At 42.6% G+C, this 123,611-nt stretch overlaps 2 protein-coding genes across 7 annotated transcripts; both read right to left on the reverse strand.

Moving 5' to 3' along the window:
- Positions 1–15,637: 15,637 nt before the first annotated feature.
- On the reverse strand, positions 15,638–84,002 carry LOC140714393 (neurotrypsin). Of its 6 annotated transcripts, none has more exons than XM_073025640.1 (16): positions 73,276–73,432; positions 72,740–73,167; positions 72,429–72,474; positions 62,974–63,216; positions 56,268–56,406; positions 51,912–52,090; positions 51,580–51,727; positions 47,440–47,618; positions 45,782–45,923; positions 44,496–44,701; positions 40,206–40,347; positions 33,621–33,826; positions 32,296–32,374; positions 28,360–28,482; positions 26,611–26,891; positions 15,638–16,062 (listed from the first exon to the last, which is right to left on the reverse strand). In XM_073025640.1, exons 2-16 carry the CDS (start codon positions 72,794–72,796, stop codon positions 15,719–15,721), a joined length of 2,514 nt encoding a protein of 837 aa, XP_072881741.1. In that variant the 5' UTR covers positions 72,797–73,167; positions 73,276–73,432; the 3' UTR covers positions 15,638–15,718. The 6 variants fall into 6 exon arrangements, with proteins under 6 accessions (XP_072881741.1, XP_072881740.1, XP_072881742.1 ...); XM_073025639.1 differs by having other exon boundaries at positions 72,740–72,877; positions 72,921–73,432; XM_073025641.1 differs by having other exon boundaries at positions 72,429–72,471; positions 72,740–73,432.
- A 142-nt stretch (positions 84,003–84,144) lies between these two features.
- chchd1 (coiled-coil-helix-coiled-coil-helix domain containing 1) lies at positions 84,145–91,672 on the reverse strand. Its single transcript, XM_073025645.1, has 3 exons — positions 91,506–91,672; positions 89,890–90,008; positions 84,145–84,523 (listed from the first exon to the last, which is right to left on the reverse strand). The coding sequence occupies exons 1-3, from the start codon at positions 91,642–91,644 to the stop codon at positions 84,410–84,412; spliced, it is 372 nt and encodes a 123-aa protein (XP_072881746.1). The 5' UTR covers positions 91,645–91,672; the 3' UTR covers positions 84,145–84,409.
- Positions 91,673–123,611: the final 31,939 nt, after the last annotated feature.

Consider the following 123,611-nt stretch of genomic DNA (forward strand, 5'->3'; position numbering starts at 1 on the left):
TTGAATTTTGTTGAATGTATTGCCAATGCACTACAACAGATTCCTAATACAGTGGATTCTGGTTATTTGAGACACATCAGGACCAGTACATTTCAGTCAAATTAAGCAGCTGTCCCAATTAGCCTAAGTTTCATGGAAATAGTTAAAAGTTATAAAAAAGACAAACTAATGTTTAACTGAGTAACAAAAGTGCATAAAATGAAATACAGAACAAAATCAAAAACTGTCAATTCTACTGGTGGTTGTACTTTGTATCTGACAATGACAAGAAACCTGTGTGAGAGAGTTGGAAAAGGCATTGCACTGGGGCTGCCCTCAGCAGTCCGGCTCTAGTGGTACGAGTAGTTGTCATCACTGGGGTCTTCTCTAGTTGCAGAGCATGACCATAACTTCTTCTGTGCCTTGTCATTCCCTTCACTCTCCATGGAGCATTGCAAAACCATCTTCATAGCCATTGGATCTCCTCTGCCCAGTCCACCTGAGCTGACTTTGCTTGTTGGGACAGATAATCCCTATCTCACCATGGTATGAGGCCTTCAGCATCCCTCACCTGGTTTAGCCTGCCTACTGAAGCAGTGTATCAGCGCGTGGCCGCTGTCACATACAAACACCTACTTGGAGCCACAGGTGAGAGCTGAGTGTCCAGCGGAGGCCAAAGGTGACGTTCAAAATAATCATTGATACCTTCGCATTTTTTGTGGTCCTTAACTTGTTGAAGTAGTGAAATTGTTTCATTTTCACCCCTGGCCATTTCTGGCATCTCCAAGTCTGAATGCTTGAAATCATAGTGAGCAAAACGGTTCTGAATTGTCTTACTGTTTATTTCTTGCCAACTATTCTTGCCAAAAATCACTACTTTTTGAACAAAAACATATGCAACTGATGCTATTTAAAAACTGTTCACTCTAAGCAGTGTATTGTCTAATGATCATACAAGTGTGTGCGATCAATGCCAGTTAGAACTTCTGACAACAGTCTCCTGCCCCAGTTAAGTGGCAGGGTGGCTCCCAAATAAACAATGGGAATCCTGGCTATTTCATCAATTTGGTACCAACAATATAGGTAAAAAGCAGGATGAGGTCCTACAAGGTGATTTTAGGGAGTTAGGAGATAAACTAAAAAGTAGGACCACAAAGGTAATAATCTCTGGATTACTACCAGTGCCACGTGCTAGTCAGAGTAGAAATAGGAGGATATTTCAGTTGAATACGTGGCTTGAAAAATGGTGCAAGGGGGAGGGATTCAAATTTCTGGGGCATTGGAACCAGTTCTGGGGGAGGTGGGACTGGTATAAACAGGACGGTCTGCACCTGGGCTGGACTGGAACCAATGTCCTAGGGGGAGCGTTTGCTACTGCTGTTCAGGAGGCTTTAAACTAATGTGGCAGGGGGATGGGAACAACTGCAGAGAGACAGAGAGGTGTAAAATGAGGGTAGAAGCAAAAAGTAGTAAGGTGAAAAGTAAAAGTGGCAGGCAGGCAAATCCAGGGCAAAAAGCAAAAAGAGCCACTTTTCAACATAATTGTATAAGGGCTAAGAGTGTTGTAAAAACAAGCCTGAAGGCTTTGTATGTCAATGCGAGGAGCATTCGTAACAAGGTGGATGAATTGAATGTACAGATAGATATTAATGAATATGATATAGTTGGGATCACAAAGACATGGCTCCAGAGTGACCAAGGATGGGAGCTCAACATCCAGGAATATTCAATATTCAGGAGGGATAGACAGGAAAGAAAAGGAGGTGGGGTAGCATTGCTGGTTAGAGAGGAGATTAACGCAATAGAAAGGAAGGACATTAGCCTGGAGGATGAGGAATCAATATGGGTAGAGCTGCATAACACTAAGGGGCAGAAAATGCTGGTGGGAGTTGTGTACAGGCCACCTAACAGTAGTAGTGAGGTTGGGGATGGCATTAAACAGGAAATTAGAAATGCGTGCAATAAAGGAACAGTAGTTATAATGGGTGACTTCAATCTACATATAGATTGGGTGAAGCAAATTGGTAAGGGTGCCGAGGAAGAGGATTTCTTGGAATGTATGCGGGATGGTTTTCTGAACCAACGTATCGAGGAACCAACTAGGGAGCAGGCCATTCTAGATTGGGTATTGAGCAATGAGGAAGGGTCAGTTAGCAATCTTGTCATGCGAGGCCCCTTGGATAAGAGTGACCATAATATGGTGGAATTCTTCATTAAGATGGAGAGTGACATAGTTAATTCAGGAACAAAGGTTCTGAACTTAAAGAAGGGTAACTTTGAAGGTATGAGACGTGAATTAGCTAAGATAGACTGGCAAATGATACTTAAAGGGTTGACGGTGGATATGCAATGGCAAGCATTTAAAGATTGCATGGATGAACTACGATAATTGTTCGTCCCAGTTTGGCAAAAGAATAAACCAGGGAAGGTAGTGCACCCGTGGCTGACAAGGGAAATTAGGGATAGTATCAGGTCCAAAGAAGAAACATATAAATTAGCAAAAAAAAGCGGCACACCTGAGGACTGGGAGAAATTCAGAGACCAGCAGAGGAGGACAAAGGGCTTAATTAGGAAAGGGAAAAAAGATTATGAGAGAAAGCTGGCTGGGAACATAAAAACTGACTGTAAAAGCTTTTATAGATACGTGAAAAGAAAAAGATTGGTCAAGACAAATGTAGGTCCTTTACAGTCAGAAACAGGTGAATTGATCATAGGGAACAAAGACATGGCAGACCAATGGAATAACTACTTTGGTTCTGTCTTCACTAAGGAGGACATAAATAATCTTCCAGAAATAATAAGGGACCGAGGGTCTAGTGAGATGGAGGAACTGAGGGAAATACATGTTAGTAGGGAAGTGGTGTTAGTTAAATTGAAGGGATTAAAGGCAGATAAATCCCTAGGGCCAGATGGTCTGCATCCCAGAGTGCTTAAGGAAGTAGCCCAAGAAATAGTGGATGCATTAATGATAATTTTTCAAAACTCCTTAGATTCTGGATTAGTTCCTAAGGATTGAAGGGTGGCTAATGTAACCCCACTTTTTAAAAAAGGAGGGAGAGAGAAACCAGGGAATTATAGACCGGTTAGTCTGACATCGGTGGTGGGGAAAATGCTAGAGTTGGTTATCAAAGTTGTGATAACAGCACATTTGGAAAGAGGTGAAATCATTGGACAAAGTCAGCATGGATTTGTGAAAGGAAAATCATGTCTGACGAATCTTATAGAATTTTTTGAAGATGTCACTCATAGAGTGGATAGGGGAGAGCCAGTGAATGTGGTATAATTAGATTTTCAAAAGGCTTTTGACAAGATCCCACACAGGAGATTAGTGTGCAAACTTAAAGCACACGGTATTGGGGGTATGGTATGGATGTGGATAGAGAATTGGTTGGCAGACAGGAAGCAAAGAGTGGGAGTAAACGGGACCTTTTCAGAATGGCAGGCAGTGACTAGTGGGGTACCGCAAGGCTCAGTGCTGGGACCCCAGTTGTTTACAATATATATTACCGTAATGATTTAGATGAGGGAATTAAATACAGCATCTCCAAGTTTGCGGATGACACGAAGCTGGGCGGCGGTGTTAGCTGTGAGAAGGATGCTAAGAGGATGCAGGGTGACTTGGATAGGTTAGGTGAGTGGGCAAATTCATGGCAGATGCAATTTAATGTGGATAAATGTGAGGTTATCCACTTTGGTTGCAAGAACAGGGAAACAGATTATTATCTGAACGGTGGTCGATTAGGAAAAGGGGAGATGCAATGAGACCTGGGTGTCATTGTACACCAGTCATTGAAGGTGGACATGCAGGTACAGCAGGCGGTGAAAAAGGCAAATGGTATGTTGGCATTCATAGCAAAAGGATTTGACTACAGGAGCAGGGAGGTTCTACTGCAGTTGTACAAGGCCTTGGTGAGACCGCACCTAGAATATTGTGTGCAGTTTTGGTCCCCTAATCTGAGGGAAGACATTCTTGCCATGGAGGGAGTACAGAGAAGGTTCACCAGATTGATTCCTGGGATGGCAGGACTTTCATATGAAGAAAGACTGGATCGACTAGGCTTATACTCACTGGAATTTAGAAGATTGAGGGGGGTTCTTATTGAAACGTATAAAATTCTAAAGGGATTGGACGGGCTAGATGCAGGAAGATTATTTCTGATGTTGGGGAAGTCCAGAACAAGGGGTCACAGTTTAAGGATAATGGGGAAGCCTTTTAGGACCGAGATGAGGAAAAACTTCTTCACACAGAGAGTGGTGAATCTGTGGAATTTCTGCCACAGGAAACAGTTGAGGCCGATTCATTGGCTATATTTAAGAGGAAGTTAGATATGACCCTTGTGGCTAAAGGGATTGGGGGTATGGAGAGAAAGGAGGTACAGGGTTCTGAGTTGGATGATCAGCCATGATCATACTGAATGGCGATGCAGGCTCGAAGGGCCAAATGGCCTACTCTTGCACCTATTTTCTATGTTTCTATGTTTTGTTCTTTAAGAGTGGTCCTAAGTAAGCAGCTTCCCCGAATAACCAATGACCCAATTTACCAGAATCCACTGTAAATGTAAACGTAGATGGTGAATAAAGTTGTTCCTTGATGCTTGATCCTGGATTCTTTTTGGACTGAGAGTTGTTGAAATCTGGAACACTTTGTCATCAGGAGATGCTGTAAACAGATACTTCCACCACATTTAAGAGACATCGAATCACCGAGGCTGCAGACCAGATGTGAGCAAGTAGGATTACTGTAGATAGGTGCAGTGGGTAGTGAGGGAGGGCACTCGGTAAACATGCTCCTTCCACGTACATATTCACTCACACACAAACATCGCCTTGTCGTTCTGCTGTCGATGTAGTGAGTGTGCGCACTTCACTGTCTTCCCTGGTATTTTCTTATCATTAACTCACTGGTTTCCCTCCACACTGCTACATTCGCCACCCTCTGGCTAAAGAAATTCCTCCTCATCTCTGTTCTAAGTGGACGTCCCTCCATTCGGAGGCTGTGCCTACTAGAGGAAGCATTCTGTCCACATCCACTCTAAGTAGGCCTCTCAATATCCAGTAGATTTCAATGAGAGCCACTCTCATTTTTCTAAACCCTGGCGAGTACAGGCCCACAGCCATCAGCATACATTAACCCTTTCATTTCCAGGATCATTCTCATGAACCTTAGTCAACTTGGTCTTCCAGTGGAGTTGTAATTCTATCATTGTTCCTTGGAGATATTAGCAAAGTCCAAGAGATATTAGAAGCACATAACTATATTTTTTAAAATTAGCTTTGTTTGTCACATGCACTTTATATTGAAATTTCAAAATATACAGTCAAATGCATTGACTTTACATCAACAACCAACAGCTGAGGATGTTCTGGGGGCAGGGAGTAGCATGCCTTCAATTTATTAACCCGAACACATACATCTTTGGAGTGTGGAAAGAAACCAGAGTAGTCACAGGAATAACATATAAACTCCTTACAGACAGCAGTGGGAATTGAACCCTGACTGATGATTGTTAGCACAATGAAGATGAAGCAGCTCCCGCATGAGGATTAGGATTCGGTCTCATATGGCAATGAAAAAACTATGTGCCAGAGTTTTGACAACAGCAGGGTTTTGGCAAAGGGGTTGTGTGTGCTTTGAGTTTATTAAGATCAATGTAATGCCCCATCACAAGTACAGTGTACTGTACAGTGAATGGAGAGGCCGCAACAGTGCACCAGAGCTCCACCTATTGATATGCCTGTGGAACTGCAACATATACAAAAGATTTCAAAGTGACATGCAAAATGCGCTGCCTCGTGACAAAAAGTGTAACGTTTATTCATCCAAACATTTGGAAGCAGCACACATTTCCAGACATTTTCTTTGGTTAATGTAATCAATATATACTCTTTACAAATATAAACAGGCATATTTTCATTATGGGGTGGTACGGTAGCGTAATGTTATTTCAATGCCAGCTGTAAGATTGGGGCTCAATTCCCGCTGCTCTCCATGAGGAGTTTGTCTATATTCCCATGACCACACGGGTTTCTTCCTGATGCTCTGATTTCCAAAAACATACAGGTTGGGATTGCCTCCAGCAAAATCCTCACTGGTTTGTTTTGATGCAAATGACGCACTTCAATGTACGAATGACAAATAAAATTAATAATCATCTTACGAGAATGATTCCAGGAATGAAAGGGTTACTGTATGAGGAACATCTGGCAGTTTTTGGGCTATATTCCCTGGAGTTCAGGAGAATGAGAGGGAATCTCATAGAAACATTCGGAATGTTAAAAGGCCTGAACAGGTTAGATATCGCAATGCTATTTCCCATGCTAGGGGATTCTAGGACAAGTGGACATGACTTCAGGATTGAAGGATGTCCATTTAGAACTGAGATGCGGAGAAATCACTTTAGTCAGAGGGTGGTAAATCTGTGGAATTTGTTGCCATGAGCAGCTGTGGAGGCCAAGTCATTGGGTGCATTTAAGGCAGAGATAGATGGGTTCTTGATTAGCCAGGGCATCAAAGGGTATGGGGAGAAGGCAGGGGAGTGGGGATGACTGGAAGAATTGGATCAGCTCATGATTGTCGAGTCATCAAGGATCAACCGACTATATCCAAACCGATCATCAGCAACCCAGTTACATTTGTAACACTTACCCAAAAGGCTGGTATATGTCTAGGGGAAAAGGAGATCCAGCCACACACCAACCCACCTCCCGTACACGCAGGTGCTGTGAGAATCGAGTTTATGCCTCGCGCTGCCCACAGTATCAACTTCACACCAAATACCGTTATGAAATACACTTTAAAGAGTTTACTAACATTAACTAAAGAAGTATTAGGCAATACAATATATATATATATATATATGTATACAAGGAAAGAAAAAAACAAAAGGCGCCAACTTATCAAAGTTCAGTCAGTGTAGTGCACATCGTAGGAGCTCAATCAACGAATCATCCGACAGCCACATCGTCGCACCTGGGACCACCCGGTGGTCTTACGAGCCGTCCAGCGCACATCCACCTTCCTCGTCCGTCTTCCTCCTGACTCTCTTCACCCCAAAAGCCCGCGAAACCCCCCCCCCCAAGTTCCCAGCCTCACAAGACAAAATAACATTCCCCATTGGTTAACAAATGAATACAATCCCCATATCAGCAAGTCTAAAGCTAAACAACTGCGAGAGAAACACTTATCAGGCAAAGAAGCATTCCTACTCGTAACAAACCAAAGAAGCCATTTTGAGTAACATACACAGGACATTGTACACATTAATCCTGTACCAATCCCCCATATTCTCTCGGTACGCCCAGCATCAACTGCCCCCAGTCCCACTCCTTCACCCACACACTAAGGACAATTTGCATACCAATCTGTATCTTTTTAGGATGTAGAAGGAAACCGCGGTAGCATAGCAGTTAGCACAACACTATTACAGCTGAGGATGTCGGAGTTTGGGTTCAGTTCTGGAGTCCTCCGTAATAAATGTTCTATGTTCCTCCCTGTGAATATGTGGGTTTCCTCCGGGTGCTGTGGTTTCCTCCCACAGTCCAAAGACATACCAGTTAGTAGATGAATTGGTGACAGTAAATGTCCTGCAATTAGGATAGGGTTAAATAGGTGTGTTGTTGGGCAGTGCAGCTGGAAGGGCCTGTTCCACGTTCATCTCTAAGTAAATAAATAAGAACCAGGAGCACCTGAGTGAAGCCCACGCGGTCATAGGGGGAATATGCAGACCCCACATTGATGTTAGCGGTCAGCACTGAGGCTGGGACTCTGGTACTCTGAGGCAGCTTCTCCGCTAGTCCCTGTGTAATTACCTGGCACAAGCATAGACTCTGCCGTGGGGTGTGGAACGGGGTTAGCAATCACACTCCTGAGTCTGCATGTACCAGTCAACTGTGGTGGTGCTTAACTCCGTTCCTCTCATTTCAGTCTTGTTGAAACTTAACCAAAAGCACAGCAACGTCAATGCTTCCTGCTTACCCTTGTCCAGGTTCCGGGATAGAAGACTACAGTTTAGACTGATGCTGTTAAGAAGTGAATTTTATTTAGTATTAAGCTACTGCTGTATGGGAATTGGCTTTAGTTTGAAAATTCTAGCTAATGGCCTTGTTGGCTTAGCGTTTATTGTTTTTTTCCTTTAGTTCTGCACAGCTCCTATTAAGTCAGAGAACAGTTGATCTTCTTCAGTGTCTCTCTCTCTCGGCACTTGGGCTATTATCACACACCCTTGTCATTACCAAGTGCAGTCAACTGTTGCCTGCAGTGCAAGAAATGTACAAAATTGGAGAGATACTTGAAGCAGAATGGAACAAGCAGTCCCGTCCATGAATCTATGAACACTACCTCATTATTCCTTTCTATGTATTATTTATTTAGTTATGTAACTTATAGTAATTTTTATGTCTTGCACTGAACTGCTGCCACAAAACAACAAATTTCATGACATTCAAATGTCAGTGTTAATGATCTGTTTCTGATTTTGGGACTGCAGGAGCTGAAGTTCAGAGCAACACATAAACTATCAGAGGTCAGGCAGCATCTGTGGAAGAGAAATGGACAGTTGATGTTTCAGGTTGAGACCTTTCATCAGAACCAGAAAGAAAGAGAGGAGATAGCTGGAATGAAAAGGTGGGGGGAAGGGGTGGAGCAAGATTTGTTGGGTGACCAATGGATCCAGGTGAGAGGGTGATAGGCAGGAGTGGGAATTGTGTCAAAAGCTGGGAGGAATATGAGGTAAGAGGAAAGAGTCCATTGCCATTGCAGATACTGAGCTTGTACAGTCTACCCAAGTTCATCTGAATTTTTCATGTGCATGGGGAGAAATCTCCCCATTGTGCTTTAAATAAGATGCCAACTGTCACCCAATTTTTATCCAAGGAATCCCCCCGCTCCCAACTTCTGAAACTGTTTGGTTTATCCTAGCACCAGTCTGTCCACAAGTCTGAGTGGTGAGAGCTTCACTTTAACCATTTATCGTCCATCTTTACTCATGTGAATGAGTGGCTCGAAGGCCCTTCTCAGTGGGAGTCAATAGGTAGGTGAAACCAATGTCCATCTCTGGCAAGGACAGTGGATTTTTCATCCCTGGAGAACCAATTGGGTTGCTAATGACAATCCAGTGGTATTATAGTCACTGATACGAATACAATCATCGTAGACCAGATTTACACTCAGGGGCCAGTTTATTAGGTAGACCTAACATATGGAGTGTATTTCTGTATGTTTGTAGTCCTCTGCTGCTCTGCTACTCTCTTCAGCCTTTACTTTCTGAGGAGACAGAGAGAGCTAGACTATGCACAACTATAGTCACATCCTTCTACAGCTGCACAGTAGAGAGCATCCTAACATGCTGCATCATGGCATGGTATGGAAACTGCACTGCAGCACACAGGATGGCTCTACAACGGTAATCAATGCATCACCAGCACCAGCCTGCCCGACATCAAGGATATATATATATAGAAAGCTGCCAGATAAGGGAGCAATGTCACCCACCCTGCTCATGGACTGTTTGTTCCACTCCGACTACACATCATCTATGGCAGGAGCACCAGACTCAAAAACAGTTACTTCCCCCAAGCAGTAAGGCTGAGCAACAGAGACTGGCAGCGATGACAATATGGGCATCACTGAGACACTTCTGAAAGAAGATCATAGTTGGGAACCTAATCTCCAAGGATACACCTTGTATCAAAAGGACAGGGAGGTAGGTGGGGTGCAGGAGGGGTGGCTCTGTTGATAAAAAATGAAATCAAATCCTTAGAAAGCGGTGACATAGGATCAGAAGATGTAGAATCCTGTCAGTAGAGTTAAGAAACTGTGAGGGTAAAAAGCCCTGATGGTCCCCAGACAGTAATATGATGTGGGGCATAAATTTAACGTATATAATACTTGGTATATAAATTTCAACGGGAACTAGAAAAGGCATGTTATAAGGGCAATGGTATGATAGTCATGGGGGAATTTCAAAATGCAGGTCGATTGGGAAAATTAGGTTGACGCTGGATCCCAAGAGAGGGAATTTGTAGAATACCTACAAGATGGGTTTTTAGAACAGCTTGTTGTTGAGCCCACTAGGGGAAAGGCAATCCTGGGATTGGGTGTTTTCTAATGAATCAGATTTGATTAGGGAGCTTAAGGTAAAGGTAAGGGAGACAATGATCATAGAATTCACCCTGCAGCTTGAGAGGGAGAAGAAAAAGTCAGATGTATCAGAATTACAGTGGAGTAAAAGAATTACAGAAGCATGAGCGAGGAGCTGGGCAAAATTGATTGGAATGGGGACACTAGCAGGGATGACAGCAGAACAGCAATGGCTGGAGTTTCTGGGAGCAATTTAGAAGGCACAGGGATAGACATATCCCAAAGAAGGAGAAGTATTCTAAAGGGAGGATGAGGCAACCGTGGCTGACAAGGGAAGTCAAAACAACATAAAAGCAAAAGAGAGGGCATATAGTAGAGCAAGAATTAGTGGGAAGTTAGAGGATTGGGAACTTTTAAAAATCAACAGAAGGCAACAAAAGAAAACATAAGGAGAGAAAAGATGAAATATGAAGAAAAGCTAGCCAAAAATATCAAAGAGGATACCAAAAGTTTTATTCAGATGTATTAGGAGTAAAAGAGAGATTAGAGTGGATATTGGACCACTGCAAAATGAAGCTGGAGAGGTAGTATTGGGGGTGGGGAGGCAAAGAAATAGCGGATGAACTCAATAAGAATGTTGTGACCATCTTCACTGTAGAAGACACTAGCAGTATGCTGGAAATTCAAGAATGTCAGGGGGCAGAAGAGAATGTGGTTGCTATTACTAAGGAGAAGGTGCTTGGGAAGCTGAAAGGTCTGCAGGTAGTTGTCATCTGGACCAGTCCTGTCCTGTTCCACCTTGAAAATGGGGTCTCATATGCCAGACTGCTGTTTATAGACTTCAGTTTGGCATTCAACAACATCATACCCTGGAACTGGTGGGGTAACTGGTCTCACTGGGTCTCAGCACTTCCTTCTGCAATTGGATTTCTTAACAGTAAGGTCAAAGTCAGTCCTCATGGGCAGCAACATCTCTTGTCCTATTACGCTAAGCACTGGCGCTCCCCAAGGTTGGATGCTCAGTCCGCAGCTGTTCACACTGCTGACGCAGGACTGTGTCGCAGGATCCAGCTCAAAACATGTCATCAAATTTGTGGATGCCAGTAGTTGACCTTATCAAGAATGATAATGAGACGGAGAATAGTGAGGAAGTGGAGCGGCTGGAGGATTGGTGTGAGAAGACAACTTAAGCCTGAACATAGAGAAGACCAAGAAAATCATTGTGGACTTAAGAAGGTGCAGATGAGCCACCCCTTCCACAAATACATGGCTCCTCCATAGAGAGAGTTAAGTGCACAAAGTTCACGGATGACCTCACTTGGTCCCTTAATATCACCTCCCTGAACAAGAAGGCACAGCAGTGTCTCCACTTCCTAAGAAGATTAAGGCAAGCAAGTCTCTGCCCACCCCATCATTTTAACTGAATTTTACAGGAGCACCATTGAGAACGTCCTGACAAGTTGCATCTCCATCTGGTATGGGAGCAGTCGAGCATCAGACCAGAAGTCCCTGCGAAGGACTGTGAGAACATCTGAGAGGATCAAAGAAGTCTCTTTGCCATCCATTGGGGACATTTATCAGGTGCGCTGTGTATGCAGGGCTTTTAGCGTTATTAAAGATCCAATTCATCTATCAAGCATTCTCTTTGACTTTCTACTATCAGGCAGGAGACTACAATGCATAAAAACAAGAACAAAAACAAGGACTAGAAATAGTTTCTTCTGCCAAGTCATTAGGCTTCTGAACTCTAGCCACATTGTTTTCGAAGTGTCACACTTCCATACCTTACAATATTTAATATTAATGCACTTTAGTTTATTATTGATGTGTGATTCATGTGGAGATTTTATCCTTACTTTCATAAATTATCATGCGTTATGTGTGTTACTGTGGTTTACACCCTGGTTCAGAGAAATGCCTTGCTTTTATATACATTATATGGTTATATAGATGTACATAGTTGACTTGACTTGATTGTGGAGGCATTAATAATGATGTTTCAAGAATTTCTAGAATCTGGAATGGGTCTGGAGAACTGGAAAATTGCAAATGTCACTCCACTATTTAAAAAGGGAGGGAAGCAGAAGAAAGAAAATTATAGATCAGATAATCTCACTTCAGTGTTTGTGAAGATGTTGGAGTCCATTATTACGGATGAGATTTTGGGATACTTGGAGGCACATGATAAAGTAGGCCAGAGTCAGCATGGTTTCATTGAGTGGAAATCTTGCCTGACAAATTTGTTAAAATTCTTTGAGGAAATAACAGGCAAAGGGGAGTCAGTGGATGTTGTGTCCTTGTTTTTCAGAAAGCCTTTGACAAGGTGCTGCAGATGAGGCTTGTTAAACAAGATAAGAGCCCATGATATTACAGAAAAGATACTAGCATGGATAGAGGATTGGCTGATTGGCAGGAGACAAAGAGTGGGAATAAGGAGGCCTATTCTGATTGGCTGCTGGTGACAAGTGGTGTCCGCAAGGGCCAGTATTATGACTGCTTATTTTCATGTTATATGTCGACAATATGTCAGCTTTGTGGCCATGTTTGCAGACAATATAAAGATAGGTGGAGGGGCAGGCAGTGTTGAGGAAGCATAGAGTTTACAGAGGACTTAGACAGATCAGGAGAACTGACAGATGGTATGTAGTGTAGGGAAGTGTATGGTTATGTGCAGTGGTAGAAGGAATAAAGGTGTAGACTATTTTCTAAACCGGGATAAAATTCAAAAATCGGAGTTGCAAAGGAATTTGGGAGTCCTTGTGCAGGATTCCCTAAAGGTTAACTTGCAGGTTGAGTCTGTGGTGAGGAAGACAAATGCAATGTTAGCATTCATTTCGAGAGGACTAGAATATAAGAGCAAGGATGTAATACTGAGACTTTATAAAGCACTGGACAGACCACACTTGTGAGTATTGTGAGAGGTTTTGTGCCCCTTATCTAAGAAAAGATGTGCTGGCAAAGGAGGAGGTTCACAAGGATGATTCCAGAAATGAAAAGGTTAATGTATGAGGAGCATTTGATGGCTCTGGGCCTGAGCTTGCTGGAGTTTAGAAGAATGAGGGGGCGGCGGGAGGGGGTTGGAATCTTGATAAAACCAATCAAAGATTGAAAAGCCTTAATGGAGTAGATTTGGAGAAGATGTTTCCTATAGTGGGTGAGTCTAGGACCAGAGGGCACAGCCTCAGAATAGGAGGACGTCCATTTAGAACAGTAGGAACTTCTTTAGCCAGAGGGTGGTGTATCTCACCTAGATGGGGTCAGTGGTGCTGTGAGGATTACATTCCTGGACTTCTCTAGTGCCTTTAACACCATCCAGCCCAAGATCTTAAGGCACAAACTAACAGAGATGGGAGTAGACTCTCACATGGTGGATTGGATAGTGGACTACTTGACAGATAGACCTCAGTATGTGCGGTTGGGAGACTGTAGGTCTGACACGGTGGTCAGTAGCACAGGAGCGCCGCAGGGGACCGTGCTCTCTCCGGTCCTGTTCACCCTGTACGCATCAGACTTCCAATATAACTCGGAGTCCTGCCATGTGCAGAAGTTCGCTGACGACACGGCCATAGTGGGGTGTGTCAGGAATGGACAGGAGGAGGAGTATAGGAAACTGATACAGGACTTTGTGATATGGTGCAACTCAAACTACCTGCGTCTCAATATCACCAAGACCAAGGAGATGGTGGTGGACTTTAGGAGATCTAGGCCTCATATGGAGCCAGTGATCATTAATGGAGAATGTGTGGAGCAGGTTAAGACTTACAAGTATCTGGGAGTACAGTTAGACGAGAAGCTAGACTGGACTGCCAACACAGATGCCTTGTGCAGGAAGGCACAGAATCGACTGTACTTCCTTAGAAGGTTGGCGTCATTCAATGTCTGTAGTGAGATGCTGAAGATGTTCTATAGGTCAGTTGTGGAGAGCGCCCTCTTCTTTGTGGTGGCGTGTTGGGGAGGCAGCATTAAGAAGAGGGACGCTTCACGTCTTAATAAGCTGGTAAGGAAGGCGGGCTCTGTCGTGGGCAAAGTACTGGAGAGTATAACATCGGTAGCCGAGCGAAGGGCGCTGAGTAGGCTACGGTCAATTATGGAAAACCCTGAACATCCTCTACATAGCACCATCCAGAGACAGAGAAGCAGTTTCAGCGACAGGTTGCTATCGATGCAATGCTTCTCAGACAGGATGAAGAGGTCAATACTCCCCAATGCCATTCGGCTTTACAATTCAACTGCCAGGAGTAAGATATGTTAAAGTGCCGGGGTTGATTGTATTTAATGTATTTAAGTAAACTACTTAAGAACTTTTTAAAAGCTATTATTAATGCTTTTTGAGAGAGTGATTTAGATGCATATCATATTTTTACTGAGTTAAGTATTGTATGTAATTAGTTTTGCTACAACAAATGTATGGGACATTGGAAAAAATGTTGAATTTCCCCATGGGGATGAATAAAGTATCTATCTATCTATCTATCTGTGGAATTCATGGCCACAGATGGCTGTGGAAGCCAAATCATTGAGTATATTTAAAGCAGAGGTTGATAGGTTAGCTAGGGCACCAAATCGCACAGGGAGAAGGCAGGAGAATGGGGTTCAGTGGGAAAATAAAGCAGCCATGATGGAATGGCAGAGCAGATTCGATAGGCCAAGTGGTTTAATTCTGCTCCTGTATATTATGGTCAAATAGTTCAACACCCCCACCCACTAATCCAGCCCTTCACAGTCCCCACCACCACTACTTTATCATTTCCTGTCAGTTACCTTCTGTACAGGCACTCCTGTGCCTAGTGTCAATTTGTGGATATACAATCAGTTTATATATGTAAGCTCTCTTATGCATTTATATTTATTGTGGCTTTTTATTATTGTAATTTTTATCTTACTGTAGTTTTATTTTGTGCTATATCAAGGTAATAATTATTTTGTTCTCCTTTACACCTGTGTACTGTAAATTACAATAAACAATCTTGAATCCTGCTGCAGTAGCCCACCCACTTCAAGGTTTGCTGTGTTGTGTGTTCAGAGATGCTCTTTTGCAGACCACTGTTGTAACATGATTTGAGTCATGGTTGCCTTCCTGTCAGCTTAATTCAGTCTGGTCATTCTCTTTTGATCTCTCTCATTAACAGGATGTTTTTGCCCACAGAACTGCTGCTCAATGGATGTATTTTGTTTTTTGCACCATTCTCTGTAAACTCGAGAGACTGTTGTACATGAAATCACAGGAGATCAGCAGTTTCTGAGATATTTAAACCACCCCATCTGGCATCAACAATCATCCCATGGTCAAAGTAATTTGTATCACATTTCTTCCCCATTCTGATGTTTGGTCCAAATAACAACTGAACCTCTTGACCATGCCTGCATGCTTTTATGCATTGAGTTGCTGCCACGTGATTGGCTGATCAGATAGTTGCATTAACAAGCAGGTGTACAGGTGTACCCAATAAAGTGGCCACTGAGTGCATGTAACTTGGATTAAATTCCTCAGTGACGTGCTGGGATTCAAGTTCATATCTCATCTTCTACATCCAGATCTGCCAACATAACATGACCATAAAAGCCACTATATTGCCTGAATTCTGATGACAAGTCAGTTTTATTCTTGGTGTAGCTGAGAAAGAGGTTGTTCCATCTCGTCCTTTGCTCCTAGCCACCATTTCATGCCTTGCTCAATAGCTTGCCCTGAGTTTTCACTCTAGTTTCAGTCACTTTCCTGATCCAGTTTATAAACTTTGATACTTTGGTGTAAACCCCAGGAGAATCTTTCCTTCCACAACCATATCCCCAGGAGGTGACCCCCAGAATAACCCAGCGCCCCCCTGTGCGCTGACACACCAGGGGACCACCACTGTCTCCTTGGCAACTGTCGACGCGTTTGTGTTCGGACAGATTGCCGGCACAGAGCATCCGGGACGTAAACTTGGTCCTGTAGCGCCTTTGACAGATGTCCTTTGGTAGTAAGGGAACAGCACCTTGAAGTAATGTCCTTGAGTAGGATTGTCCTGAAAGGAAGAAAAATGATAAGTTACTGTATTAATTCAAAGTTAAAAATAAATTTATTATCAAAGCATATATATGTCACCATATACTACCCTGATCTCACTTTCTAGTGGGCATTCACAGGTTATACATTGAATTGGAGGGATAGGAAGGTAGGCAGAGGGGGTGATGTGGCTCTGCTGGTAAAGAATGGCATCAAATCAGCAGAAAGATGTGACATAGGATCAGAAGATGTTGAATCCTTGTGGGTTGAGTTAAGAAACTGCAAGAGTAAAATGATAATTATATACTGGCCTCCCAACAGTAGCTGGGATGTGGACCACAGATTACATCAGGAAATAGAAAAGGCGTGTCAAAAGGGCAACGTTATAGTCATGGGAGATTTCAACATGCAGGTCAATTGGGAAAATCAGGTTGGTAATGGATCTTAAGAGAGTGAGCTTGTTGAATGCCTATGAGGTGGCTTTTTAGAGCAGTTTGTTATTGAGCCGGTGAAGGGATTAGTTATATTGGACTGGGTGTTATGTAATGAACCAGAGGTGGTTAGGGAGCTTAAGGTAAAGGAACACTTAGGAAGCAGTGATCACAATATGATGAGTTAAACTTGAAATTTGATAGTGAGAAAGTAAAATCTGATGTAGCTACATTTCAATGGAGTAAAGGAAATTACAGGAAAATGAGAGAGGAGTTGGCCAAAGTAAATTGGAAGGAGATACTGGCAGGGATGACAGTAGAGCAGCAATTGGGTGAACTTCTGGGAAAAATGAGGAAGGTGCAGGATAGATGTATTCCAAAAATGAAGAAATATTCAAATGGCAAAATAATACAACCGTGGCTGACAATGAAAGTCAAAGCTAATGTAAAAGCAAATGAGAGGGCATACAACAAAGCAAAAATTAGTGGGAAAATAGAGAATTGGGAAGCTTTTACAAACCTACAGAGAGCAACTAAAAGAATCATTAAGAGGGAAAGGATGAAATATGAAAGCAAGCTAGCAAACAATAACAAAGTGGATAGTAAAAGTTTTTTCAAGTACGTAAAAACTAAAAGAGAGGTGAGTGTGGATATAGGGCCACTGGAAAATGAGGCCAGAGAAATATTAACAGGTACAAGGAGATGGCAGATGAACCAAATGAGTATTTTGCATCAGTGTTCACTGTGGAAGAGTCTAGCAGTGTGCCAGATGCTCAAATGAATTGAACTTTATTACTTCATATACATGAGTAAAAATCTTTACATTACGTCTCCGTTCAAATGTGCAATGTGGAATTATAGTAATTTATAATAAATATTATGTACAATAGGATAGTCAATACAACATAAAAATACAGTTGCATCAGCATGAATTAAGCAGTCTGATGGCCAGGCGTTAGAAGCTGTCCTGGAGCCTGTTGGTCCCAGCTTTTATGCTGCGGTATTCCTTTCTGGATGGTAGTAGCTGGAACAATTTGTGGTTGGGTTGACTCGGGTCTCCAATGATCCTTTGGTCCCTTTTTACACACCTCTCTTCGTAAATGTCCTGAATAGTGGGAAGTTCATATCTACAGATGCGCTGGGCTGCCCGCACCACTCTCTGCAGAGTTCTGCGATTGAGGGAAGTACAGTTCCTATACCAGGCAGTGATGCAGCCAGTCAGGATGCTCTCAATAATGCCTCTATAGAAAGAATTTGGGGGGCCATACCAAACTTCCTCAACTGTCTGAGGTGAAAGAGGTGCTGTTGTGCATTTTTCACCACACAGCCGATATGTACAGATCACATGAGATCCTCCGTGATGTTTATGCTGAGGAACTTGAAGCTGTTTGCCCTCTCAACCCCAGATCCATTGATGTCATAGGGGTTAGCCTGTCTCCATTCCTCCTGTAGTCCACAACCAGCTCCTTTGTTTTTTGCGACATTGAGGGAGAGGTTGTTTTTTTGACACCACTGTGTCAGGGTGATGACTTCCTCTCTGTAGGCTGCCTCATTATTATTTGAGATTAGGCCAATCAGTGTAGTGTGGTCAGCAAATTGAATTAGCAGATTGGAGCTGTGGTGTACAGAGAGTAAAGGAGAGGGCTCAGGATGCAGCCCTGAGGGGCACCTGTGTTGAGGGTCAGAGGGGCAGAGGTGAGGAAGCCCACTCTTACCACCTGCCGGTGATCAACAGGAAGTCCAGGACCCAGCTGGCACAAGGCAGGGTGACGGCTGAGGTCTCTGAGCTTCTTGTCAAGCCTGGAGGGAATTATGGTGTTGAATGCTGAACTGTAGTCCAAGAACAGCATTCTCACATAAGCATCCTTCTTCTCCAGATGTGTAAGGACAGTGTGTAGAGCTTTAGCTATTGCGTTGTCTGTTGATCGGTTGTGTTGGTGGACAATTTGTAGAGGGTCCAGTGTGGATGGCAGCATGCTGCAGATGTAGTTCTTGAACAGCCTTTCAAAGCATTTGCTTATTATTGAGGTGAGTGAAACAGGACGCCCGTCAGGGAAGAGGAGTGAGTGCAGTTACTATTACAAGGAAGAAGGTGCTCAAAAAGCTGAAAAATCAAAGGGTACTTAAGTCAACCAGGCCATAAGACACAGGAGCAGAATTAGGCCATCTGGCCCATCGAGTCTGCTCCACCATTCAGTCATGGCTGATCCTTTTTTTCCTCCTCAACACCAGTTCCTGGTCTTCTCCCCATAACCTTTGATGCCATGTCCAATCAAGAACCTATCAATCTCTGCCTTAAATACACCCAATGACCTGGTCTCCACAGCTGCATGTGGCAACAGATTCCATAAATTCACCACTCTTTGTCTAGAGAAATTTCTCCGCATCTCTGTTTTGAAAGGGTGTCCCTCTATCCTGAGGCTGTGTTGCCTTGTCCTAGACTCCCCCACCATGGGAAACATCCTTTCCACATCTACTCTGTCTAGGCCTTTCAACATTCGAAAGGTTTTAATGGGATCCCCCCCTCATCCTTCTGAATTTGAGGGAGTACAGACCCAGAGCCTTCAAATGTTCCTCGTAAGATAACCCTTTCTTTCCTGGAACCATCCTTGTAAACCTTCTCTGGACCCTCTCCAATGCCAGCACATCTGATGAGAGGCCCAAAACTGGATTCATGAGGATTCATCATTGCCTTATAAAGCCTTAGCATCACATCCTTGCAGTTGTATTCTAGACTTCTTGAAATGAATGCTAACATGCCATTTGCCTTCCTCACCACTGACTCAACCTGCAAGTTAACCTTTAGGGTATTCTGCACAAGGACTCCCAAGTCCCTTTGCATCTCAGATTTTTGGACTTTCTCCCCACTTTGAAAATAGTCTGCACATTTATTTCTGCTATCAAAGTGCATGATCATGCATTTTCCAAAATTGTATTTCATTTTCCCCTTACTTGCCCATTCTCCTAATCCATCTAAGTCTTTCTGCATCTTACCTGTTTCCTCAACACTACCTGCCCCTCCATTAATGTTCATATCACCTGCAAACTTGGCAACAAGGCCATCTATTCCATCATCTAAATAAGTTATATACAGTATAAAAAGAAGTGGTCGCAACACTGACTCCTGCGGAACACCATAGTCACTGGCAGTCAACCAGTAAAGCATCATTTTTATTCCCACTTGCTGCTTCCTACCAATCAGACAATGTTCTACCCATGTTAGTAACTTTCCTGTAACTTTCCATGGGCTCTTAACTTGGTAAGCAGCCTCATGTGTGTCACCTTGTCAAAGGACATCTGAAAATCCAGATATACAACATCTACAGCATCCCCTTTGGGGCTCTTCTCTGTTTTTGTGGATGTTTGAGAAGAAAAAGAATTTCAGGATGTATATTGTATACATTTCTTGACATTAAATGTACCTATTGAAATCTATTGAAACATCCACTACTTCCTCTGGCAGCATGATGCACACTCACACCACCCTCTGAATGAAGAAATTCCCCCTTAAGTCCCCCTTAATTACTTCACCTTTCAGCCTTAACCTCAAGTTCTAGTCTCACCCAACTGCAGTGGAAAAAGCCTGCTAGCATTTACCCTATCTATACCCCTCATAATTTTGTATAACTCTATCAAATCACTTCTCATTCTCCTATGCTCCAGGGAATCAAGTCCTAACCTATACAACCCAGGTCCCTATAACTCAAGGTCCTCAAGTCCTGGCAACATCAGAGTAAGTTTTCTCTGCACTCTTTTAATCTTTGCCATCTTTCCTGTAGGTAGGTGACCAAAACTGCACACAATATTCCAAATTGGGCACCTTATACATATCCATAAGACCATAAGACATTGGAGTAGAATTAGTCCATTCAGCCCATTGAGACTGCTCTGTCAATACATCATGGCTGATTTATTTTCCAAGGAGTGACAGGGAAAGTGGTTGTGGCAGGTATGTAGATTGATGATATTTAAAAGACAATTGGACAAGTATATAGAAAGGAAAGACTTAAGGAAATGGGCCAAATGAGATCGACCTAGATGGGAATATCGGTCGCAAGGGTGAGTTGTGCTGAAGAGCCCATTTCTATGCTGTGACTCCATGACCTTCTTTTCTTTTACCCTGTGAGTTGTGAATACATTACCCAAGCTGAAATGGAAACCTATTCAATAACTTCAGAAAGAGATTTTTCTGTAAAGGATAAAATGACAGAAGTGTACATTACGTTGTCTCTGAAATGGCATCACATATTGATTGCTCTGTTCAAGGGTAACTCCAATACAGATGTGACATCTGTCCTGCTGCTCTGGGCTCACTGGGTTCATTGGAAATCTCATTATACTACTGTGTAAATGAAGTGAAATAAAGGTAAATTGGGGTACCAATCCTCCAAGTGGACCACAAACTTGCCGTAGGGTTTGGAGGTTTGCATGACTCGAAGACCCAGAGAGTTATGTTGGTTGGAGTCAGGACTTTGTGCTTTGGCTCTTGGTACGGTTACCCATGCTAAACAGGTCAAAGAGTAGAGGCCAGACTAAGAGTGGTCCACTGGTCCTCCAGGTTCGGGGGTTCATCTTAGGGCTAACAACTCTGATTGGTCAAACAAAATTGTTACGGAAACAGCAATGAAGAATCCTTCTACATCTGAGTATGACGGTATTGTTGTGACTCCACCCAGGACCTGTGTGACTGGCGCTAGTGAAATCTAAGAGGAAGCTACTGACATGATGAAGGAAGCCCTGAACACTGCCAGAGATGGAGAAACTTCATTGCTGCTCTAAATACCAGTGGTGTAAAGGGCAGTAAGTAAGTAAGAGGTATCAACAGGATTATGCCCAATAGTCTGAAAGCTGGCTACATCTCGGCCTGGTCTGCAAACACTAATGCCCAGGAACAGAATACACCCCAGTCCATTGCAGGCAAAGCTCTTCCCATCATTGAGCACATTTACAAGAAAGCAATTCCATCATCAAGAACCCCACCACCATCCAGACCATGCTCTCTTCTCACTAAAGAAGGCACAGGAGCCTTAGGACCCACACCTCCATGTTCAGGAACAGCTATACCCACAATCTTCAGACCCCTGAACCAGCACGGATAACTTCATTTACCTCAACACTGTACAGTTTCTACAACCTATAGACTTGCTTTCAAGGGCTCCACGACTTAAGTTTTGAATTATTTTTGCACAATTTTTTTCTTGAATAAAAGGGGATAACTACACTCATTCTATTTCTGGTGTTCCCACAACCAATGGTTTCACATTAAAGACTCCTTATCTTGTAATTTCATGCTACCGTCATTTATTACTATTTATTTATACTTGCATTTACACAGTTTGTTATTCATTAATCCTGTTTACATTACTGTTCTATAGATTTGCTAAATATCCCCACAGGAAAGAGGATCTCAGGTTTGTATGTGGTGACATGTATGTACTCTGATAATAAATTTTACTTTGAACTTTTGAACTTCGTCTTCTTTTGCATTGGCTGTTTGGTCAACTCTTCTCTCATACCACTGTAATTTCCCTTACTCCAATGAAATACTGCTACATTAGATTTTACTTTCTCCCTATCAGATTTCAAGTTGAACTCAATCATATTACGATCACTGGTTCCTAAAGGTTCTTTTACCCTGTTCCCTAATTGCCTGCAGTTCATTACATAACACCCAGTCCAGATAGCTGATCCCCTCGTAGGCTCAACAACAAGCCACTCTAAAAAGCCATCTTATAAGCATTCAACAAGTTCACTCTCTTAAGATCCATTACAAACCCGATTTTCCCAATCCACCTGCATGTTAAAATCTCCCATGACCATCATAACATTAACCTTTTGACACGCCTTTTCTATCCTGTTATAATTTGTGGTCCACCTCCCAGTCACTGCAGGGAAGCCTGTATAAATTGCCATCAATGTCCTTTTACCTTTGCAGTTTCTTAACTCAAACCACAAGGATTCAACATCTTCCGATCCTATGTCACATCTTTCTACTGATTTGATGCCATTCTTTACTAGCAGAGCCACACAAACCCCCCTGCCTACCTTCCTACACCTCCAGTATAACGTGTAACCTTGGACATTCAGCTCCCAACTACAACCGTCCTTCAGCCACGATTCAGTGACGGCCACAACATCATACCTGGCAATCTGTAATATTACAACAAGATCATCCACCTTATTTCTTATACTACGTGCATTTAGATACAACACCTTGAGTACTGTATTTGCTATCCTTTCTCACTCTGCATCCCTAACATTTTGATACTCAGCCTGTTGGCTGCAACTAAGTCACATCACCTGCCTGCCCTTCCTGACTGTCTGACTGCACGCTATCTTTACTTTTTTACCATCTGTCCTTTTCTGAATCCCTTCACTCCGGCTCCCACCCCCTGCCAAGTTAGTTTAAACCCTCCCCAACAGCTTAACAAACCTGCCCATGAGAATGTTGGTCCCCCTCGGGTTCAGGTGCAACCCGTCACTTTTGTACAGGTCATATTTCCCGAGAAGAGATCCCAGTGATCCAAGAACCTGAAGCCCTGCCCCCTGCAGCAGCTTCTCAGCCACACCTTTATCACATTGAAATTATGTTCGCTTGTGTTAGCCTTTTTCACCCTAGCAAAAAGTCTCTGGCTGTCTACTCGATCTATGCCTCATCACTTTATACACCTTTATCAAGTCACCTCTCATCTTCCTTTGCTCCAAAGAGAGAAGCCCGAGCTCACTCAAACTACCTTCATAAGACATGCTCTGTAATCCAGGCAGCACCCTGGTAAATCTCCTTTATACTCTCTCTAAAGCTTACATCCTTCCTATAATGACGTGACCAGAACTGAACACAGTATTTCAAGTGTGATCTAACCAGTGTTTTATCGAGATGCAACATAACCTCGTGAGTCTTGAATTCAATCCCCTAATTCTTATTATCCTATCAACTTGCACGACTATTATAGCAAGGATGTGGAAGCTTTAGAGAGGGTGCAGAGCAGTTTCTATGCAGTACATTCCATGTACTGGTAAATGGTAAATGGTAGGGCATTGAGGAATGCAGTAGAACAGAGTGATTTAGGAATAATGGTGCATAGTTCCCTGAAGGTGGAATCTCATGTGGATAGGGTGGTGAAGAAAGCTTTTGGTATGCTGGCCTGCATAAATCAGAGCATTGAGTATAGGAGTTGGGATGTAATGTTAGAATTGTACAAGGCATTGGTAAGGTCAAATTTGGAGTATTGTGTACAGTTCTGGTCACCAAATTATAGAACATAGAACATAGAATAGTACAGCACATTACAGGCCCTTTGGCCCACAATGTTGTGCTGACCCTCAAACCCTGCCTCACATATAACCCCCCACTTTAAATTCCTCCATATACCTGTCTAGTAGTCTCTTAAACTTCACTAGTGTGTCTGCCTCCACCACTGACTCAGGCAGTGCATTCCACGCACCAACCACTCTCTGAGTGAAAAACCTTCCTTCCCCTTAACTTAAAGCCATGTCCTCTTGTACTGGGCAGTGGTGCCCTGGGGAAGAGGCGCTGGCTGTCCACTCTGTCTATTCCTCTTAATATCTTGTACACCTCTATCATGTCTCCTCTCATCCTCCTTCTCTCCAAAGAGTAAAGCCCTAGCTCCCTTAATCTCTGATCATAATCCATACTCTCTAAACCAGGCAGCATCCTGGTAAATCTCCTCTGTACCCTTTCCAATGCTTCCACATCCTTCCTATAGTGAGGTGACCAGAACTGGACACAGTACTCCAAGTGTGGCCTAACTAGAGTTTTATAGAGCTGCATCATTATATCGCGTCTCTTAAACTCTATCCTTGACTTATGAAAGCTAACACCCCATAAGCTTTCTTAACTACCCTATCTACCTGTGAGGCAACTTTCAGGGATCTGTGGACATGTACCCCCAGATCCCTTTGCTCCTCCACACTACCAAGTATCCTGCCATTTACTTTGTACTCTGCCTTGGAGTTTGTCCTTCCAAAGTGTACCACCTCACACTTCTCCGGGTTCAACTCCATCTGCCACTTCTCAGCCCACCTCTGCATCCTATCAATGTCTCTCTGCAATCTTCGACAATCCTCTACACTATTTACAACACCACCAACCTCTGTGTCATCTGCAAACTTGCCAACCCACCCTTCTACCCCCACATCCAGGTCATTAATAAAAATCACAAAAAGTAGAGGTCCCAGAACAGATCCTTGTGGGACACCACTAGTCACAACCCTCCAATCTGAATGTACTCCCTCCACCACAACCCTCTGCCTTCTGCAGGCAAGCCAATTCTGAATCCACCTGGCCAAACTTCCCTGGATCCCATGCCTTCTGACTTTCTGAATAAGCCTACCATGTGGAACCTTGTCAAATGCCTTACTAAAATCCATGTAGATCACATCCACAGCACTACCCTCATCTATATGCCTGGTTACCTCCTCAAAGAACTCTATCAGGCTTGTTAGGCACGATCTGCCCTTCACAAAGCCATGCTGACTGTCCCTGATCAGACCATGATTCTCTAAATGCCCATAGATCCTATCTCTAAGAATCTTTTCCAACAGCTTTCCCACCACAGACGTAAGGCTCACTGGTCTATAATTACCCGGACTATCCTTATTATCTTTTTTGAACAAGGGGACAACATTCGCCTCCCTCCAATCTTCTGGTACCATTCCTGTGGACAACGAGGACATAAAGATCCTAGCCACAGGCTCAGCAATCTCTTCCCTCGCCTCGTGGAGCAGAATGGGGAATATTCCATCAGGCCCGGGGGACTTATCTGTCTTAATGTATTTTAACAACTCCAACACCTCCTCTCCCTTAATATCAACATGCTCCAGAACATTAACCTCACTCATATTGTCCTCACCGTCATCAAGTTCCATCTCATTGGTGAATACCGAAGAGAAGTATTCATTGAGGACCTCGCTCACTTCCACAGCCTCCAGGCACATCTTCCCACTTTTATCTCTAATCGGTCCTACCTTTACTCCTGTCATCCTTTTGTTCTTCACATAATTGAAGAATGCCTTGAGGTTTTCCTTTACCCTAGTCGCCAAGGCCTTCTCATGCCCCCTTCTTGCTCTTCTCAGCCCCTTCTTAAGCTCCTTTCTTGCTACCCAATATTCCTCAATAGACCCATCTGATCCTTGCTTCCTAAACCTCATGTATGCTGCCTTCTTCCACCTGACTAGATTTTCCACTTCACTTGTCACCCATGGTTCCTTCATCCTACCATTCTTTATCTTCCTCACTGGGACAAATTTATCCCTAACATCCTGCAAAAGATCCTTAAACATTGACCACATGTCCATAGTACATTTCCCTGCGAAAACATCATCCCAATTCACACTCGCAAGTTCCAGCCTTATAGCCTCATAATTTGCCCTTCCCCAATTAAAAATTTTCCTGTCCTCTCTGATTCTATCCTTTTCCATGATAATGCTAAAGGCCAGGGAGCGGTGATCACTGTCCCCCAGATGATCACCCACTGACAGATCTGTGACCTGACCCGGTTCGTTACCTAATACTAGATCTTGTATGGCATTCCCCCTAGTTGGCCACCTAGTTGACATCTTTTTATAGGAAAGATGTCAACAAAATAGAGAGAGGACAGAAAAGATTTACTAGAATTTTACTAGGGTTTCAGCACCTAAGTTACAGAGAAAGGTTGAACAAGTTAGGTCTTTATTCTTTGGAGTGTAGAAGGTTGAGGGGGGACTTGATAGAGGCATTTAAAATTATGAGGGATAGATAGAGTTGACGTTGATAGGCTTTTTCCATTGAGAGTAGGGGAGATTCAAACAAAAGGACATGAGTTGAGAGTTAGGGGGCAAAAGTTTAGGGGTAACACGAGGGGGAATTTCTTTACTCAGAGAATGGTAGCTGTGTGGAACGAGCTTCCAGTAGAAGTGGTAGAGGCAGGTTCTATATTGTCATTTAAAGTAAAATTGGATAGGTATATGGACAGGAAAGGAATGGAGGGTTATGGGCTGAGTGCAGGTCAGTGGGACTAGGTGAGAGTAAGCGTTCGGCACGGACTAGAAGGGTTGAGATGGCCTGTTTCCGTGCTGTAATTGTTATATGGTTATATGTAGATCAAAGAAGAACTCAGGGCTCAGAAACCATTTACCTGTGTCTCCCCAGCCAGTAATGTAACAGGATTGCCTGTTGATTCTGATCTTCTCATTTCTGCCTGGTAAGCAGATTGGTGATGCGTACTGATTAAATGTCACACAGTGTCCTTCCCTGCCCTTCATTCTGACCAGTGCTATGTCATTATCGATGCTGTCTGGCCTGTAGTTCCTGTGCATGACAATTCTCTCCACAGGGATCTCTCGCTCGTATTCATCCTCCACGGCTGTGTGGTAGTCACCAACCCGAATAAAGTAACGACGTGTATCATTACCAAACCTGTGGAAGATGGATGATCAATCAGTTTGGCACTTTCAAATCTAAAACATCCCAGGATATTTCAATGGAAGAACATCAGAAAAAAAGTTGATACCAGGTACAGTATCATCAGAACTAGGATTGCCAGACTGGGTATGAGGTTCTTCCCCCAGGTTGTGAGACTCCCACCACTGACGTCTCATCAACAGGAAAGCGAGCTGTCTACTGTATTGTTTACAGTGTGCCTGTGCATCAGGAAGGAGGCACAGAAACATCAGTAGCATCAGGAGCATCAGGAAGGAGACACAGAAACATCAGGAGCATCAGGAAGGAGGTACAGGAACATCAGGAAGGAGGTACAGGAGCATCAGGAGCATCAGGAAAGAGACACAGAAACATCAGGAGCATCAGGAAGGAGACACAGAAACATCAGGAGCATCAGGAAGGAGGTACAGGAACATCAGGAGCATCAGGAAGGAGGTACAGGAGCATCAGGAGCATCAGGAAGGAGACACAGAAACATCAGGAGCATCAGGAAGGAGGTACAGGAACATCAGGAGCATCAGGAAGGATGTACAGAAACATCAGGAGCATCAGGAAGGAGGTACAGAAACATCAGGAGCATCAGGAAGGAGGTACAGGAACATCAGGAGCATCAGGAAGGATGTACAGAAACATCAGGAGCATCAGGAAGGAGGTACAGAAACATCAGGAGCATCAGGAAGGAGGTACAGGAGCATCAGGAGCATCAGGAAGGAGACACAGAAACATCAGGAGCATCAGGAAGGAGACACAGAAACATCAGGAGCATCAGGAAGGAGGTACAGGAGCATCAGGAGCAACAGGACTAGGACTGTCAGACTCTGTAACAGCTTCTTCCCCCCAGGCTGTGAGACTAATGAATACCCTGCCACCACTAGGGCAGCGAGCTGTTTACTGCATTGTTTGTTGATTTATTTATTTTTAATTATTGAGATACAGTGCTGAATAGGCCCTTCTGGTCCTTCAAGTCGCGCCACCCAGCAATTCCCTGATTTTAACCCGAATCTAATCGGGGGACAATTTACAATGACCAATTAACATACCAACCGGTATGTCTTTGGGCTGTGGGAGGAAACCAGAGCACCCAGAGGAAACCTACATGGTCAAGGTGAAAACGTACGAACTCCTTACAGACAGTGGCGGGAATTGAACCCAGGTTGACTGTACTGTAAAGTGTTGTGCTAACCACTACACTACTGTGTTGCCCCATTCTAGAGCTTGATTTGGCCCATCAGCATTTGTAGAGGCAAAGGGATAGTGAAGTTTTGGGTTGAGAACTTAAAGTTTCACTCAAGATTTCAGCATCTGCCATCCCTTATGTCGTTATTCTCTGCTACACTGGAGGACCCTTCACCAGACCAAAAAGTAAATTTCGCGCATCTTAGAGCTTTGAGAAGAGACCAAATTTTCTTTTTTAATGAAAGCAAGGTATTGACTGTTTACAAACCTCTTGAAACAGTGAGCTGCCGTCAGCACCCAGCAATTGCTGATCAATGTGGCTCCGCATAGTAACCGGCTCCCGCGGTGGTACATCTTGAGTCTCAGTGAAGCCTGCCAAGGCCATCCACCCCTGGAAGAAGATCCCACAAACATATTCACTGCAAATCTTTTAATGCTGTGTCCAGAGGACACAAAAAGGAATTAATTTAAGAGAGTAACCTACTGTTAAAGATTAGCTTTGTTTATCACGTGTACATTCAAACATAGTGGGAAATGCGTCATTTTGTATCAAATCAAATCAACGAGGATTGTAATGGGGGCAGCCACAGATGTCACTACACTTCCAGCACCAACATTAGACTATAAAGTATAGAAGCAGAATTAGGCATTTAGCCCATCAAGTCTGCTCCAGCATTCAATCATCCCTCTAAACCCCATTCTGCTGCCTTCTCCCCCTAACCTTTGACATGTTTACTGATGAAGAACCTATCAACCTCATACCGACAACACAGTAACCCTAACCCCTATGTCTCTGGAATGTGGGAGGAACTGGGAGGGTCCAGAGGAATCATAACGGTCATAGGGAGAACCTTAAAGACAGCAGTGGGAATTGAACCCCGATTGGTAATTGCTGGTGCTGTAAAGAGATTGCACTACTATGTTGTGCGTAGAACAACCCGCCCCTTTACAATGGTGCCTAGCTTTAGACATTAAGATAGAGTTCAAAAGTACTGAGTAAGACTTAGAACAATCTATTTAATTAGAGTTACACATGGAACAGGCCCTTCCAGCCAACAAGCTGTGCCACCCAGCAATCTACTGATTTAACCCTAGCCAATCACAGAACAATTTACAATGACCTATTAACTGGTACATCACTGGACTGTGGGAGGAAACTGAAGCACCCGGAGGAAACCCATGCAATCACGGGGAGAACATACAAACTCCTTACAGATGGTTGGTCACAGTTGGGCAGCATCCATAGAGGGAAATGGACAGTGGAAATTTCAAGTCGAGACTCTTCACTTGGACTGAAAGGTAGAATCAAAGTTCAAAGCAAATTTATTATCGAAGTACGTATACTGCATGTCACTAAGTATTAACTTGAGATTCATTTACCTGCAGTAACTTACAGGAAAGTAAAAAAATACAATAGAATTTGTGAAAAACTATACATAAGATTGACACACAACCAACGTGCAAAAGAAGACAAACTGTGCAAATATTTAAAAATGAAAGTGAGTCTGAAGGTTGTGGAATCAGTTCACAGCTGAGATGAATGAAGTTATCCATGTTGGTTCAGGAGCATGATAGTTATAGGGTAATAACTGTTCCTGAATCTGGTGGTATGGGACCTTTACCTCCTTCCTGACGGTAATAGCAAAAATAAAGCATGGGCTGGCTACAGTATGGGGAGATAGCCATACCGTCTGTTGGAGCTTGTACAGCTATCCCTTCTACTTTTTAGCTACAAAGAGGGATTCCAGATAATACTAAGTACCGTGTCTTCACTCCACTGGTGTTAAGAGAGCAGCATTCAGAATTCATAACCTTAAAGTCAGAGATATTACAAGTCAATAACACACTCTCAAATCTGGAGACACTTTACTCTTTATGCCTTGGTCCCAATGATCCGTGTGTGAAAGCTTGTAATGAACTATTTTAGTGATGTTTCAGAATAAAGAGGCCAGGAAATACACAGGTATTCACTTGTACACCAGCAGAGGCAGAGAATTGTACACATATTCACCCATACGCCACAGCACCCAGCAAACATCACGACAACATGAAGGCACCATTTAATATCCATCACTTCTTTAGACAGGAAGTCAGCCTGGTGGGAACTGGGTCACAAGTTCTCTGAGACCATCATGAGTTGAAACTGACACAGCCAGTGGCGAGCAGGAAAATAACGAGGGGATCCTGAGAAGAAGCAGAGAGAAACCAAAGGAACAGTCCATTCATTACTCCAAAAAGGGAATGACAGCACTAAACGGCAGCCATTACATCGAGCATCTTCTTAAAGTCCAGTGAGAGACACAAACTCTCTCTGTCGTAGAAACAGGCCATTCAGCCCATCTAGTCCATGCTGAACCTTTTAAACTGCCTAGTCCCATTGACCTGAACCTGGACCAGAACCATCCATACCTTTCCTATCCATGTACCAATCCAAACTTCTCTTAAACATTGAAATTGAGCTTGCATGAACCACTGGCAGCTCATTCCACATTCTCCTGACCCTCTGAATGAAGATGTTCCCTCTTAAACTTTTCACCTTTCACCCTTACCCCATGACCTCTAGTTGTAGTCCCACCTAACCTCAGGGGAAAAGGCCTGATTACATTTACCCTCTATCTATTCCATTCATAGTTATTCCTCATGTCCAAATCTTTTTAATTCACACCAAACCATAAGATCCTAAGATATAGGAGCAGAATTAGGCCATTTGGCCCATCACATCTGCTCTACCATTTCATCATGGACGATCCAATTTTCCTCTCGGCCCCAATCTCCTGCCTTCTCCCATGCCCCTTCATGCCCTGACCAATCAAGAATCTATCAACCTTTGCCTTAAATATACATAAAGACTTGGCATCTACTGATGTCTACAGCAAAGAATTCCACAGAACCATCCACCAAAATCCCACGAACCCTTTTTACCACAGAAATTGATCCTATTAATTTTAAAGGTGAGCAACTGACCAATATTGTATGGAAACACCAATGTCCTGGAAGAGAAAGGGCTACAGTAAATGGTGGACAGAGCCCAGTCCATCACAAATAAAGTCCTCCCCACCACTGAGTGTTGCCGTATGAAAGCAGCATCCATCATCTATGACCCCCACCATCCAGGACATGCTCTGGTCTTGCTACTACCATCAGGCAGGAGGAGCGGAAGCCTCAAGTCCCAAACAACTAGGTCCAGGAACGGTTATAAGATCATAAGACCATAAGATATAGGAGCAGAAGTAGGCCATTCAGCCCATTGAGTCTGCTCCACCATTCAACCTTGGGCTGATCCAATGCTTCCAGTCATCCCCACTCCCCTGCTTTCACCCCATACCCTTTGATGCCCTGGCTAATCAAGAACCTATCTATCTCTGCCTTAAGTACACCAAATGACTTGACCTCCACAGTTGATCGTGGCAACAGATTCTACTGATTTACCATCCTCTGACTAGAGTAATTTCTCCGCATCTCAGTTCTAAAAGAACGTCTTTCAATGCTGAAGTCATGTCCTCTTGTTCTAGAATCCCCTGCCATGGGAAATAACTTTGCGATATCTGATCTGTTCGGACCTTTTAGCATTCAGAAGCTATGAGATACCCCTCATTCTCCTGAACTCCAGGGAATATAGCCCAAGAGCTGCCAGATGTTCCTAATACAGTAACCCTTTCATTCCTGGAATCATTCTCGTGAATTTCTCTGAACCCTCTTTAATGTCAGTATATCCTTTCTAAAATAAGAAGCCCAAAACTGCCCACAATATTACCCTACAACCATCAGAATCCTAAACCGGCGTGAATAACTTCACTCACTTCAGCTCTGAATTCATTCCACAACCCATGGACTGATTGGCAACAACTCTATAATTCAAGTTTTCAGTATTATTTATTTTTATCTGCACCATTTGTCTTCTTTTACACAATGGTTGCTTGTCAGTCTTAGTCTACATATAATTTTTCATAAATTATATTGTATTTCTTTATCTTCCATTAAATGCCTGCAAGAAAATAAATCTCAAGGTAAAATATGGTAACATGTAGGTACTTTGATAATAAACTGTACTTCATTTTGAATATTAACAAATAGTAATCTGGTGGTAAATGGACCTTCACCAAAGACAAGTCCCCAATGTGACCTTCAATCTCTTCTGCCAGCTGGCTGACGCTGTCTCCACCAGGGAGAGCAGAAAGTGTGAGCCAGCATTCCCAGTTCCTACCTGATAGACTTGTTCCCCCCAATGATGCGCTTTTTGCGACGATTCATTGAACGCAGGCCGCACACTGAATGCAAAGAACCTGGAGATCACACAAGAACAGATGGATTAGTAATTAGGACAGGAACAGAATATGGTACCTCAGTACCAAACCTGTCAATTCGTTCAAGGATCAAGGACCAGAGGTCATGTTTATTCACCTTATACATTTACATGTATTATAAATTGGCTGTGGTGTGTTGGATAGGGCATGCATGCAACAAAAAAGCAACATTCACCAATTATACAGAATATAGAATTATATAAAAATAAAGTTAGAGATTAAAGCACAGATATGGAATAAAACGTGTGTAAATACATAAATACCAGCATGTATTTACAATGTAAGCAGCTTTGTAAAAAGTGGTTAAAGGTGCTTACAGTGCAGTGATGGGAGTAATAGATAGAGGGGGTGGGGGAGTAACTAGAATGGTTGATCAGAGTAACTGACTAGGGAAGAAAACTTTTAAGATGGCATGAAGTTTTTGTTTTAATAGGTTTAGAGCACTTTCCAGAAGGGAGACTTTGGAAAAGGCAGTTTGCAATGTGGATAATGGCCGCAATGCCCACTTCTTTGCCCTGGATGTAGACGAGTCCTGCAGTGTTGGTAGACTGCAGCTAATGAGCTTTTCAGTTAACCTAACAGTTCACTGTAGATTTCTATTATTGTGAGAGGATGCTGCAGCAAACCAGACAGTAATGGCTGATGTGAGGATGCTCTCTATGATGGCAATGTGGAATTGCACCAGTATGTCACTAGTAGATAGATCAGAAGCAACATACCAAATGCTGGGGTGATTCAGTGGGTCGGGCAGCATCTTTGGAGGGAAGTGGACAGTAAATGCTTTGGGTTGAGATCCTTCATGTGAATCAGGTGGATTATTTATGTATTTATTTCATTTATTTAGAGATACAGTGCAGAACAGACCCCTCCAACTCTTCAAGCCATGTCTTCCAGCAACCCCTGATTTAACCCTAGCTTAATCACAGGACAATTTGCAACAACCAATTAACCTACTAATCTGTAGGTCTTTGGATGGTGGGAGGAAACTGGAATGATTAGGGACAGTTGAACTATGAAGAGAGGCGAGAGGACACCTGTGGTGTACCATAGGTCCACTAACAAATAGAATTTCCAATTTCTGGTCTCATCAACTAAAAGTAGTTGCAACAGAACAGGGGTTGAACTGTTGAGAGAGAAGCGAGACAAACCAAGATCGCGTATTTGGTAACTCGGTCCAAGTTCTTCAAAGACGCGCACTTATCTCCAAGCTGCCATCATCACTCACCACTGCTGCTGAGATCCTCCAGCGCATCCTCCTCGTAATCGCAGATCACGCCTGCATCCTCGCTGTGCCAACAGTTATGGACACCGAATCCTAGTGTGCCACATTCATCCAGTGACCGCTCGTGGCCCGTGCACATCACGTTGTCCAGGTGAATGGGCCCACGACCCTCCCCAAAGTAGGCCATTGTTCTGGCTTTGGACTGGCCACTGGAAGAGGAGGGGTGTTCAGTCAATGCTCAGCGAGGCGGAAAAGGAGGACCTTCAACCCCTGAAGTCATTATCAAGTATCAACTATCCATTTGCATTAACCCATTACTGATTCTCCCCATGGTGGTGCAGTGGTTAGTAGGATGATAGAACAGCACCAGCAACCAGGGTGCAATTTCACTGCTGTCCATTAGGAGTTTATACCTTTTCCCCATGGGAACAAGATCTACCACATTCACCCTTGTCCCTTGTGATTTTACACCTTGATAAGATCACCTCTCAGTGTCTGACTCTACGAGGAATATAGTCCTAGCCTGTCCAACCTCTCCCTGTAACTGTCCCTGAAGTCCTGACAATGTCCTTGTAAATCTTGTCTGCATAGCTTCCATAGTATCCTTCCTATAGCAGGGCAACCAAAACTGAATACTCCTAGTGTGGCCTCACAAGTTCCCTGTATAATCACATCGTGACCTCTCAACTTTTATATTTAATGTCTTAATTTAAGAAGGACAATATTCAAAAAACCTTCTTCACCATCTTATGACTCAACTTTCAGTGAACCATGTACTTGTGCTCCCAGGTCCCTCTGTTGCTCTGTTCTACAGCACTCCCCAGCACCATGCCATTCATTTTGAAAGACTTTCCGTGATTTGACTTTCTAAAACGTAGCAGCTCACACTTACACAAATTCATTTGCCATTCCTCGGCCCACTTCCTCAGCTGATCAAGATCTCCCTGTAACTTTTGATAATCTTCTTTGTTGTTCACTACACCTCCTAATTTAGTGTCATCTGCAAACATATTAAACGTGCCATTACAGGCTTATCCAAATTGATAATGGGCCCATCAGTGACACCTAAAGCACACCATTTGTCACGGGCCTCCAGTCCAAGAAACATAGAACAGCACATCACAGCCCTTCAGCCCACGATATTGTGCCAAGATTTTAACCTGTGCTTTAGGAGCCATGTATCTATTTTCTGCCTGTCAGTATTGTATTTTGTGTTGCACATTTTATTATGCGTTACGGTAATTTGTCACGTGGATTGGGGCGCGGTAGAAGTAGTTGAGTGTAGTCACATATTCACCCTTTGTCCTAGTTAGAGGTAGACTAAGCAGGGAGTGGGTATTTTTGTTAACTGCTTATTATGCTAATTTTGCTAATTCTGTTATCGCTAATATTACTAACGTCTCTCAAAGTCCAACCCTATGTCCCCATCATGAAAGATGGAAATGAGTAAGGCTGGTCATTGAGGCTCTGGTGAAGCTGTTTAAGTCAATCCCCTGTACGTGGTTGCAGAAGCGTTGATGGACATACCACTGACTTCAGAGGACGATGGAGACGGAGGTTGGCAATGGTCTATACTCCACCGGGAGCTAAGGGTCCAAGTCAAGTCAAAGTAATAACACTAATGACGTTAATTTCATTATTGCTATAACTATGCTAGTTACATTCGTTCTTGTCACTATATAAGATCTTTTTTCTCCGCTGGTTTCGTAATAAAGAATCAAACATACATTTTTTGACGTGGATCTCAGTTATTTTGAAACGTGTCACAAAGTGTCAATTCCCTCACTCAGTCTCTCAGCAGTTTTAGTTTGTTTTTTTAAAAATAGCCACTGTATAGTTGAATATCAGGTTAACCCTTCCCTCCCACATAGCCCTCCATTTTTCTTTCATCCACAGTAGCATAGTGTGAGCACAATGCTTTACAGTACAGGCAACTCGGGTTAAATTCCTGACACTGCCTGTGAGGAGTTTGCATGTTCTCCCCATGACCGCGTGGGTTTTCTCTGAGTGTTCCGGTTGCCTCCCACAGTGCAAAGATGTACCATTTGGTAGGTTAATTGCTCATTGCAATGTCTCCTGTGATTAGGCTAGGGTTAAATAGGGGAATCAGAATCAGAACCAGGTTTATAACTACCGTCATGTGTCGTGAAATTTGTTAACTTAGCAGCAGCAGTTCAATGCAATGCATAATATAGAAGAAAATATTAATAAATAAATAAGTCATATACCATACAATTGCAGTATATGTATATTGAATAGATTAAAAATCATGCAAAAAGCAGAAATTATATTAAAAAAGTGAGGTAGTGTTCACAGGTTCAATGTCCATTTAGGAATTGGATGGCAGAGGGGAAGAAGCTGTTCCTGAATCACTGAGTGTGTGCCTTCAGGCTTCTGTATCTCCTATCTGATAGTAACAGTGAGAAAAGGTCATGCCCTGGGTGCTGGAGGTCCTTAATATTGGACGCTGCCTTTCTGAGACACCACTCCCTGAAGATGTCCTGGGTACTTTGTAGGCTAGTACCCAGGATGGAGCTGACTTGATTTACAACCCTCTGCAGCTTCTTTCGGTCCTCTGCCCTCCCCCATACCACACAGTGATGCAGCTTGTCAGAATGCTCTCCACGGTACATCTACAGAGGTTTTTGAGTGTATTTGTTGACATACAAAATCTCTTCGAACTCCTCATGAAGTACAGTCACTGTTTTGCCTTCTTTGTAACTACATTGATATGTTGGGACCAGGTTAGGTCCTCAGAGATCTTGACACCCAGGAACTTGAAACTGCTCACTCTCTCCACTCCTGATCCCTCTATGAGGATTGGTATGTGTTCCTTCATCTCACCCTTCCTGAAGCTAACAAGCAGCTCTTTCGTCTTACTGACGTTGAGTGCCAGGTTGTTGCTGCAACACCACTCCACTAGTTGGCATATCTTGCTCCTGTACGCCCTCTCGACTTCATCTGAAATTCTACCAACAATGGTTGTATCATCAAAAAATTTATAGATAGTTTTTGAGCTATGCCTTGCCACAGGTATAGAGAGAGTAGAGCAGTGGGCTAAGCACACACCCCTAAGGTGTGCCATTGTTGATCATCAGGGAGGAGGACATGTTATCACCAATCTGCACAGATTGTGGTCTTCTGGTTAGAAAGCTGAGGATCCAATTGCAGAGAGAGATACTGAGGCCCAGGTTCTGTAACTTCTCAATCAGGATTGTGGGAATCATGGTATTAAATGCTGAGCTATAGTCAATAAACGGCATCCTGACAGAACAGTTTGTGTTGCACAGGTGGTCTAAAGCCACGTGAAGAGTCATTGAGACTGCGTCTGCCGTTGACCTATTGTGGCGATAGGTAAATTGCTGGGCAGCATGGCTCAAAGGGTTGGAAGGGCATCCTCTGTGCTATATCTCAATAAAAATGAGCCAACAACCTTCCACTCTCACCCAGTGCTATCACCAAGCCAATTGGGTATCCAGTCAGTCAACTAATCCATGATTAATCCCATTTCTTCTCCCAAGATTCCCATCAACCATTCATCTACACACTAGGGACAATTTACAGTGGTTGATTAATCTGCTCAGAAAGTACACAAGACTAGGATTGAATCTAGGTTGCTGGAGCTGTGAGACAGCTTCTTTGCTGGCTTTGTCCCTGCCTTGCCTTCGTCTCTAAATAATGTAGATTTAATTCACGATTCTTCCCTCTCCATTGGTGTGGTGCTTGGAGGGATATGGGACAACCACAGGCAATTTGGACTAGTTGTGTGGGTATGGCCAATGTGGAAATATACTTTACTTGTAGTAACAAAATGGAACCTGTATTGTACCAGAGTGCTTTGCTATTGGATCTGTGCAACATTATGCTGATGGAACCTGAGTCCTTGACCATCAGCAGACCAACAAACGTGTTACTGGAAGAATGCCAAGTACACTGATTAAGAAGAAGACTGGAATGCACTCTTTCCTTAAACTTCGTGGGTAGCTGTACCTGTGCATAAAGGAGTGACTATTGTGGGTTTTTTTGGAAGTTATTGCCAGCTCTTGTGCAGTGCGAGTCTTCCGTTGCTGCAAGTAAATTAAATCTGCTTATGACTGATCCACTCGCAATTAATTGTTGTTTGGTATAAGATGTAGCAAAGAGTTGCTCGCCATTAGCATGGATTCAATGTGCTGTAATGAATAAAGATTCTTATGAAAGATTTTGAGGATCAGCTGGAAAGACAGACACATTAACACCAGTGTACTGAAGGAGGCCAACATGAACAGCATCTCCACCACGTTAAAGCAACACCAACTCCAATGGATAAGTCATGTCATCCAGATGCTGAACTCATGTCTCCCCAAACAGATCCTTTACTCCCAGTTGAAGGAAGGTCAGTGAGCACCTGGGGGGCAAGGGAAATGTTTCAAAGATAACATCAACATCATTTTTCATTTTGAAATTCAACATTACATCTAAAGACGGGAAAGAACTTGCGCTCAATAGATGCACCTGGAGGAAATCTGTTCAAGAGAGAGCTGTGCTAGATATGAATGATCTTTGCTGTTCTGCAGAGAACAAGCAGCAGCTGTGAAAGGAAAGACTGAACAACTACAAGACTCAACCACTAACTGAAGCCACTACGTACAGTTGCCCAACTGTACCAGAATGTATAGCCATATAACAATTACAGCACGGAAACAGGCCATCTCAGCCCTTCTAATCCGTGCCGAATGCTTACTCTCACCTAGTCCCACCCACCTGCACTCAGCCCATAACCTTCCATTCCTTTCCTGTCCATATACAGATCCAATTTTACTTTAAATGACAATATCGAACCTGCCTCTACCACTTCTACTGGAAGCTCATTCCACACAGCTACCACTTTCTGAGTAAAGAAATTCCCCCTCGTGTTATGCCTAGACTTTTGCCCCTTAACTCTTAACCCATGTCCTCTTGTTTGAATCTCCCCTACTCTCAATGGAAAAAGCCCATTAAAGTTAACTCTATCTATCCCCCTCATAATTTTAAATACCTCTATCAAGTCCCCCCTCAACCTTCTACACTCCAAATAATAAAGACCTAACTTATTCAACCTTTCTCTGTAACTTAGGTGCTGAAACCCAGGTAACATTCTAGTAAATTTCCTCTGTACTCTCTCTATTTTGTTGACATCTTTCTTATAATTGGTGACCAGAACTGAACACAATACTCCAAATTCAGCCTTACCAATGCCTTGTACAATTTTAACATTACATCGCAACTCCTATACTCAATGCTCTGAATTATAAAGGCCAGCATATCAAAAGCTTTCTTCACCACCCTATCCACATGAGATTCCACCTTCAGGAAACTATGCACCATTATTCCTAGATCACTCTGTTCTACTGCATTCTTCAATACCCTACCATTTACCATGTATGTCCTATTTTGTTTATTCCTACCAAAATGTAGCACCTCACACCTATCAGCATCAAACTCCATCTACCATCTTTCAGCCCACTTTTCTAACTGGCCTAAATCTCTCTGTAAGCTTTGAAAACCTACTTCATTATCCACAATGCCACCTATCTTAGTATCATCTGCAAAATTACTAATCCAATTTACCACCCCATCATCCAGATCATTAATGTATATGACAAACAACATTGGACCCAGTACAGATCCCTGAGGCACACCACTAGTCACCGGCCTCCAACCTGACAAACAGTTATCCACCACTACTCTCTGGCATCTCCCATCCAGCCACTGTTGAATCCATTTTACTACTTCAATATTAATACCTAACGATTGAACCTTCCTAACTAACCTTCCATGCGGAACATTGTCAACATAAGTCCATATAGACAACTTCCACTGCTTTACCCTCGTCAACTTTCCTAGTAACCTCTTCAAAAAATTCAATAAGATTTGTCAAACATGACCTTCCATGCACAAATCCATGTTGACTGTTCCTAATCAGACCCTGTCTATCCAGATAATTATATATACCATCTCTAGGAATACTTTCCATTAATTTACCCACCACTGACATCAAACTTACAGGCCTATAATTGCTAGGTTTACTGGATGGATCCACGGCCACCTGAAGACCCACCAATAGACAAGCCATTGGGAGAACATCATACTCAACTCAAGTGATCGCAGTACCTACCTACTGGTCTATGAATAAATGACTATTATTCTTCAGATACGGGATACCTCAAGCAGTACAGACATTCACACCAACATCAATTGACAACTTTGAGCAAAACAGAATAAAATTCAACTTGCGTCATTTTAAAAGATATTTGTTCAGACAAGCTCTCAGTCAGATTCTGGGCAGTAGAATTCATTTCCACAGTTATTGAGTATATTTAAAGCGGAGGTTGATAGATTCTTGATTAGTCAAAGGTTATGGGGAGAAGGCAGGAGAATGGAGTTGAGAGGGATAATAAATCAGCCACGATGGGATGGTGGAAGCAATTTGATGGGCTGAATGGCCTAATTCTGCTCCTATATCTTATGGACTTAATAAAAACAGTTCCAATACATTACCTGATGTTTCTGAATGTTGGCAATGCACTCAGTAATTACTTTAAGATGATCAAAGTCTCCTTGACTCACCTGTAACCCAATTGTCTGCAGACAACCCTCGCGTCTGTGTCAGTCCAGCCATCATCGCAGACACTTCCCCACTCTCCGCCAAGATACACCTCCACTCGCCCCTCCTTCCTATTCTCTCCATCCACTAGTCTGATGACCGGCCCTGTGAACACACAAAACCAGCCATGGTCAGAGAGGTTAAAATGTGCACAGAAACCCGAAGCAAAACTAAAGCTTCACCTGCTGGAAATCAGAAACAAAAAGAAAAAAAATGCCAGAAATGCTCAACAAATTAGACAGCATGTGAAGAGTGGGAAGCTGAGTTGTAATTGGTAATGTAGAATACTGCAAGTCTGGTTCATTGGTGAGACCAATAGGGGGGAGGGGCTGCTTTGCCGTGTTTGTTGCATGAACCAGGCCTTCATGAGGTGGGGTCGTCTGTTCCAGCCACCCAGAGGAGGAGACGCCAGAGGCAGTGTGGGGCAGCAGATATCCATGCTGGGATGGGGGCTTGATCATCTAATCAGCGCTGCCTTCCAGGGTTCACTTGCCAGAAGACAAGCTGGATTGCATTTCTCTGCAGCTGTACGTGCGTGATGATCAGACTGCTGCGGGCTTGTTCTTGTCGACAACACTCCATTCACCATCGACCCATAGGACCTGACACTCAAGGACTGGAGATAGATTATTGTCTTATGTGACTCTATGTTTACTGTTCTCTTATATGCACTATATGTGCCCTGCAATGTGTACGACTATTGGTACTGTGTGTTGCACCTTAGTCCCAGAGGAACACAGTTTCAGTTTGGCTGTTTTCATGGGTGTTTATGGATATTCATGGGTATTTATGGGTTCGTGGGCATTCATGGGTGTGGTTGAATGATAATTAAACTTGAAACTTAAACTTATTGGCAAAGCGTGAACACAAGTTTGCTTTACATTGCAGGGCAGAGTGCATGGAATGGTGAAGAGAATAAAAAGAATATCTGCACTTGGATGCAAACCAAGCTTGTCCGGGTAACAAGTCCTTTTGATCAAAGAGGACTTTCATCTATTAACTAGATCCAATCTAATTTAGATTTAACTATAATCTATTAAAAGTAATAGATTTCACCTAACAACATCCCATTCTGCCATGTCAGTTCATGGCCTCCTCGACTGCCATGATGAGGCAAATCTCAGGCTGGAGGAGAAACACCTCATATTCAACTTGGGTTGCCTCCAATCTGATGGCATGAACATTGATTCTCTAACTTTAAGTAATTTCTCTCCCTCTCCCTTCTCTCTTTTTATCCATTCCCAATTCCAATTACCCTCTCCCCCCTTCTCTTCTTCTCACCTTTCCCTCCTTCTAGTGCCCCTCCTCCTTCTCTTTCTTCCATGGGCCACAATCCTCTCCTATCAGATTCTTTCTTCTTCAGCCTTATCGTCTTCCACCTATCACCTCCCAGCTTCTTACTTCAGCCCCTCCTCCACCTTCACCTGGCTTCACCTTTATCCTAGCAACACACACAAAATGCTGGAGGAGGTCAGCAGGCCAGACGGCATCTATGGAAAAAAGTACAGTCGACGTTTCAGGCTGAAACCCTTCAGCAGGACTGGAGAAAAAAAGCTAAAGAGTAGATTCACCTTTATCCAGCCCCCTCCTCCACACTCTTATTCTAGCTTCTGCCTCCTTTCTTTCCCAACCAAAAACCTCGATTGTTTACTCCACTCCATAGATCCTGCTCGATGTGTTAAATTTCTCCAGCATTTTGTATGTGTTGGCCAAGATTTCTGATATCTAGAGAATCTCTTGTGTGTAGATAAAACAGGCATTAACTTTTAGATTTCCAGCAATTCCTATGTTGTATATCTCTGAATGAATTTCTGAAGTTTAGAAGAATGAGAGGGATCTCATTGAAACCTAACAATATTCAAAGGCCTAGATAGAGTAGATGTGGAGAGGATATTTCCTGTTGTGGGAGAGTCTAGGACCAGAGGGAACACCCTCAGAATAGAAGGATGCCTATTTAGAAACAGATTCGAGGAGGTGAACCCGTGGAATTAATTGCCATAGACAGCTGTGGAAGCCAAGTCTTTGGGTATATTTAAAGTGGAAGTTGACAGGTCTTGATTAGTTAGGATGTCAAAGGTTATGGGAAGAAAGCAGGAAAATTGGATTGAGATGGATAATAAATTAGCCATGATCAAAAGGTGGAGCAGATTCAGTGGGCAGAATGGCCTAATTTTGCTCTTACTGCATGTCTTATGGTCTTAGAATATGACTTTATTTCCTGGAAGGAGATTAAGGGCTGACATGATAGAGGTATATATGATCATCAGGGGCATAGATGAGGTGAAAGCACTTAGTCTTTTTGCCAGGGAGTGCTAAAGACATAAAGGCATAAATTTCAGGTCATTGGTGAGAGATTTAAATGGGACATCAGGGCAGTGTTTTCCTACTGTAAAGAGGATACATTTTAAATTAGAAGGTACTGTAGTGGTTAGTGTATTGCTTTATAGCACTGTCTGTAAGATCAGGGATCAAGTCGCACCACTGTCTGTAAGGAGCTTGTACATTCTCCCCATGACTGTCTGGGTTTCTTCCAGGTGCTCCAGTTTCCTCCCACAGTCCAAAGTCATTTGGTATATTTATAGCAGAAGTTGATAGATTCATGATTAGTCAGGGTGCCAAAGCTTATGGGGAGAAGGAAGGAGATGGAGTGGAGAGGGATAATAAATCAGCATTAATGGAATGGTAGAGCAGACTCGACAGACTGAATGGCCTAATTCTGCTCCTATGTCTGATGGTCTTGTGGTCAATGTCCCTTCAAGTTCTGGTGTTTCTCTTCTCTCTCCAATTGCTCTGATAATCTATTAATTAAACAAGTAATATCACTGACATGATTTAACCTGAAGACAGATGAGCTCTGGACTGGAACAGAGGGCTCTGGACTGAGTGTTGAATGTGGAAAGGTGCTCACTGATCAACACAGACAAGTGGGGCTGAATGGCCCGTTCTGTACGTTATGATTCTATGATTCTTTCCTAAATCCAGGAGCAGGAAGCAACAATATAAAGATAAAAATTAGCTTTATTTGTCACATAGGCATGAAAAGAATGAGTGAAATGCATCGTTTGCATCAAATTAAATCAGCAAGGATGGTGCTGACCACCGTGTGTCGCCACACTTCTGACGCCACCACAGTATGTCCACAACTCACTGACCCTAATCCGAAACGTGAGGGAAAACTCAAGCATACAAACTCCTCACAGACTGTGGTGGGATTTTAACCCCTATAGCAGTAATAGTGATGTGACGCACTGAAGTTACCATGCAGGTACAGGTAGTTTGGAAGATGGGCTGTTGACAAGAGGTATGGAGTCTATAGGTAGGGAAGTTATGACTTGATTTTACAAAACACTGGAGAGACTATCTCATGAATCTCCTGGGGAAGCAGGGCAGGCAGATTCAAGGGCAATGGCAATTCATTTAAAACTCAAAGAGGCTACATTTTAAATTAAAAGGTGGCATAGTGGTTAGTGCATTGCTTTATAGCACCGGCTGAAAGATTGAGGTCTGCTGTCTGTAAGGAGTTTGTATGTTTTCCCCATGACTACATGGGTTTCCTCCAGGTGCTCTGGTTTCCTCCCACTGTCCAAAGACATAGAGTTAGGGCTAATAAGTTGTGTGCATATTGTGTTGGGTCCAGAAGCAAGACGACATGGGCTGTCCCAGCACAATCCTCACTGATTTGATTGGACACAAACAACACACTTCACTGTATGTTTTGATGCCCACATGACAAATAAAACTAATCTTTAACCTTTTATAGAATCTGTGTGGCAGTAAAGTGGGAATGTTTGGACGGGGTTGGCACTGGTCTAATTTAAGGGTGGAGTACACTTGAGAGGCCAGTTGGCCAATTCCTGCTCTCGCTTTGTATGTTCTTTTACTGCAATAAACAAAAATTGTTGGCACTGGCCACATCCTTGAAGAAATAAGAGGAAAAATTAACAATGTGGAAATCAGCCATCCTACCCAATGGTCCACAGTAGTTTGTATTATCCCTATCTAACCCCTCGCTGTATCCTGTCATTCCTCTCCCCATGTGTTTACCCTGGGGAAAATGCAGTAAAGCAAAGGTTTACATGATGTCCAGTCAAGGATGGAGTGCAGATAGCGTGTAGAAAGTCCAGGCAGGAAGGGTCTTTGAAGAGAGTAGTTTCTTGCGCACAAGTAAGATAAAGTATGGTTGAGGAATGAGTCCAGTTAACAAGCCTACTGAACGGTGAAAGGTGAATGGAAAACTGCCTTCCACCTCTTACCTGTACGGGACAGTGTTATTTTGTTGGTCTCTTCCTGTGCACAAATCACACCCACATCCTCATGGTGGGAGCAGTCATGCTGACCCCAGTTGCTCCGAGCACATCCCAGAAGATCAGTTTCAGTTCCCATGCAGACCACATCATCCAGGAATATGTAGTCAGTTCCCTGTCCAAATTTGCCCTCTGATGCCACCAGTCCAGGGCCTCTGTTTGATGTAAACGCAAGTAACCGAGAAAGTAGAGGCAAATTAGTCAACAGAACTTCACCACAGCTCAACCTTCCACTTCAAAGCCATCTTGGGCTGGGAAATCATTTCAATTATCCCAAACAAATTAAGCAATTTAATTAAGCATGAAATTTATTTTTCTTTTGCATGATTTCAATTTGGATTCAGAGAATACTAGACTTCAGTAACTATGAATTAAGACTGATTCCACAGCCCACAGACTCTCTTTCAAGGACTCTATAAATCATGTTCTCAATATTATCTATCTATCTACATGCTTTTAAACATTTATATATTATTTGTCTTCTTTTGTATATTGGCTATTTGTCAGTCTTTTATATGTATAGTTTTCATGACTTATATTGTATTTCTTTATTTTCCTGTAATTGTTCAAGAAAATGAATCTCACAGTAGTATATGATGATATACAGTGTACATATTTTGATAATAAATTTACTTTGACTTTGAATAGCTTTTCATTGATGCCACATGGCACTACCGTTTTAAGCACCCAGGTGAGAAGAATCTTTTTACCGTGAGAGCCCAATTGTAACTGTGATCACACACAGCGATGATGTTACATTAAAGTGACAACCACCTTTGCAATTTGTGTCACAATCTGCTGTATCACAATTATAACTGTTTTACAACGAGTGGTGGGATGAATTGGAGCTTTCAATGAGCTAGCACTGTACTGAGGGGCTAAAAGCCCTCATCACTGGGGAACAGAGCACAGTAATACACCTAGTAAAGCTGCTGGTTCGCAATGACTGCAATCCGGCTTCCAGGCTGACTCCGGGCACCCTCTCTGTGGAGTTTGCACGTTCTCCCTGTGGGTTTCCCCCACGTGCTCCAGTTTCCTCCCACATTCCAAAGACAAGAAGGTGGGCAGGTTAACTGGCCACTGGAATAGGCCATCCCTAGTGTGATTGATCATGAAAATTAGTCCAGGAAAAGTCAGTGGGGGAAAGGGATCGTTGTCTGAGCTGCCTTTAGTTTGAGCTCATCACTTGTTTGGGGCATTGAGATGTCACAGATATTGAAAGAATCTGAAACTACCTGAATCCAAGCTGTCTGCAGACAACCTGCGCGTTCAGCTCAGTCCACTTATCATCGCACACCGTGCCCCACACTCCATTCCGATAGATTTCCAATCTTCCCTCAGTGGAATCTCTGCCTCCAACCAGCCGCACAGCACCATCTGCAGTAAGCACCCAACAGACCGTCCATTTTAGTTGCTTGTCTTGTTCAGAGAAGACCAAAATGCAGAACTGAGGTGAGGAACGGTTGCTGTTAGGCAGGGCAACACACATGAAATGCTGGAGGAACTCAACAGGTCAGCAGCATTTCGGGCCAAGATCCTTCATCAAGACTGGACGGGGTATTGTTAGATAGGAATTTGTCATTCCAAAATATCAGAATCAGTTTTTTATCACTGATATAGATGACGTGGAATTTGTTGTTTGTGGCAGCAGTACAGTGCAAGACATAAAAACAATACTGTAAGTCACATTAATAAATAAATTCTAAATCACAAAAATAAATAGATAGATAAATTAAAAACAGTGCAAAAAAGGAATAACAAGACGGGACAGTTCAAAAATTTAATGGCAGAGGGGAAGATGCTGTTCCTAATGCAGGTACCTTGAGACCTAACTCACAGATACAGGGACAAGCCAGAGTGGAAGTTTCTTGTAAAAACAATGTTTTTGTCGGCTCGGTACATATTGAATGTTATCTAGCTTGAACATAGAACAACACAGCACATGAACAGGCCCCTTGGCCACAATGTTGTGCCAAACCAAATAAATTAATAATCGAATGGCCAAGTAAGCTAATCCCTTCTGCCTGCACAATGTCCATATCCCTCCATTTTCCTTACATCCATGGCCTATCTAAATATTTCTTAAAAGTCCCCAAAGTTTCTGCCTCTACTACCCCCCACCCCACCCCAGGCAGTGAGTTCCAAGCACCCAACACCCTCTGTGTGAAAAACGTAACCCTCACATCTCCTTTGAAATTACCCCCCTCACCATAAATAGATGCCCTCTGGTACTAGACATTTCGAAAAACATAAACTTTGGCCAGTTTCTTTAATCTTGACATTTAATAACTTTTTTCACATCTGGTTGTTTTCAAGATTTCCTGTTCTACCTGTCAACTTCCACATTGTTGTCACTGCTGTCTTCCAGCAGTGGTTTGAAAATAATAGAACACTGTATTTTCCTGGGTTTTGCAGGTTATGACATCATTGGCGTGAAAGTTCAACGGAAACCTGACAGAATGCAGGCACTCTCATTGTGAGACATTTACATGATTGTTCAAAGGAGGGTAATAAAATAAAGACTGAAATTACGTCAGATGAGATTTGACAAAGGACCAAAATCCTAATCAAACAGGGAAGGTTCAAGGATGGTTTATTAACAAGTAGCCACCCTATCTACATGACCTTTTGGTAATCTGATTTCCTTATCTCAAAGGCAGATCAGCATTTTACCCAAAGACAGCTGGATCACTTAACTTTCAGAATCAAAATAGGCTCATGTCTAAAGCACGAGTTCTACATTAGTAGCGATCTATTTAAAGGGTTTTAATTTATTTAGAGGACATGAAGCTCTCTGCTGTGGTCATGAAAAGATAGTGTGCTGGTTAAATGGAAGAATAGGAATTTATTTAATTCAGCAGTTTACAAGCAACACAAGTAACTCTTGAGGTACCTCTGAAGGGATCGCAGGAGACACCAGCATCTTCTGTGTGGTCACAGTTGTGCTCTCTCCAGTTACTCTTCCTGCACTCGTCCATAGATAACTCATTGCCTGTGCATTCAACATCATCCAGAAGGATTGGACCTGGTCCTGGCCCAAAGTGAGACCACATCCAAGATTTGGCTGTCCCGCTACAGAGGAAGAAAGAATTGCATGAAGAAACTGACAGAAACTTTTGTAACATTCCATTTAGAGCACAGAAAACAGAACAGTGCAGCGTAGTACAGACCTTTTGGGCCACAATGTTGGGCCAAACTTTTAACCAATTCTAAGATCAATTTAACCCTTCCCTCAAACATAGCCCTCCATTTTTCTTCTTCTATATCTTACGGTCTTATTTTTCTATCAACAATGTCCCTAATGTATCTGCCACTCCACTCCAGGTGGGCATTCCATGCAGCTGCAAAACATGTAAGGAATTTACCTTTGACATTCCCTCTGTACTTTCCTCCAATCACCTTAAAATTATGCTCCCTGATTTTAGCCTGAGAAAAAGGCTTTGGCTGTCCACTATATCTGTGCCTCTCATTATCTTATACACCTCTATACCTCTCTAAATAGAACATCAGTTATATAATTCCCACTATTGCCAGTAAGAAGTTTGTATGTTAACCCCGTGACCACGTGGGTTTCCTCCCGTATTCCAAAGATGCATGAGTCGGTTAGTGTCCGTGTCTGGTGACACTGCAGGCTGTTCCCAGCACATCCTTGGACTGTGTTATCACACACAAGGTACTTCAATGTACATGAAGGTAACCTTTATCTTCATGATCACATTTACTTTAGCATTGAACAACAATCCAGATCCACACTACCATAGACACTCTGCTCTTTCCCACATTATAGTCCACAGTATCCATTATAATCCTCACTGCCATAGACACAGAACTCTTTCCCACATTATAGTCCACAGTATCCATTATAATCCACACCGTCATAGACATAGAACTCTTTCCCACATTATAGTCCACAGTAACCATTATAATCCTCACTGTCAGAGACACAGAACTCTTTCCCACATTATAGTCCACAGTATCCATTATAATCCTCATTGTCATAGACACAGAACTCTTTCCCACATTATAGTCCACAGTATCCATTATAATCCTCACTGTCATAGACACAGAATTCTTTTCTACATTATAGTCCACAGTAACCATTATAATCCTCACTGTCAGAGACACAGAATTCTTTTCTACATTATAGTCCACAGTAACCATTATAATCCTCACTGTCATAGACACAGAAGTCTTTTCTACATTATAGTCCATAGTATCCATTATAATCCTCACTGTCAGAGACACAGAACTCTTTCCCACATTATAGTCCACAGTATCCATTATAATCCTCACTGTCATAGACACAGAACTCTTTCCCACATTATAGTCCACAGTATCCATTATAATCCTCACTGTCAGAGACACAGAATTCTTTTCTACATTATAGTCCACAGTAACCATTATAATCCTCACTGTCAGAGACACAGAATTCTTTTCTACATTATAGTCCACAGTAACCATTATAATCCTCACTGTCATAGACACAGAAGTCTTTTCTACATTATAGTCCATAGTATCCATTATAATCCTCACTGTCAGAGACACAGAACTCTTTCCCACATTATAGTCCACAGTATCCATTATAATCCTCACTGTCATAGACACAGAAGTCTTTTCTACATTATAGTCCACAGTATCCATTATAATCCTCACTGTCAGAGACACAGAACTCTTTCCCACATTATAGTCCACAGTAACCATTATAATCCTCACTGTCATAGACACAGAACTCTTTCCCACATTATAGTCCACAGTATCCATTATAATCCTCACTGTCATAGACACAGAACTCTTTCCCACATTATAGTCCACAGTATCCATTATAATCCTCACTGTCATAGACACAGAACTCTTTCCCACATTATAGTCCACAGTATCCATTATAATCCTCACTGTCATAGACACAGAACTCTTTCCCACATTATAGTCCACAGTATCCATTATAATCCTCACTGTCATAGACACAGAACTCTTTCCCACATTATAGTCCACAGTATCCATTATAATCCTCACTGTCATAGACACAGAACTCTTTCCCACATTATAGTCCACAGTATCCATTATAATCCTCACTGTCATAGACACAGAACTCTTTCCCACATTATAGTCCACAGTAACCATTATAATCCTCACTGTCATAGACACAGAACTCTTTCCCACATTATAGTCCACAGTATCCATTATAATCCTCACTGTCATAGACACAGAACTCTTTCCCACATTATAGTCCACAGTAACCATTATAATCCTCACTGTCATAGACACAGAAGTCTTTCCCACATTATAGTCCACAGTATCCATTATAATTCAAGCAGCATGAAAGGCAGAAGAAACCATCTTGATCCATTCAGAAACTTTAGGCCTGATTTTAATTCCACCCGGTTGACATGGGGAGGTGAGGGGGTTGAGAAGCCTTGGTACCAATATCATTACTGTTCTTCTAGCAATTCGATCCTCAGAGGGGCTTTTGGGAATGTGTATGATGTTACATTGATTGGCAAACAGCCTCCTGTCAGCCGATGTCCAGGTGAGAGAGCTAACAAGCCATGCCTGTCTCTGACATGGCTACACAACTGACACATACAGATACTTCCAGAGGTAGGAAATCCCCAAATCTCGCAACTGTAAATATAAGGTAGTCACTAAATATATTGTAACCATTGTAAATTGGGGGATCGCTTCGCTGAGCACCTCCACTCTATCCGCCACAAGCGATTCTTCCCAATGGCCAAGCATTTTAATTCCCATTCCCATTCCGACATGTTGATCCATGGCCTCCACATACCAAGATGACGTCATCCTTGGTGTAGAGGAGCAACATCTTATATTCTGTCTGGGTAGCCTCCAATCTTATGCATGAATATCGATTTCTCCTTCTGGTTAAAAAAAAATCCCTCTGCTCCCCTCTTCATCTAATCCCCACTTTGGCCTCTTACCTCTTCTCACCTGCCTATCATCTCTCCTGGGTCCCCTCCTCCTTCCCTTTCTCCCATGGTCCACTCTCCTCCCCGATCAGATTCCTTCTTCCCCTGTCCTTGACCTTTCCCACCCACCCGCCTTCACCTTCTAGCTAGCCTTTTATTGTTTGCATGATTTGTTTTTCTCTCTCTTTGTGCATTGGGTGTTGGTCATTTCTGTGGCTTCCTGTAAGGTTGTAAAATTTATATATACTTGGATAATAAATGTACTTTGAACTTTGAACTCCTATCCTCCCCCCACCTTTTTATTCTGGTGCCATCCCCCTCCCCATCCTGACCTGATGAAGAGTCTTGGCCTGAAATGTTGACTGTTTATTCATTTCCATAGATGCTGCCTGACCTGCTGAGTTCCTCCTGCATTTTGTGTGTGTTGCTCTGGATTCCAGCATCTGCAGACTTTCTCATCTTTATGACATGTAATTTGTTGTTTTGCAGCAGCAGTACATTACAAATACATATAAACTATAAATTACAAAAACATATGAATTGTGAAAAACAAAATAGATAGTAATAATTCATGAAACATTCAGCAACCTCAGGGCCGAGGGAAGAAAGCTGTTCCTAAATTGTTAGACCATAAGACTTAGGAGCAGAAGTAGGCCATTCGGCCCATTGAGTCTGCTCTGCCATTCAGTCATGGGCTGATCCAATTCTTCCAGTCATCTCCACTCCCTTGCCTTCACCCCATACCCTTTGATGCCCTGGCTAATCAAGAACCTATATATTTCTGCCTTAAATATACCCAATGACTTGGCTTCTACAGCCACTCGAAGGAACAAATTCCACAGATTTACCACCCTCTGGCTGAAGTAATTTCTCCGCATCTTAGATCTAAAAGAATGTCCTTCAATGCTGAAGTCATGCCCTCTTGTCCTAGAATCCCCTACCACGGGAAATAATTTTGCTGAGTATGGCATGAATTCTAACTGTTGGTGTTGACCTTGTTATGAAATGCTAACAAGCAGATGGATATTAGAAGCACTTTCTTTGAGGCTGGCTTGGCCTTATTTAGATGTTCAATAAAGCCACCATGAAATTTTAAACAGTTATCGCACCTTAAACCCAGCTGCCTGCAGACAACCTCAGCATCGAGATCATCCCATTGGTCGTCACAGACAGTCCCCCACTGTCCATCATGGAAGACTTCTACTCGTCCTTCGTGGTGCTCCTTCCCTCCAACGAGGCGAATGGGCATCACTGAACCTGCACTTGAAGAAAGTAAAGAGAGCATTTTTAAACATGGCGACTTCAGCATCAACATGTTGCTCATTGACAAAGCCCTGCCCAATGCAAACATCACATTTGCCTTCATTACTATCTCAGAGGTTCGTGCTTTTAAATCCATTCACTTGTTCACATGACCCAGGAGCTGACTTCCCAATTTTACCTTCTGGCAGCCCACATACAACTCCAGCGTCATGGTGATGTCCGCAGATGCCTTCTGTGGCTGTGCCATTTCTGCATTGTACCAAGGCTGCCTCGTCCCCATGGCAGTGAACAGCAGCCAAGTGCATGGGTCCCTGTCCAGGCCCAAAGAATGAATTCCTCTTCCCGACACCTATCTCACTGTGATTGGAAGTGGAAGAGTGGAAAGGGAGGGGGAGTGAGGTGGAAGGGATTAAAGGGAACGAAGTTCAAAATAAGTTTATTATCAAAGTACATAGATGTCACCCTGAGATTCATTTTCTTGCAGGCATTCACAGTAGATTAATGAATCAAAGAAAAACTATACACAAAGACTGACAAACAACCAACGTGCAAAAGGAGACGAACTGTGCAAATACAATTAAATAATAAAATAATTAATATTGAAAATATGATTTATGGATAACCATCAATAACTCTCGGAGATGGGAGTCAAATGATAGGCTTTTATTAGCAGCAAAACGGAGCACGGCATCTCGGAGACTGAGGGGGGAGCAGTGCCTCCAATCGCCTTTATACAGGGGTCTGTGGGAGGAGCCACAGGAGCAGTCAGCAGAGGGGCGTCTCCAGACAGGTATACAGTTTACCACAGGAACCTTGAAAGTGAGTCTGTCGGTTGTGGAATCAGTTCAGTGTTGAGGTGAGTGAAGTTATCCAAGCTGGTTCAGGAGCCTGATGATTGAAGGGTAGTAACTGCTCCTGAATGTGGTGGTGTGGTCCCGAGGCTCCTGTACCTCCTGCCTGATGGAAGGAGGGAGAAGAAAGCGTGGCCTGGATGGTGGGGACAGTAAGTTAAAGAAGAAGGAAAGAAACAAGGCAATGATAGAACAGGTAAAGGAAGTGATGAGGTGAATTGTTTGTCCTGTATGATATGGTGCTAATTTTCTCTCTATCCTATTTCTGGTGTGCTGATTAACAATTGTTTTGCCTCAGCTGTTAACAATTTTTTAATAAACAAAGTAATGAGCTAAAAAAACAGGGGAAAGAAGCTTGATGATTTTCCAGGCTAATCCTGATAACGTTTCCCTATGTTATTTTTATTTATTTAGTGGTACAGTGCAGGGTAGACGTTTCTGACCCTACGAGCTGTGCTGCCCCAGCAACACCACAACCCAGATTTAACCCTAAATTTGTCACACGACAATTTACAATGACCATTTAACCTACCCGGTACATCTTTGGATTGTGCGAGGAAACAGGAGTGTGCATCCCATGAGCAGGATGTACAGAGACTCCATACAGAACGGCCCCGGAACTGGACTCTGAACTCCAGAATGCCCCAAGCTACAATAGGTCACACTAGCCGTTACACTGCTGTGGAGACCACGATTTTAATCCAATTTTTATGCTGTTGGTAATCACAGAACTCTGGAAATGAGCACACTGAATGAAGACCCAAAACTTCCATGATTCTACTACAATTCAAGTACACCACTTTGATTATCCCTGTGGTATCAAGGTTAATTTTATTTGTCACATGTACATAGAAACATACAGTGCAATGGGTCAGCAAGGATTGTGCTGGGCAGACATAGCATGACCACAATTCACTAATCCTAACCCTATGTCTTTGGAATGTGGAGGGAAACCAGAGCACCCGGAGGAAATCTACATGGTCATGGGGTGAACATACAAACACCCTACAGACAGCGGCAGGAATCGACCCTGACACTATAAAGTGATGCACACTACTGTGCTATCTGGTAACAACCATTTCAATACCAGAGATCAACAAACCTCACCCAAAATATCACTGCACCTTACAGCTTCCTAAATCAGATACTAAAAACTTTAATTCACAATTACCGTAAAAAACCTTAAAGAAGGTCAGCTTTAAAATAGTCATAGATTCGATAGTAGAAGATACACTAGCAATGTCATCTCTCTCTGTCACATTCTCCAATTACTTTCTAATAGCTATTAAAGTTTTGCATTTATACAGCTTTTGGAATCTTCTGATGAATCAAAGCCATAAACACAAGAGATTCTGCAGATGCTGGAAATCCAGAGTAATATACACAAAATGCTGGAGGAACTGATGAAGATTCTGATGAAGTGCCGGAGTCCTGATAAAGGGTCTCGGCCTGAAACGTTGACTCTTTAATCCTTTCCATAGATGCTGTCTGATCTGCTCAGTTCCTCAATGAATCAAAGTGCCATGCAGCCAGTCAGCCTTATTCACTGTGGAAGAAACACGACAGCCATTTTGTGCATAGTAACTCATGCAAGAGCCAATGTGGAATGACCTGATAATGTTTCTTTGTTACTGATTGATGTATCAATATTTGCCAAGAATCTAATGTTCTTCTTAAAAATATGTGACCTAGAAGCTTATTTGCCCAGGATGCTTCCATGTAGCTTCTTGGCTGCAAGGCAGCACCTCCATTATGTAACATGCCTTCCGCATGGCATCTGAGTGCCAGACCAAACTTCTACGCCCCAGTCTCCAAAGAGGGAGTTAACTCCAACTTACCATCACCTTTCACACTTCTGTGGCTAGACTGTGAACACAGCTGGAACCACTGCCAAGTTCTAATGACTATAACTGTGAAAAATTGGTACCTTCAAACAAGGGTGCGTCCTTTATTTGTGTTAATATAATGATCTCATATATCCAATCTACTTATTTACATCTCGTATGTAAATACATAGTAATGACTTTGCCACAGAAGAGTTTATGGAGCTGTTCAAAAACTTTCCCTCTTGTTCTCTCCTACCTTCTTCATTTTCTCTTCATCATCTAATGATTGGCCTTGAACTTGTCCCTGTTCTGATGAAAGTCATCAGTTTTGTAAAAACCGTGTGCTTGGTGAGTCCTGATCTCTAATTAAGTCCAATGTAGACTTGCAGACTCATAAAAATGAGAATTAAGATCAAAATTCAAGATTATTTAATGTCATTTTCAGTACACAAGTCTAAAGGATAATGAAATTATTGTTACTGCGGATCTGATTCAGCACAAAAAAACACAATAATAATTTAAAAAATAATAAATATAAATACATAATATAGCTTGTACACATAGATTGACTGTATGTAGATAAAGTGACACTAGGTACAGGAGTGTCTGTACATAAGGTGACTCTGACAGGAAATGATAAAGTAGTGGTGCTACTGGGTGTAGAGGGGTGGGTTAGTGAATAGAGGTGTTGATAAGCCTGCTTGGGGGAAGTAACTATTTTTGAGTTTGGTGGTCCTAGCGAGGATGCTATGTAGCCTCGTCTCTGATGGGAGTGGGACAAACTGTTCACGAGCAGGGTGTATAGGACCCTTCATGATGTTACAGGCTTTTTCCAGCCAGTGCAAGCTCAAACGAAGTGTTCACTGTCTAGTCTAGGACTCTTCACAGACCAACTGTGGAACTTTCTCTGCATATTGTTGTAACCAAGGATAGTGTCACAGTACATCATGATAGTTTGACATTTGTAAAGATCAATTAATACAATTACTGATTCCTCTTTAAATAAACCAGTTTAACTTAAGTTACAAATTTAATTCAATCACTGTTATTTCCTGTATCAACTTTGTACTCAACTTCAGGCACGTATGGGTGTCTAGGACATCTAATGAAGGGGCTTTTGTGTCCATTCTGGGGCAGCTCACTCACCTTTGGTTTCTACATACACTCAGCTCTCGCCTGTGATTCCAAGCGGCTGTTTTGCATGTGACAGTGGCCACACCTCTTTGATCAGCAGGCTAAACCAGGAGAGGGTAGCCGTAGGCCCCATACGCTGGTGAGACAGGAACACGCCCATCCCAGCATGTGAAGTCAGCTCTAGCGGACTGGGCGGATGAGATCAACTGTCTCATCCAACACCCAGGAAGGTGGTTTTGCTACACTCCATGGAGAGAGAAAGGCATGAACAGGCACAGAAAAAGTCATGGTCACCCACCGAAAGCAAGGAAGAGCCCAGTATGTGATGACTATTCATACCACCAGACCCAGACTTCCGAGGTCGAGACAATGGAACTGCCCCAGTGCAACAGCTTTTCCAATTTAAAAACTCTCCTGCACAGGTTTCCTGCCATCAATGAATATGATGGACAACCACTATATTAGACTACCAACTTCAAACAGATCTTTCATTTAGAACGGACGAAGGAAATCACGTGACAAATATTTCAACACTTTCATCAACAGGCGGTAAATAGTTCAAAATTAATTTAAACACTTCCTGCTGTGGGAGATTTAGATCACATTAGTTAAACAGTCAGTAGTTTGATGCCAAGATCTGTACATTGTTCAGAAGGTTTTGTATAATCGTAGCAACGACCTTATTGAGGGTAATTACTGGATGTGTAGTTCCAACACGCATACCTCAAGCCCAGCTGACGGCACACCACACTGGCATCTCTGTTGTCCCAGTTCATGTCACAGACAGTACCCCACTGTCCACTGTGAAATACCTCCACTCTTCCTTCATGTTGGCTGGCTCCTCCACTCAGTCGAACGGCACCTGAGAAATACAAGGAAAGCACAAATTGAGTTTCCTCCGTTGAGAAGACAGTTACTTTCCCCAAGTAATAAGTATGATCAGCAGCTCCACTCACTAACCTACCCTCTCTTTCTGTTCTCCACTCTGGCTCCTGCCTACCACCTCCCCATGGGTCCCCTCCTCCCACTCTTTCTCCTATCAGATTACTTTCACCCCAGCCTTTATCTTTCCCACCCATCTGGCTTCACCCTATCACCTTCTAACTATACACACAAAATGCTGGTAGAACACAGCAGGCTAGGCAGCATCTATAGGGAGAAGCGATGTATATTTAAGGCAGAGGTTGATAGATTATTGATTAGTCAGGGTCTGAAGGGATACAGGAAGAAGGTAGGAGATTGGGGCTGAGAGGAAAACCAATGATGAAATAGCAGAGCAGACTCGATGGGCCAAATGGCCTAATTCTGCTCCAATATTGTGTTTTATATTCTGTTTTTGCTCTTTTTGGAGCCATCTGGGTGTTCTTTCTCTGCACAGGGGGAGGGGGTTTGATGTTTGATATTTTTCTTTGAATAGGTTGGTTACCTTCTAACTATCCTACTTTTCCTCTCCCCCCCCGCCACACATTTTTCATTCTGGCATCTTCCCCCTTCCTTTCCAGCCCTGATGAAGGGTCTTGGCCTGAAGCGTCAGCCTGAAAATTCTTTCCATAGATGCTGCCTTACCTGCTGAGTTCCTCCACCATTTTGTGTGTGTTGCTTTATCATTTCCTGTCAGAGTCACCTTATGTACAGGCACTCCTGTCCCTAACATCACTTTATACAATCTCATACAATCAATCTATGTATATGAGCTATCTTATGTATTTGTATTTATTGTTTTTTATTATTATTGTGTTCCTTTTTTGTGCTGCATTGGAGTCGGAGTAACACTTATTCCGTTCTTCTTTACTTTGGAACTGAACTGAAATATGCCTTTTGATATTGTGTTTTATATTCTGTTTTTGCTCTTTTTGGAGCCACTTGGGTGTTCTTTCTCTGCACAGGGGGAGGGGGTTTGATGTTTGATATTTTTCTTTGGACAGGTTGGTTCCATGGTTCTTTGTTTTGTGACTGTCTGTGGGGAAGATGAATTTCAGGGTTGTTTACTGCATATGTACTTTGATAATAAGTGTACTTTGACTCTTGAATTTTTGGATCGTTTTAATTTGTGTACTGGAAATTACATCAAACGTCAGGGAGGAGGCTACATAGCATCCATGCCAGGACCACCAGACTCAAAAACAGGTACCTTCCCCAAGCAGTAAGGTTATCGGCACCTCCACCCACTGCCACACCTCTCCATACCCGCAACCACCACTACTTTATCATTTCCGTAAGACCATAAGATATTGGAGCAGAATTAGGCCATTTGGCCCATCGAGTCTGCTCTGCTATTTCATCATTGGTTTTCCTCTCAGCCCCAATATCCTACCTTCTTCCTGTATCCCTTCAGACCCTGACTAATCAATAATCTATCAGCCTCTGCCTTAAATATACACAAAGACTTGGCCTCCACGGCTGCCTGTGGCAAAGAATTCCACAGATTCACCACAGAAATTCTACCTCATCTCCATTCTAAAAGGACACCCCTCTATTCTGAGGTTGTGCCCTCTGGTCTTAGACTCTCCCTCTAGAGGAAATATCCTCTCCACATCCACTCTATCAAGGTCTTTCACCAATTGATATGTTTCAACAAGGTCACCCCTCATCCAGTGAATACAGGCCCAGAGCCATCAGGCATCCTTCATATGACGAGCCATTCAATCCAGGAATAATTCTGGTGAACCTCTTTTGAACCCTCTCCAGTTTCAGCACATCATTTCTGTGAAAAAGGGCCCAAAACTGCTCACAATACTCCAAGTGAGGCCTCACCAGTGCTTAACAAAGTCTCAACATGACATCCTTGCTTTTATATTCTAGTCCTCTTGAAATGAATGCTAACATCGCATTTGCCTTCTTCACCACCGACTCAACCTGCGAATTACCCTATAGGGAATCCTGCACAAGGACTCCCAAGCCGCTTTTGGCTTCAGTTTTGTATTTTCTTTCCATTTAGAAAATAGTCTACCCTTTTATTTCTTCTACCAAAGTGCATGACCATACACTTCCCAACATTATATTCCATCTGCCATTTCTTTACCCATTCTCCTAATCTGTCTAAATCCTTCTGTAGCCTCTCTACTTCCTCAAAACTACCTGCCCCTCCACTTATTTTCTGCAAACTTTGCAACAAAGCAATCAATTCCATCATCCAAATCATTGACATATAACCTAAAAAGAATCAGTCCCACACAGACCCCTGTGGTACCCCACTAGTCACCAGCAGCCAACCAGAAAAGGCTCCCTTTATTCACACTCTTTACCTCCTGCCAATCAGACACTGCTTTATCCATGTTACAATCTTTCCCGTAATACCAAGGGCTCTTAGCTTGTTAAGCAATTGCATGTGTGGCACCCTGTCAAATGCCTTCCTGTCAGAATCATCTTATTGTACACACTCCTGTGCCTAGAGGCACTTTATCGACATACAATCAATCAATTTATATAAGCTATCATGTATTTATATGTATTGTGTTTATTATTATTATTATTATTATTGTGCTATTTATCTTATTTTTTTTGTTCTGCATCGGATCGGGAGTAACAATTATTTCGTTCTCCTTTACATTTGTGGACATGAAATGACATAGAACAATCTTGAATCTTGAAAAAGTAACAAAGTATGAAGCAAAATATCCTACGTTTTAAAATAAATAGCTGCATCTTACTTGCATCAAAATATGTAAATAATTACTGAAGGACATATTGTTTACAAAACCTGTGGGATTTTAATCCACTAACGTACGTATTTTGTCTTTGTTCTGACACCATGCATTTGCACACACGGTCAATGACAACTGACGGGGCACAGGAGTTTGCAGCTCATCACAACCACTGAACTGAAAAGAAAATCTAAAAGTCAGTGAGTAATGACCATGAACCAGGTAGACCTTACACATTTAACGATAGGGCACCGAGGAGTGTGGGAGAACAGAGGGATCTGGGAATACCAGTCTATAATTCATTGAAAGTGGAGTCACAGATCGACAGGGTCGTAAAGAAAGTTTTTGGCACATTGGCCTCATAAATCAATTTACTGAGTACAGGAGATGGGATGTTAATGTTGAAGTTGTATAAGACAGTGAGGCTTAATTCGGAGTATTGTGTACAGTTTTGGTCAGCTACCGACAGGAAAGATGTAGGCAAGATTGAAGAAGTATAGAGAAAATTTACAAGGATATTACCAGGTCTGAAGGACCCGAGTTATAAGGAAAGCTTGAATAGGTTAGGACTGTATTCTTAAAAATGTAGAAGATGAGAGGAGATTTGATAGAGGTATACAAAATTATGAGGGGTACTGAAAGGGTAAATGCAAGCAGGCTTTTTCCACTGAGGTTGAATGAGACTATAACCAGAGTTCATAGGTTAAGGGTGAAAGGTGACAAGTTTAAGGGGAACATGAGGGGAAACTTCTTCACTCAGAGGGTGGTGAGAATGTGAAATGAGCTGCCGGCTCAAGTGGTCCATGCAATCTCAATTTCAACTTTTAAGAGAAGTTTGGGTAGGTACGTGGATAGTAGAGATATGAAGGGCTATACTGTAGTCCCAGTGCAGGTCGATGGGGTATGGACTAGTTTGATTTTGTGTCATTTATGTTTTTCTTGTGAATGTTGCTTATATGATAATATAGTATGGATTTAATGTTCAGGCTTTATAAAGCGCTGGTGAGGCCTCCCTGGTGAGCAGTTATGAAGAGTCTCAGCCTGAAACATCGATTATTTACTCTTGTCCATAGATGCTGCCTGGACTGCTGAGTTCCTCCAGCATTTTGTGTGTGTTGCTTGCATTTCCAGCATCTGCAGATTTTCTTGTGTTTGTGTCATTAACAAAAGGAACGTACCCCAGATGAGGATCTCCTGGGAGGTGAGTGGTGCTGCTTTCGTCTACAACCCATGACGCAAGCCCATCCATCACCGGTCTAGCAGGAAGGCTCAGAACAATGCATTGTTCCAATACTAAACACAATGACTCCTATCCCAGTCTGTTCAGAATTTACTTGGCTGCCTTTTGAATGTTATAATGCTTCTGGCTCTTTCCAAGTCACGCTCCACACATTTGGCAGAGAAGGCACGTTAGCCTTACTTATAGAACATGCTAAAAGATTTTAATTCCTTCATGAAAGGGAGAGACTGGAGGCCAGAAATGTACTCTCTAGTGAACATACCATTCATATCAAACTTTGCTTAAGTTCATGGCTATCAGTGTATCGCAGAAACTAGACTCCAATCCATGGACTCTGTCTGCACTTCTCGCTGCCTTGCTAAAGCAGGTGACATAATAATCAAGACTCTGTCCACCCTGAACATTCTCTCTTTTCCCTCCTCCCATTGGCCAGAAGATACAAAAGCTTGAAAGCATGCACTATCAGGCTCAAGGTCAACTTCGAACCCACTGTTATAAGGCTATTATATGGTTCCCTGGTATGATAAGATGGACTCTTGACTTCACCATCTACCTTGTTGTAGCCTTGCACTTTACTGTCTGCCTGCACAGCACTTCAACACTTTATCCTCTATTCTGTTGTTTCTTTCTCTTGTACTACCGGCAGACCACAGTATGTGTGGCTTCAGAGCTGTGTATCAGACATGGCTATAAGCAGCACTGGGGCCCCACAGGGGACCGTATCGGCTCCCTTCCCTGTATACCTCAGCCTTTAGATACAACATTGAGTCATGTCATCTGCAGAAATTCTCTGATGACTCAGCAATAGCTGGCTGTATAAAGGGAGGACAGGAGAATGAAGTGCCCTAGTGGAGGACTTTGTCAAATGGTGCAAGCTGAATCATCTGTGTCTAAGCCTGCACTGCTCCCTGTTACTTTTGATGGTGAGGATGTGGATGTGATGAGGACCTACAAGTACCTGGGGGTGCACCTGAATGATAGACTTGAGTGGAGCACCAACACAGAGGCTGTGTACAAGAAGGGCCAGAGTCACCTCTACTTCCTAAGGAGACTGAGGTCCTTCGGAGTGTGCAGACTTCTCCATCACACGTTCTACCAGTGTTGTTGCCAGTACAATTTTCTACGCGATGGTGTGCTGGGGCAACGGCATCAACATGGGTAATGCCAACAGACTCAATAAACTGATTAGAAAGGCTGGCTCTGTTACAGGAGTCAAACTGGACACACTGAGGCTGTGATAGAACAAAGGACCCTACGGAAAATCCTGGCAATTCCAGACAATGTTTCTTACCTTCTGAATGCCACCTTGGCTGAACAGAGGAGCACTTTTAGTAACAGACAAAGACAATTGTGCTGCTCTAAAGAGCGCAATATGAGGTCATTCTTACCCTCGGCCAAAAGGCACTATAGTGAATCAACCTCTTGCCAGGGAAGTGATGACCCCCTCCTGTTCGACTGCTTGAGGTAACTCATTTTTTATTCTTTCTTACTTCTCTTCTAATATTTGTATGTTTGTATATCTTTGCACTTGTAATGCTGCTGTGACACTGTAATTTCCTTTGGAATCAATAAAATATCTACATCTACTTTATTGATGTACAAATGTGATGAAATTATCTGTATGGATGGTATGCAAACACAACATTTTTCACTGTAACATGCTACATGTGACAATGATAAACCAATTTACCAATTCAATTAACACCAATTGAAATCTCATTCATTAAACTTAATGTTCACTCAGTGGCCACTTTATTAGGTACACTGGTACACCTGCTTGTTAATACAAATATCTAATCAGCCAATCATTTGGCAACAGCTGCAATGCATAAAAGCATGTAGACCAGGTCAAGAGGCTCAGGTTGTTGTTCAGACTGATCATCAGAAAAGGAAAAAAATGTGATCTAAGTGACTTTGACTATGAAATGATTGTTGGTGCCAGATGGGGTGGTTTGAGTATCTCGGAAACTGCTGATCTCCTGGGATTTCCACACACAACAGTTTAGAGTTTACAGAGAATGATATGAAAAACAAAAGGCATTCAGGGAGCAGCAGTTCTGTGTGGGGGAAATGCCTTGTTAATGAGATAGGTCAGAGGAGAATGGCCAGACTGGTTCAAGCTGACAGGAAGACGACTGTAACTCAAATAACCACGTGTTACAACAATGGTGCCCAGAAGAGCAACTCTGAATGCACAACACATCAAACCTTGAAGTGGATGGGCTACAGCAGCAGAAAACCACACTGGGTTCCACTCTGTACTAATAAAGTGGCCACTGACTGTACACATTACTGTAAAACATTAAGTAGAGATTAATTTCAATCATGGTTCTCAAATTTATTGTGTTGTCACCTTAAACAGAGCCCAAATTTCAGTGTTAAACCCTCACCACTTCCTACACCTGACACTTTGGAAGATCCTGGTGTGGGGAGCTACAGGCAGAGAGCTGAGGCCACTGATCTCTGAGGATGCCATCACTCAGCACTGTGCAGCTGAACTGACATAATTGTCCACGCCGAGTGAATGGGAAGCCGAGCCCCTCACCATGATTACAGTCGCACTCCGCCCAACTGATTGAACCACTCTTCCTTCTGTAGAAGCACCACGGCACCCCCACGCCATCGGGGCTGCGGCACAAGTTGTGGTTGCCCAGACCCTTGTTGGGATACTGCTCGATGTAGTCTGGGAAATCTGTCCACTGGAGACACTCCTTGCCCGTCACAGTGAATGACGCTGCCCCGGTGTAGTGGCCCAGCTTTGTGACACTGGCTGAACACTGGCGAGGAACTGTGGGAGCAATGCAAAAAGACAAAGAGTAAGCTGTCGTTCCTCCTCTAGGAATGGCCTTTATTTGTTAAATGTATTCATTATTGTCACATGTACCGAGTGACAATCTCGCTTTGTGTGTCATCCCCACGCATCATTTCATCACATCAGAGAACTCAGTTAGTACACGGGAAACAATAATAGAATAACCAATCAAGTGTTACAGTCACAGAGAAAGTGCAGAGCAGGCAGAAAATAAGGGACAAAATGAGGTAGATTGACAGGTCAGGAGTTGATACTTTCTAGGGGATTGTTTAACAGTGTAATAGGAATTGCCCTGAGCCTGCTGGGAAGTGCATTCAGATTTTCTTATCTTCTGCGTACCTGTGATACTGTGGCGGAGACGGGAAATGGGAGTAACAGCAGGAGTCAGACACAGTTTTATCCTGGCCCCAGTGAATGGCCAAAATACAAGAGACAAGCACACAAGGCCACAGCACCTACAGTTTTGACACACCAACACACACCACCTACACCTCTTGCACACATACCACCTACACCTCTGACACACCAACGCACCACCTACACCTCTGACACACCAACACACACCACCTACACCTCTTGCACACATACCACCTACACCTCTGACACATCAACGCACCACCTACACCTCTGACACACCAACACACACCACCTACACCTCTGACACACAGACCAACACACACCACCTACACCTCTTGCACACATACCACCTACACCTCTGACACACCAACATGCACCACCTACACCTCTGACACACACACCACCTACACCTGTGACACACACACCAACATGCACCACCTACACCTCTGACACACCAACATGCACCACCTACACCTCTGACACACACACCACCTACACCTGTGACACACACACCAACATGCACCACCTACACCTCTGACACACCAACACGCACCACCTACACCTCTGACACACCAACATGCACCACCTACACCTGTGACACACACACCAACACGCACCACCTGCTCCTCTGACACAGCAACACGCACCACCTACACCTGTGTCACACCAACACGCACCACCTGCACCTCTGACACACCAACACACACCACCTACACCTGTGACACACACACCAACACACACCGCCTACACCTCTGACACACACACCAACACGCACCACCTACACCTGTGACACACCAACACGCACCACCTGCACCTCTGACACACACACCAACACACACCACCTATACCTCTGACACACACACCAACACACACCACCTATACCTCTGACACACCAACACACACCACCTACACCCCTGCCACACCAACATTCACCCCCGTACCTCTGACACAACAACACACACATCTCTAACACACCCACATACCATCATATTCCTCCTACACCTCTGACACACTAACACATACCTTCTATTGTGCTGGCTAGCTCCAAATCACACGTAGAATATCTGTACAAAATAAAATTTATTTTTCCCTGAACATGTAATGTTTAAATTTAATGAAAAATTGGGATTTAAAAGATTCCACTTTCAATTCCAGACATATTCTGTACGAAGTATCAGATTATCAAACTAGAGAAATGTCAAATCACATCAAGCAGCCTACAAGCGATCTCTGTGCTCTGGCTGTTCAACTTACAGAAATATGTCCTTACAGAATTCACTAATCAAGAATCTGAGACACAGAATCAAACTTGCTCTCACAAATTTTTATGTAAAGATGTAAATAAATACACAAAATAAATTATTTCCCCTCCTTTTTCATAACACATGCACAGACAGTGGCAATGTGGAAATGAGATATAGACCATTTTCAAGAAGCACCACATTGCTCTAATATCGGGGTTACAGCCATAGGATGCTTTTAAGATAGAATTTACATTGACACTGGATTACCACATTGTCAGGGTACTGTAAATTAAATTCAATAAAATACACAAGAACATACGTTAAAATTGATACATATCTTGCCCTAGGATTCAACGTGATCATGGTTGATCTACCCCAGGCATTAACTCCTCTTCTGTGCCTGTGGCCCATTATTTCCTGAAAATATAGTCACAGGGAGAGATTGGGTAGGCTAGGCTTGTTTTCCCTGGAGCGAGGGAGGCTAAGGGGTGACCTGATTAAAGTATACAAGATTATGAAAGGCATAGGTAAGGTAGAGAGTCAACACTTTACTCCCATGGTAGTGGGGGAGTCTAGGACCAGAGGGCACAGCCTCAGACTAGGGAAGTCCATTTAGAAAAGAGATGAAGGGAAGCTTATTTAGCCAGAGTGATAAATCAGTGGAATTCATTGCCATGGATGGCTGTGGAGGCCAAGTCATTGGGTATAAAGTGGAGGTTGATAGGTTCATGATTAGTGAGGGCATGAAAGGTTAGGGGAGAAGACAGGAGAATGGGATTGAGAGGGATAATAAATCAGCCAGGCAGGAATTGTGGAGTAGACTTGATGGGTCAAATTGCCTAATTCTGCTCCTATGTCTTATGGTTTTCTTACAAACATGGGGAAGTTTTGTGTTTCTATGCTACATGATGCTATAAGTTTGGCAATGAAGAAGTAATGCATTTTGAAAGGTGGAACAGAGAAACAGAGGGATTTTGGAGGTTAGACCTTCAGCTTTCTGAAGGAAGCAGGTCGGCAAGGTACTTAAGACGACAGATGGACACTTGCCTTTATTGGCAAAGGTGGAGATCCAGATCATCGATCAATGGCATAACCGAGGACAGTCAGCAGAGGATTGTTGTGGGAAGGTAAAGTGTTTGATTAAGTTAGCTGAAGTGTTTGGGGATATAATGAGGGTCAATGAGGGGAAAGGTCAGAATCAGGTTTAATATCACTGATACACATTGCGACGTTGTTTTGTGGCAGTTGTACATTGCAGTACATCATAATAACAAAACCACAAATTAAATAACAAACATTATTTTAGAAAATTAACTAAGTAATGGGAAAAGAGAAAAAAATTACTAAGGTAGTGTTGGTGGGTTCATTGTCCATTCTGTCTCGGTCAACAGAGGCTGTTGTTGAAACATTGAATGTGAGTACCTCCACTCTGATCGTTGTAGTGAGAAGAGGGCATGTCCTGGGTGATGGGGATTCTTAATGATGGATGTTATTCTTTTGAGGCATCGCCTTTAGAAGATTACCTCAATGTTGGGGAAGCCAGTGCCCATGATGAAGCTGGCAGAGTTTACAACTTCCTGCAGATTTTTCTGATCCTCTGTAGCAGCCCCTCCATACCAGAGGGTGATGTGCCCAGTTAGAATGCTCTCCATGGTAATAACCACAAATACTGAGACATGGGCGAATGGATGTGGACATCTGCCCATTGTCAGGTAGGTTTGTGCTGACATGGTTGAACCTCTGTTATGATCCTGAGGTCCCCAGAGATCTCAACATCTGAGTGCAACCTGGATACTTCCGTCAGAGGACACCCTCACCACCGGCATTCCGAACACCTACTCTGCTTTCACTTCCATGCTGAGCAAAATGGTCACTTCCATACTGAATAAAATGGTCACTTCCAGTTACAGGGTCATAAAGAAATACTACGTGGAAACAGGCGCTTCAGCACATCTTGTCCATGCCAAGCAAGTTAGCCATTTAAGCTAGTCCTATCTGCCTGCCTTTGACTCATATCCCTCTAAACCTCTGGTTCCCAACCTGAGTCCACAGAACCCTTGCTTAATGATATTGATCCACAGCATAAAAATGTTGGGAAATCCTGGTCAAAATGTTTCCTATTCATGTACTTGTCCAAATGCATTTCTCTGGTTAAAGAATGCTTTCACATGAAATTCAGTTACTCAGGAAAAAATTTGATTAGCATTGAGGGTGTACTAACACAGTGACTTCAGAAATCTGAAGATGTGTCAAGAATGTCAAGATTGTTTCATGTCATTTCAAGTACACAAGTGCAAAGGGAAACAAAATACTCTGGATCTGATGCAGCACAAACAACACAATAAGGATAAAGAACACAATAATGATGCATAAAAATTACAGTAAATGTAAGTACATAAGATAACAAATGCATAAATAATAGCTTAACGTTGTTACTGAAAGGTGGGTTAAAATCCTAGAGCAGCCTAGGGAAATTCTACTGATTTATTTAGAGATATAGTGGGGAATAGGCCCTTCGGCCCCTTTGAGCTGCCCTGCGCAGCAAACCCCTAACAACCCCTGATTTAACCTCAAACTAATGACTTAGATTATGGATTAAATGGGTTTGTGGCTAAGTTTGCAGATGACACCAAGGTAGATGGAGTAGCAGGAAGTGTTGAAGAAACAGAAAGGTTGCAGAGAGACTTGGTCAGTTTAGGAGAGTGGGCAAAGAAACGGCAGATGAGATACAATGTTGAGAAATGTACGGTTGTACATTTTGGAAGAAGAAATAATCAGGCTGATTATTATTTAGATGGGGAGAAAATTCAAAAATCGGAAGTGCAAAGGGACTTGGGGTCCTTGTACAGGATACCCTAAAGGTTATCCACCAGGTTGGATTGGCAGTAAGGAAGGCGAATGCTATATTGGCATTCATTTCAAGAGGAATAGCATGTAAGAGTAAGGACGTATTGATAAGGCTCTATGGGGCACTGGTGAGACCTCATTTGGAATACTGTGTGCAGTTTTGGGCCCCCTATCTTAGAAGGGATGTACTGATGTTGGAGAGAGTTCAGAGAAGATTTACGAGGATGACTCCTGGAATGCAGGGGCTAACATGAGGAGCGTTTGTCGGCTCTTGGACTGTATTCATTAGAGTATAGAAGAATGAGAGGGGATCTCATAGAAACATTTTGAACGTTGAAAGGGTTGGACAGAGTAAATGTGGAAAGGCTGTTTCCCTTGGTGGGTGAGTCCAGGACAAGAGGCCACAGTCTTAGAAATAGAGGGTACCCATTTAAAACAGAGATGAGGAGAATTTTTTTTAGCCAGAGGGTCGTGGATTTACAGAACTTGTTGCCACATACAGCTGTGGAGGCCCGATCATTGAGGGTGTTTAAGGAGGAGATTGATAGGTATCTAATTTGTCAGGGTAACAAAGGATATGGGGAAAAAGCGGGAAATTGGAGCTAGATGGGAGAATAGTTTAGCTCCTAGTGGAGTAGCGGAGCAGACTCGTTGGGCCAAATGGCCTACTTCTGCTCCTTTGTCTTGTGATCTTGTGTAATCGCAGGGCAATTTACCAATTAATCTACTAACCGGTCAGGTCTTTGGAATGTGGGAGGAAACCATAGCACGTGGAGAAACCCAGGCATTCCACAGGGAGAACAAATAAACTCCTTAAATTCCTGTTTCCCTCTCACACTTTCTTTCCCACCTGCCCATCACCTCCTTCTGGTGCTCTTCCCACTTCCCTTTCTTCCATGGTCTTTTGTCCTTTCTTATCAGCTTCCCCCTCCTCCAGCTCTTTATCTCTTTCACCAATCAACTTCCCAGCTCTTTACTTCATCCCTCCCCCCGCCACTTTCACCCTGACTTCTTCCTCCCCTCCCCCCACCTTCTTAGCCTGACTCCCTTCCCTTTCAGTTCCAGCCTGATGAAGGGCTTCAGTCTGAAACATGGACTGTTTATTTTTTCCCATAGATGCTGCCTGACCTGCTGAGTTTCTGCAGCATTTTGTGTGTTGATCTGTGAAGGGAAATGGAGAGTAGACACTTCAGGGACACAACACGAGTTCCTGCAGCATTTTGTATGTGTTGTTACAGTAGATCCTTCATCTATGTTGCAGCCGCTGTACGGCAACAGCAGCACTACCTGTAGCAGCACAGTGGTGCCCTTGAAACTCCCTATAAGCACATCTCAAGGTCAGCTCACCACCGCCTTCACAAGGGCAACTAGGGGCAGGCAATCGAATACTGACTCAGTCTGTGAAGCCCACACCCCTTGAATGAATAAGGAATTAGAAAACTAAACAGGTAGCCACTGCCCAGTTTATGAATGCACACACAAGATGAGTCACCTGCATCAGCATGAGCAGAATATGTGATGTTTTAAACTCATCAATAAATATCGTCTGCTCTCTAGAGATGGTGAGCAAACACACTGATCATCAGTCACTTGAAAGGATTAAGGTATCAGAAGCTAACATCTGATAGCTCTGGGCCTGTACTCACTGAAGGGTAGAAGAATGAGGGGGGATCTCATTGAAACTTTTTGAATATTGAAAGGTCTAGACAGAGTGAACATGGAGAGGATGTTTCCTGTAGTGGGACAGTCTAAGACCAGAGGGCACAGTCTCAGAATAGAATAGAACTGAGATGAGAAGGAACTTGTTTGGCCAGAGGGTGGGGAATCTGTGGAATTCATTGCCACATGAGGCTTTGGAGGTCTTTGAATATATTTTAAGCAGAAATCAACAGGTTCATGATTTGTCAGGGTATCAAAGATTACGAGGAGAAGGCAGAAGAATGGGGTTGAGGCAGATAATAAATCTGCCATGTTAGATTGGCAGTACAGACACGATGGGCTGAATGGCCTAATTCTGCTCCTATGTCTTATGGCCTTAAAGACATGGTCCAAACATTGACTTAAAATTCTTGCTGTTGCTGCAGCATCTCAATTCTCTCTCTGCAAAACTGGGGTAGGGAGTCAGAAAGATTCTCAGCAAAATATCATCATGCAAAGAATTGAAATGATTTTTTCTTGGCAAAATCTGCCCTGCCATAAAATGCTACAGCTTAAAACAAAAGAGATTTAAAGCAAACAATAGTTGATAACAGCAATGTTCTCTGTATTTGAACTTGCATGTCCTCACTGCTCCCATGCTTGCTTCTCATGGGTACCAGCTCTATCATGGGCACTAGCCTCCCCACTACTGAGGACATCATCAAAAATCAATGCCTCATGAAGGTGGCATTCATCATGAAAGACCCTCACCATCCAGGACATGCCCTCTTCTTACTACTACCATTGGAAGGAGGAACAGGAGCCACAAAACACACTCGCAACGTTTCAGGAACAGCTTCTTCCCCTCTGCCATCAGATTTGTGAATGGTCCATGAACCCATGAACATTACCTCACCATTTTTACTCTCTTTTATATATTTCCTGTTGTAATTATAATTTATTTTATGTGTTGCACTGTACTGCTGCCACAAAACAATAAATTTTACAATATGTCAGTGATAATAAAACTGGTTCTGATTCTGAATATGTGGCCAATGCACATTGTGTTTCCATGTGACATGGAAAGAAGCCATTCAGTCCATCAAGCAAATCTATTGTTTATTGCACAGAAACCTAATCTCTCACACATACACAGAAACATCCCTCACCCATCCAAGTCAACTCTGCCATGGATAATCCCAAGCCCGACTGTAAACAGAGGAGAGTTGGGCATTCGGCAGCAACCCCATCCCGAAAAAATCCAGTGCTACAGAAACAGCAACAAAGGCTCCAAAGAGCTCATCCCTGGGAGAGGAAGGACCATTGCCTAGAAGAGGTCTGAGGTTGTGTGGTGAAGGTAGAAGCCACTGGGCCGATCTACCTTCCACTGGCCCAGGACAGAGGACACTGATGAGGTGCTGTTGGCAGCCTATGCCCCAGTAGGAGTGACAGGCTTAAGAAGAAGATCCCTGGATATCTACCTACACAAGGGGCAGTTTACAGGAGCTAGCTCACCATCAACAAGGACTTTTTTGAGATGTGGGAGGAAGCTTACTTAGTCATTGTGCAGTGAGCACCAGAGGTATGGTTTGAACCTGTGTTACTGGAGCGATAAACAAACCAGGAACTCGGCATGTGGGTCAAGTAGCATCTGTGGGAAGAAAGGCATTTGAGTGGAAACCCTGTATTAACACTCGTTTATCTGTGCTGTTGTCCTTATGGATCCTTGGACACGTGCACCATGCCCCTCTGCTCCGCACTACTCCCTCAGGTTCTACCATTCACTGTGTATATTCTAGCCTTATTAGCTCTTCCAAAAAGAACCAGCTTGCATTTTTCTGGATTACATTCCTCGACTATAGCAAAGTAGCCATGGTATCTGCGGCTGAGTGTTCCCCTCAGTGGAGTGGACAGGGAATATTCCCCAGGATGATAGCATTCCCCTTGTGTAGGTAGGTAACCAGAGATCTTCTTCTTCTTAAGCCTATCACTCCCACTGGGGCATAGTCTGCCAACAGCACCTCCTGGTTTAACCCCTCCGACAGGCTCTATGTGATCATTCCTGATGTGAAAATTCTCTCACCCTGACCTCCACCAGTTAGTGTAACTGAGCTCTTGTGAACTGGGTGAAGTGTGTGTGTGTGTGTGTGTGTGTGTGTGTGTGTGTGTGTGTGTGTGTGTGTGTGTGTGTGTGTGTGTGTGTGTGTGTGTGTGTATGAGTGTGTGTGTGTGTGTGTGTGTGTGTGTGTGTATGTCTGTGTATGTGTGTGTGTGTGTGTGTGTATGTCTGTGTATGAGTGTGTGTGTGTGTGTGTGTGTGTGTGTGTGTGTGTGTGAGATTTCACCTGTGTAGTTGGTGTCTGGACTTGCCAGTGGTCTGCAGGAATGTGGTGTGTCTATGCTGTATGCATTGAGTATATGGGGCATATATGTGTGGTGTATATGGTGTGTATGTGTGTATGAGACTACGTGTTGCGTGTATGCACGTGTGTGTGTGTGTCTATGGGTCTGTGTGTGGCGTGTGTAGTTGTACATTTGTGTGACTTGGGAAGAACAGAGAACTATTCAGTTTCTAAAATCAGCTGCACTTTCTGCTAAATTGCATGCAGAATTATAGCCAATTTGAACCACTTTGTCATTTAATCTCACACTTGGAAGCACAGGTCTCGGCCAGTAAACACACCCACACAAACCCAGCTTCCTGCTCAGATCTTGCAAGAAGTGTATCAACATGTTGAGTTGGAGTGAATAATGAACGCGTATCACCCCAACCTGGTTTGTTTAATTTAACCAACTTGCACTTTCAAACTGAAAATTTAGTTATGTAGATACTCAGTCCACCTTCAGTAATTCATGAATTATTTTAGATTAAAAAGACAATAAAATAAACGTACAACCCTGTCTCCAAGTGATTTTTACTAGGAAATATTCCGAGAGTTCAAAATCCGAAATGCAAGTACTTTTATATTTTTGGATTTTTTTTCCCCATTTAAAATTTTTTGGAGATGTTGCAGAAAGTATCATTTAAATACAGGTCTATTTACACACGGGTACCAGTATTGCCCAAAAAAGTTTAAAATGAACCCATTTGGAAATCATTACCTGATGGATGGTTGCCCTTGGTTTGATGGGTCGATCCGATCTCCTGCTATAAAGAACGCAGTTATTAAACAGGTAGCCACAGAGGCTAGCGGATGTAATTACAGTATACACTAACTGAATCGCTGTTTCAAGCTAACATCAGATCCAACTTTAAAGATTCAAAACAGTTTAAAGCATCCGAATTAGAACCGAAGCAATAATAATGATAAAGACTGTTACATGCATGGTTAATATTTTGTTTACATTATAAATTATGGAAAGTTTGCAGATGAAACTAATCTCTAAAAGTATGAAAGAAACACTGACATTACCTCAGCTCCCGCCGGGATAAAATAAAGCAATGCCCAGACAGCAACAGACAACACCATCCTGCAGTCACATCCTAGTCTGTGTCCACCCTCTTAAATCTGCCGGGATCTGAAGCGAGCGAGGGGGAAGGCAGGCGCGTCCCGAGATCGGAGACCTGGTTAGGACCTGCAGTTTGAGTGGGAGCCGAGTGAACGCGGCGGGACCCGCCTACAGAGGGAGATCATCACACTACACAACATTTATCTCCGCACATCGGCACATTTCATCACGCCCCTTTGGGCACGATCGCACGGCTACACGTCTCCACTCCGGGTTTAAAAACTCGCCCCGGACGGGTGCCAAGTCTCGCAGTGATTCATGTGTCCCTTGGACCCGGAGCAGAAATCTGTCAGAGCAGCTCCACGTCAAAACGTGAATAACTTCTGCCGATCTGTTCAGTGCAAGCAGACAAATTGTCTTTTATTGTCTCTCAAAGTAACTCCCACATATAATTAATATTAATACAAAATATAGGAGCTAAAATTAAACCGCTTCAAACCTGGAGACTGATGTGTCATTCATTAAGATCGGGGCTAATCTCATTATAACAAACCGTGCTGGTGAGGCTTCGCTCAGCGTGTTGTCGGCAGTTTTCAACATTGTTTAATGTCATTCCCAGTACACAAGAACAAAATAATTGTTACTCTGGATCCGATGAAGCATAAAAAACATTTATTGTGTTTTTAACACAATAATAATAAATGCACAATAAGTATAAATACACAAGATAAGTATATACACCGATTGACTGCATGTCCATAAAGTGACACTAGGCACAGGAGAGCCTGTCAATAAGGTGACTGAGAGGAAATGGTTGGGGGTGTAGGGTAGTAGGTGGAGATGCTAAGTAGCCTCCTCCCTGATGGGAGTGAGATAACGTCCATGAGCAGGATGGGTGGAATCCTTTAGCACCTTACTGGTCCTTTCTTCCATCACCTTTCTGTATATATATCATTGATAGGGACTAGGTTGGTGTTGGTGACGCATTGGTTGTCCTGTTACAGAAAAGATGTTATTAAATTAGAAAGAGTGCAGAAAAGATTTGACAGGGTGTTGCCTGGAGAGGTTGCACAGATTACAACTATCTGGAATGTAGGAGATGGAAGGGTAACCTGTCTCTTACAGTCAAAGCCCTGCCCACCATTGAGTACATTTACAAGGAGCGCTGTCACAAGAAAACAGCCTCCATCGTGAAGGACCCCACCGTCTAGGCTATGCTCTCTTCTTGCTACTACGATCAGGAAGGAGGTACAGCAGCTTCAGGTCCCCCACACCAGGCTCAGGAACAGTTATTACCCTTCAACCATCAGGCTCCTGAACCGGTGTGGATAACTTCACTCACCTCAACATGGACTGATTCCACAACTCACTCTCGAGGACTTTACAACTCAGTATAATTTATTTTTTTACTTGCACAATTTGTCTTTTTGCACATTAGTTATTTGTCAGTCCTTTTTCATAAATCCTATTGTATTTCTTTATTTTCCTGCAAATGCCTACAAGAAAAGGAATCTCTAGATAGTATATAACAACATATATGTACTTTGACAATAAATTCACCTTGACTTTGAGAGATGTATGAGATCATGAGGAGCATAGAGAGCATGAAAGCACAATCACATTTGCCGGGGAGGGGGGGCTGAAAACAAGAAGGTATGGGTTTTCCATCTGTGGGGAGAGATTTAAAAGGGGCACCAGGGGTAGTTTCCTCGTACAGGGTGGCATCTCTTTGGAATAATCTGTCTGAGATAGTGGTGAGGTGGGCGTAATTGCAAAGCTTAAAAGCCATCTCGTTAAGGATGTGGATAGGAGGGGTTTAGGAGGCAACAGGCCAGACGTGGGCAAATGGGACAAGCTGGCAGGGCAACAGAGTCGCACGGATGAGCTGAGCTGATGGGCACGTTTCCATGCTGGATGACTGACTATCACCTCATTCCAGTCAACTCCCAGTAATGCTCCACCACATGAAAATCAAAGATCTACTGACTTTGACTTTAAAAACAGTCGAAGATTCTGCTTCCCTGTCATTTGCAGGAAGAGAGTTGCACTGATTTTAAACGGTAAAGAAAATAACCTCATCTGCTTTGAATGGCTGACTCCTTGTTCTTGTACAGTGATTTCTAGTCCAATGTTCTCTGCAAGCAAAATATTCTCTCTACATCCTTCTTGTCAAAACCCCCAAGGACCTTGGGCATTTCTGTCGATGTATCTCTCACTCAAGTACATGGATGTGAAATGTTGAGAGGGATCTGGGTCTAGTTTAGATGGACCTGAAGTCATGGAACACTACAGCATGGGAACAGGCCTTTCAGCCCATCTAGTCTGTGCCAGCCTAGACCCACCCACCTACACCTGGGCCATAGTCCTCCATACCTCTCTCATCATGCACTTATCCAAACTTGTGTTAAATGTTGCAGTTGAACCCAGATCTATTCTGCACTCTGGGGAATAAAGCCTTGAACTATTATTCATTCGCTACAACTCAGATGCTCAATTCCTGGCATCATCCTTGTAATTTTTCTCTGCACTCTTTCAAACTTATTGATAGTGTTCCTGTAGATGACCAAAACTGCACACAATACTCAAACTCTGGCCTCACCGGCATCTTGTGTCACTTCAACATAAGATCCTAACTCCCATACTCAGTGCCATGATTTATGAAGGCCAACATGTCAAAAGCTCTCTTTACAACCCTATTTACCTGTGATGCTACTTTGAATCTTGGTTGGCATGGATGAGGTGGGCCAAAGGGACTGTTTCTGCTCATTGAAGCTTTGTGGATAACAGAGGTGAAAATCTGCTTTCTGTCCTTCCTGAAATGCCACCTCACCAATGCTCTACACAACGGTACACAACTATACAACATTTGTATTCAATTCCTCTCACAAAAAAGATAAAATTTTCTTAACTTTCTCATAGAAACAAAGAGTTATACAGAATGAAACAGGCCATTCAGTCCATCTGTTCTATACAGAACAAAATGTCCAACCTAGCTATTCCCATCTGACAGCATTTGGTCCAAAACCATCTGAACCTTTCCAATCCAAGTACCTGTCCAATTGTCTTTTAAACACTGTTGTTGTAGCTGCCTCTAAAAACCAATATCACATGGAGACTGCCCTCTGTGTAATGAGACTACCCAGCAAGAAATTATTAAATATTTTCCTGCTCACTTTAAACCTATACCTACTATTTCTTTCTTTCACAAGAATGATTCTGGGAATAAAAGGGTTAATGTACGAGGAGCATTTGATGGCTCTGGGCCTGTACTGGCAGGAGTTCATTGAAACCTATTGAATATTGAAAGTCGTAGATAGAGTAGATGAGGTGAGGATGTTTTCTATAGTGGGGAGTCTAGGAACAGAGGGCATAGCCTCAGAATAGGGGGACATCCCTATAGAACAGAGGTGAGGAGGAATTTCTATAACCATGAGGTGGTGAACCTGTGGAATTCAAATCATTGGGTATATTTAGAGTGGGGGTTGATAGGTTCTTGATTAGTCAGGGCATCAAAGATTAAGGGGAGAGGCAGGAAAAAAGGGTATTAAATCAGCCATGATGGAATGGCAGATTGGACTCGATGGGCTGAATGTCTTAATTCTGCTCCTATACTGTATGGTCTATGGTCTTCCTGACTCACTAACTCTGGTGAAAAGACTGATTTGATTCACCCTATATATGTTTCTCATGATTTTATACCCTTCAAAATGAAAGAAGAATGGAAGGCTATGTGGGAGGGCAGGGTTAGATTGCTCTTAAGAGTAGGATAAAGGGTAGCACAACATCCTGGGCCAAAAGGCCTGTACTTTTCTATGTTCTTAATACTTGCTGTGCTTACATACTAGTCCTTGACTGCCCACTGACTCCCAGATCTACACCTCAAAGCACTGCCATCTCTCACTATTTAGATTTTTGATGAATTGCCTGTTCTGCCAAAAAGGATGATTTCACACTTTCAAACTTCATGCCTCATTTGCGGAATCTTTGCTGACTCACCGAATCTATCAGTATCCTTTTGTCTCACAATTCACTTTCCCATCTTCCTTTGTGCCATCACCAAAGACTGACCGTAAGACATAGGGGAAATAGGCCACTCGGCCCTTTGAGTTTGTTCCACAACCATGCTTTATACTTTCTCAAGTTCTTTTGTTTCAGTTGACTATATCCATGTATGCTTGAATTTGAACTTGAATTCTTCCAACTCACATAAACTGTAGAGGCACCAGCAGATATCCTTGTGGTGTATCAGTCATTGCAGCTTTCCAACCAAAAACTTAATTTTCATCGCTCTAAAATTCCTCTGTGGGTGATATGCTTCACAGCACTAACAATCACAGTTCAATTCCTGCTAGTGTCTGTACATTCTCCCTATGACAACATGGGTTTCGTCCTGCATTCAAAAGACACACGTAATGGGGTTAGTATGTTTTGGGAATGCTATGTTGATGCCAGAAGCATGGGAACACTTGTGGGTTGCCCCAGCACATCCTCAGACTGAGTTGGCTGTTGAAGAAAAACGTCACGTTTCACTATAGGTTTCAATGTACATGTGATAAATAATCTTTATCTTTTATTTTGTCTCCAACTCCATAGCCTTTTTCAGTCCTAAAATCTCCAATAACCTGTACTCCTCCAATTCTGAACTCCTGTCTATTTTCACTACAGTCTGCCATCACTTCAGCTCTTCAATCTAGAAATTTGTTCCTTGTCATCTTCCACAAAGCCTAACTTCTTGGTCAAGCTGTTGGTTATTGACCCTAGTATTTGCTTATGTGAGTCAGGGCCAAATGTTCTCTTTTTTACCAGGTTGAAGCTGTATTGGAGGCCTAAATTGGAGTATTGTGTTCAGTCTGGCCACCTACCTACAGGAAATATATCAATAAGATTAAAAGAGTACAGAGAAAATTTACAAAGATGTCAGGATGTGAGGACCTGGGTAGTAGGGATAGATTGAATAGGATAGGAATTTATTCTGTGTAGGAGAATGAGGGGAGATTTGAAAGAGTATACAAAATTATGAGGGGTATATACAGAGTAAATGCAAGAAGCTTTTTCCATTGAGGTTGGGTGGGACTCAACTAGAGGTCATGGGTTAAGGGTAAAAGGTGAAAAGTTTTAAGGGGAACATGAGGGAACACTTTTTTGCACACAGTGAGGAATAGAAGAAGAGGGAAGTGGGGTTAGGGAGAAATTACCAGAAGAAGAAATCAATGTTCATGCAATTAGGTTGGAGGCTACCCAGATGGAATATAGTCCTCCTTCCTTTCCAGGTTCTGAAGAAGGACCTCACCCTTAAATATCGACTGTTTATTCACTTCCATAGATGCTGCCTGACCTGCTGAGTTCCTCCAGCATGTTGTGTGTGTTGCCTTTTCCACTGAAATTGGGTGAAACTGGAACTGGAGGTTACAGGTTAAGTGTGAAAGGTGAAAAATTTAAGGGGAACATCTTCATCTCAAAGAGTGGTGAGAGTGTGAATGACTTGCCAGCAGAAGTGATCGATGCGGTGTTGATTGGATAAATGCACGAATGGGAGCAGTATGGAGAGCTGTGATCTGGGTGCAGATTGATGGGACTGGGCAGAATAATAGCTTGACATGGGCTAGATGGATTTCTACAGAAGTATAACATCTCTCAAAGTGTGATATAATTGCCTGTTGCTGCTTATCCAGCTTCACCTTCAATGTATTCTGCTCTTACTCATGATCACTCCGGGTGGTAGTGAGTTCCATGTTCTCAGCTCAACCTCTTCTCAATAGGTTCAAATTTTTCTCTTACCCACTTAAGTTGGTAACTCCCTGTTCATGCCTTCAAATGTTTTATAATGCTGCATCTTTTTCATTAGATCCCCGTCAACCTTGCCCTTTCAGCATCGAAGAAAAGGAAGTAGAAAGAAACCAAGTTTCTGTCCTTCTATTTTTCAATATTTTTCCTTCTAATTTCTCACATTTGTGAGCATGGCAGTAGGGACCAACATTTAATGCCAGGTACAAAGATGACAAAACATGTAAACAAAATGCAATTTTTGTCCAATTTTTAAAATACTAATGACATAAAATTAAGAGTATCTCATGGCTCGGATGGCAAGAGGAAATCCACCCAGTTGAACACAAACAAGATCAAACATCAGCAGGCAACTTCCACCCCTTTCTATATATAGTGTAGATTTTTGTTAAACATTCTGGTTTCTTTCTGCAGTATGCTCTCACTAATTGCATCCTCTTGTTTCACTGCCAAATTCACCCAACACAGGAAAGGATAGAGACAATACTCCTGAATAGCTTGTTCATCAGGCTTTGTTCAGAGTAAATTTATTATCAAAGTACATATATGTCACCATATACAACCCTGAGATTCATTTTCTTGTGGACATACTTAATAAATCCAGTAACCATATGAAAGACCCCACCAACAGGGGGGACAACCAATGTGCAAAGGACAATAAACTGCACAAATACAAACAAAAGAAAATAAATAAATCAATAAGCAGTAAATATCAAGAATATGAGATGAGAGTCCTTGAAAATGAGTTCATAGTTTGTGGGAACAGTTCAGTGATGGGGCAAGCAAAGAAATCCCCTCTGGTTCAAAAGCTTAATGCTTGTAGGGTAATAATTACAGAAACATAGAAAACCTACAGCACAATACAGGCTCTTCGGCCCACAAAGTTGAGCCGAATATGCCCATACCTTAGAAATTACTAGGCTTACCTATAGCCCTCTATAGGTAATAATTGCTCCAGAATCTGGTGGTGTGAATCCTGAGGCTCCTGTACCTTCTTCCTGATGGCAGTAGTGAAAAGAGATCACGAGTGGTGTCCCTGATGATGGATGCTACTTCCCTGTGTAGATGTGCTTGATGGTGGAGAAGGCTTTAGCTATGTTGGACTGGGTCATATCCACTACTTTTGTAGAATTTTCTGTTCAAGGGCTGCAGTTGTACAGCTCCTCCATCTGGGTTTTACAGCTGAGTAGGGTTTGCACATACTTATTAAGCTAACATGGGTTTCCTCAGAGTGCTCTGGATTCCTCTCACATTCCAAAGAACTTGCTGTTCATTTGGATTTCTGTAACATCACACCCTCCTGTATTTGGGTGAACAGACAACTGGAAGGTGTCAATGAGTAATGTGTAAGTGTATAAGCTGCAGGGAAATAAGTGGAGGTTGGGCTGAGCACTGGCATAGATTCAATGGGTTGGATGGCCTCCTTTATGTCATTAGAAACCTGAGCAAAACAACAGGCAGCAGTGCTCTCTGGAATCAACCTTTTTGCTATAGAATTTAGATAAAGGTCTGCATGTTAAAATTTCCGAATGACATAAACAGGAACGTGTTAGGCACTTACGAGAGTGTAACATGAAGGACTTTGGGGAATCTGTCAGAAATGCCTTACTTGGATCCAGCACACATCATGCAATTCTAACTTCGATCTACATACACAGTACATCCAATTAACTATATACCAGCATACTGCTGTGGTGTAGAAAAGTGTGACAATCAATAACACAAAGGACTCAGGAAAAGATGACCAAATTAACTACTTTTGTGAAGTTAGCAGAATTAAGATGGAAAGCAAACAGCGTAAATCTTCTTTAAAATTATGCCACAGAATCTTTTATATCTTTCAGGATGATCCCTCAAAAGGTGGCAGGCTCCAATGGAGTACTTGATGAAGCTCTGAAAGCTTGTGCCAACTGGTGGGGGCACTCAAGGACGTTTTCAACCTCTTACCGCCACGGTCGGAAGTTCCCGTTTCAAAAGAGCAAGTTATACCAGTGCCCAAGAAGAATAGTGAGCTGCCTTAATGACTATCGCGCAGTAGCACTCACATCTACAGAAATGAAATGCTTTGAGAGGTTGGTCATGGCTAGAATCAATTCCTGCCTCAGCAACAACCTGGATACACTGCAATTTGCCTATCGCCACAATGGGTTTACGGCAAACGCAATTTCAATGACTCCAACCGGCTGTAGATCACCTGGACAAAACGAACACCTATGTCAGGATGCTGTTCCTCGACTATAGTTCAGTGTTTAACACCATCATTCCCACAGATCTGATTGAAAAGCGACAGAACCTGGGCCTCTGAACCTCCCTCTGCAATTGGATCCTTGACTTCCTAACTGGAAGACCACAGTCTGTACAGATTGGCAATAATATCTCCTCGCTAACAATCAACATTGGTGCACCTCTGGGACGTGTGCTTAGCCCACTGTTCTACTCTCTCTATACCCATGACTGTGTGGCTAGGCATAGCTCAAATGCTATCTATAAATTTGCTGATACCATTGTTGGTAGAATCTAATAGACGAGAGTGAGATATACCAACTAGTTGATTGATGTTGCAGCAACAACCTGGCACTCAGCATCAGCTAGACCAAAGAGCTGATTGTGGACTTCAGGAAGGGTAAGATGAGCCGACATGAACCAATCCTCACAGAGGGATCAGAAGAGTAGAGAGTGAATAGTTTTAAGTTCCTGCATGTCAAGATCTCTGTGGATTTAACCTGGTCCCAACATATCGATGCATCTATAAAGAAGGCAAAACAGCAGCTATATTTCATTAGAAGTTTGAAGAGGTTGGTTTGTTACACAAAAGGGGTACTGTGGAGAGCATTCTGACAGGCTGCCTCACTGTCTGGTATAGGGGGGTTGGGGTCTATTGCACAGGATTGAAAGAAGCTACGAAAAGTTGTTAGTCAGCTCTATCTTGGGTACTATCTGAAGGCAGAGTCAGTGATTCTGGAACAGTTCTTCCCCTCTGCCATCTGATTCTTAAATGGTCATTAAACCCATGCATGCTATCTCACTTTTTTATATAATTTGTTTTTGCACTATCTTTAATTATTCAATACACACACACACATATATATCTCTCCACATTTACTGTAATTGACATTTTTTTTCTATATTATCATGTATTACATTGTACTGCTACCACCAGGTTAACAAATTTTACAACATATGCCAATGATATTAAACCTAATTCTGATCGTGATATATCTGTTCTACTCTCTCTACACTCACCACTGTGTGGCTAGGTACAGCTCAAACGCCATCTACGAATTTGCTGATGACGCAATTATTGGCAGAATTTCAAGCGTACAGGAGAGAGATAGATCGGCTGGTTGAGGGTTGTTGCAACAACAGCCGCCCTCAATGTCAGCAAGACCAAGGAATTGATTGTGAATTTTCGGATGAGGAAGTCACGAGAACACACACCAGTCCTCATTGAAGGGTCAGCAGTGGAAAAGGGGGAACAGCTTCAGATTCCTGAGCATCAATAACTTGGAGGATTTATCCTGGGCCCAACACACAAATGCAATCACAAAAAAGGCATGGCAGCAGCTCTATTTTGTTTGGAATTTGAGGAAATTCTGTAAGTCATCACGAACTGCTCAATACCTTCTATTTTAATCATCAATAGTCTGCAACTATCTGATGACCATTGAAATTGCAACTCCCAAAACAGGTTCTTTCACAGATCATAATTCCCTTTACTCAAAAGTGGAAGATCTGGGTTTGATGAATGAATTTGTTTAGAAGCATAACTTTCATTTCTACATTTGTTCAGAGGAGGAGGCAGCATCGGTGGAAAGATCAACAGTTAGTGTCTACGAGTACCATTTTATTAGGTACCTCAGACACCGAATAAAATGGCCACTGAGTGGTTTGTGGTCTCTTGCTGCTGAAGACCCTCCACTTTAAGGTTCAATCTGTTGTGTATTCAGAGATGCTCTTCTACACACCACTTACGGAACATGTGGTATTTTGAGTTACTGCCACCTTCCTGTCAGCTTGAAACTGACCGGCCATTCTTCTCTGACCTCTCTAATTAACAAGGCAATTTCTCCCATAGAACTGCCGCTCCCTGGATGTCTTTTTTCAGGTCATTCCCTGTAAACTCTAGAGATTGTTGTGTGTGTGGAAATCCCAAGAGATCAGCAGTTTCTGAGATACTCAAACCACCCCATCTGACACGGTCAAAATCATTTAGATCACATTTCTTCCTCATTCTGTTTGATCTGAATAACAACTGAACCTCTTGACCACAAATGTATGCTTTTATGCATGTAATTGCTGCCACATGATTAGCTGATTAGATATTTGCATTAACGATGTGTACATGTGCCCCTAATAAAATAGCCACTGAGTATAAATCAGTTTGACCTGAACACCTTGCCTGGGCATTTTGAAAGGCAGGCAGAAGTCAAGTATATGTGGTGGGTCTGGAATCACAGTCTGAACTGAACTGAATATTAATGAACCAATGAATCTGGTATCAGCATTGTTTAAAGCTTAGCTCCCCAAATTTACTTGGACAGACTCTAGGTTTTTGGCACAGCAACATTTCCGCAAATGCCAGCATACTTCAGTTGCTTGATACCTTGATGGTAAGGAAGGTGAAAATGTGCAAAGTGGTTTGGATGGAATATCCCAGCAAAGAGATTCTGATTAGCTAATGAGACATAAGTGGGTGTGAACAAGGACAGAGTAACATCAGTCTCGATAATTCTTATGCATCCTTACACAAAGATCAAGAGACACAGGAGCCAAATTATGCCATTTGGTCCATTGAGTCTGCTCCACCATGGATTAGGAGAATGGTCAACGAAGAGGCACATGGAATACTGAAGTGTATTGTCATGTACTTTGGTAGAAAGAGTAAAGGTATAGACTATTTTCTAAAAAGGATTAGCATACAAAGAACATTTGATAGCTCTGGGCCTGTACTCACTGGGATTTAGAAGAATGAGAGGGATTTTATTGAAACCTACTAAACATTGAAAGGTCCAGATAAAGCAGATGTGGAGAGGATGCTTCCTGTGGTGAGGGAGTCTAGGACCAGAGGCACAGCCTCAGAATAGAAGGCTGAAATGATTCCTCAGAGGAGGAATTTCTTTAGCCAGAAGGTGGTAAATCTGTGTAATTCATTGCCACAGATAGCTGTGGAGGCCAAGTCATTTAAAGCGTGGATAGAAAGGTTCTTGATGAGTAGGGGTGTCAAAGGTTATGGGGCGAAGGCAGGAGAATGTGTTGAAAAGGATAATAAATCAGCCATGATGGAATGGCAGAGAACACTCGATGAGTGGAATGGCTTAATTCTGCTCTTATATCTTATAGTCTTATGGCTGATTTACCTTCCCTCACAACACTATTCTTCAGTCCTCTGTCAGTTTCTACCCCGCTATTATAAAACTACTGAATGCTTATCCAGTACAATCAGATAAGATAGTTGACCTCACAACTACATCAAAGGGACCACCATAAATGGAAATTATTCTTGGAGTTTGATTAAAAAAATGTGAATTAATTCTCAAATTAAACTGTAAAGATAATTATAAATAATCATGTGTAATCAACAAAACAGATTTAAAATAATTTAACTTGTATTTCACATATTACAACAAACTTGTCTTCTATCCAACAAGACCCACTTTCTTGAATATTTATACATTAAATATCCAACAGACTCAGCTGGGTACATGCCCAGACCTTGTTCATCAATTAGTTCAGAGAAAAAGGTAAAAGGTTGATGCAGTTCCCAGATCTATTAGCCTTTGGGTGCAAGCCTGTTAAAAAGACAAGAGTATAAAGGCCTTTCCAATCCCAGTGTGGTTCCCCGCGGAATACTAGCTGACATGTGTTTTGTTTGGAAATCTCTGCAACAACTTTGTGGCTTGTTTAGGTGTCAGAAATCCCATCTGCACCACTCCATCCGCGTTTGCTTTTGCTCTCCGTTCAGCCTGCAAGACAGATTATTTCCATTACACACCTAGATGATTGCATTAGGAGCTTTAATTTGTATAACAAACTGCCAGGAATAAATCTTAGCCATTGCTTGCTCTTGGAATGCTAAAGAAAGCATTTGGTTTGCAAGTGTGCAATTATGTCTAACAGTATAATTAACTCATATAAGGTACACTGTACAAGTCAGTTCGATATTATTAACATCTCCCATTACAAATGAAAACCCCGGGTAAAAGATACCTACCTAGAAACGACCTGACTTAGCACCAAAAACATTTGTATTGTTTGCACACTCTACCTAGCCCTGAAACCCCCATGATTAACATCAATAGAATAACTTTCAAGTGGAGAATGTGAGGCTGTTCTCATGTTGGATGAGCAACACCTCATTCCTTCTGGGTAGCCTCCAACCTGACAGTATGAACGTTGATTTCTCTAACCTGGTAATTTCTCCTCCTCTCCCTTCTCCTCACTTCCTTACTCTGACTCCTTTATTCTCTTCACTTGCTCAGTACCTCCCTCTCACTCCACTCTTCCTTTCCTTTCTCCTATGGTCAACTCTCCTCCCCATCAGATTCCTTCTTCTTCAGCCCTTCACCCTTTCCACCTATCACCTCCTAGTTTCATATTTCATCCTCCCTCCCACACCCACCTTTCCCTCCCCTCGTCCCACCTAACACCTGCTAGCTTGTACTGCTTCTCCTCATGTTCTTATTCTGGCTTCTTTCCCAGTCCTGATGAAGGTCTTGGCTCAGAAAATTTACTTTACTACTCTCATAGATGCTGCCTGAGCTGCTGAGTTCCTTCAGTATTTTGTGTGTGTTTCCCCGGATTCCCTACATCTGAAGAATCTCTCGTGTTTATGATGTCACCATATTGCATGTTTAGTGCTCAATGACCAGAAGTGAAACTCTGAGCAATCCTCACCATGCTTCCACCCAAAATCCCCATAAATACACTTTGGTGCATCCCCTTCACACCCATTATACAATCTAATATCATACGGCTGTAAATAAAAGAACCCTGATTCCTTTCATCAGTTCATTGTAAATTGTAGGAGCCATACATCTGTTCTCTACCTGCGTTGTATTGTGCTGCGCATTTATTTTGATAACTAGTCGGTATGACATTGTGGGCATCACTAAACCATGGTTGAAAGGAGGCCATAGTTGGGACTTTAACATCAAAGGATATATTTTGTATCAAAAGGACAGGCAGGAAGGCATAGGTGTGGCTCTGTTGGTAGGAGATGGAATTACATCTTGAGAAAGAGGAGACAAAGGGTCAGATAAGGTTGAATCTTTGTGGGTGGCGTTAAGAAACTGAAAGGGTAAAAATCCCATTACAGAAATCTTATATACACCTCCAAATAGTAGCCAAGATATGGGGTTAAGATTGCAAAGGGAGCTGAAAAAGGCATGTAATAAAGGTAATGACACAATTGTAATGGGGGACTTCAGTATACAAGGGGACTGGGAAAATCAGGTTGGCGTTGGATTGCAAGAGAGGGTATTTGTTAAATATCTACGAGATGGCTTTTTTGAGCAGCTTGTGCTTGAGCCTACTCGGGGAAAGGCCACCTTAGATTGGGTGTTGTGTAATAACCCAGATCTTTTATTAGAGGCTTAACCTAAAGGAACTCTTAGAAGGCAGTGATCATAATATGATTGAATTCATACTGCAATTTGACGGCGAAGCATAACTCACACACATCTGCATCGCAATGGAATAAAGGGAATTACAGAGGCATGAGAGAGGAGATTGAACAGGTAGTTGGAGGAGGATACTGGCTGGGATGTCGGCAGAGCAGAGATGGCTGAAATTTCTGGGAATAGTTCACAAGGCACAGGATAGATATGTTCCACAGAGGAGTAAATTCTCAAATGGCAGGGGTAGACAACTGTAGCTGACAAAGGAAGTTAAGGACTGCATAAAAGCCAAGGAAAGGGCACATAAGATAGCCAAGGTGAGTGGGAAGTTGGATGATTGGAAAGCTTTTAAAATCCAACAAAAGGCAACTGAAAAACCTATAAGGGAAAAGATGTAATACAAGGGCAGACTAGCCAATAATCTAAAGAAGGATAATGAAAGTTTTTTTTCAGTTATATATAGAATAAAAGGGAGGTGAGACTTGATATTGGACCACTGGAAAATGATGCTGGTGAGGTAGCAAAGAAATGGCAGATGAACTTTGCATCAGTCTTCACTGTGGAAGACACTAGCAGTGTGCCAGAGGTCTATGAGTGTCAGGGAGCAGGAGTGAGAGCCACTGCTATTATAAAGGAAAACTCAAATGTGGATAAGTCACCTGGACCAGATGGACTACAAGCCAGAGTCCAGAGAGAGGTTACTGAAGAGATAATGGATGCATTGGTCATGATCTTTCAAGAATCACTTGGTTCTGGCATGGTCCCGGAGAACTGGAAAATTGCAAATGTCAGTCTACTCTTTAAGAAGGGAAGGCGGCAAAAGAAAGGCAATTATAGTAGGCCAGTTAGCCTAACCTCACGGTTGGAAAAGTACTGGAGTCTATTATCAAGAATGAAGTTTTGAGGTACTTGGAGACTAATGATAAAAAAAACTCAATGCCAGCATGGCTTCTGTTAAGGGAAATCTTGCCTGACAAATTTGTTACCAAGTTCTTCGAGAAAGTAACAAACAGGGTGGACAAAGGAGACAGTGGATGTCATTTACTTGGATTTTCAGAAGGTATTTGATAAGGTGCCACACATGAGGATGCTTAATAAGATAAAATCCTATGGTGTTACAGGAAGATACTAGTATGGATAGTGGAATTGCTCACAGGCAGGAGGCAGTGAGCAGGAATAAAAGGGGCCGTTTCTGATCGGCTGCCGGTGACCAGTGGTGTTCCTCAGGGGTCAGTACTGGGACAGATGCTTTTCACATTGTTTGTCAATGATTTGGATAATGGAATTGATACCTTTGTGACAAAGTCTGCAGATGATACGAAGGTAGGTAGAGGGATAGGTAATGCTGAGGAAGCAAAGCAATTGCAGCAGGACTTAAGACAAATTGGAAGAATGGGCAAAAAAGTAGCAGATGGAATACAGTGTTGGGAAATATATCACAATGCATTTTGGTAAAAGGAACAATAGTGTGGACTATTATCTAAATGGGGAGGAGTCTGCATGCAAGACTCCCAGAAGATTAATTTACAGGTTGAGTCTGTGGTAAAGAAGGCAAATGCAATGTTGCCATTTATTTCAAGGGGAATAGGATATAAAATCAAAGAGATAAATGCTGAGCATAAGACATGTCAGGCCGCACTTGTCAATAGTTCTGGGCCCCATATCTCAGAAAGGATGTGTTGTCATTGGAGAGAGTCCAGAGGAGATTCACAAGGACGATTCCAGGAATGAAGGGGTTAACATATGAGGAGCATTTGACAGCTTTGGGCCTGTACTTACTGGAATTTAGAAGAATGCAGGGAGATCCCTTTGAAACCTACCGAATTTTGAAAGGACTAAATAGGGTGGGTGTGAAGAAAATGATTCCTATGGTGGGGGTATCCAGAACCAGAGGGCACATCCTCAAAATTGAGGGGCGACTCTTTAGAACAAAGGAAAAGACATTTTTTTAGCCAGGGAGTATTAAATCTGTGGAATGCTCCGCCACAGACTGCAGTGGAGGCCAAGTCCATGTGTATATTTAAGGCGGAATTGATCTTTTCCTGATCGGTCAGGGCATCAAAGGATACAGCCAGAAGGAAAGTTTGGGTTTGGGTGGAATTCATGATGGAACGGCAGAGCAGACTCAATGGGTTGAATGGGCTAATTCTGCTCCTATGTCTTATGGTCTTTATAGTTACATAAGTGTGGTCGTGATAAAAGCAAAGAGAATAAGTCACATATTTGAGCTTTGTTTGTTGCAGTTTGTACTAGCTGGGGGCGAAGATGGTCATATCTTTTGCTGACTGTTCAGTTACACTTAGCTTACGCTTGGGTACACATAGGTTTCATCACTTCCAAGATTGTATGTTTGCTAATAAAGGACTGAATACACATCTTGGCTTATGGAACAATCACTATTGGATTCATGCAGATATAACAAATTTGTAGGGTCACCAACAGCGCCAACTGTTTTGGTTTGGCTGCTACATTAATGGAGCTACCATAATATAAACAAATAACTTGCAGATTTACACCATAAGGCATAGAAGCAAAATTAGGCTTTCAGCCCATCGAGTCTGCACCATTATTCCATCAAGGGGGATTTATTATACCTCTCAACCATTATACATTCTTCTGCCTTCTCTCTATAACGTTTGATGTCCTGACTATTAACCTCAGCTTTAAATATACTTAATGACTTGACCTCCGCAGCCGTCTGGCGCAATGAATTCAACAGATTCAGCAGCCTCTAGCTAAAGAAATTTCCCATCTCTACTCTGAATGGACTTCCCTCTATTCTGAGGCTGTGCACTCTGGTCCTAGACTCACCCACCATAGGAGACATCTTCTCCACATCCAGTTTGCCTTGGCCTTTCAATATTCAACAGAATACAATGAGATCTCTCCTCCACTTAACTCCAGTGAGGGTGTTCAATTTAATTTTCAATGATATGGAGAGCAAACCAATGGATGAGACTAAATAAAATACACCAATAAATTACACTGATTGTGAGGGGGTTTGATGGGGCCTTTCTTTGTATGCGAGATCACTGTCCACTCTATATTGTACTATAGAATTATAATATGAACAATAAAAATGCAATAAAAGATGCTGATACAGCTCGGAGCATCAGAGATTGAGTTCAACTCCGATGTCATCTGTAAGGAGTTTGTATGTCCTACACGTGATGCACATGGGCTTCCTCCTACAGTCCAGACATACTGGTCAGTAACCATATAACAATTACATTAGGTTCATTAGTCATTGTAAATTGTCCTGTGATTAGGGTTAAATAGGTGGGTTGCTGGGCAGTGCGACTCATTGGACCGGAAGGGTCTGGTCCATGATGTATCTCTGAATCAGGGGTTCCCAACCTGGGCTCCATGACCCCTTGTTTAATTGTACTGGTTCATGGCATAAAAGGTTTGGAACTCCTGTAATCTAAATAAATAAATTAGAAAAGGAGCACCATGAAGCATGATGCAAAAATGCTAGGTTTTTACATAGGAGTGGTTCTGAACTCTCTCTGATGTAGAATCCTATCTAGCTGGGGTAGAACCATATTACAGACCCTCAAGCTCTTCGCTCCTTATAGCAGTATCACCAGGAGAGACTGGAAGGACACTTGTACCAAACCCTCTTCTCCCATTGAAATTAAGAGTTATTGACAGCTTTACTCTGAGCTCACTTTCATTAAATGCAGCATACACGATTCTAAAATTAGCTTTACCTCTGCTTTGGCTGCACACTGGTGGAATGCCTGGATCTCCTTGGCACAGGCCACCTCACTGAAATCATTCTGTTTCCAGCACGCCATCATTACCGTCATCTCCGTTAGACATGTTGCCTCTGTAAATTATTAAATTATACTTTCAATGAAAATTAGTATCTAAGGAAAACACAAAAATGTAGAAGGGTCATTACCTTAGATAGCAGCGCACTGGAGGTGATCATTAAATGATGCCATCCATTAAGTGAATGTAGATAACTTAATTACAGAATAATGGAGAGACAATCCTATGTTTATACAGTACAGGATAAGACCGTAAGACAGAGGAGCAGAATTATGCCATTTAGCCCATCGAGCCTGTTCTGCCATTTCACCATGGCTGATCCATTTTCCCTCTCAGACCCTTCTGTAGTTTCTCTTCCTAAAAACTACCTGCTCCTCCACCTATCTTCATATCAACTGCAAACTTGGCCACAAAGCCTTCAATTCCATCATCAAAGTCATTGGCATATAACCTAAAAAGTGGTCCAACACAGACTGCTGGTCATTGGCAGTCAACCAGAAAAGGTTCCCTTTATTCACACTCTTTGTCTCCTGCCAATCAGCTAATGCTTCACCTATGTTGGTATCTTTCCTTTAATACCACGGCTCTTAACTTGTTAAGCACTCATGTGTGGCACCTTGTCAAAGGCCTTCTGAAAATCCAAGTACGCAACATCAACCGATCCTCCTTTGTCTATCCTGCTTGTTATTTCTTCAAAGAATTCCAACAGATTTGGTAGGCAAGATTTTCCCTCGAGGAAACCACGCTGACTATGGCCAATTTGATCATATGCCTCCAGGTACCCTGAGACCTCTTCCTTAATAATCGACTGCAACATCTTTCCAATCACTGAGGTCAGACTAACTGGCCTATAGTTTCCTTTCTTCCATCTCTCTCCCTCCTTGAAGAGTGGAGTGAGATTACACGTTTCAAACCTATTCCCCTCCCTTCTCCTCATAACCTTTAACTCCTGACTAAATAAGAACATATCAACCTCTGCTTTAAATATACCCTATGTCTTGGCCACCACATGATACTGGAGTGTGAGACAGTTAGAGATCAGTGCAGGTAAAAAAAAACTGAAAGCCTTTACATATGTATGAAATTTTCCATGACAGACCTAATCCAAACACAAGCATAAAAATCTCAAATATGCTATTGTCCAGAATCTGGTCCCAGGGAGACACTTGGTCCAGCCATACAAGGCATTACATTTTGCCCCAAGCAAACACACTTTAGCAATTTTCCCATCTCTTCTCCAGACAATCCCACCAGCTTTCCACCCCAAAGACATCACCTGCCCCTTTCAAGCATCACCTTCTCCCATAGCCACCTGACAGCAAACCTTCATCTCAAGAACTCTCACCTCACGCTTAGTAACACAAACATGGCATCAAAACTATCAAGTCCCGAATCACCCTGATCTAAGGACTTACCATATTTTTGATAACTGACCTGAAATGGCAAACATTTTTACATCCAGCATGCTGTACCCCCTCCTCCTCTCCCCCTGCATCCCTATCCCATTACCCCTACCGTTGTCCTTCCTCCCTCTTATTCCGGGCCCACTCACCGCTCAGACGGCTCCGTCGGTTCGCCACCTCGTCGGCGAGTACCAGCGGTCTACAGGGCTTCAGCACGGGCTTCCCCCCGCCGCGCCCGCCGCCCAGCAGATAGGCCACCCGGGCCTGCACCCCTCTGCTCGCCGCCATTAGCCGACACACTGCCGCAAAACGCCCCGGACGGGCACTCGCCCCGCTGCCGCAAAGCGGGATCACGATCGTAAAGCACCGTCGAAAAAACGCTCGCCGGTGCTTCTTCCCAGCAGAGGTAACAAGTGGCTCAGAAAGTGAGCACAGAAGCAAACACAACACAAATTTTATAAGTTAATTCAACCCGTATTTATTAATACAAAGGTTATTTTATTCGAACGATCTTTGCATCGTTGAATTTTAATCCAATCCCTCGGGTAGTTAACAGTACTGTATTTGCGTTCAAGATTTAAGATTGTTTAATGTAATTTCCAGTACCCACACATAAAGGAGAACGAAATAATTGTTATTCTGGATCTGCTGAAGCACAAAACAGGATAAAGAACACCATGATAATAATAAAAACAATAAATATAACTACATAAAATATCTTATTTACATAGATTGTATTTCTATAAAGTGACGTCGTGCTGTGCGTAAGGTGACGGGAAAAATACAGCAGTGGTGGTTTGAGGGTGTGGAGGGGTTGCTCAGCCTTACTGCTTGGGAAAGTAACTGTTTTTGAGTCTGGAGATCCTGGCGTGGATGCTATGCAGACTTCTCCCTGATGGGAGTGGGGGAAACATGAGGAGTAGGTGGGATCATTATATTACTGGCTTTTTTTCCCGGTGCCTTTCTGTATGAACGTCCTTGATCGTGGGTAGGCTGGTGCTGCTGATGCATGGGGTAGTTTGGATTACCCTTTGCCGAGCCGTCCTGTCTGGTGCAGTGTTCTCTGTACCGTGCAGTGATGCAGCATGTCAGGATGCTCTCTACTGCAAGCTTGTAGGCGATGTGCAAAGTCCAGCTCTCTTCAGCCTCCTCAGAAAGTAGCTGCTTGGGTGAGCTTTCCTAACATTTGAAAAATGCCACAGAAAGGGAAATCTATTTATTAAACATCGGAGCATGGAACTGATTGTTCAAACTGCATTTGCAGTTTGTTCCCACACATAGTGTGGACAAACTTGGGATGACGGTAAATTTCTATAGCTGTAACGTGGAGAGCATTCTAACTGGCTACATCACCATCTGGTATGGGGATGAGGGCAGCTACAGCACAGGATCAAAATAAGCTGCAGAAAGTTGTAAACTCAGCCAGCTCCATCAATGACACAAACCTTACCAGAATCAAGGACACCTCGAAAAGGCAGCATTCATCGTTAAGGAACCCCATCACCCAGGACGTGCCCTCTTCTCATTAGGAGGAGGTACAATACCCTGAAGGCACACACTCAACGGTTCATGAACAGCTTTTTTCCATCTTCCATCAAATTTCTGAATGGACATTGAACCCATGAATACTGTCTCATTACTCATTTTTGCACTACTTATTTAATGTAACTTTTTAAAATAAAAATATATATACTTCTTACTGTAATTTCCAGTTTTTATTATTATGCATTATAATGTACCGCTGCCACCTAACAACAAATTTCATGACATGCGCCGGTGATATTAAACCTGATTCTGAAGTTCTTGACCTAAAACATCAACTGTCCATTTCTGTCCACAGATCTTCCTGACCTGCCAAGTTCCTCCAGCTCTTTGTGTGTTGTTCCAGATTCCAGTATCTGCCGTCTCTTGTGTCTCTGACTTTGTGTTACTGGGCTGGCTTTGTGTAAGGGGTTGCATTGTGAGATACACAGCATTTCTGCAGAGGTTTATTACAACACACAAAATGCTGCTTGACATGTTGAGTTCCTCTGACATTTTGGGTGTATTGTTCTAGATTTCGAGCATCTGAAGAATCTCTTGCATTTATAGATTTATTATGAATTAGGACCATAAGACATGGGAGCAGAATTAGGCCATTTGGCCCATCAAGTCTTCTCCTCCATTCCATCATAGCTGATCCATTTCCCTCCATATAGAACTGGGACAGAAGAACCTCTATATATGTTAATTTTAATTGAAGTTTGGATTTGGGAACTATATCTGCAAATGGTCCTCTGTCCTAAGCAACAAACAAAATTCTAGAGGAGCTCAGGTCAGGCAGCAGCTCTGTAGGGAAATAGACAGTTGATATTTAGGGTCAAGAGCTTTTATGTGGGGGTCCTGAGGGGGTTCATTCAACCTGACTACTGGATCCTCTCTCAGAGCTATCTGAAGAAGGAGGGTATGATTTATATTATATATTTATATTTACTTATTTTTGGGGGGCTAAGCAGATGTCACACCTTGCCCAGTGGAGGAAAAAGCAGCACCTTACACCTCCGTTGGCAGAGACAAACCTCTACCCCAACACCCTTAGCTTAGCTCCCCAGTCAGGGTCATGTGAAGCCTTGGGAACAGCTGGTGGTTGGTCACATGAGCAGCTGGGCATGTCACAAGTCCTGGTTATGAGATCACTGACGCCAGGCAGACAGTCTCTGAAGAGTATTGATAATGGCTGGGTTCACCCATCTTGTAAAGACACTGACCAGAGGAAGGCAATGGCGAACCATTTCTGTAGAAAAATAATGGTCATGGAAAGCCCATGATCACCTATGTCATACGACACCACACATAACGAATGAACGATATTTATTATAATTGTGCCAGTAACATTATACTGTGTTACATAAACATGCACCTCATACTTAATTGTCAACCTGCCAATCTTCAGGCCCTGCTAATCAGGCAGCTGTGCTAATATTATTTTGTGACTATTGCTGGAGTGTAACTATACGTGCTGTGTGTGACTGTACGTACTGTGTTTTGTACCCTGGCCCAGAGGAACGCTGTTTTGTTTAGCTGTGTATATGAGTGTGGTTGAATGACAACTAACTTGAACTAGAACATAAACGTGATGTCTATCTGCAGGTGAAGGCTTTCCCTAATCAACGTAGACACAAGAGGCACTGCAGATGCTGGAAATCTGCAGCAACACACACAATGTGCCGGAGGAGCTCAGCAGGTCAGGCAGCATCTATGGGTGGGAATAAACAGTCGACATTTCATCAGGAAAGAAAGGCAACAGTTTGATTTGATTTTCAAGCAAAGTTTAAAGTGAAAAAGTCTAATTTGCACAGCTCATAAAATGATAAAATGACTCACTGAAAATTAATGCAAAACTGCTTCTCACAATGCAGCCACATAGTTCACCATATCTAAAGATGTGAGAATGGTTCCCTGCAGATTTGTCAGATTTTCTAGCTTTCACATCTCTGTTTTTATCAAATACATTCTGGAAGGAAAATCATAAACAATCAGTGGTGATATGTAAGTGATGCAAGTGTCTCCAAAAACTAACATAGTGCCATAGAGTCACTCGACATGGTCTAACTCATCCATATTAGTCAAGGTGTCTACCTGAGCTAATCAAATTTGCCTGTGTTTAGCCATATCCCTCTAAACCAGGGGTTCCCAACCATCTTTATGCCTTGCACCCCTACCATTAACTGAGGGGTCCATGGACCACAGGTTGGGAACCCCTGCTCTAAACCTTTCTTATCCATGTACCTGTGTATATGACTTCTAAACAGTGTTGTACCCAGACTGCATATTTCTCATATAAGTCAGTGAGGGTTGGAAAATGTAAATAACACTGAAGGGAATGAAGGCGATCTTATAGAGGTGTGAAAAATTATGAAGATTAGTGGTGCGATTACTCAAGTTGAGTATGATGTCCTCTTGAGAGAATAATAATTCCCTTAATAGAGAATATCTGTGTGTTACTTGGTTTAATGTGGGTTGGCAGTCAGCCATGTCCTGGACAGATCAGGGTCAGGGTCCTGTTCCTCCACCTTCACTGCCATCACCTTCCACCAGCTCCACTGTTGAGGACTTGGTTGGATTGCTCTTCATCTGGAATCCCTCCCTGGATCTCAGGAACTCACAAGCCTCTCCACCATTACAAGGTGATGTTCACTGGGGAAGAGATGAAGAATATAGATAAGGGGAACGCATGCAGGAGAATATGGGGAGATTTTATAAGGTGTGCTATATTATGATGGACACAGATTGGGTGAATGAATTCAGGCTTTTCCCCCTTAGATTAGGTGAGACTGGAACTACAGTTCATAGGTTTAGGGTGAAAAGTGAAATATTTATTTATATTTTATTGAGATACAGTGGGGAACAAGCCCTCCCATCCCTTCAAATTGTACCGCCCAGAAATGCCCTGATTTAGTCCTAGTCTAATCACAGGACAATTTACAATGCCCGATTAACCTACCAATCAGTATGCCTTTGAACTGTAGGAGGAAACCAGAGCACCCAGAGGAAACCTACACAGTCACAATGAGAATGTGCAAGCTTCTTACAGTCAGCGGTGGGAATTGAACATGGGTCATCTATAGTGTAAAGCGTTGTGCCTACCACTACGCTACGGTGCCTTAAATATATATAAGGGGAGTCTGAGGGGGATCTTCATTTAATCTGTTTGTGCTACTTATTTATACAGTATACAGTGGATTCTGGTTAATGGGGACGTACTGGGACCATAGAACATAGAAAACCTACAGGCCCTTCAGCCCACAATGCTATGCTGAACATGTACTTATATTTTGGCACAATTAAGCAGCCACCCATTTTGCTTGCAAGTTTCATGGAAATAGTTAAAAAGGTATAACAAAGACATACTACTTTTAACTAAGTAACAAATTGTGTACTTAAATGAAATGCAGATCAAATTAGAACACTACTAAGGCCTCCACAATACAATAAAATGGTGTATTAGTTCCTAATAGTTATTGACGGAGCATTTCATCCAGTGTATGTTGCTGTATTCTTTTGATTGACTGAAGATGAACAAAATCAAGGTAGATAAAGGACTAACTTCGTACAAAGCTCTCAAAGATTGCATCCTCCAAATCTTAACTTTCATTGTCACATTCAAGATGATTGTCAATACCTTCAAATTCTTTGTAGTTCCTAACTTGTTGAAGTAGTGAAATCATTTCATTTTCACTCCTCTCCAAGCTGGAATGCTTAAAACCGCAGATAGTGGAACAGTTCAGAATAGTCTTGCTGCTTATTTCTTGCCAACTATCAGTGACAAAAATCACTGGTTTTTGAATAGAAACACACGCAACTGATGCTATTTAAAAATGCTCACTTTAAGCACGCAGTGTCTAATGGCCACAGAAGTGTATTTGACGGGCACTAGTTAGAAACTTTCGCAACAGACTCCTGTCCCAAATAATCAGCATAGGTCCCAAATAAACAAAGGAAATCCTTGTTATTTTCTTGATTAGTTTTTGTTTTTCAAGAATTGTTCCAAGTAAGTGGCTGCCTCATTTAACTGAAGGTCCAGTTAAAAACCCATTGTATTTTTTTATTGTAATTTAGAGTGTATTTTAGGTACTGCAGTGTACTGCTGCCAGAAAACAACAAATTTCATGATGTATGTCAGTGGCAAAAAACCTTATTCTGATCCTGATTCACTCAGAAGGTTGTGCAAGTGAGGAAGGATCTGCCAGTGGAAGTGATAGATCAAAGTTCAAAGTCACTTTATTATCAAAGTACATCTATGTCACCACATACAACCCCGAGGTTCATTTTCCTGCAGGCATACTCAACAAATCTATAACTATAACAGAATCAAACTAGGGTTTTCAACCAGAGTGCAGAAGACAACAAACTGCGTTAATGAAAAAAAAGAAACAATAATATAAATCAATAAGCAATAAATATCGAGAACGTGAGATGAAGAGCCTTTGAAAGTGAGCCGATTGGTTGTGGGAACATTTTAATGATGTGGGTTCAATTGCAGCATTTAAGATAAGTTTACATGGATGGGAGAGGAATGGAGATCTATGGTTGGGATGCAGGTAGATGGGACTAAGCAGAGGACCAGGCTGGTTTGGACTCGCTGGGCTGATGTACCTGTCTCTGTGCTATAAGGCTCGATGACTCTATAACCTCTACCAGAAATAACTGACATTATTTTAAAGTTCCGACTGCCAGAACATGGGGGGAGCGGTAGTGTAGTGTAGTGGTGCTGGTGCGCGTAATGTATTCAGTGCGAGCAACCCGGATTCATTCCCTGCTGCTGCCCGTGAGAAGTTTGTACGTTGTGCCTGTGGCTTTCATCTGGGTGCACCGGTTTCCTCCCATGTTCCAGACAAACGGTATGAGTTGGTGTTTTGGTCTTGTGGATGTAACTGGGTGGCGCAGGCCTGAAGTTCCCATTACCATCAAAAATAGAACAGGGATGAGAGAATAGTAAATTCTTCAGTCAAGTCCACTGACAACACATATGCGCAATTACAAAGAAACCACTGCAGCACCTCTATGTCCTTAGGGGCTTGCGGAGATTCGACATGACATCTAAAACTTTTAACTAGCTTCCATAAATGTGTAGTGGAAAGTATACTGACTGGCTGCATCACCAACTGGTATGGAAATTCCAATGCCTTGGAATGGAAAATCATCCAAAAGTAGTGAATACGGCCCAGACCATCATGAGTAAAACCCACCCAACCATTGACCACATGTATATGAAATGTAGTCACAGGAGGGCAGCATCCATCATCAGGGACCCCACCACCCAGGACATGCTCTCCTCTCACTGCTGCCATCAGGAAGAAGTTACAGGAGCCTCAGGTCTCCCAGTCCTACCCCTTAGTTACTTTTCCTCGACCATCAGGTGGGATACCTCACTCAGCTGCACTTGCCCCTTCATTGAAACGTTCCCACTAACAATGCACTCACTTTCAAGGACTCTTCATCTCATGTTCTTGATATTTATTACAGATTTATTTATAGTATTGTTTCTTCTTTCTGTATTTGCACTGTTTGTTGTCTGGTTGAACACCCTAGTCTTTCATTGATTTTGTTATGTTACTATTCTATATATTTATTGAGTATGCCTGCAGGAAAATAAATCTCACGGTTGTATGTTGTGACATATATGTACTCTGATAATAAATTTTACTTTGAACTCATGTGTTTCTAGCTCTAGTGGGAATAGTCACTTCATATCTAAAAATATTCCCGAATCTGTGAGACTGCATATTTCTCCTATAAGTCCATGAGGGTTAGAAATTGTAAATAAAGCTGTTTAGTGCTATGCATTTGTCAATGCTGGGTCTATACCAAGAGAGTTACTGCCAAATCTCACCATTTATAACATTGATGAATGCATAGCATTGAATAGCTTTATTTAAAAGTATTGTAACAAATAACAGATGTCAGCACTCACGAGATCTAATCTAATTTCATCTACAGACATTCCTAATTCCAATTTTACCAACTTCAAAATGGAAAGAATTTGCAAACAGCTGCCTGCCGACATCCTTGAACCGGAGACCTGAGTGTCATTCAAGATTCAGGATTGTTTAATGCCATTTCTTGTACACAAGTGTAAAGGAGAACAAAGTAATTGTTACTCCGGATCTGATGCAGCACAAAGAAACACAAAAGACAAAGAACACTATAATAATAGTAAAACACACAATAAATACAAATACTTAAGATAGCTTATATACATAGATAGATTGAATGTCCATAAAGTAACGTTAGGCTGTACATAAGGTGACAGATGGGAAATAATAAAGTAGTGGTAGAGTTAGTGTGTGGAGGTGTTGATCAGCCTTACTGCTTGTGGAAGGTAACTGCTTTTGAGTCTGGTACCCCTGAAGTGGATGCTACTTAGCCTCCTCCCTGATAGGAATGGGACAAACAGCCCGTGAACAGGATAGGTGGGATCCTTCATGATGTTTACTGGCTGTTTTTTGGCACCTTTCTGTAGATATGTCCTTGATGGTGAGTCAGCCATCATAATGGACATCAGATACCACAGTCCTCGATTCTGGTTGAGAAAGAAGATGGAACTGCACACTGCAATCAGGAGCAAATGATCCACACTGGTCATTGAGTGTGAGGCTGTGTTTTTTTATTAAAAAAATCCATCAAATCATGTCAAAATAACAAAATACTCCTGAGCAATACACACAAAATGCTGCCTGGCCTGCTGAGTTCCTCCAGCATTTTGTGTGTGTTGCTCAGATTTCCAGCATCGGCAGATTTACTCTTGTTTGTGGTTTGAAAATTCTCCTCACTCCTGATGCAGCAGTGGAATGAGTGAGCAGCTTCAAGTTCCTGGGTGTCAATTTTTCTGAAGATCTTCCCTGGGGCCACTATATTGATGCCATCACAAAGACGGCATTACAGTAGCTATACTTCATTCAGAGATTAAGGAGATTTGCTAAGTCACCAAAGACTCGCAAATTTCTTCTGATGTACAGTGCAGAGCATGCTGACTGGTTGCATCACTGTCCGGTAGACGGGGTCCGTGGGGATCGGTCACTGTCCGGTAGACGGGGTCCATGGGGATCGGTCACTGCCCGGTAGACGGGGACCGTGGGGATCGGTCACTGTCCGGTAGACGGGGACCGTGGGGATCGGTCACTGTCCGGTAGACGGGGACCGTGGGGATCGGTCACTGTGCGGTAGACAGGGTCCGTGGGGATCGGTCACTGTCCGCTAGACGGGGTCCGTGGGGATCGGTCACTGTCCGGTAGACGGGGTCCGTGGGGATCGGTCACTGTCCGCTAGACGGGGTCTGTGGGGATCGGTCACTGTCCGGTAGACGGGGACCGTGGAGATCGGTCACTGTCTGGTAGACGGGGACCGTGGAGATCGGTCACTGTCCGGTAGACGGGGTCCGTGGGGATCGGTCACTGTCCGGTAGACGGGGACCATGGGGATCGGTCACTGCCCGGTAGACGGGGTCCGTGGGGATCGGTCACTGCCCAGTATACGGGGTCCGTGGGGATCGGTCACTGTCCGGTAGACGGGGTCCGTGGGGATCGGTCACTGCCCGGTAGACGGGGACCGTGGGGATCGGTCACTGCCCGGTAGACGGGGACCGTGGGGATCGGTCACTGTGAGGTAGACGGGGACCGTGGGGATCGGTCACTGTCCGGTAGACGGGGACCGTGGAGATCAGTCACTGTCCAGTAGACAGGGTCCGTGGGGATCGGTCACTGTCCGGTAGACGGGGACCGTGGGGATTGTTCACTGTCCGGTAGACGGGGTCCGTGGGGATCGGTCACTGTCCGGTATATGGGGACCGTGGGGATCGGTCACTGCCCGGTAGACGGGGACCGTGGGGATCGGTCACTGCCCGGTAGACGGGGACCGTGGGGATCGGTCACTGTGAGGTAGACGGGGACCGTGGGGATCGGTCACTGTCCGGTAGACGGGGACCGTGGAGATCAGTCACTGTCCAGTAGACAGGGTCCGTGGGGATCGGTCACTGTCCGGTAGACGGGGACCGTGGGGATTGTTCACTGTCCGGTAGACGGGGTCCGTGGGGATCGGTCACTGTCCGGTATATGGGGACCGTGGGGATCGGTCATTGTCTGGTATACAACGAATGCTGCTGAGGATCAGAAAGAGCTGCAGAGGGCTGTAAGCTCAACCATCTCCATCATGGGCACCTGCCTCTGCACCATTGAGGACATCTTGCAAAGGCAATGCCTCAAAAAGGCAGCCTCCCCACCACCCAGGATAATCATTGCCATCATTAGGGAGAAGGGACTGGAGTCTAAAGACACGCACACAATGTTTTAGAAACATCTTCTTCCCCACTGAATGGATGATGAACACCACCTCACCGTTTTGATCTCTTTTTGCACTACTTATTTATTTTTATTTTTGAAGTATTTCTTATAATAACAGAGTGATTTTTTAGGTATTGCACTCTACTGCTGCTGTAAAGAACACATTGTATTTCACATTTTTATTGTCAGTGACAATAATCTGTTTCTGATTCATCTGTTGAGGGACACTCAGTGGTTTGGGCCCAGACCCTTCCTCCGGACGGAGGTATGAGTTGAAAGCTGGGTAGGAAACAAGGGGAGGAAAGAAAGCAGAGGTTATGGATAAGGCTGAGTAACAGAGGAAGGAAGCCATCATGGTTATGATGATGGGGTGAGATGTGGAGGAGAGGGAGGAGGTTCCTGTGGATCATGAGATAACCCGGACCATTTGGGCTGAATAGACTGTACCTGGCTGTGCTCTCCCACAGCTTTTACTTCACACTTCTGATAAGATTATCTTTATTTGCCACAGGTACTACACATCGAAACATACAGTGAAATGTGTTATTTGCATCACAATCTGAGGAATGAAAGGGTTACCGTATGAGGAACGTCTGGCAGCTCTTGGGTTGTATTCCCTGGAGTTCAGGAGAACGAGGGGGATCTCATAGAAACATTCCGAATGTTAAAAGTCCTGAACAGATTAGATATGGCAAAGTTATTTCCCATGGTAGGGGAGTCTAGGACAAGAGGGCACAACTTCAGGATTGAAGGACATCCATTTAGAACAGAGATGCGGAGAAATTACTTTAGTCAAAGGGTGGTAAATCTGTGGAATTTGTTGCCATGAGCAACTGTGGAGGCCAAGTCATTGGGTGTACTTAAGGCAGAGATAGATAGGTTCTTGATTAGCCAGGGCATCAAAGGGTATGGGGTGAAAGCAGGGGAGTGGGAATGACTGGAAGAATTGGATCAGCCCATGATCCAAGACAGAGCAGACTCGATGGGCTGAATGACCTACTTCTGCTCCTACATCTTATGGTCTTATGGTCCTTATGATGTGCTGGGGGCAGCCCACAAGTGTCGTCATGCTTCCAGTACCAACATAGCACACCTATGGTTATGTATTTAATATTTCAGTAACATTTGAGTAATTTTGTAAATATGCTGTTGATTAAACATTCCTGTTTGTTTAAAACAATTCAATATGTGTTATATGTAAAAATACATTAATTGGATAGATCATCACGCTACCATTTGATATGTGCAACTTCGCTTTAAGTATACTCAAAGTTAGATTGCATTTTGGACTCCCATGCCTTTGTTTGAAGTTGTTTAATGTTGAAGTTTCAAAACATAACACCCACAACTTCGTAACCCTAACCTGTAAGTCTTTGGAATACGAGAGGAAACCAAAGCATCTGGAGAAACCCACGTGGTCATGGGGAGAACATACAAATCGATTGCTGGCGCTGTAAAGCATCACGTTAATCATACATTACCATGCCACCCCATCATTTACAGCATCTGGGATATGGTGCCTTTGTTTGTTATAAGTGACATGGGAAAGCTATTTGCCTGATGCTGTACACATTGCACAGACTAAAACTCGATTATCTGACAGTGACATTCTTCACAATGACAAGCCATTGTCATAATGACAAAAGGAAAAGAAAAATTTGCCAGTGAGGATCAACACATAACTTACCATTTTAGGACACTTTGGCTAGACACCCACAGATGTAAAAATATAGTTTTTCACAAGAAACATCCTGAAAAGCTATGACAGTATGACATTGAGCGTAAATTTCAGATTCTGCCAGAGTACCGCACCATTAGCTAATTACAGCAGCTGAGCTAAATGTACGGTGGCAGACACACACGTCAGCTTGAAGCTCTAATTCAATTAGTATTCTGACATGTTTAAACTCTTAAATATTAATAGTACTGGAGAAAGATCTGTAGCTCCGGCAAAGCATGACATTGTGAATAAAAATGAACTGCTTTTGGCTTCCGGAGAATGATAGTCCTCAGTTACAGTGTTGGCAGGAGGAGACGAGTTGCTTTTCCTCAAAGACCTCAGGCACGTCTGGGCTGATGTGTGACTTGTGTAAGAGCTGCCTTGTTACACCCTGACTGTCCTTCACAGATAGGAATAAAATGTGTGCACTGTTTTCCCATGTTAAAGGTACTTTGCTAATTTAGTTCAAGTTTATTGCCATCTGTCAAGGTTGTCAAGCCGAGGAGAGGTAATGGGGACAAGCTCCCACTACCTAAAAATGCTCCTCACAGCATGCGCCTCAAATTGCCTCTGACAACCAAGTCCAACTCCTGGCCTTCTTCTGTGGCTTAGCCTCTAAGCCCGGCGGAACTGTTTCTACTGACAGGAGAAGGGGCGAAGGCGGGTCCTGGTGCCTTAAAACCAGTGCTTCGGGTAGATGGAGCTTGTCAGCCTGGGAAGGCAGTCCATCTAAGAGAGGGAAAACTCTGATTTCAAACCTCCGCTGCCTTGAGGCCATATCCACTCATGGGAAAGGCTTCGGGAGTAAACCCTGAGGACAAATCTGGAGCTGGAGTCCCTAAGACAGTCCAACGTTGCCTTCAACCTCGTTCCGGCAACTCCGGCGATGACACTGGTGCCAAGCTGTATTGGCCCTTGCCCTTCCCTTGGACAACATCGGTGTCGTGGAGAGGGGAGACTTGCTGCTTGGGCAACTGCTGGTCTTCCATACGACCTTGCCCAGGCCTGTGCCCTGGAAACCATTCCAGGCACAGATCCATGGTCTCACGAGACTAATGGATGCCACCATTGCCATCTGATTGTACATATCTACAAGCAAACGAAACAGTGTTCCTCTAGACCTTAGTGTACCCACAATACATATATCACAAACAGCACAAAATATTACCACAACTATGTAAGTTAATAAAATATAATTCAAAATGCATATGAAGTGTGCAGCACAGGTAAAGACTAAACAGTAAGGAGTTCACTGTCCTAGTGACGAGACCTCGGTGGTGGCAGGGTATTCATTAATCTCACAACCTGAGCGGAGAAGCTGTTACTCAGTCTGGCGGTCCTATTCCTGATGCCCCTGTACCTCCTTCCCATGGTTGTGGGTCAAAGAGATTGTGGGATGGGTGGTAGGTATCATCAAAAATGCTTCTGACCGTTCATGTACAAATGTCATAACTAGTGGAGAGGGAGACCCTGATGAACTTCTCAGTGGATTTCACTGTCCTCTGTAGTGCCTTGTGGTCCGAAGCCTTGCAGCTTCCATACCACACAATGCAGCCAGACAGGACACTCTTCATGGTAGTATAGAGTCAAAGATCGGCATAGAAACAGGCCCTTCAGCCCATCTAGTCTATGCTGAACAATTATTCTGTCTCGTCCCATCGACCCATGCCTGAACCATAGACATCCAAATCCACCCATCTGTGTACTTACCTGAAGTTCTTTCAACCAGGTGCATCTGTGGAATTTGTTGCGGAGGCCAAAATATTGAGTATATTTAAAGCAGAGGTTGATGGGTTCTTGCTTAGTCAGGGCGTCAAAGGTAATGGGAAGAAGGCAGGAGAATGAGAGTTGAGGGGAAAATTAAATCAGCCATGATGGAATGGTGGAGTAGGCTCGGTGGTCTGGGTGGCCTAACTCTGCTCCTTTGTCTTATGGTCATATAGCCCAGGTTTTGCAATCAAACTCGCTGATGCACCATCAATAACTCTCGGAGATGTGAGGTGAGATATAGGCTTTTATTGGCTTGAAGAAAGAACAAGCAGCAATTGACCACCACACTACATCCTGGAGACTGAGACCGGAGCGGTGTCTCCAATCGCCTTTATACCGGGGTTCATGGGAGGAGCCACAGGAGCAGTCAGCGGGGGGGGGGGAGGGGGGGGTGTCCAGATAGGTATATGTAGTTCACCACACTCGCATCCACCAGTTCCGCTGGCAGCTCATTCCACAATCACTCCATCCTCCATCCTCTGAGTGAAGACATTCCACCTCAGTTTCCACTTAAGTACTTCATCTTTCACCCTTAACCTGTGACTTCCAGCTGTAGTCTCACCCAACATCAGTGGATAAAGCCTGCTTGTGTTTACCCTATCTATACCCTCATAATCTTGTTAATTATGATTCCCTCATTACCCTATGCCCTGGACAATAAAGTCCTAACCTATATAACCTTTTCCTATATCTCAAGTCCTCAAATCCTGGCAACATCCTTGTAAATTTCCTCTGTATGCTATCAATCTTACTAACATCTTTGCTGTAGATAGGTGACCAGAACTGAACACAATACTCCAAATTAGACTTCACCAATATCTTCAACATAATTTCAACATAACGTCTCAACTCCTGTACCTCCTGTACTAAACACATTGATCTATGAAGGCCAATGTGCCAAAATCTTTCTTTACAACTCCCTCTCAGCTGCAATACCACCTTCAAGGAATTATGAATCAGTATTCCCAGAGCCCTCTGTTCTACTGCACTCCTCAATGCCCTACCGCTCACTGTGTCAGACATTCCAAAGATATACTCAATCCCAAGGAATGTTCAAGGTTCATATCAAATTTATTATGAAAATATATACAGTATATACCACCATATATAACCCTGAGATTCATTTTCTTGCAGGCATTCACAGTAACTACAACAAAACACAATAGAATCAATGGAAAACTGCACATGACAAAGCCAGACAAACAACCAGTGAGCACAAGGCAACAAACAAACTATACAAATACAAAATAGAAAGAATAAGGAAATAAATGATAAATATTGAGAACATGAGATGAAATGTCCTTCAAAGTGAATTCATAAGTGTGGAACCAGTTCAGTGCTGGGGTGAGTGAAGTTATCCCCTCTGGTTCAAGAGCCTAATGGTTGAGGGGTAATAGCTTTTTCTGAACCTGGGTGGTGTGGGATCTATACCTTCTTCCTCATGGCAGCAGCAAGAGAGAGCATTGACGAAGACCTTCAAGCCAATGTCAAAGGGTCTTTTCAGCATACTGGTGGATCTCAAATGTGAACTGAAAGTAGCTTTCCACTGACGTGCACGAGGCATCATTCTCTGCAAATAGCATCAGAAGAACAAGATGGCAAAAGTTGAAAGATGATACTTTGTACGGTTGGCAAGCTAGAACTGAAAGGACAATTCTTGCAGGTGTCATCATGAGTCTGAACTCTAACTGTCCCACACTGTTCTCTAATTGATCAGTTAAAACATCCAATCACATGGTAATTAGAAAACAAATGGACACTCCAACATTCACCTGGACAGTTGTTTAAAAAAAGATGAAAATTAGCTTTATTTGTCACATATACATAGAAACAATTAAGAGAAAATAACAAGTACGAGAAAATCTGCAGATGCTGGAAATCCAACCAACATACACAAAATGCTGGAGGAACTCAGCAGGTCAGGCAGCATCTATGGAGAGGAGTACAGTCAATGTTTCAGGCCAAGACCCTTCAGCAGTCCTGTGTGTGACACCATGAAGTATGTCATTTGGGTCAACAACCAATAGTCTGAGGATGAGTTGGGCAGACGCCAAGTGTCAACATGCTTCTGATAGAAACATAGAAAACCTACAGCACAATACAGGCCTTTCGACCCACAAAGCTGTGTCGAACATGTCCTTACTTGAGAAATTACCTAGGGTTAACCATAGCCCTCTATTTTTCTGAGCTCCATATACTTGTCCAGGAGTCTCTTAAAAGACCCTATCATATCTGACTCCACCACCGTTGCTGGCAGCCTATTCCATGCACTCACCATTCTCCGTGTAAACAACTTAGCCCTGACATCTCCTCTGTACCTACTCCCCAGCACCTTGGAGTTGCTGCTCTCACTGCTACAGTCGGAAGTTCTCACATGTTTCAAAATACCACTGCCCAAGAAGAGAAGTGTGAGTTGCCTTAATGACTATCATCCAGTGACACTCTCATCTATGGTGATGAAATGCTTTGAGAGGTTGATCATAGTCCTAGAATCTGCCACTATTGGAAACATCCTCTCATTCTATCAAGGCTTTTCAATATTTGATAGATTTCAATGAGATCTCCCCACTCACCACCATTGTTCTGAACACCAGTGAGTAAAGGCCCAGAGCCATCAAATGTTTCTCATACATTAACCCTTTGATTCCCAGGATCATTCTTGTGAACCCTCTCTGGACCCTCTCCAACATCAACACATCCCCTCTTAGACAAGGGGCCCAAAACTGCTCACAATGCTCCAAATGTACGTCTAAACAAAGCCTCAGCAAGCCACGTGGAGACCATGTGTCAGGGACATGGAGTCCATGGTTGTTATTACTGAAGTTCCACCATTAGGCTCAAGGACAGCTTCTCAGAATCAGAATCAGGTTTATTATCACCGGTATGTGATGTGAAATTTGTTAACTTAGCAGCAACAGTTCAATGCAATACATAATCTAGCAGAGAGAAAAATAATAATAATAAATAAAATAAAACAATAAATAAACAAGTAAATCAATTATGTCTATTCTCTCTTATTAAATGGACTACTGAAATGGAACTCTATTGAAACTGTTTAATGGATAAGATGGACTGTTGAGCACACAATTGACCTCATAGTGCCCTTTGCATATTGTCTGCCTGCACTGCACTCTCTCTGTAACAAGAACACCACAGTCTACACCGGCTGGCTTTAGTTCCTTTACCCTTTGTTGACATGTTACAGAGCAGAAGCAGAAAATTAAAGGGCTTCCTGAAGAACTTCACACCATTTACTCATTGGATTTATCACAGAAAGCATGGAGACACTCAATTAAGTCTCCATCTTGTTACTATAGTCCTAAAAATATTTTTATTACATGAGTGACTGCTCTTTAGCAAGATTTCAAATGAGTGAAATCAAGAGTGGCTCAGAGATCGGGATAAGTGATTTATGTATTCAGTCAGGAAATAACATTACATCAATACTTACCAACTGGCTATTAGAAGATATTAAAGAATCAATCCCTTCTGAATCACCATTTCAATGAAGGATTAGTCATAGACAGTGCAGTGCTAAGCCAGACTAACTCAGATAGAGTATGCACCTCCATAGATTTATTACTTCTAAAATTTTGAAACTGTTACACAACCAAAAATAAATTTGAAGTGTAAATGTTGTAATGTGGACACTTAGTTTGTGCACTGAAAGCTTCCACAGTCAGTGATGTGATTCTTTATTTATTTAGGAATGGAATAGGTGCTTCCGGTGCTATGATCCACATCGCTCAACAGCCCTCAATTTAAGCAACACACACAAAATGCTGGTGGAACACAGCTGGTGGGATGCTGCCTGGCCTGCTGTGTTCCACCAGCATTTTGTGTGTGTTGCTTGAATTTCCAGCATCTTCAGATTTGCTCTCAATTTAACCCTAGCCTAATCACAGGACAATTTACAATGGCCATTTAAACTACTATCTTGTATATCCTTGGACTGTGAGAGGAAACTGGAGCACTCAGAGGAAACCCATGGGGAGGACATACAAACTCCTTACAGATGACACCCAGAATTGGACTCCGAACTCTGACTTCCTAAGCTGTAATAGTGTCTCACTAACCGCTACGCTACCATGGTGCCTAGCTTATTACATCGCAGAGTGGGACGGCAAATGCTCTGTCTGGAACTGCAAAAACACAGCAGAACACTGAGAATAAATCAGCACATCACGAAAGCCAGCCTCTCCTCCATCGAATCTGTATACACTTCTCGATGTCTCCGTAACACAACTAGCATAATCACAGACCCTGGACGTCATTTATTATAGCTCAGCCCACCATGGTCAAAGTCCTCCCCACCCACCATTGAACACAACTACATGGAACGCTGCCACAAGACTGCAGCATCCATCATCAAGGACCTCACCATCAAGACCAGGCTCTCTTCTTGCTACTAACATTAGGTCCCATAGACCAGGTTCAAGAAAAGTCATTACCTCAAGATCATCAGGCTCCTGAACCAGTCTGGATAATTTCACTCACCTCAACACTAACTGATTCCACAACCTAAGGGCTCGCTCTCAAAGACTCTACAATTCTTGTGTTTAGTATGTACTGTATGTACATACAGTATTTATTTCTTTATCTCTTTATTTGTTCATTAACTTATCTATTTCTCCTACTTATTGATTTATCTACCTATCTGTTTATCTATCAACCTATCTATCTATCTATCTACCTATTTATCTATTTATTCATTCATTCATTTATTTATTTATGTAATTATCTATGTATGTATGTATTTATTTATTTATTTTTGCAGGATTTGTCTTCTTTTGCACATTGTCAGTCTCTGTTGATAAAAAACTATTAATAAATTCCATTTTATTTCTTTATTTTCCTGTAAATGAATCTCAGGGTCATACAGTATATGGTGACATTAGGAAGTACAGCACAGAAATAGGCCCTTTAGCCCATCTAGTCCATGCTGAAACCATTGAAACTGTCTACTTCTATCAACCCGCACTGGGACCATAGCCCTGCATATCGCTACGATCCATGTACCTATCCAAACTTCTCATAAATGTTGAAATCGAGCTTGCATGGACCACTTGTGCTAGCATTTCATTTCACACTCTCACAACCCTCTGAGTGAAGAAGTTTCCCTCCATTTCTCCTCAAACTTCTCACCTTTCACTCTTAACCCATGACCTCTGGTTGTAGTCCCAACTGACCTCTGTGGCAAAAGACTGCTTGCATTTACCCAATCTATACGCCTCATAATTTTGTATTCCTCTATCAAGTCTCCTCTCAATCTTCTATATTCTAAAGAGTACAGTCCCAACTTATTCAATCTTTCCTGATAACTCAGGCTCTCTAAACCCAGCAACATCCTTGTAAATTTTCTCTGCACTCTTTCAACCTTGTTTACATCTTTTCTGTAGGTAGATGACCAAAACTCCAAACAATACTCCAAATTCAGCCTCACCAACGTCTTATACAACCTCAACATATCCTATCTTCTGTACTCAGTACATTGATTTATGAAGGCCAATGTGCCCAAAACTTTCTTTACAACCCTATCTACCTGTGACACTAGTTTATAGTTGACCCTCGACTTCTATTTAATGTTCAGAAATGTGAATATGATGCAATTGTTATCTCTGATCACGCTCCTTTAAACCTAATATTTGAACTGAAAGATGTTGCTTCTACAAGACCACAGATTATATACCTGTATTCCCAGATCCCTTTGTTCTACCACACTATTGTTCACTGTGTAAGGCCTACCCTGGTTGGTCCTACCAAAGTGCAAAACCTTACACTTATCTGCATTAAATTCCATCTGCCATTTTTCATCCAGTTTTCCAGCTGATGCAGATCCCTCTGTAAGCCATGAAAGCCTTCCTCACTGTCTTCTACATCTCCAATGTTGGTGTTATCTGCAAGCTTACTGATCCAGTTAATCATGTTATCATCCAGATCATTGATATAGATGACAAACAACAATGGACCCAATACCAGTCCCTGCGGCACACCACTAGTCATAGGCTGCCAGTAGGAGAGGCAACCTTCTACTACCACTCTCTGGCTTCTCCACAAAGTCGATGTCTAAACCAATTTACTACCTCATCCTGAAGGCTGAACAATTGAACCTTGCTGACCACCTCCCAAGCGGGACCTTGTCAAATGTAGATACTTTGATAATAAATTTGCTTTGATTTTGACTTTGATGTCCATCAGGCAGAAAATACAAAAGCCTGAAAGCAAAGCACATGCCAGCAGGCTCAAAGACAGCTACTATCCAACTAAAACTAATGAACAGAATTCTTGTATGATGAGATGAACTCCTGACCTCATAATCAACTTCATCACAGTCTTGCATCTGCACTGCCCTCTCTCTATAAATGTAAAACTTTATTCAGCATTCCCTTTTGCTTTAATGTACCAACGTGATGAAATGATCGGTATGGATGGTATGACAATAATAAACTAATTTAGACATTTACTGTTGTTCTACCTGTGTCCCGGTGGGTGCTGGCAATGACTGAACCCAGATATGGAGCAATGGCAGACTCCCGTGTAGACACAGAAACTAGAAGTTGTACATAGGAATTCCAACAGAACACCAGAGGTTGGAACGACTGAGCAACACCGCAAGACAAATCATTCTCAACACAAGGACCCCGCGATGAACACTATCCGGTGTCCATTTTAGATAATCACAGAAAGCAGAAAGCCCGTGCCGGTGACAAGATTAAACAGAAAGCACAAGGGCTTAATGAGTCTAGTTAAGGCGACAATTAGTAAATACAAGTGGTCTAGAAACCTACACGTACAAACACACTGGAGGAACTGGGTCTCGGCCTGAAACGTTGACTGCTCATTGCAACGGATGCTGCCTGACCTGCTGAGTTCCTCCAGTGTGTTTGTACGTATTGATTTGACCACAGCATCTGCAGTGTACTTTGTGTTTACTCAAGAAATCTAGAAGCTCAACCCTCTGCAGCTCGCCACAAAGGCTAGCAGGGCTCATGACAACCTAGGAAGCTCATCTGACCTTCGTTAAAATGATTGCATCACAGAGAAGAGTTAAGACTCCTGTATATTGTCTCTTCCAAAAGGTTCTCCTCAGATAGGAATGGTAACAGTGAAGCTTCCAAACTGTTGCAAAAACCCACAAAATGCTGGAAGAACTCAGCAAGTCCAGCTGTGGAAAGTTCAACAGTTCCATTTAATATCAGAGAAATGTATACACTATACACCCTGAAATTCTTTTTCTTCACAGACATCCATGAAAACAGAAGACTGCCGCAGAGAATGAATGACAGTTAAAACGTTGGAACCCCAAAGCTCTCCCCTAAACTCCCCTCCCACGCACAAGCAGCAGCAAAGTAAAAACCCTCCCCCACCCACACTCACTTCCGCAAAAAAAGGAAAATAGAGTTAACGTATCAGGCAGAAGACTCTGTGTCAGAATATTTCAAATTCAAAATTACATTATGGTTTAAAATAGGGGGAAAAAGCTTCAGTTCATAATCTTAAATTCTGATGAAGGGTATTTGCTTGGAAATGCCACCTCTCTCCACAGACACTGTCTGCTTTGCTGAAAGGTTACAGAATTTACTGTTTCCAGTTTAAATTTCCCACATTTGCAGACTTTTGATTTTCATTTTGTCATCTGGGTCACTTAATGCCCTTTCATTATCTAGTCTGGTCTTTGTGTGACTCCAGACTCTTTCAGGGACCCCACAACTCTTGTCCGCAGTATTAATTATTTATTTACTCTTTATTATTCTCAAGATTTGTCTGCTTTTGTACATTACTTGTTTGTCTTTCTTTGTTTATGTATAGTTTTTTTTATAAGTTCTATTGTATTTCTTTAATTTCTTGTAAATACCTGCAAGAAAATGAATCTCAGGGTAATATTTGGTGATGTTATGCTTTGTAACTTCAAAACATTAAACTACTTCAAAGGAAGACACGGCAGTCCAAAATGTGAGTTCAACTTTGTGTTTACTTTAAGTGAGGTGCACACGTATCACGTGGCAGTGTGATGACGTATGCAATTCATGTATGTATACATATAGCTCATCAAGAATTATTTAAACGAAGGATGTTTAACCAACCAACATATATACAAGATTACACAAATATTAAATACACAACAGGTGATATATACATACTTTGATAATAAATTTACTTTGAACCTTTACTAACTGTCCTATAAAACCCAGTCAGGTTAGGACAAATTAAAACTGGACAAAAAAAGGCCTCCTTTGCCACTGATGTCCTAAGCAATAACTGAATTCATTATAACAACACATGAAAATGTGGAGTTGGCCCTTACACCTTCCCACGTGACATTTCTGACCACTGTGTTGCCAGGAAACAGAACAGAGAAAAATAAAAACAGGCAAAAAGTTGAAGAAATAGGCTGAAAAATCCATCCACAAAGCACTCGGCAACCAAAATCCATTTCAGGAAATTACATCAAGTACTGGCTCATTGTAAACCAGCTGTAGACAAATTCTGGAACGTGCTCTAAAACCCCATGGTTTAAGTCCAGTGCTTTATAACTTTTCTGCTGGCAAATCAGCAAAGTAACTTTTATGAAGTAACTCTGGAGGAACTCAGCAGGTCAGGCATCATGAATGAGGTGCACTGAATGTCAATGAAAAGATCAATCAAACTATAAACACGGAGATTCTGCAGGTGCTGGAAATCCAAAGCAAACACACACAAAATGTTGAAAGGCCTCAATACAGTGGATGCAGAGAAGTTGCTTTCTATGGTGGGGGAAGTCTAAGACCAGAGGACACAGCCTCACAATAAAGAGTACCCATTTAGAATGGAGATGAAGAGGAATTTCTTTAGCCAGAGAATGATGAATCTATGGAATTCGTTTCCACAGGTGGCTGTGGAAACTAGGTCTTTAAGTATATTTAAGGCAGAGCTTAATAGATTCTTGATTAGTCAAGGCATGAAGGGATATGGGGACAAAGCAGGAGATTGGGGCTCAGAGTGAAAATGGATCAGCCATGATGAAATGGTGGAGCAGACTCAATGAGTCAAGTGGCCTCATTCTGCTCCTATATCTTATGGTCTATGGTCAAAATTGCTGGAGGAACTCAGCAGGTCAAGCACCATCTATGGAGAGGAATAAACAGTTGACGTTTCGGGCGGAGACCCTTCATCAGGTGTCTGGTGTGTGTTACTCTGGATTTACAGTATCTGCCGAATCTTATAATTTTTGTTAATATTCCCACAATAAGAAATCAATGTAATCAATTGATCTACTGGTTGCTATGCGCAGTCTCCATTCATTGTGGTGCCTTTAAAGTCTGCAGTGACACAACTGATTTATTAATAGATTTATGTTCCCAATTTACTGTTCTGTTTGCCTTTTGTTGTATTGAGTTTTCTGAAAGAATCTAGCTCATGTTTAATGACGAAATAACCTGTTGGCAACAGCTTTGACCCAGAATTTACTCACCCTGAAGTTCATGTTAAAAAATGAACCATTTTCCAGTGCATTAGGAACACACCTTGAATCTCACCTGGGAGGATCTAGGATGCATATTCCTCTTTTGCACATTGTTTGCTTGTCAATCTTTGTTTGTGTGCTGCTTTTATTGATTCTATTGTATTTTGTTCTAAGGTGAATGCCTGCCAGTAAATGTATCTCAGGGTGGTATATGGTGACATATATGTACTTTTCTAATACATTTCCTTTGAACTTTGATCACAATCAAATAGGACTAAACTGAAAATATAAACTCAATAGCCAATTTATTGGTTACCTCCTGTACTTAGCAAAGTGTCCGCTGAGTGTACGCTCATGGTCTTCTGCTGCTGTAGCCCATCCACTTCAAAGTTCAGCATGTTGAGCAGTCAAATACGATCTTCTGCACACCACTGTTGGAAGCATGGTTATTTGAGTTACTATTGCCTTCCTGTCAGCTTGAACCAGTATGCCATTTTCATCGAATCATAGAAAGTACAGCACAGAAACAGGCCCTTTGGCCCATCTAGTCTGTGCCGAGCCATTTAAACTGCCTACTCCCATCAATCTGCACTGGGGCCATAGAACTCCATACCATCCACACAACATACCCAAACTTCTTTTAAAGGTTGAAATTGAGCTCACAGGCACCACTTGTGCTGGCAGCTCATTCCACACTCTCACGACCCACTGAGTAAAAAAATTTCCCCTTAAACTTCTCACCTTTCACCCTTAACCCATGGCCTATCTCTATCAAATCTCCTCTCAAGCTTCTACAGTCCAAGAAAAAAAGTCCTAAACTATTTATTGTCCTCTGACCTCTCTCATTAACAAGCCATTTTCACCCACTGAACTGCTGCTGACTGCATGCTCTTTTGTTTATCTCAACATTCTCTGTAAACTCTAGAGACTGTGTGAGTGGAAATCCTGGGAGATCAGCAGCTTCTGAGATACTCAAACCATCCCATCTGGCACCAACAATCATTCCATGGTCAAAGTCACTTAAATCACATTTCTTCCCCATTCTGATGTTGGGTCTGAACAACAACTGAACCACTTGACTATGTCTGCATGCTTTTATGCACTGAGTTGCTACCATGTGATTGGCTAATTCCACATGATAGTGGAAACATGTGCACGGAGTCGGAGGAGGTAGTGGAGGTACTTAACGAATACTTTGCTTCAGTATTCACCAGTGAAAAGGACCTTGGCAAATGTGGGAATGACTTGAGGTGGACTGAAATACTTGAGTGTGTAGACATTAAGAAAGAGGATGTGCTGGAGCTTTTGAAAAGCATTATGTTAGGTAAGTCACCAGGACCGGATGAGATATACCCCAGGCTACTGTGGGAAGCGAGGGAAGAGATTGATAAGCTTCTTGCTATGATCTTTACATCATCAAAAGGGATGGGAGAAGTACCAGAGGATTGGAGGGTAGCAAATGTTCCCTTGTTCAAGAAAGGTAGTAGAGATAACTCAGGAAACTATAGACCAGTGAGTCTGACTTCAGTGGTGGGCAAGTTGTTGGAGAAGATCCTGAGAGGCAGAATTTATGAGCATTTGGAGAGACATAATCTGATTAATGATAATCAGCATGGCTTTGTCAAGGCCAGGTCATGCCTTACGAACCTGATTGAATTCTTTGAGGATGTAACAAAACACATTGATGGAAGGTAGAGCAGTGGATGTAGTGTATATGGATTTCAGCAAGGTATTTGATAAGGTTCCGATGCGAGGCTCATTCAGAAAATAATGAGGCATGGGATCTAAAGAGACCTTATTTTGTGGATCCAGAATTTGCTTGACTACAGAAGGGAAAGAGTGGTTGTAGATGGTTCTTATTCTGCATGGAAGTCAGTGACCAGTGGTGTTCCACAGGGATCTGTTCTGGGAACCCTCCTCTTTGTGAATTTTATAAATGACCTGGATGAGGAGGTGGAGGGATGGGTTAGTAAGTTTGCTGATGCCACAAAAGTTGGGGGTGTTGTGGATAGTTTGGAGGGTTGTCAGAGGTTACAGTGCAACATCAATAGGATGCAAAACTGGGCTGAGAAGAGGCAGATGTACTTCAATCCAGATAAGTGTGAAGTGGTTCATTTCAGTAGGTCAAATTTGAAGACAAAATATAATATTAATGGTAAGACTCTTGGCAGTGTGCAGGATCATTAAGATCTTGGGGTCCATGTCCATAGGACACTCAAAGCTGCTGTGCAGGTTGACAGTGCTTTTAAGAAGGTGTATGGTATGTTGGCATTCATCAACCATGGGACTGAGTTCAAGAGCCGTGAAATAATGTTACAGCTATATAAGACCTTGGTCAGACCCCACTTGGAGTATTGTGTTCAGTTATGGTCACCTCATTGGAGAAAGGATGGTCGATGCTGTAGAGAGAGTGCAGAGGAGATGTACAAGGATGTTGCCTGGATTGGGGAGCATGCCTTATGAGAATAGGTTGAGTGAACTTAGCCTTTTCTCCTTGGAGCGACAGAGGATGAGAGGTGACCTGATAGAGGTGTATAAAGTGATGAGAGACATTGATCATGTGGATAGCCAGAGGCTTTTTCCCAGGGCTGAAATGGCTGTCATGGGGGGGGGGGGGGGTGCTTGGAAGCAGGTACAGGAGGGATGTCAGAGGTAAGTTTTTCACACAACGAGTGGTGGGTGTGAGGAATGTGCTGCCAGCAACAGTGGTAGAGGTGGATACAATAGGATCTTTTAAGAGACTCTTAGATACATGGAGCTTAGAAAAATAGAGGGCTATGCAACAGGGAAATTCTAAGCAGTTTCTAGAGTAGGTTACATGTTCGGCACAACATTGTGGGCCGAAGGGCCTGTAATGTGCTGTAGATTTCTATGTTCTGACTGGACAATGAACCCGCCTCAGTGGATTCAGTAAAACAACCTCACTACTTCTCCTTCCTTTTGCACTATTTACTTAATTTTTATATACTTATTGTAATTTAGAGTTTTTTAAATTATGTATTGCTTTGTGCTGTTGTCCCAAAATAACAAATGTCAAAACATATGCCGGGGTATTAAACCTGATTCTGATTCAGATTCCAGTAGTGATGAAGGGTCTCAGTCCTTCTGGCTTCTGGTCTCTTCCTTCCCAATCCTGATGAAGGGTCCGGGCCTGAAGCACGGGGCTGTTTATTCTCCCCTTGTATTATGCCTGACTTGGGCTTGCTGAGTTCCTCCAGTATTTTGTGCGTGTGTTGCTCTGGATTTCCAGCATCTGCAGAACCTCTTGTGGTTTCTAAAATATCTTCATTTTGATTAACACTCCCCATTATAAATGTGTGCATCAGAATTAACTTCAGTAAAACTTTCTTGAATTAGCACAGTGAGTCAACATGAACTCATCGTGTAAAAGCCTGCAGGAATTATAATCATTCTGTAGCCGCTTATCTTGCAGTTCGTATCTGCTTACGGCTGCAGAATTCCAATGTACCAATACATTTTAACTTAATTTCAATCCATGTTATGCAATGGTAGGATCTATGCATTCTATTTAAAGTAACGAGAGCCAGTTTAATAATCAAAGCAGGATTTTAATGGAAAGCTGCGGTTAATCCTTGTCCATGTCTAGATTGTGTGTGTGTAATGTGTTTGAGGGAGGGAGAGAGGGAGAGGGAGAGGGGGAGAGAGAGAGAGAGTGGGGGAAGAGAGAGAGTGGGAGTGGGGAGCTATGTCTAGGTTGTAGAATTTCTCAGTGTCACTGTGGTATCTATGGTTTCCACTTCAGTGTTGTTTCTTCCTGTACAAGGGTGAAGTTAGGCAATATTGATTAGGTGGTGACCTAATCAGCTTTAAGATTAATATCCAACCTTTGCTTCCATGTTAACTAGAAGCCAGAATAAGAAGGTGGGGGGAGGTGAAGGAGAATGAGCCAGAAAGTGATTGGTGAAGCCAGTTAGGTTGGGGAGGGGGATAAAGTAAGAAGCAATCTGATAGGAGAGAAATGTGGACCATGGGAAAAAGGGACGGAGGAGGGACACCAGGGGGAGGTGATATGCAGGTAGGGAGAACAGGTAAGAGGTCAGAGTGGAGATTCCTCCCCAGTAACCCATCACCCACTTGTTCATCAACAATCAAGGCCTAATGGCCAGTACCTGGGTCTGCAAGACCGCTGGGTAGGCTGAAGGCCCTAAGGTTGCGAGTCTGGAGACCGGATGCCAAAAGCGGTCTGTCCTGAGGTTGGAGAACTGTGTATGTGTGTAGGTCAAAGGGCTTGCTTCTCTGTTGTTGTGGGTGTGATATGTTGATATGGGAATGTGAGGTAACACTTGCTGGCAGCCCCCAGCGTATTTTTAGATTGTGTTGGTCATTAACACAAACGACACATTTCACTGAATGTACATGTGATAAATAAATCTGAATCTGAATCTATTTACCTCTGCCTTATACATGAATCATAAATTCATTTTCCACTCTACCTATATAAGTTAGCTTATGTATTTATATTTATTGTGTTTTTTATTATTATTGCATTCTTTATCTTATGTATTTGTCTGTGCTACATCAGATTCGGCTTTACAATTATGAACAGGAAATTACATTAAACAATCTTCAGTGGAATTGAACTATCCAAGTTCTTTGTAACTGTAACACTATTTAGTCAAAGACCCTGCCACCCCACTCCAGACATCCACTCTTCTCCTTCCCATTGGATAGAAGGTTCAAAAGCCTGAAAGCATGTACCACCAGCATCAAGAACGGCTTCTATCCCGCTGTTGTAAAACTATTGAGTGGTCCCCTAGTATGATCAGATGGACTGATGACCTCACAATCTATGTCATCACAGTCTAACCTTATTACCTGCCTGCCTGCACTTTCTCTGTGACTGTAACACTTCATTTCGTATTCTGTTCTTGTTTTCCATCGTACTACCTCAGCGCCCTGATGTGATGAAATCACCTGTATGGATGACATGCAAAACCAATGTTTTTCGCTGCACCTCTGTACATGTGACATGAATAAACCAATGTATCAATTTTAGACACAGGAACAGATTTACGCCATTTGGCCCATTGTCTCCTCCACCATACCATCATGGCACTTAACCCCAATCTCCTGTCTTTGATGCTCCTACTATTCGTGAATCTATCAACCTCTGCTTTAAGTATACTCAATGATTTGGCCTCCACAACTGTCTGTGGCAATGGATTCCACAGATTTCCCCCCTTTTTACTGCCTTTTGAGGTAGAGAGACAGAAAAAAATTTCTGCCTGACCCTAGTACTACATTGGGAACTTTATTGTTAAAAAGTAACTTGTAGTTGTAGATGATCCCAGAAGAGGAAACATCCTCTGTACTTCTATCCTGTACTGATGTAGTACACTGTGGTGTGTGGAGGGTGGCTCTCCTTCTTTGGGTTTGTTCTCAGTGACAATTGTATCTCTTGAGCTTTGACAACAACTGCTGCAGATTGGGGAAGTTATGGAGAGAATTACTGGCCTTACTGATCTTGGGATCAGAAAACATGAAACAATTTCACTCAGAGAAGATCAATAGGATGATCTTGGAAGGTCTCAGATCTGGAAGAGATCCCAGAGTCAGGAAAGGTTGAGATTTAAGGAAATGTTTGGTTTGGACATTTGCTACTATTCTGTAATTGTCACAGCATCTAAACAAGACCATAAGGCATAGAGGCAGAGTTAGGCTATTTGGGCCATCAGTTCTGCTCCACCATTCCATCATGGCTAATTTATTAGTTCTCTTAATTTTTTCATGCCCTGACTAATCAAGAACCTATCATCTTCTGCTTTAAATATACAGTACCTAATAACTAGGGTCGACAGCCGTTTATAGCAATGAATTCCATAGATTCCCCACTCTCTGGCTAAAGAAATTCCTCCTCATCTCTGTTCACACAAGTCCCAAACCAGCAGTGCTGTAGGAGCACCTTCACCAGAGGGGAAGCAGTGGTTTAATGAAACATTTCACCACCATTTTCTCAAGGGCAAATGGAGATGGGCAATAAATACTGCTCCTGTTAGTGACACCCATATCCTGAACGACAAATAGATCATAAAAACTGAGGCTGTGAATCTTGAAATTGATGCATAATTTAACAGGGAACTATGTTCTTGTGCCAGATATGTTTACATCAGAGTTGAGTCATAACTCAATTGACCTCTGGTTTGTCAGAACTTTTAACACTCACAGAAATAGGGACAAAAAAGTTTTCTCATTAAGCATGAGAAAAAAACAAACAATTAATAAAAGTCTTTGTCGGATTCAATGAAGAGGTGCTCTTCACAGACCTTGACCCTGCACAGAACCACAAATCTTTCTTGGTCATGTGAATTCTTTGTTCTAACTGCTGTGTTTTCTGATCAAACCATGTTTCCACAGTGACAAGCTTTGGCTTGTGGGGGCTGTGGCCTTTATTTCTCCACATTTGGACGATATCATGATTTTCAATTTGTTGAAGCCTTCCTCGGAAGTACTTAGCCGCATGTGGTCTTTTATTTTCTATAGACACACAGATCACTTAAAAATGACCAAAGAAAAATGAAAAATATCATCTTATTTATTTAGAGGTACAGATATTAGGGATTCATATATTTTTTAGTGATATTAACAGGCCCTTCCAGCTCAACAAGCCTAATTACACCCATGTGACCAATTAACCTACCAATCCATACTGCACAGAGTCTTGCCATCTTCAGAAGTTTTCTGATGACTCTGTCATAGTTGGATGCATCAGCAAGGGAGATGAGGCGGAGTACAGGGCTACGGTGGGAAACTTTGTCACATGGTGTGAGCAGAATCATCTGCAGCTTAATGTGAAAAAGACTAAGGAGCTGGTGGTGGACCTGAGGAGGGCTAAGGCGTCGGTGACCCCTGTTTCCATCCAAGGGGTCAGTGTGGACATGATGGAGAATTACAAGTACCTGGGGATACGAATTGACAATAAACTGGACTGGTCAAAGAACACCGAGGCTGTCTACAAGAAGGGTCAGAGCTGTCTCTATTTCCTGAGGAGACTGAGGTCCTTTAACATCTGCCAGACGATGCTGAGGATGTTCTACGAGGCTGTGGTGGCCAGTGCTATCATGTTTGCTGTTGTGTGCTGGGGCAGCAGGCTGAGGGTAGCAGACACCAACAGAATCAACAAACTCATTCGTAAGGCCAGTGATGTTGTGGGGGTGGAACTGGACTCTCTGATGGCGGTGTCTGAAAAGAGGATGCTGTCCAAGTTGCATGCCATCTTGGACAATGTCTCCCATCCACTTCATAATGTACTGGTTAGGCACAGGAGTACGTTCAGCCAGAGACTCATTTCACCAAGATGCAACACTGAGCGTCATAGGAAGTCATTCCTGTCTGTGGCCATCAAACTTTACAACTCCTCCCTCAGAGTGTCAGACACCCTGAGCTAATAGGCTGGTCTTGGACTTACTCCCACTTGGAATATTTTACTTATTATTATTTAATTATTTATGGCTTTATATTGCTATATTTCTACACTATTCTTGGTTGGTGCAACTGTAACAAAACCCAATTTCCCTCGGGATCAATAAAGTATGTCTTTCTGTCTGTCTGTCTGTCTTTGGAATGTGGGAGGAACCCAGGGCACCCAGAGGAAACCTACACATTCACAGGAGAACGTACAAACTCCTTACAGAGAGTGATAGGAATTGAACTGGGGTCACTGGAGTTGTAATAGCATTATGCTAACCAATATTATTAATCTGAGGAGAGGGATCTTCTCTGCTGTGAACACATATTTAATTATAGAGGTAATTTTGTTAGAATAGTCACAAAAAGTAAAAAAAGAAATAAGAATACACTTGGCCCTCTGCCTACCCTCACTGTGGTATTGTGTGTTGTGAGCAAGGTGCAAAGAGGATGCAAGGTTATTTAGAGAAGTTCTGAAAGTGGGAAAATTCATATGGCATGCTCATGTAGACTGCCTCCAGATGCTCCGGTTTCCCCCCACAGTCAATAGACGTACTGGTTAGTAGATTGTAAGTTAACTTGTGACTAGGCCAGTGTTAAATAGATGGGATACTAGGCAGTGTGGCCCATTGAGCTGGAAGGGCCTTTTCCATACTAATTAAATAAAGATGGCATCACTTTCAAGTTTTGCACTACCCTGACCTTGTTTAAGAGGATTGTGGTTGAGGTTTGTTACTCTGATCCTTGCCTGCAAGAAAGATTTATCACTGTTGGAGTTTCAAAGCTCCCTCCTGAACCCACAGCCACAAATCAGCAGCTCTTTGGGGGTGGGGGAGAGCTCCAATTTTCCAATGCCTCTTCCTAACTGAGTGGTGGCACACCAGCCTGAAACGTGTCTGTGAGTGAATATAAGCCTGCACTTTATCATGGCAATTAGTGTTAAGCCATTACAGTGCCAGCAACCCAGGTTCAATTCTGCCACTGCTGTAAGGAGTTTGTGCTTTCTCCCTGTGAACCGCATTGGGCAGTGCAGCTCGTTGGGTGTGACTGGCCTGTTCCGTGATGTATCTCTAACTAATAATTGAACAAACAGATAAACAAACAAATAAATAGATAAATAAATTTGTAATAATCTTTCAGATGCTTTAATCTCAAATAGCAATAAAATTTTGGGTTTACAGAGGAACAGTTCCCATGATTCAGGTGTACCTCAGTGAATAGGGGGAGATTGTAGTTACCCAATAAATATTTTACATCTGCAGGACATTAAAAATGGCGCAGACTCGTTGAGCTAAATGGCTTAATTCTGATCCAATGTTTTATGGTATAAAACTTAAGGAACTGCTACAGATATTAACATGAATTCCAATCGTAACATGAACTTATTGAAGTACTTTTAAATTGTATTTCAACACTATCTTCAATCAGCCAGCTAATTAAAGTAACTTTCTTCAACAGCTTCAGCTGTTTCTTCGCACATTTGATTTATATCTAAATAAAGCACTTGACACTCCATTTAAGTGTAATTTTATCTCAGATCCAAACTATTGATTATTTTTACCTTTTGAGTGTTTAAAGAATTATGTTTTGACTTTCTATTTCTGTGGAAAATTCCTCATCCTAACTATCTAATCTCATCTCTTTGTGAAAAGACAAAGTCAGCTAGTTTCTTATAAATTAACTAAGTGGTTCATTTTTCAAAGTTCAAAGTTCAAACTAAATTACTTATCAAAGTACACATATATTAATATATACTCCCTCGAGATTAATTTTCTTGTAAGCATTTACAGGAACTTATGGAAAACTACACATGAACAGTCATAGAATGACAAATAACCAACTCTACAAATCTCTGGGGAGACTACACTTAGAGTATTGTGTTCAATTCTGGTCACCTCATTATAGGAAGGATGTGGAAGCAATGGAGAGGGTGCAGAGGAGATTTACCAGGATGTTGCCTGGTTTGGAGAACAAGTCATATGAAGCAAGGTTAGCAGAGCTGGGACTTTTCTCTTTGAAGCGTAGAAGAATGAGAGGGGACTTGATAGAGGTCTACAAGATAGTGAGAGGCATAGATAGG

This window comes from Hemitrygon akajei, chromosome 21, assembly GCF_048418815.1.
Source record: "Hemitrygon akajei chromosome 21, sHemAka1.3, whole genome shotgun sequence".
Classification (NCBI taxonomy): Eukaryota; Metazoa; Chordata; class Chondrichthyes; order Myliobatiformes; family Dasyatidae; genus Hemitrygon; species Hemitrygon akajei.

Excerpts from the sequence above, each read along its gene's own strand:
- LOC140714393 (XM_073025640.1), bottom strand. The coding sequence starts at position 72,796 with ATGGTGTTGTCTGTTGCTGTCTGGGCATTGCTTTATTTTATCCCGGCG. Across the intron at positions 40,348-44,495 it reads AATAACACTGTCCCGTACAG|GGCCGGTCATCAGACTAGTG; the intron begins GTAAGAGGTGGA and ends GTGTGTTCACAG. Across the intron at positions 32,375-33,620 it reads GGAGGATCTCAGCAGCAGTG|GTTCTTTGCATTCAGTGTGC; the intron begins GTGAGTGATGAT and ends TGTGATCTCCAG.
- chchd1 (XM_073025645.1), bottom strand. The coding sequence starts at position 91,644 with ATGGCGGCGAGCAGAGGGGTGCAGGCCCGGGTGGCCTATCTGCTGGGC. Across the intron at positions 90,009-91,505 it reads CCGACGGAGCCGTCTGAGCG|AGGCAACATGTCTAACGGAG; the intron begins GTGAGTGGGCCC and ends AATAATTTACAG. Across the intron at positions 84,524-89,889 it reads AGTGTGCAGCCAAAGCAGAG|GCTGAACGGAGAGCAAAAGC; the intron begins GTAAAGCTAATT and ends TCTGTCTTGCAG.